The sequence below is a fragment of the Salmo trutta genome, chromosome 22, assembly GCF_901001165.1.
Source record: "Salmo trutta chromosome 22, fSalTru1.1, whole genome shotgun sequence".
NCBI classification, from domain to species: Eukaryota; Metazoa; Chordata; class Actinopteri; order Salmoniformes; family Salmonidae; genus Salmo; species Salmo trutta.
The window spans coordinates 6,339,770-6,460,000 of NC_042978.1; the positions used below are offsets into that span (position 1 = coordinate 6,339,770).

At 41.5% G+C, this 120,231-nt stretch overlaps 4 protein-coding genes, 2 long non-coding RNA genes and 1 pseudogene across 15 annotated transcripts; 5 read left to right on the plus strand and 2 right to left on the minus strand.

The window, feature by feature from the left end:
- Positions 1-1,035: 1,035 nt before the first annotated feature.
- On the minus strand, positions 1,036-19,270 carry LOC115157968 (actin-like protein 6A). Its single transcript, XM_029706352.1, has 14 exons — positions 19,097-19,270; positions 18,437-18,513; positions 16,897-17,071; positions 12,795-12,895; positions 12,266-12,363; positions 11,837-11,931; positions 10,278-10,384; positions 9,306-9,395; positions 2,487-2,548; positions 2,256-2,370; positions 2,078-2,158; positions 1,824-1,919; positions 1,637-1,723; positions 1,036-1,244 (listed from the first exon to the last, which is right to left on the minus strand). The coding sequence occupies exons 1-14, from the start codon at positions 19,119-19,121 to the stop codon at positions 1,164-1,166; spliced, it is 1,290 nt and encodes a 429-aa protein (XP_029562212.1). The 5' UTR covers positions 19,122-19,270; the 3' UTR covers positions 1,036-1,163.
- Positions 19,271-20,143: 873 nt separating this feature from the next.
- On the plus strand, positions 20,144-46,168 carry LOC115157969 (guanine nucleotide-binding protein subunit beta-4). Of its 2 annotated transcripts, XM_029706353.1 has the most exons (11): positions 20,144-20,299; positions 25,193-25,276; positions 30,977-31,110; positions 31,350-31,388; positions 33,347-33,453; positions 34,856-34,919; positions 35,407-35,569; positions 36,063-36,129; positions 37,911-38,112; positions 40,894-41,110; positions 41,388-41,621. In XM_029706353.1, the coding sequence occupies exons 3-11, from the start codon at positions 31,054-31,056 to the stop codon at positions 41,492-41,494; spliced, it is 1,023 nt and encodes a 340-aa protein (XP_029562213.1). In that variant the 5' UTR covers positions 20,144-20,299; positions 25,193-25,276; positions 30,977-31,053; the 3' UTR covers positions 41,495-41,621. The 2 variants fall into 2 exon arrangements, with proteins under 2 accessions (XP_029562213.1, XP_029562214.1); XM_029706354.1 differs by lacking the exon at positions 20,144-20,299 and having other exon boundaries at positions 25,082-25,276; positions 41,388-46,168.
- Positions 46,169-47,030: 862 nt separating this feature from the next.
- Positions 47,031-75,071, minus strand: LOC115157966 (mitofusin-1). Of its 7 annotated transcripts, none has more exons than XM_029706350.1 (18): positions 74,911-75,071; positions 73,934-74,064; positions 73,665-73,800; positions 69,825-69,987; positions 68,789-68,913; positions 66,279-66,387; positions 62,724-62,831; positions 60,490-60,643; positions 56,913-56,980; positions 55,178-55,299; positions 54,807-54,933; positions 54,469-54,573; positions 54,108-54,210; positions 53,298-53,533; positions 49,807-49,974; positions 49,267-49,463; positions 47,849-47,983; positions 47,031-47,337 (listed from the first exon to the last, which is right to left on the minus strand). In XM_029706350.1, exons 2-18 carry the CDS (start codon positions 74,052-74,054, stop codon positions 47,268-47,270), a joined length of 2,247 nt encoding a protein of 748 aa, XP_029562210.1. In that variant the 5' UTR covers positions 74,055-74,064; positions 74,911-75,071; the 3' UTR covers positions 47,031-47,267. The 7 variants fall into 7 exon arrangements, with proteins under 7 accessions (XP_029562210.1, XP_029562209.1, XP_029562206.1 ...); XM_029706349.1 differs by having other exon boundaries at positions 73,934-74,069; XM_029706346.1 differs by having other exon boundaries at positions 73,934-74,088.
- A 10,381-nt stretch (positions 75,072-85,452) lies between these two features.
- On the plus strand, positions 85,453-86,930 carry LOC115158976 (uncharacterized). The gene is made up of 3 exons (XR_003868790.1): positions 85,453-85,654; positions 85,792-85,869; positions 85,975-86,930. It is a non-coding gene; the product is annotated as an uncharacterized LOC115158976 (long non-coding RNA).
- An 8,441-nt stretch (positions 86,931-95,371) lies between these two features.
- On the plus strand, positions 95,372-105,516 carry LOC115158977 (phospholipase A and acyltransferase 1-like). 3 transcript variants are annotated; one of them, XM_029708400.1, is made up of 6 exons: positions 95,372-95,584; positions 96,186-96,258; positions 96,666-96,715; positions 103,830-103,968; positions 104,269-104,537; positions 105,004-105,516. In XM_029708400.1, exons 3-6 carry the CDS (start codon positions 96,689-96,691, stop codon positions 105,103-105,105), a joined length of 537 nt encoding a protein of 178 aa, XP_029564260.1. In that variant the 5' UTR covers positions 95,372-95,584; positions 96,186-96,258; positions 96,666-96,688; the 3' UTR covers positions 105,106-105,516. The 3 variants fall into 3 exon arrangements, with proteins under 3 accessions (XP_029564260.1, XP_029564262.1, XP_029564261.1); XM_029708402.1 differs by having other exon boundaries at positions 104,269-104,459; XM_029708401.1 differs by lacking the exon at positions 96,186-96,258.
- A 133-nt stretch (positions 105,517-105,649) lies between these two features.
- On the plus strand, positions 105,650-118,594 carry LOC115158939 (pre-rRNA 2'-O-ribose RNA methyltransferase FTSJ3-like; annotated as a pseudogene).
- Positions 113,936-114,189, plus strand: LOC115158978 (uncharacterized). The gene is made up of 2 exons (XR_003868791.1): positions 113,936-114,006; positions 114,129-114,189. It is a non-coding gene; the product is annotated as an uncharacterized LOC115158978 (long non-coding RNA).
- Positions 118,595-120,231: the final 1,637 nt, after the last annotated feature.

Consider the following 120,231-nt stretch of genomic DNA (forward strand, 5'->3'; position numbering starts at 1 on the left):
ACTGACAGCCCAGTCAATGTGGATGGGGGTGTGCTCACCCCCCGTTCCCTGTAGTTCACGCTCTTACTAATGTTGAGGGATTGTTGTCCTGGCACCACACTGCCAGGTTATGTGCCTTTTCCCACCAACCAGGGTTTCAAGAAAGTTGACAAAGACCTCTCCCTTCAAGAGTCCATAGAGCCTCTGAACACTTCCGTGAATGTGTACTTTACAGATAAGTCCTACTGTTGCTTTGGCTGCTGCTCAGTCAAGACTAAGATATTATCCTTTAATCAGTTCATTCAGAAAGACTTTGTACTCTCCTCTGAACTGCTACATATGACATACTGTACTCACCCATACTAGAATCTCTTTCTTTGCAGAGTCAATGAAATATTCTCAGCTCCTTGGCTCCAGAGAGGGTTTAAATCAAATTATTTTCCTCATTAAATGACATCGCATTTATTTGTTGCCATTCATTTGCATTTTACTTGGGGATTGTGTGGTGACTAATCACAACCTGTGAAATAATTTAAGCAGATGAGAATTTGTAAAATGATGCATCTGTTCTGCTGAAAAATTGAAATAAATAAAGTGAATGTGCACAAGTGTGTCAAATTAGTTGCAAGTGTCAAAACAGAATTCAAGAATATCACTTAACAAATATTCCTTTTATTTTCAAGACAGCAAATAGCCAATGAAATATCAACGAGTGAAATTAAATACAGATTTAATTTGCAGTGAATAATTGTCTTGTCCAGCAACTCAACGACAGCGAATCAATGGCATCATTAGAGAAGCTTATTCACTACCCCAAAATGGAAAGGCTTAAAGACATTCACCTGACACCACATTAGATAATGCATATACACTAACACTGCCCAAGTGTTTCTTACCTGTCAAGAGGATTGATATCAAAATATCAAGTCGTTAAATATACTGAAAATTATGTGGAATCAAAAAGGAACTTAGCCCCCTCCTCTTTCTTCATAGCAATGTGACATGGTTTGTTATAGTCAATGTTTTCTCCATAAAATTATAAAAGACAGACATCAGTTTTTTTTGTTTTTTTTAAATCGTCAAAAACAGCAACCGTCCTTGGGTGTTCCTGAGTCCACAATAAAATATTAAACTAGACACGTTGTTGGGAGTTCTGGAGGCAGCAGAACGTTGTTGGCGGTCAATCAAGGGCACTTTCTGTCCACACACTGCTTCCCGCCCTCCTCGTACTCTTGTTTCGAGATCCACATTTGCTGGAAAGTTCCCTAGGGTAAAAGAAAACATGACACTTATTAGGCCAAAGTAATATCATGTTATAATAATAATAATAATAATAATAATAATAAATATATATATATATACACGCACATTTTAGTCATTTTAGCAGACGCTCTTACAGTAGTGAATGCATACATTTCAATTCATTTCATACATTATTATTATTTTATTTTTCGTACTGGCCCCCCGTGGGAATCGAACCCACAACCCTGGCGTTGCAAACACCATGCTCTACCAACTGAGCCACAGGGAGGAGATATATATATATATCTATATAAATAAAAAATTAAAATAAAAAAATGTGGCAAACACACAAATCATAGTGAGCAAGTGACCAGAAGCGTTGCAATACAGTAAAAGTATATGGAAGTGAACTCACTAGTGATGCCAGGATGGAGCCTCCTATCCAGGCACTGAACCTGCGCTCCACTGTTGTGTTGTTGGCTATCAACTTCAGCCTCATGCTCTGAACAGAGGAGAGAAGACAGGAACCATGGTTACTAACATTAAGAGTACCACAAATGGATGAAGTAAGTCATTGAGAAATAGTTTAGTGTAGCACTCACAGGAGGGGTCTTCTGAGAGAGTTCTCTGGTGAGTCGGTCCGTGAAGCCAGAGATGAGTGTGTTGCCGCCGGTGACCACCACACTACCGTAAAGACCCTAGGACAAAGGTCAAAAGTCAGTTCTATAGAACCTCTTAATTCAAGTGGGGAAAAAGGTCAACTGGCCTCAACCTTGCTTTAACATGTAATTCCGAATAACATAAACATACCAAGTATCACTCACAAAATACATAGGTCTTGAATTTGGGCACCTACCGGCCGAATATCAATGTCACACATTCCCACACTGGTGGTCACCACGTGGCCGACTCCCAACATGGTGTTGCCAGACAGACCCTGTGGAGAACCGGAACATTGAGTTAGAACACTGAACATTCTGAACACCACATTTCAGACAGGTCTGGAAGGCTTTTTGGCAATCTGTGATTCTTACCTTGGCATTGGAGGGGTCGAAAAGGCCCTCTGGAATCTTCAGCCTCTCTGCCCCAAAGTCACAGTTGTATCCATTGGGCAGCTCGTAGTGAACTGTGGGCATCTGGGCTGCAACTCTGTGGGAGAGATGATTACATTTCAAAACAATGAGAATTAACTCTTTAAAGGGACAGAACTATTCTGTGGTGGTTATTGTGAAATGTTTGAATGGAGTAGATTATGGTGGACTCACTGTTCATCGTACGGCGAGTCTGAAACCTGCAGCACAGAGGCCTGGAAATCCTGGATCACAGTCTGGAGGTAGGGCGAAAAACATCAAATATTCAAGCAGCAGGGCTTGACATTAACTTTTTTAGCCACTTGTAGGACAGATTTTTTTACTTGTCCAAAAGCTCAAGTCCCACCCCCCAAAAAAATATCCGTTATAAATTAAGAAAAAGAGGGGCGATCTAAAGATGCATCAAAGAGCATGGGTAATATGACTAGGATTATGCCTTTGACTGCTGCACAATAAAATAAAGTTGATTTGAAAACCAACAGAACATAAGAAAAATTATAGTTTCAATGACAAAGCGTTTTAAATAATTCTCAATATTTTCATGGTCGTATTTTGGTTAAGCTAGGCTACTTTAAAACAAGGTAAGACACGCTTAATAAAATGTTCAGGTTTTAAACAATTACATTTATGGTTAAATAGTTTCCAAATGCTGACCACCTACGCTCAGATTCAAGGTGGGTGATGTGCGGTGTGCAACAGGCACTATTTTATCTGAATGAACCATGCCTCGAGTACGTCGACAGAAACAAGCCTTTAGATGTTAATGTTAATTATCCTTCATTATATTTGTCAAATATGACTGGCATTTAGCCTATATTTATGTAATTAAAAAGTCTGATTAAAGTTTGGCTACATTTTCTGGCGCCTCGCTCGTGTCAGCATCAGTTTAGACATGAGGCTGTAGGCCATACGCACTTACAGTGCCTTCAGAAAGTATTCACACCCCTTGACTTGTTCCACATTTTGTTGTGTTACAGCCTGAACTTAAAAAGGATTACATTGAGATTTTATGTCACTGACCTAAACACAATAACATAATTCCACTTTGACATTATGTTTTAGATAATTGACTTTTTAAAATGAATACAAAATTAAAAGCTGAAATGTCTTGAGTCAATAACTATTCAACCTCTTATGGCAAGCCTAAATAAGTTCAGTCGTAAAAAGTTTGCTTAAGAAGTCAGATAATAAGTGGCAAGGATGTACTCTGTGCAATAGTGTTTAACATGATTTTTGAATGACTACCTCATCTCTGTAACCCACACATACAATTATCTGTAGGGTCCTTCAGTAGAGCAGTGCATTTCAAACACAGATTCAACCACAAAGAGCAGGGAGGTTTTCCAATGCCTCGCAAAGGGCACCTATTGGTAGATGGGTAACCGTTCAAAAGTTTGGGGTCACTTAGAAATATCCTTGTTTTTTAAAGGAAAGCATATTTTTTGTCCATTAAAATTACATACAATTGATCAGAAACACAGTGTAGACATTGTTAATGTTATAAATGACTATTGTAGCTGGGAACGGCAGATTATTTTATGGAATATCTACATAGGCGTACAGAGGCCGATTATCAGCAACCATCAGTCCTGTGTTCCAATGGCACGTTGTGTTAGCTAATCTAAGTTGATTATTTTAAAAAGGCTAATCGATCATTAGAAAACCCTTTTGCAGTTATATTAGCACAGCTGAAAATTGTTGTTCTGATTAAAGAAGCAATAAAACTGGCCTTCTTTAGACTAGTGAACTAGAGGATCTGGAGCATCAGCATTTATGGGTTCGATTACAGGCTCAAAATGGCCAGAAACTAAGAACTTTCTTCTGAAACTCGTCAGTCTATTCTTGTTCTGAGACATGAAGGCTATTCCATGCGAGAAATTGTCAGGAAACTGAAGCTCTCGTACAGACGACTCCGGGATGCTGGCCTTCTCGGCAGAGTTGCAAAGAAAAATACATATCTCAGACTGGCCAATAAACAAAAAGAACAGACACTGGACAGAGGAACTCTGCCTAGAAGGCCAGCATCCCAGAGTCACCTCTTCACTGTAGACGTTGAGACTGGTGTTTTGCAGGTACTATTTAATGAAGCTGCCAGTTGAGGACTTGTGAGGCATCTGTTTCTCAAACTAGACACTATTGTACTTGTCCTCTTGCTCAGTTGTGCACCGGGGGCTCCCACTCCTCTTTCTATTCTGGTTAGAGCCAGTTTGCACTGTTCTGTGAAGGGAGTAGTACACAGCATTGTACGAGCTCTTCAGTTTCCTGACAATTTCTCGCATGGAATAGCCTTCATTTCTCAGAACAAGAATAGACTGACGAGTTTCAGAAGATAGTTCTTTGTTTCTGGCCATTTTGAGCCTGTAATCAAACCAACAAACGCTGATGCTCCAGATACTCAACTAGTCTAAAGGCCAGTTTTTTTGCTTCTTTAATCAGAACAACAGTTTTCAGCTGTGCTAACATAATTGCAAAGGGGTTTACTAATGAACAATTAGCCTTTTAAAATGATAAACTTGGATTAGCTAACACGTTTCATTGGAACATAGGAGTGATGGTTGCTGATAATGGGCCTTTGTAGATAATCCATTAAAAAAAAAATTAAATCGGCCATTTCCAGCTACAACAGTCATTTACAACATTACAATGTATTTCTGATCAATTTGATGTTATTTTAATGGACAATTTTTTTGTTGCTTTTCCTTCAAAAACAAGGACATTTCTAAGTGACAAAACTTTTGGACGGTAGTATATATATATATTTTTATTTATTTTTTAAATTGATTTTATTTTTAAAAACAGACACTGAATATCCCTTTGAGCATGGTGAAGTCATTAATTACACTGGATGGTGTATCAATACAACCAGTCACTACAAAGATACAGGTGTCCTTCCTAACTCAGTTGCCGGAGAGGAAGGAAACCACTCAGGTAATTCACCATGAGGCCAATGGTGACTTTAAAACAGTTAGATTTTAATGGCTGTGATAGGATAAAACTGAGGATGGATGAACAACATTGTAGTTACTCCTAGGGTTACACATTTTGGGGAATATTCAGAGGTGGAAGCTTTCTGTGGGAATTAACGGGAATATATACAAATTAATATGAATACCATTTAAATGTAGATGCTTTTTGCATTGGATATATTTACCATATCATATGGAGACAGAAACAAACCTTTTACCTTATCATAAGTAGACATAATTGCAAATTATTAAATCCTTCCAATAGAAGAAAAAAAAAGTTTTTATTGAACTTCAATTAAATGAGTTGACTCTTCACATGGGATGATGTCACTGAACAACAAAAGAAATGGAATATTGAATGATCCCCAATGATCCATCGCATCTCCCAAAATTATAGTCTAGAAACTAAAGCTTTGGTTGTCTTTCTCTCAGGCTTCCATGTCTTCTCCCTGAACCTCCTCAATGTCCACCTCTTGAACATCAGACTCTGAGGCCTCATCTTCACTGTCACTTTCCAACCTTGTTGAGGATGGCTCGTTGTCAGACTCAAAAAGCCTCAAATTTGCCCAGATGGCCACCAATTTTTCAACCCTTGTACTGGTCAGCCTGTTGCGTGCTTTGGTGTGTGTGTTCCCAAACAAGGACCAGTTGCTCTCTGAGTAGGCTGATGTTTGTGGGATTTGGAGGATGATGGAGGCAACAGGAGAAAGAGCCTCAGATCCAAAAAGTCCCTTCCACCAGGTGGCTGATGAGATATGTTGGCACGACTGCCATATTGCATCTCCATCGCAAAGCCCTTGCTTGGAAGTGTACTTCGCCAGACTGCCATGAAGCGTGCCCTCATCCAGGCCAAGGTGGCGAGACACGGTAGTGATGACACCATAGGCCTTGTTGATCTCTGCACCAGACAGGATGCTCTTGCCAGCATACTTGGGGTCCAACATGTACGCTGCGGCGTGTATGGGCTTCAGGCAGAAGTCTTCACACTTTTTAATGCATTTCAGACCTGCAGTTTCCTCTGCTTGGAGCAACACTGAAGTGGGCAGGGCAGTGCGGATTTCTTCTCTTACATCTGCAAGCATAGTCTGAACATCAGATAGGATGGCATTGACTCATTCAATCCATGCAATGGCTACTGCTATAGGTTTCAGGAGTTTCAGGGTGCTTACCACTCTCTCCCAAAATACATCATCCAGGAGGATCCTCTTGATGGGGCTGTCCATATCAGCAGACTGTGATATGGACATTTCTTGGAGAGATTCCTTCCCCTCCAGGAGACATGATGACAACACCACCCAACAGGTGTTGCTGGGCAGCTTCAATGTGGTGCTCTTATTCTTCTCACTTTGCTTGGTGAGGTAGATTGCTGCTATATGACCCTTCACATTCCTAACCATTTCCTTGGCTCTCTTGTAGAGTGTATCCATTGTTTTCAGTGCCATGATGTCCTTGAGGAGAAGATTCGACGCATGAGCAGCACAGCCAATGGGTGTGATGTGAGGGTAGGACTCCTCCACTTTAGACCAAGCAGCCTTCATGTTCACAGCATTGTCTGTCACCAGTGCAAATACCTTCTGTGGTTCAAGGTCATTGATGACTGCCTTCAGCTCATCTGCAATGTAGAGACCGGTGTGTCTGTTGTCCCTTGTGTCTGTGTTTTTGTAGAATACTGGTTGAGGGGTAGAGATTATGTTGTTAATTATTCCTTGCCCACAAACACTCTACCACCCATCAGAGATGATTGAAATACAGTCTGCTTTCTCTATGATTTGCTTGACCTTCACTTGAACTCTGTTGAACTCTGCATCCGGCAAATGAGTAGATGAAGCATGTCTGGTTGGAGGGGTGTATGCTGGGTGAAGAACATTCAGAAATCTCGTCCAATACACATTGCCTGTGAGCAGAGGTGAACCAGTTGCATACACAGCTCGAGCAAGACATTCATCAGCATTTCTCTGACTACGTTCCTCCAGTGAGTCAAAAAAACTTCTGATTCCAGGAGGACCATGAGCTGTTGCTATCAATAAGGTGTCTGATTCATTATTTTCACCCCAAATAAAAGTAGAGGGACTTTTGTCAGAGGAACTTTATGCACTTGGCCAGATGATTCTGCATCTTTGTTGCATTCTTCACATATGATTTGGCACAGTATTTGCAAATGTACACAGATTTTCCTTCTACATTAGCTGCAGTGAAATGTCTCCACACATCAGATAGTGACCGTGGCATTTTCCTAAAAAGATTAGAAAAAAATTAGTAAAAAAAATAATACAATTCCATGTACAGATAAATAGTTAAGCAGTTAGATTAAACAGCTCCTTTGTAAGATAAATGTTTTAAAATGAAATGTATGGAAACAGGTGAATTAACACCCCTCAGTTAGCAGGCTCGGGTAAGCTAAAACCCACGTGGAAGCAAAAACAAACTAATGGAAATTGTTAACAATTTAGAAATTATTTAAACACACATTGCTGTAGGCTAATATTTACTAGTTAACAAAAAATCATGGATGTCATAACATATATTCACCCCACCCAGTATTGTAATCAAAACTTACCAGAAAGCATGTAGTCCTTGGCTCAGACAGTGTAGAAGTGTGGGCTCAATATCATCTCATTAGTGTGCAAGATCTTGAGAATCAGCTGTACATGTGATGGAAGAGTGCACTGCACATGTAATGGAAGAAAGCACTGTGCATGCAGAGGGTGGCAAATATATTGAAATGGGGATAGTTTAACCAAAATAAGCCACAAGACCTAGAATTGCCTTATGTGCTTCCCACAAAAAAGGTTCACTGTCATAAGCTAACTTTTTTATGAATTTAAGCGAAAGTTTGCAACCCTAGTTACTCCACAATACTAGCCCGTAAAGAACACAACATATTCCAAAACATGCATCCTGTTTGCAATAAGGCACTAAAGTAAAACTGCAAAAAATGTGGCAAAGAAATTAACTTATGTCCTGAATTAAAAGCATTATGTTTGGGGAAAATCCAATACAACACATTACTGAGTACCACTATATTTTTAAGCAGAGTGGTGGCTGCATCATGTTATGGATATGCTTGTAAATTGTTAAGAACTGGGGAGTTATTCACAATTTTAAAAAAAAAGGGCGGAATGGCGCTAAGCACAGGCAAAATCCTAAAGGAAAATCTGGTTCAGTCTGCTTTCCACCAGACACTGGGAGATTAATTAACCTTTCAGCAGGACAATACACTAAATCACAGGGCCAAATATACACTGGCGTTGCTTACCAAGACGACATTGAATGTTCCTGAGTGTCCTAGTTACAGTTTGGACAAAATCAGCTTGAAAATCTATGGCAAGAATTGAAAATGGCTGTCTAGCAATGACCAACAACCAACATCTGATTTTTTTTTTTTTTTTAAGAATAATGTGCAAATATTGTGCAATCCAGGTGTTCAAAGCTCTTTGAGACTTACCCAGAAAGACTCACAGCTGTAATCGCTGCCAAAGATGATTTTAACACACATTGACTCAGGGAGTTGAATACTTATGTAATCAAGATCATCTTTTTCTCATTTGAACTGAATTTTTTTGCATTTTAAATCCATTTGAATCCTACATTGTAACAAAACATTTTGGAAAAAGTCAAGGGATGAGAATATTTTTCCGAAGGCACTGTAATAATAAATCCCCTACACTTTGACATGTAGCTAGGCTTTTTTGTTTATGTACATGAAAATTTGATTTCAATATTATTCCAATGTTGGCCTCTCTGATCCAATTCTGATCAGAGTAATTGTTTGATAGGCCAACTGTGATTAGTGATTTTTTTTCTTCTTGTCCATACGGGCAAAGTAAATCTATATTCTTCTTGCCGAACAAGAGGACAAGTGTTAACTCCGAGCCCTGTAGCAGTAATGAAAATTCACTAAGAAAATGTAAATGATGAAGACAGGTTTATATCACGTCTATGATCCATATGATTTGGTGACATCACTGACTGCCTACATAGGACTGTTTGTGACTTTCTGTTTATGATCGCACACATAACTACTTACATTACACATGTAGTTGTGCCAGGAACGGGTGACTTGAGGTAGTTTCTCCTTCTTCTTCCAGCTTGCTGGGGCTCCTTCACGTACTGCATCCTACAATGAGAAACACTAAGGTTAGCAGTGTGCCATCTCAATGGAAAAGGAGTACACTGGTCCCAGATCTGTTTGTGCTGTCTCGCCAACTCCTATGGTCATTTCCATAGACAGCGCAAACAGATCTGGGACCAGGCTAGAGGAGTAAAGAGAGTGTAATAATATAGAGCCAGTGATAAAAGGCTACCATGTCTTGATGTCAGGAATATGAGGAATTCCTGATAAATTCAGAGAAATCACATCTGAGTGTGACGGGTGAAGACAATCACAGGACAATGAAGAATGTCACATTTTGTGGTATGAGAAATCAAAATATGAAGGATGAATGGGATTCCTGTGAAGTCTGGTTCCTATCATGTTTCTTTCCCCTAGTGCTTATTAAATTATGGATATTGCTTTAGGTTTTGGAAATTATGACTTTTTCAAGCATGCTGTGTGACATGCTCATTTAAATTCATGCTAATGCAAGTACAAGACAATAGAGAATGACAAGGGAATTTCAATTAACTAGACCAATGTAGGGCTTTTGGTATGAATTTTGTCTATACCAATTTTATGGCCCATGTCAATTTGATGCTCATGCATGCAGTGTATGGGAACCAAAGACCTGAGTTAGAACATAATTTGTATTAATTGTTTTTGGTCAATCATTCAATTACAGACAGCCTTAATATTACATGCAGATTCCCAAACAGACCCAAGTGATTAATGAAACATTGAGTGGATGAAGGGAAATCCATGAGACAACATGAATATGTAAAGATATGTTTAAATATCTAAGTACTTACACCCCACCACCACCGTAACTTGAGGAATTGCACCAAAAAGTGAGATGTGGAATCTCTGAAATGAGTAGTTTTGACTTACTTTAGCAGGTCTCACCTTTGAGGCAATCATGTAAGGAGGGACTATTTCAACATTTAACTCTTGAAATAGCTCTCTACATTGCATGCTCATAAAATCCCCAGCAAGGGGAGACTTGACAATGCCTGAAACAAAATATCAAAAAGGTGTCACTGATTGTTTTGGGGAAAGGATATTGAAGACAGCATCATTTTCGTTTGTCGTCATGTTCAAAACACATATGTAGACAAAATAAATGATGTATCATTTTATTTTCCCATCATTGGAACATACACTCAGTGCACAAAACATTATGAACACCTGCTCTATCCATGACAGACTGGCCAGATGAATCCAGGTGAAAACTATGATCCTTTATTGGAGGTCACCTGTTAATCTACACTGATTTAAGTGAATTTAAGGATTTTTTTTAGCCTTGAGACATGGATAGTGTGCCATTCAGAGGGTGAATGGGCAAGACAAAAGATTGAAGTGCCTTTGAACGGGGTACGATAGTAGGTGCCGGCATACCGGTTTGTGTCAAGAACGACAATGCTTTTTGCTGGGTTTTTCCACGCTCAACATTATCCTGTGTGTATCAAGAACGGTCCACCACCCAAAGGGCACCCAGAGAACTTTACAACTGTGGGAAGCATTGGAGTCAACATGGGCCAGCATCCCTGTGGAACGCTTTCAAGACCTTGTAGAGTCCATTCCCCAATGAATTGAGGCTGTTCTGAGGGCAAAAGGGGGGGGGGGGGGGGGGGGGGGGGGGGGCGCAACTCAATATTGTGAAGGCGTTCCTAGTGTTTTGTATACTCAGTGTATACACCTGCTGTGATGGCTTATAACATCTATGACATTTACACAGGCCAAGGATACTGAATGACTTAGCACCATTGTGAACGGAGGCATCGGGTCCTCACGTTTGTCCTTTAATGACCCTGACCTAATACTCCTTTTCCAAATGAACATTCCCTCATATTATATCAACTAAAAAGGCTTCATTGATTTCTGGGTAACACAATCCCCTATTAATATGCCAGCCTGGACTCCTGTGCCATTCTCCTCAGTCTTGTATTTCAATGCAGCTCCGATTCAAATGCCCTCACTGCAGAAAGCCTAGCCTTTGATTCTTTGCCAAGATGGTTGCTATTACCTAATAAAAATTAAAATATGCATATTTACTGTAAGGAGATGATTTGGAGGTGGATACAATGTCAAACCTCTTTCCTGCATTTATTTACTTAATCTTACTGCTACCATACTTTCTATGGGGGGGGTTCAATTTGTTGCAGGGAGGGACAGAAGTGTTACCCAGTTAATAGATTTTGGGGTTTCCACAAGCTTGAAGTATTCAAAACCAAATCTGTATCTATATTAATTCATTTCTACCCACATCATGAGACACAATGGCTTCAATGTGGATGGATGACATTTCTGGTCAAGTGTGTCCAAACAGATTGTTATTGCAACTAACTCATAAGGGTAAGAGTTTATCATTCCTTTATTAGACAAATGTGTGGACATGGCCCATGAAAAATAAAAACCCCAAACCAAAATAGAAGAGAGGGTGGTCGGAGAAGTGTACAATTTACCTTGCTGAAGCACGTAACCGTCATGCACTGGAATGGCTGTTGTGTGTGTGGCTCCGCTGTCTAACACCAACCCTGTGGATCGTCCATTGGCAAAGCTCAGGCACTCAGAGTTAAGGAAAAGGCACATTTATACAGAGATCAAAATGTATTTTAGCCCAAACCCTTGTGTCAAAGTCACATGAGCAATGGCAAAATAAAAATCTCATTTGGAAGAGAGAAGTTCTCAATGAGACATACCTGGATAAATGAAATGTTAAATAAAAGGATTTAAAAAACAAAACTGTTCAGGAGATTTTGGGGTCATTGTCAAACAGCGGATGGATCGAATTTGACTAGTGTTTTATTACAGTAACACCATCAATCCACCACTTCAACAACATCCCCATTTCATATCAATCTACTCTGCAAGCCTGGATGGCTTAAGGATACGAGGACAGCACTGCCGTTTTACACAGGAAGAAGGCGGGAATGTTGTAATGCTCAAACATCAGCTCGGTTAGCTTCTCCCGCTTGGCTCGTGTGTTCCACTGCACAGAGATGAGAGAAAGAAGGGGAAACAGTGCTGTGTTCATTAGGGCACACCATAGCAAAACTTTTTTTTCAACTGAAAACGTGAACTAGCGTTTCTTACTGAACAAGTACAGAGACTGAAACAGAAGGTACCGTTTTCTTAATTTGGTGCCTAAACCAGCTGGACACCATATATACTTAATACCACAGAACAAAATACTATATCACAGTAAAGTAACTCCATAGTGGTTTGTTGTGATTCAAAATCAGAGGTGAGCCACTTCAGACATTGATGGCACGATTGGCAGTCGGTGTTCACTGTCATTTCAACTTACATGGGGCTCATTCCATACTGAATGAGGTTATCACAAAACCAATGCTCTATTATGGGTGTGTGTGAACAAAATGACATGAGGCTCATTCCAAATTGAAGGTGAGGCCTACTCACCGAGGCTTCTGACATGAGTACAGGATGCATGCTGGGCTCGGACTTGAAGTGCATCTTGTAGGTGTGGTCTAGGATGGCCTGGAAGCTGTCCCAGTCCTCAACTTCACAGAGAAGAAAACAAAAAACGCATATGAATGAGTAAGAGGATGTCATTGGTAACCAGTGAAAAATTGGCACAAGAAAATCTATAGACAACGGGGTGGGCCATGGTAGTTTTCCTTGAATAAAAAAATTCATAGACCGGGCTCGACATTAACACAAAAAAATAGTCAGACAATGAGAATATAGATTTGAAAAAATAAATCACACAAATCGCAATATCAAACAATTACTCCAATCAGAATTTGATCATTGTCCTATGGATGCAATGTATTGCTGTTTTCCCAATTTCTGCAAAGCACATGAGTAGGATTGTATTGCATTGACAGGCAGGAGCGGGCTTTCAATCATACCTGGTAGTGCGCTTTTGAGATCAAAGCATGTAGCCACGTGTGCACATTTGTTGATATTCCTTGCTAATTAGTGCGTTACTTGCACAGTTAGAGTTGTCACGATACCAGAATTTTGACTACGATGCCAGGTTTAGTCAGGCGTTGGAACTGGTTCAGGGAACAGAACTGAAAACCAGAAAATAACGAAATTATTCAAGCAACAGAATCAGAACGAAAGTGATCTGTTCTGTTCCGGAACAGAACTGTTATTTTAAAAGTATGGGAACTGGGCATTTTTTTCCAGTCCCACAAAAATCGCAACAAAACGCCTATGCAAAACCCTTACTCGGTCACTCAGAAACGTATTCCAGCGTCTGCCTGCCAGCTGGAAATCTTTGCCGGTGGTTGTAGGGTACCTGCCCCTCTTCCTTCGAAGCCTAGGTTACTGTAGCCTACTGATGACGTAGGCTTTTTAATTATAGAGGAATGGATCAACATTTAATGATCGCTTTAGTTGGGCTATCACGTTTCACATTGGATTAATTAACTACAAAAAGGTAAGACGTGTTATTAACTCTAGTGCTGCTCTGCACACACAAGCCAACTAGCTAACGTTTACTCTGGTCCAACGTTAAGCCAAGTCTCTGAAGTTCAAAGACTTGTCTGTCCATGGTGACTGATTAAACCATGCTTTTATGGAAAAAGACAATTTGCTCTTCACGGCTTTCCTATAAAGATTAAATAGCTTACCTGCTCTATAGCAAGCTGCTCTATCTGCACTGATTGGTGAAGTAATTTTATGTCGAGCTAAATGTACAAAAAAAGATTGAGTTTTAAAAAGGAACAGAGGAGCGATATGGGCCTCCCGAGAGGCGCAGATGTCTAAGGCACTGCATCGTAGTGCTTGAGGCGTTACTACAGACCCGGGTTTGATCCCAGGCTGTGTTACAGCCGGCCGTGACCGGGAGACCTATGAGGCGTTGCACAATTAGTTTAGCGTAGTCTGGGTTAGGGGAGGTTTTGGCCGGCTGGGATTCCCTTGTCCAATCCTGCTCTAGTGACTCCTTGTGGCGGGCCGGGCGCCTACAAGCTGACTTCAGTTGGCAGCTGGACGGCGTTTTCGCCGACACATTGGTGCAGCTGCCTTCCAGGTTAAGCAATCAGTCTGTCAAGAAGCAGTGTGGCTTGACAGGGCGTTTAGGAGGACGCATGGCACTCGACCTTCGCCTCTCGAGTCCATAGGGGAGTTGCAGCGATGGGACAAGACTGTAACTACCAACTGGATATCACAAAATTGGGGAGAAAAAGGGATAAAAGTACAACAAAAATTATAATAATTGTATAAAAAAGGAACGATATAAACGGATACTTTTTTGATACGAACCGGTTCAGAACTTTATTTTTCTGGTCGGAACAACAAACACAATAAACGGTTCTGTTCAGAACGAAACGATGGGGAAATAATTTGTTCCAATCCCTGGGTTTACTATCACAAACACAGAACAAATATATAAAACGCAACAAGCAACAATTTAAGATTTTACTGAGTTACGGAAAGGAAAATCAGTCAACTGAAAGAAATGTATTCAACACTAATCTATGTATTTCACAACTGGGAATACAGATATGCATGTGTTGGTCACAGATAACTTTTTAAAAAAGAGGTAGGGGCGTGGATCAGAAAACAAGTCTGTATCTGGTGTGACAACCATTTTGATGCAGTGCGACACATCTCCTTTGCATATAGTTGATAATGCAAAGTATGCTTGATATTGTCAGGAACTGGAACACGCAGTTGTACACGTCGATCCAGAGCATCGCAAATATGCTCAATGGGTGACATGTCTGGTGAGTATGCAGGCCATGGAAGAACTGGGACATTTTCAGCATCCAGGAATTGTGTACAGATCCTTGCGACATGGGGGAGTGCATTATCATTCTGAAACATGAGGTGATGGCAGCGGATGAATAGCATGGCAATGGTACTCAGGATCTCATCACCGTATCTCTGCGCATTCAAATTACCATTGATAAAATGTGTTTGTTGTCGGTAGCTTATGCCTGCCCATACCATAACCCCACCGTGGGTCACTTTGTTCACCCATCTACACACAATACCCCATAATGACAAAGTAAAAACATGTTTTTAGCAAATATTAGCAAATTTATTGAAAATAAAATATAGAAATATTTCATTTACACTCAATACTTTGTAGAAGCACCTTGGGCAGCGATTATGGCTGTGAGTCTTTCTGGGTAAGACTAAGAGCTTTCCACATCTGGATTGTGCAACATTTGCCCATTATTCTTTTCAAAATTCTTCAAGCTCGGTCAAATTGGTTGTTGATCACTGCTAAACAACCATTTTCAGGTCTTTGCCATAGAATTTCAAGTAGATTTAAATCAAAACGGTAACTCGGCCACTCAGGAACATTCACTTTCTTCTTGGTAAGCAACTCCAGTGTATATTTGGTCTTGTGTTTTAGGTTGTTGTACTACACCGAGTGAGTCCATGCAACTTATTATGACTTGTTAAGTACATTTTTACTCCTGAACTTATGTAGGCTTGCCATAACAATGGGGTTGAATACTTATTGACTCAAGATGTTACTGCTTTTCATTAATAAAAAAACGTGTCAAAACATAATTCCACTTTGACATTATGGGGTATTTTAAATTCAGGCTGTAACACAACAAAATGTGAAATAAGTCAAGGGATGTGAATACTTTCTGAAAGCACTGCATCTCTTTGGGCAAGTCATACAGGTCATTTGCTGCTACAAATAAGGCCCAGTACTGTCGAATAATTAAGGTGTGCATGCATAGTGCATACGTCTCGTCACACAACTGAATTTTATTAGCCTACCTCTTTAATCTCTGTTGCTGGGTCGGATACTGGAGAGAGAAAAAAAAAGACTGATGAACTTTGCTAATTTTAGCGAAGTGTGCGAATAATGATCCAGGTCAGCACTCTAAGGAGGTCTCTGGTGCCATAGTGCTCCTCTGCGTCAATTAAGATTGCTGTCACACTTCTCTAAATAGTCCAACTCCCCTGTACTGAATTCAGATTAACGTCAGTCAGGTCATCATTACCTCCATAACGACAGCTTGAAGGACCATGTAAGCAATGTCCTAAATGGCAATCTCATAAAAAAAAACATTTAAAATGGGGTGGACAAAAACACATCACCTCGTTTTCTTTTACTTCTTATTTTCCATTTGAGATGGCTAGCCTGTTATATTTACTGGCATCAAATCAGCACCATGGAGAGTTCATGAGAAAGAAACCCAACACCTAAACCATAATGGCTCTCAGTCTGACCAATGAACAACTGTCATTTCTCTTTTCTAACAAAGACCATCCTCTTCATAAACCTCTAATCAATGTTGAATGCTGATCATTTCAACATAGTGGCAAAGCATATACACAGGGGAAGCCTCTGGAAATACTGTCCAGATAAGGATCCTCTCCCAAAACATTGTGCAGTGTCATAGATGATGAAGGCATCACTGAGCCTGGCATTCCCTCTACCATACTATCTAGGGGCCACTTCACAGGACCAGCAGCATTTGCTCCACCAACTTTATGAGGATTTTAAATTCATCGAAGCAGAATGCTGTCAATACAACTTCCACATTGCCTACGATCACGTCGGGGAAGAGGGACTCACTCATGCCGTTTTTGAGCGGTGACATGACCTCCATGTTCTCGCGGGCCACCCTCAGCTGGTTGGTGTCGATGAAGTAGTTAGTGCCCTGCTTGCCCTTGTCCCCGCCGTCTGTCTCCATCGGGGTGCTGCCATCCTCTCTGTCCAGGGTCACGCCGATCACTGTGGGGAAGTCAGCCTATGGGCAGAAAGAAATGTATATAAGTGTCCATTCCATAAGTGTCAATTCCACTTCCTTATTCAGGTCACAACATTATAACATGGGCCAACTCAGAGGAATGGAGCAGGAGCACTTGGTTGTCTTAGTAGGCTAATTCTTGGGGCAGGTCTGAGAGAATGGCATTTTAATGCATTGTTTCTATCGCTACTGTCCAGAATGCTGTCGGTGAAACATGATTGTATTTTCTCCAACTAAAAAGGTGGAACACCTTTTTGCTAGTTTGCAGAACAATGTAATTTGTTTTACGGCAAACAGCATCAGCAACAATGAAACAACCATAGCCTCGCCCTAGCCCTTGATCATGACTCTCAGTTCTATTACATTACACATGTGGGGGTCATAAAGCAACACGGAGAACACCATCGTGTTCGTGAGATTCTCATCTGTCCATATAGTGGTCATATATTAGGCTGTAGACTGTTTGGACGCTACAGACATTTTCGTGAGAAGACCCATTTTCGGGATGTTTCATGTTCTGACAAACACTGCTGTAGCCTGGCCGCCTTCCGCCGCAGATGCGGAAGGCTGACACAGGCAGATGGATTGAGACGCAGCCTATGAAAAAAAAAACATATCTCTAGCTTAAACTGATTTTGATGGGGACTTTTTTTTTTATGTTACTTGGATTGGTCAATAGACTTCTTAATATAACATGTAAGGTCCTTGGACTAAGAAGTAATGTTAGGCTCCTATAGTCCAATATAGTGTATTCACTGGGAACCAAACGGAAGCAAACGGCCAAAACAGGGAGGGACTAACCTGAACTTGTCCAATAAGAAACAACTTTTTGTTGATTATCGTTTACTGTTGCCAAATGTTTTGCTACTGTGTGCACTAATGAATAAACCCCTAGATAGTGGCACCTTCATGTCTACTGATGACAGAGGTGTTATTTCTATTAACGGGGATGGGCAAATGGGCAATTCCACAATAACAGTGATTCTGAGACTCAGATTTTTCAAACAAAAAACTATTATTGCAATATTAAAATCATAAACCAATGCACAAGGACTGCTTTTAACAATTTTCACATCAAATGTTACAAAAACATATTTACTTGAAGAACAGTGCAGTTTCAAAAGTTTGGTAACACATCATTCTGTTATCAAACTTTGGATGGACTGTTCTTTAAAAGTCTCTGCACTTTGTTCCCATGGAATTGCCAAAATGCAAGTGCGACAGGAACTGACTAGCTAAACCTAATTCATGCTCACTGTCATGGGTTACAGGCCTTATTTCCTGACATTGATATACCCTCTAAAAGAAAATTAATATGTAGAGGAAGATGCATAGTTAATCAGGTCACTAGACTAGGACACTTACCTTGGGACAATCTTCTCCAGCATAGCCAGCTCTCACTGTGTATGATCCTATGTCAAACACCAGGGCTCCAACCTCATCTGCAGAGAGAGTATGCACAAGTGAATAAATGACAACGGTAAGCAATGTGTTTACTTACGTCAAGACTAGAGGCTAGCTTAATTGACCACACTTGGCAACTAACGTTAGTTACATTTCTACTAAGAAAGCTAAAGAACGTTTTAAAAAGTCACTGCATGCAATCTAAACTTGTTTTTGTAGAACTTGCCAATAGCCTAATACCGTGGCCAACGAAAAACTAGCTAGCTAAAATAGCAAACAAGCTAGCGTGTAATTCATCTGCAAAGGGCTGTTAGCCATGCAGCTAGCGAGTTAGCTAGTAGCATCTTTCACTCATTGTTGGCAGGCACGCTGGCAGTCATATTCGATAAATCACAAAGTAACAAGTGCATGAGAGAAAATAAATGATTATGCCCGTCATTGATAACTAGCTATATGCTAAAGATAACACCAGTCTGCAGATCACCTGCTAACAGGTTAGCTAGCTAGCAAGCTAGTTGTATGTAGTTGTCTCCTACTACTGTTAGCTAGTTACTGGTAGCTAACTACGGCACAACGTGGCGAATTCATTCATTTAATTTTGACCGCAGAAATTACACTCACCGCCTCCATACACTCCGCCACTCATCCTCTTAAATGATAAAAACAGACAAATATAACTTTGTGGATAATACGATTAAAGAAAATTTCCCGGCAGCTAGCTAAACGTTTTATCACAACAAAAGAAATTCATAAACGTGAATCAACCTAACGGGCGCCACATAGCTGTTACCAGGCAATCCAATCAAACGTTTCAACGGCATCACTAAATCCGCCTCTGTACGTGACGTCAAAGTTAAGTTACTATGAGAGGAAGAGCGGCTGTATTAGATGACAGGGATTACAATTTGATAGAGTGAACCTATCTGTGTTTGGCATTGTGTAAAATTTGAGCACAATTCAGTCCCTATACATCAATGGTTAGAGACTTGAAGAAGGTATGGAAAATATGACTTGTCAAATTGTCCATATTAGTTCATTTGTTTTAGAGTAATTGGCCTTATTATTTGACTGTCAATGGGTACGGCAACTAACTGTGTGTGTGTGTGTGTGTGTGCGCGCGCGTGCATGTCAAAGACATGAATTTATAAATCAAAATAATATTGTATTTGTCATAAACTTTGTAAACAACAGGTGTAGACTAACAGTGAGATGCTTACTTGCGGCCCTTCTCAACAATGCAGAAACAAAAAAAGAGAAATAGAAAAATAATAACACATGGAATAAATACACAACGAGTAACAATAACATGGCTACTATTAGCAGCCATTATCCTGTATTTGCATGTTTTGGCCAGGTGATTCATTGAATCAGGTTACTGTCAGCTCTGGCGGTTGCATTGTGCAACTTGCATGGTATTTTAATGATTGCCATTATCAAGCTGCTCTCAGAAATAAAGTTCTATCCCTTTAAAAAAAGAAATACTACCTACTGTCTCTTTTGCTCATGCCCCCCTCCACCACTCACCCCCACCCACCCACCCACCGCCTGCCAACACACACACACACACACACACACACACACACACACACACACACACACACACACACACACACACACACACACACACACACACACACACATCCAGCCCTCAGCCTCATGCATCAGCTCTCTCTACATTACTGCTCTTCCTTGCAACATCCACAGTCACCGAGCATAGAGGAAGAACTGAAACCACACATCGTCTGTCTGCTTACAGTCCATGTACTTAAGGACGTATGTGGAAAACGCCTACTTCCTCTCCCACTTATCTGCACTGAAAAAAAGGTAAAAGCTGAATGCATTTTAGTGTCAATTCTGTTTTTGTACACGTGTCTTATGTGTGTATGGCATGAGAAGTTTATGTAGTAGGCAAGTCAGACTGACATCAGCTGTGAGTGTGGCTCCAAGCAAGGTGTGGTGTGTGTGTGTGTGTGTGTGTGTGTGTGTGTGTGTGTGTGTGTGTGTGTGTGTGTGTGTGTGTGAGTATGTGTGTGTGTGTGTGCATTTGTGTGTGCATCATTGCCACACAAGTCTGAGGTAATGCCTAGGTCTTATCTTATGTCTTGAGCCTGGGGTGCACCAAAATGTCAAATCAAATTAATTGCGGGCTTATGCCTACTAATGAATTAGTAATCGGGTATCACAGGGTTTTGACTGTGAAGGGAGGTGCAGTCTTTTTTTGTGTATCATTTTTTGATGAATAGAGAGGGGCCAAGTGGAATTCATTTTTTAAACATATTGACAGTTAATAGAATCAGAACAGTTACTGTCAATTCAGATCTGGAATGACCTTTTCCTCATTTCTCAGAAAGAGATGGAGAGTTGGAACATTTCAGTGAGAGTTGGAACATTTCAGAGATTCAACAGAGACATGAGTTTGTCTTGAGTCACTTCATAGGAAACATACTGCAGGTCAGCTCAAGCCTTGTATTGTTAATTCCATCTCTGATTTGAGCAAGTCTTATTGGGATTCCCCTGGACTGCCACACTGTCCTTTTCTCACTTCTTCTCACAGTCCATTTCCTCTTGAGCTTCCTCCCTAAAAACAAAACCAAATAATCATGGAGTTTAAGAGGCTACATCGCCTCAATTTGGTTGTTGTCTTTGAATATGGAAACACTGCTGATAGGTTCTTCCACAACGTTAGAACCATTTCAAATAAGGCACCATAGCAACTTTCCAGTGTATGTGCCTGTGTTTATCTCCTGACAGTGTACATCTGGTGTATACTTGGCCAACTCCATCTGCATAGTACTGAGGTGCACTATTACGATCAGTGTCGCGCTTCTCTAGTGTGTGACTCAGACACCGCACGAGAGGCATTATCACAGAAATGATGAGGACACTTCAGCAAGCTGCCACTGTGACAGCCTCTTATGGGCCAACAATAGCTCTGAGATAAGACAATAAACCTTCCAAATGGAACAGAGGTATTGCCTGTAGTTATGCTTTATGTTCGCCAAGAGATTCGGATTGATTGTTTTGGAAAACGACAGCATCAGTGGGTCCCATTGGAATAGGTCATAGGGTTTATCACGTTTAGGATAGGGAGCAAGGTTTACTATTCATCTTATTGTCTTTTCAGACTTCATTTCAGTGTGTATACAATCCTTTTATGCATACACATATAGAAATACAGAGCAGGGCCCATATTTTCTATCATATGCAAAAGAGCACCAGTGTATATATCAGCAACGCCCGCACACAATGCGAGACCAGCCATCGCAAAACAATGGATGCCAAATTATATAAATGTTAAAGGATTTATTTTACAGTCAGCGATACATCAGATGGCGAGATGGTTGATGAACAGTGGTTCCGAATGGCTCATTTCAAATGGGTCCGGACATGCCAGGCAGTGAAAGCATGTGCAACTCTAGATGTGTCAATGCCTATTCTCCTCCACAGATGTAGAGTGGCAGAGAGGGAGGCGCTGAGCCCGAGAGGTGCGCATATTTTAAGTCACTTTAGCACTCTTCAAGAGGGCCTTTTTCAATGATCCATTATGCATACAACTCTGGCTCTCCCTGGTATTTCTCCTACCTTCTTGACGTCAGTTGCCATTTGTGAGGGTTGCCCAGGCAACGGCCAACCTCCCCTGGAGATATGTCTGGTGGCCTGATATAGCCTTTTAAGGGTTTACTGTTTGTACACATTTTAATTGCCTTTGATACACTGGCAGTATTACATGTAGGTCATTGGAGTACATCAGGCGTGAAAAAAAATGGGAACGCATATAAAAATAGCATATCAAAAGCTATTCTGGCATGATATCCCATTAGTGCTTCTCATCTCCTCTCAACTTGGGCACCTACATATTGTGATAATGGCTGTTTCGGAGCAGTCCTCCAAGGGTATTATGTACCCTAAAATGGTAGCAATGAAGTTCAAAGTGAGATTATGTGATCTGGTATGATTGCTTGTTGCAGGCTATTCATTTGTAACACCCTATGTTTGTTATTATAGTGTATGGTATTAAAGTAGGTATTACCTAATTATTTTACCTACACTTGTTTTATTACAGTCCAATTTTTACCATAATGTAAATAATTCCAGCAATCAAGGGGAACTTTGTTAATTAAGGATATCAATGCATCATCTTCATCAGATACAGTATTTAAGCAAGCAAAATTCCCCAATCTCTCAATTTTCTCCTAAGTGTTTTACAAAGTGTTACTGTGTCTCAGTTTTAGACCGTTCCCATTGCAATGGTAGGTTAGGATGTGTGAAAATGGTTATCTGTCATGGCTGGAAGACAATAGAGATATTGTACACACAGGGTACCTGGTTCAGAGCTCTGCGGCTATTTATAGCTTCTGCAGCATCTTTTTTTTTCCAGACATCAAGCTATTGATGTTCTATTTTTACAGTGCAATTCGCTCCCTCCCTCTCCTTTTGGTTGCCAAGCGATTGACCGAGGGACCAGATTGAAGAATGATGTGCAGCTTGCTGGACACCCTGACTCTGATTTTCAGTTGGTTAATGAACTCTTTCAATAAGGGATGGATGACACCTATGAGATGGTCGGAGGGTTGATTACAAAAACGATTACAAAAAAACAATGTGATTTAAGATAATAAATGCCATTGCTATTTTACCCTTCACATCTAATCACCAAGCATGAGAGAAAAAATGCCACTGGGATGCATTTCAGTTAATTTACTTGATAGTTTACTGACTTGATTGTTGTGGCCTTGCTTTTATTGGAAATATAAATCTGTTATGATTTTTAATAGATTCATCTGAATTTGATTATTGGCTACACAGCTACTAACATTATTGTGTAGTTGTCAAGGTGAGCCAGGTTTGGTCTCTACAACATTTATATATGGCAATATTAGGGCTGCCCAGGCCAGAATATAACATTTAGCCACACCTAGGTGAAAGGGTTACAAAACAAAACATGACTAAATGTAATTTGCCCTGTGTTGTGTTACAGGGGACGTGACTAACACCTCTCTTTTTCAGAGAAACTAGAGAGATATCAGCTAATATTGGAATATATGACGTTGATATAAAACTGCGAGAGTACTGCCAAAATTTGACAGGAATAGATTATGTTCTATCTTGTTGTGGTGATGTTCACACCTCAGAATAGTTAAATGTTACATAATTTCAGACATGAATTGGCAAAATCGTTCGGTTGAATTTAAAGTTATGACATCCTGTGATTTTCATCAGTCTTTTTGATTTATGTTAATGGGCTCCACAGCATATCAAACCCTGCAACATAGGCCTACATCCTCGAATCAACAACATGTGACTCTCTACTAGCTATTATTTTAATCCTAATCCCCATAATGCATTTAGGAAAAGGGATCGATTGAGGTAATCTACTGCTGTGTGAATTCAATTAGACTTAATCTGACCCCATGCTATTCCAAAAGGAAACCAAGGGCTGTGCAACTTTCATCTCCCCTTCATTGATTATAGCTCTCGCAGAGATGAGGAAAAGCCTATCCCACTGCTCTCTTTCATTGGCCCCATAAAAAATTCAGCATGTCCTAATGGAGAGAAATCCTATTCTACTATTTACCCCATTTACACTGGAACCAGACCAGACACACCTTTCCCTGGTGCTATCAAAAATGATCAGAAATGAATAAACACATACATGATGAATCATATGATACAGGTTCAGAACACATTTAACTGGCACTTTTAGTGTGTGCACAATATGAGAGATCTCCAGGATTGGATGAATGCGCAGGCCTATAGGTAGTCTGTTTAAGTATGCCCTACGTGTGTATAATGGTTATCCCAATAATCCTTTTATTTCAGTACTACAAGATATCTAGATAATTAATTGGTACTTGCCTACATAAGCCAAAACCTTTAGCCTATTACAGTAAGAACTAAATGTTTTGTATTGTAAGAACATAGTATTATATATGGCAATTCATGTTTTGGTTATGTTTTGCATATCAAGAGAAAAATGGTGAAGGCCTAATCACACAGAACTGACAAAGTCTTCAAAACAACTTGCATTGATAATCACTTATGAACATTTAGAAAACACTGAATTACATTGTAATTGCTTGATAGTAAAGTACTCTTTCGTCCCCTTCCTGCACACTTTAGCCTACTTCCCAATGCTCAATCCACTGTATGGCTCAGAAGCCACAACTGTAACCATACAACATGATGAAGGAAGGAATAATACATGTAGTCGGCGTTACAAGCTCCTTAAACCAAGAATAATATTTTAAAACAATATCGTATCGTTCAGACCTCTGCGATAGCTGTTCACCTACACTTGTAACAATTTGTTTCCTGTACTCAGTTCTTTCTTTTTGTTGAGGGAGCTAACAGTCAATACCATTTTCCTGTGGGTGAAACAAAGCTATTGCGACACGATTGATTTGGTCCTTATTGTACAAGAAAACAGGACACTCCTCAAGCAGAGAAAAAAATCACTGATAGAAATCAAGATATTGTCTTAGGAATACGTTTAAACATGTTTTAGGAATGAGTAAGATGAAAATGTACGACATCTCTGTGAGTGCACCCCTCGGCGTAGGCTGTTGCCATGTTCCCAGTTTCTTCATGGGTGTGGTGATTAGATTGCTTGGTGAACGTTCAGTCTAATCCTGCCAGAGAGTTGCGCGAGTGGCTGGCCCTTTAAATCGGTTAAATTGTCTTAAAACTAATACCGCTATCTTGACATTTCTTTCACAGCTGGGACCATGTATGCCATTTGAAAACGGACTACTGTGACACAGATTGGAACGACGTGGAAATTCCCCCAAAATCCAGTTTCAGGTAAATAACGTGTGCTCTGGAGAGCTGTGTCTCTTGGCATTTTCTTGCCTTTATTTCCTGCTTTGGGTTAACCCCAGGCTATAGTCTACAATACGGCTTGATGTCGGCCTTTGTTTTGTATTGAGGTTGCAAAACATTAGGGGAGCAACTGATACGTTAAAAAGCGATGTGTTGAGTAGTGGTCATCTTAATAGCTAATTATATCTATTTCAAGGCTTGCTGTTTTTCTCGATTAAGCTTTTATTGGTGAAAATTCGGTGTTATCGAAACGCGGCCTTTTACTGTCAAATCACCGTCAGACGGAAATTAACTAGCCTACTGTAGGCTATAGGATAAAAATCTATATTCACGAATATAACTAAGCCTTATTCAGATATGTAGAGCAAGATACCGGGAGTATTTTATATATATATATATATATATATATATATATATATACATTTACATTCATCAATTATAGATGACATTCTGCCTTCATTCGAGCGGCAATTTGTAGCAAGGCTGCCAATGTAACGGCGCGCATATTGCTTAATTTCATAGTCTTGAAAATGCATGCCACCATCATTGATATTGTTTGGAGATTATATAAAATCTAATATATCTCAATATTTAATCTTGTCAAAGCAACACGTGTTCAAGATTCTGTCAGAACACTGAGAACAGATAACCTTCCAGTTCTCTGTGTGTGTGTGTGTGTGTGTGTGTGTGTTGTGGTGCTGTTACAATGTAACAATATTGTAACAACATTGTAACAGTATTGTAACAAAGTTGGAACTTTCATGTATCTATCTGCTAACGTTATCTGTCTAATATTATCCACAATCCGCATTAAAATTACAGCCATTTAAAAAAAAATAGTTATAGTCTAGGCCTATAACTAGCCCAGTGTTTGTTTGACCTGTAAGCCTATCAGTTATTGTTATACTTCTGCAGTATTATAGAGTTTTAAGCAATATCCTGACAAGACGGGTTTAATGAGTCCTCCAACAAGATTAGTGAGGTACAGATGTGGGACCTTAATATGATCACCCTGTTGCAGTAGAACTTGCCTGCAATGCAGGACATTTAAAACTTGTCGTGTATTTGAGGTTTTAAAAGGCTTCTGAAGTTTGTAATTTCAACTTTGACATTTCAGACTTGATTTTCCATTACGAAAATTGATCAACCCTTCCAAAAATGTCCATTAATTATAATTCACATAATAATTCACATTTCCTTATAATTTTTCTGCTGTAGCAAACTGTCTCAAATTAAGATCCTACATCTGTAGTGAAGTGTTGTAAAGGGTAAACAGCATTACAACTGCTGTTATCATAGTATGCAAACTTTGACCAGTAATACTGTAGCTCTTTGTGCACAGGTAGGCTGTAGAAAAAACATACTGGGCAAATATTTTTGTGGTCACAATTACAGTGGATTTGTGGTAGGCCTAAGTGGCAAATGATTTATTAGAGAACATATGAATATCATGATTGATATCCATATGCGTCTGTCATATACTGAATGGATTTAATGTATTTCCATATGGCTGCTCTTGACCAATATAAATACTCAGCTTGTCCAGCAAATCATTTGGGAAGTCAAGTCACCTGATATTTCCGTCATTCTCCAGATGTTTGAATGTTCTGTGAACTGAACAAGTCGTCACCTGGTGGGGCTGCCCTGCCTCCTTTAGCTTTCACCCAATGTTTAGGCCACCTCCACCTCTCTGCAGAGATGTGTCACCTTATTGGAGTTAGAAGAACATATACATGTACATACGATTTCATCCCAAGAACATGTGCACCTACACCCGCTCAAACACAACACACACACACACGTGTACGCACACAATGTTGTTTAATTCTCCCAAGACATTTCATACTCATATCACACTTTCATTGCATGATATGACCAAAATCTACCACTCCAAACATTAACAACAACAATTTCTACAAACATGGCTTTAGTCTATTACAGGGGTTTTAACATGAAATAACACACACATCAGACCAAACCCATGCATTACACGTTAATGAATCCTATTCAGCCAGCAATACCTATTCACCAGAGACAATGTTACTTGGAAAATCAATCCACTTATTCAATATAAAGCTCGATACATTACACAAATATGAAACTATGGTAATCCCTAGGTTACAGACAAGTCTAACACGGTGACCTTCCCAGGAGAGGTGAAGTTAATGGCCTTGTGATCAGACACAATATTCCCAATAGTGTTACAGTTCAAAATTGTAACTAAAAGTGGGTGTGCTAATTTCAGATGCAAGTGTAACGGTACAAATAAAAAATCTATTACTGCTCGGGCGACGTTGTTTAAATGGAGCAGATGTCAGGGAAGATGCAGCCTGGTAGTAGTATGTGCTTTGAGGTCATCTAGGCGTCAGTGTGTGTCTGTGTGTGTGTGTGTGTGTGTGTGTGTCTCGGCGTCTCGGCGTTGGTTACGTTTGTGCTGAACAGGACGGGCGGTGGCTGTCTTCACTGGGTAGAGTGGAGAGCTTCCCACCCATGGCCAGTCTTAGGGCCTGCCTGTTGAGGTGGTGCCAAGCAGCACTGCCACACACTAAACAATAGGGAGCCAGCGCAGAGCTCCCCTTTGTCATCCCTGTCTCTGTGCCATTCTCTGGGCCTCCAAATCAACCACCACCACTGGAGGAAAGCTACTCGGCCAGTCTGTATCCCACACACCACTAAATATGGGCAATTCGATTCTGGAACGGGGCATAAGTGTCATTTGACCACCAACTTAAGTTTTAGAGTAGTTTACAAAATGCGAGAACAATTCAGACTGAACCATTAGGGCCAATTTTTAGTCTTTTCGTTGTAGAAATGTAGTACCTATCTATTGGGGATTGTTGTTTTCCATTTGCATTATTTTGCATGTCATATGCGCAAATAGGTTTAATTAAGCTTTTGTGCATAGTCTTCTGCCTAATAGTTGAAATTAAATTAGTTTTAATGTTGGCCAAGACATGTAGTGTATAGTGTAGGACACCCGTATTATTGTTATATTCAACAGTGTTTAACAAATATATTACCTTATTTTTTATTCTTATTTTCAATGATGGCCTGGGAACAGTGGGTTAATTGCCTTGTTCAGGGGCAGAACGACAGATTTTTACCTTGTCAGCTCAGTGATTCGATCTTGCAACCTTCCGGTTACTAGCCCAATGCTCTAACCAGTAGGCTACCTGCCGCCCCTAACAGTGTTATCTTGTGATCAAGCCATGTTTTGTGATTACTGGTGTCATAAAAATGTTAGCTAACGGGTTACCAATTAGCATGTTTGACATTTAAGTGGAAATACTACTACTATTAGCAAAAACAACAAAAATACTTCCTGTATTATTGGCAGTTATTGGCTACCTTACTATTTTGTTCAATTACAAGATATATCTGTTTAATTTTGTTCAAAAAAGAGACACCAACCTCGTATCCGAAGTGTTTACTTGATAGTTGACTAACGTTAGTTGCCTAGCCTTCCAGTAAAAAAAAAAGACTTGCCTGTCAACTGTTCAGTGCATAGCCTGGTGCGCCCTCCTGTATACTTCTTCAGTGTTTTACATTTGACATTTTAGTCATTTAGCAGACGCTCTTATCCAGAGCGACTTACAGTAGTGAATGCATACATTTCAATTCCTTTCATACATTATATATTTTTTTCCTTACTGGCCCCCCATGGGAATCGAACCCACAACCCTGGCGTTGCAAACACCATTGCAAACACCATGCTCTACCAACTGAGCCACTGGGGTAACCAGTAACCAAATAATGTCTCATTATTTATTTTACAGATTAATCTTATGTTTTGAGAAAGTAGATAACAGTTTAATACTAACATATAAATGAGTATGAATAATTTAGGTAAACAGTTGGATATTAAATTATGTGTAGTCTGTCGCGCAGTCGAATTTTACAATATACAATGTGTCCCACAAAATGTGCATATATATAACTTTTTTGAAAACTCTCAAAACCTAACTTAACTTACATACACTGCAATGAAATTGGTGGTCAGCTAGCTAGAAGGGTGTCTTTAGTCGTAAAACGTACCGCTATTTTCCAGGCCATTTAACTGTTGAGCTCAAAGTGATTTAATCCTCCAGCCGCTAGAGAGTGTCCGAAGTTAGGGGGTGTCCGATGTTGGGGAGAAATAAACTAGTGGATTAAGGCACCAGCAGCAGCAGCAGCACTTCACTGGTAAACTGACGTCAGGGGCTCTGCAGGTGGCTTGCGTCAGCAGGTGTCATGAAGGAAACGTAATTCCCAGGCAAAAGTGTTTCTTTCTCCACTGTCTTACTTTTGTCAGTGCGCTTCCTACCTGACGCCGAAAGGATGCAGACATCATTTTTGTAATTCTGCAGTCGGAAAAAATGGCAAACAGTCTCGACCTAAGCCCTAAATAGTGTCGATTTTGAATGAAGTTGTAAAATAGCATTCAAGTGCATGTGCATTATGTAGGCTATATGGAAGGAGTATGCTGTTATGTAAATTAAGATGATTTAAAACTGGGCAACCTGACCAAATTCACATAGAAATGTGTGTTAGATCTGTCATTCTACGAAGTCTAAGAAGTGCTGCGCAATTTCTGTGCTTCCCGTTCTTAAGTTTAAGTTTTTAAGTTTAGTTCTTCAGTTTAGTTTTTCCGTCTGTTCATTTCGGTTTTGTACACCAGCTTCTAACAGCTGAAAATACAATATTTTTGGTTATGAAAAATATATTTCACAGCGGTTTAGATGATACAATGATTCTCTACACTATACTTGCTTGTTGTGTCACATAAACTGAAATTAGGCGAACTATTAGAATTTTAACTACCAGGAAATAGCGGAGCGATTTCTGCATAGTGCAGAACGTGGTTTAACATGGTTATTAGCGAAAAGGCCATTAACGCTTGGTTATTAATGCTTATTTAACATTTATTTGTTAACCTTATTTCATAAAGCATCATACACCCATGGGCATTCAATAAACAGAAATACCACCTGCTATAAATGCTTTGACGAGAGCTATTAAATGTGTAGCAAATCTTTTTTTTTACTACATCATGAACGTTATTTGTTTTCCAATGTGGAACAAAAAATACATCTTACAGGCCTGCTGCCCTAGCTGCTAATTATAGAAATGGAACTAAAACATTAATCCAGGGCTGCATTCTGGACAGCAGGCTGCAAAATGTCCTGGAAAATGAGGGGGGCCCGGCACTCCAAAAATTTCTGAAGAGTGTGTAAGTGCTCCGTGACCCACATTCAGAATCCCCTAGGTAAAGGATGTGGCGACACACACACAGCCCAGTGTGTGTATGTACAGTATGTGTGCGTGCGAGCGTGGGTGTGTGTATAAACCCAATCCACTCGATAGAGCTACAGTACAGTTACACCCCTCATTTGCACGTCAAATTATATTCAAACAGAATCAATTGCAGGACAGGGAGCTAAAACAGCACAATGCAAAACAGCCCGCCTGATTGAGTGGAAAAGGTCAGAGACTCAGAGCCTTGTGCTTTTAAATGGCCTTTTGAACCAGACTGGAGGTGATTGGTGCCTGTGTTTGGGTACAGGCCGACGCCCCACGATTCAGGCCAAAGCAGCCCTATCCGCAGGATGTCCGTGTTTGTTACAGCCCAGGGAAGTGCTCCTCTGAAAGTGTGTCTGTCCGTCTGACTGACTGTCTATCTATCTGTCTGTCTGCGTTTTTCAGGTGTCAGCTGGTCTGTGTGATTTTTACAAACCCAGTTTTCCAAGTGGAGCGTGGCCTGAACACATCACAGAGGGACAATGAGCGAGCTGGAACAGTTACGGCAGGAAGCGGAGCAACTACGCAATCAAATCCGGGTATGGGGCGTGTGTGTGTTTGAGTGAGTGTGTGTGTGTGTGTGTGTGTGTCTGGATTGAATCCTTGACTCAAGAAATCTGAACAGTAAAGTTTCAGATGATCATTTGATAGCATTGCTTGGCGTTATCAATCAGCCATTTAAATCTTATTATAATATTAACACTGGACCACTTTCTGCAATATACTCTTTCAGTCTCTCGCAAACTCTGAACATTGCCATTTTGCTGTTGTGTTACAGGATGCTAGGAAAGCCTGTAGTGACTCCACTCTTTCGCAGGTAAGGGATTCAACAAATTAAGATTACACATTTACTTACAATACATATAAATGCCATGTTATAACTTGGATCAAGCTATCATTTGTGCTTGATATAAAATACAGCCAAACATTTACCATTGTCTACATAAACAGGACCCCCCTTAGGCTCTTTCCAATCACAACCAGTGAGCAGGTTTTCTTGTTACACTTGAATTTGATCCTCTTTTGACCACCTGAAATCCCAAGGTCTTTGTAGTCTTACCATGTACCATGTATCAGGGTGATTGATTGGATAGGGACCACTACTCTAAGACATAAATAGCTCTGAAACAAACATACACTGCATTCGGAGAGTATTCAGACCCCTTGACTTACTCCACATTTTGTTACTTTACAGCCTTATTGTTACGTTACAGCCTTTTTTCCCTCATCAATGTACACACAATACCCCATAATAACAAAGCAAAAACAGGTTTTTAGAACATTTTCCACATTTATTAAGAATAAAAAACAGAAATATCACATTTCCATAAGTATTCACACCTTTTACTCAGTACTTTGTTGAAGCAACTTTGGCAGTGATTACAGCATCGAGTCTTCTTGGGTATGACGCTACAAGCTTGGCACACCTTTATTTGGGGAGTTTCTCCCATTCTTCTCTGCAGATCCTCTCAAGCTCTGTCAGGTTGGATGGGGAGTGTTGCTGCACAGCTATTTTCAGGTCTCCAGAGATGTTAGATCGGGTTCAAATCTGGGCTCTGGCTGGGCCAGTCAAGGACATTCAGAGACTTGTCCCGAAGCCACTCCTGCGTTGTCTTGGCTGTGTGCTTAGGGTCGTTTTCCTGTTGGAAGGTGAACCGTCTCCACAGTCTGAGGTCTTAAGCTCTCTGGAGCTGGTTTTCATCAAGGATATCTCTGTACTTTGCTCCGTCGATCTTTCCCTTGATCCTGACTAGCCTTCCAGTCCCTGCCGCTTTAAAACATCCCCGCAGCATGATGCTGCCACCACCATGCTTCACCGTAGGGATGGTGCCAGGTTTCCTCCAGATGTGACGCATGGCATTCGGGCCAAAGAGTTCAATCTTGGTTTCATTAGTCCAGAGAATCTTGTCTCTCATGGTCTTGGAGTCATTTAGGTGCCTTTGGCAAACTCCAAGCAGGCTGTCATGTGCCTTTTACTGAGGAGTGCCTTCTGTCTGGCCACTTTATCATGAAGGCCTGATTGGTGGAGTGCTGCAAAGATGGCTGTCCTTCTGGAAGGTTCTCCCATCTCCACAGAGGAACTCTGGAGCTCTGTTAGTGTGACCATCGGTCTCTTGGTCACCTCCCTGACCAAGGCCCTTCTCCCCCGATTGTTCAATTTGGCCAGGCGGCCAGCTCTAGGAAGAGTCTTGGTGGTTCCAAACTTCTTCCATTTAAGAATGATAGAGGCCATTGTGTTCTTGGGGACCTTCAATGCTACAGAAATGTTTTGGTACCCTTCCCCAGATCTGTGCCTCGACACAATCCTGTCTCAGAGCTCTACGGACAATTCCTTCGACCTCGTGGCTTGGTTTTTGCTCTGACATACACTGTCAACTGTGGGACCTTATATAGATAGGTGTGTGCCTTTCCAAATCATGTCCAATCGATTGAATTTACCACAGGTGGTCTCCAATCAAATTGTAGAAACATCTCAAGGATGATAAATGGAAATAATTTAAAAACTTGTTTCCGCTTTGTCATTATGGGGCATTGTGTGTAGATTGATGAGGGAAAAAAACGATGTAATCTATTTTAGAATAAGGCTGTAACGTAACAAAATGTGGACAAAGTTGAGGGGTCTGAATAGTTTCTGAATGCGCTGTAGGTATAAAGCAAATAGCCTAGCAATTAGTCAATGAAACTAACATGTACATATTTGGACTAGCGTGACGTTTATGAATGACCGTGCTGGGTTATGCTGATGTTGTTTCCTTTGGGCCTGCGTATTGGCAGATCACAGCTGGTCTGGACTCAGTGGGCCGGATACAGATGAGAACGCGGCGCACTCTCAGGGGCCACCTCGCCAAGATCTATGCAATGCACTGGGGCACCGACTCCAGGTCTGACAATACTACTGTTACTACTACTACTACTGCAATACTACTACTGCAATATTTCTACTGCTACTATGCTTCTACTGCTAATATACTTCTACTTCTGCTGTTGTTATTTTACCCCCCTTGATTCTAAATGATTTTTTATTGTCTTTTTATTGTTGCATAAGTCCTATGAGGTAACTCTAATGAAAAGTACTATACAAATGAAATGTATTATTATTAGTACTACTAGTTAGTACCACTACTACTAGTACTACTACTGCTACTATCCTACTAATATACTACTACTACTACTACCGCTGCAATACTACACAACTACTACTACTACTATTACTACTACTACTACTACTACTAAACCTCCATATTCTTAAGCGCTGGCTGCTTGTGTCCTGTGGGTTTTGGACAGAAACTTTGTCCCAAACCAAAGCCATTAACATTTCAATTACAAAAAAGTCCATAGACTGTTAGAAGTAGATTTAACCCATAGCTAGCTATGTGCTACTAGTTCAATACTACAGCCACAGAGCAGTGGCACATTTGTACCAGCCAGTGTACTGTTGCCAGTCACACTAGTACAGTTGGACCGGCTGATTTCCAATTGAGGCTCGATTTATATGTGAGCCATGGGACTACATGTATGTATGCTTACCAGCTCATTCTTACTGCTCCCAAATACTTCTGAGTGTGCGTCTGCACTCTGGGTGAACCACCTGGAGGACAAACAGCCTGTGTTTATTTTATATACAGCAGTTGACATTTCAGCGGCACAGCTCTCCCTTTATTGTGTGCTTGGCTCGCTACAGATGGGTGCCAACCCACTTCCTATCACTGGAGAGACGGAAACACAAGCAGTTGGTGGCAGGGGGATGGGGGGTGGGGCAGGCTCTCTGTTTATCTTTCTCCCTCTCTCTTTCTTTCCTTCATTCTCTATCACCTCCCCTCTCCATTCTTCCTCCCTCTTTCTCTCTATTGTTTCCTCCCCCCCTTCTCTCCCCTTTTCTCTTGCTCTCCATCCCCTCCTCTATCCTTCTCTCGTTCTATCTCCCTCTGTCTCTCCCTGCCCCCCTCTCGACTGTAGAGCCTTTCATATGACTGAGGCAATGAATATTACATGAAATGGCTCATCCAAAGTGGTCGCTATCCTGGACGGTTCACACTGCGATCCTGGCATGTGGGGTGTCCCACCAGAGGGAGGGAGGGAGGGAGAGGGCTCTGGAGTTCACACCACATTTAAACTGCTTTGGAAGCAGCAGCTTTTCTGGCTACATTAGTTATGCATGCATTAGGTATGCTCTTAACTAGTTCCATGGCTTTTTTGTTCCTGTGAATATATGCCAGTGTGCTGTGCTGACAGGTCAAACTCTTCAATATATTGAAACCATACTCTTTTTTAAATGGCGTCTAGGTTACTTGTAAGTGCCTCCCAGGATGGCAAATTGATCATTTGGGACAGCTACACAACAAACAAGGTGAGACCTACATTAAACTGCACCTGTGTAACCTCTCTCAAATAACATCAAAGACAAACAATCACCAGTAAAGTATCCTCGATATCTCCCCTCACACTGTAGCAAACAGTGCCACCCTCGTTGTCCTTGATTCTCCTCTGTATACTGCATCACATTCCACTCCCCTGGGTGATTGAGCTAAGCACGGTTGGGGTCAATTCAATTACCATTTAGGTTATATTAGGAAGTGAATTCGCCTGAAAATAATTTCCTCCTATGTTCTACCAGGATATTTCTATTCCCGAATTGAATGTCAATTCACTTCAGGAAGGTTCCTAACATAAGATCTGCACGTGTAACTTGGACTTGGAATTTGGAAGCCAAAATGCAGGTTATGCGTTCAGATCTCAAGTTAGGATTTGGTCCTTCCTTTCAAGTCTTAACGCTTATGAATTTTGATTGCAACCTTGGCGGTAACAGACGTTGATCGTGTGTGTGTATTCCGTAGATGCATGCCATCCCACTGCGCTCCTCCTGGGTGATGACCTGTGCATACGCGCCCTCTGGGAACTATGTGGCGTGCGGAGGCCTGGACAACATCTGCTCCATCTACAGCCTGAAGACCCGCGAGGGCAACGTGCGTGTCACCCGCGAGCTGCCCGGACACACAGGTACACACTGGAGAAGGCTCTTTTTAAGAGGCGGAATACTTCAATTTTAGAAAGGAAATAGCACAATTTCACCTCATCAACTTTCTTTGATTGGTTTAAACCCATATAACCTTCTTTCATTCCAAAAAGCTGCCGTCATTCCTCACCTCTGCCCTTATTCAATATCCCCTGCAGATCTTGGCCCGTTTCATAAAGCATCTCGGAGTAAGAGTGCTGATCTAGGATCAGTTACACCCATAATTAATATAATCTTATTCATTATGATCTAAAAGGAAAAACCAATATTAGATCAGCACTCCTACTCTGAGATACTTTATGAATACGGGTGAGACTAGTTCTTCTCCATATTGTTTACACCTGTCCACTACTGTCAAATATGTGGGGTGAACAAGGGCAATGGATGCACTGAGGACCACAGTGATGGCTTGTTATGGTATTGATGTGAATAGTGTGGATTAAGCCTGCGTGGTTATTTTCAACCTTTATTTTTCAGGCTATTTGTCTTGCTGTCGTTTCCTGGATGACAACCAGATTGTGACTAGTTCCGGCGACACCACCTGGTGAGTTTGTTGATCCAGTGTGGGAAGAACACTTATTCGGGGAACACAACTTGTGTCTAGAGGATATCCTTTGTCCAATAGCTTCACATCCACCGCTCTTATAAGGTTGTTCTGGATCTGGTGCTACAAAAGCGCTATCTAAGCCAGCTCCCGTGAATTCTACTGACACAGACTATTAGGGTTATGATAATACGATAGCATAGTCTATCGACGACGATTGACATCCATCGTCAATGGTGACGACATCGTGATGTGACCGACAATGGTTTAGCCTATTTGAACTTGATAGCTACCTACACAAATAGCTAGCTAGAACAAAAGATTAAAATTCATTAAAAAGATTTAAAAGCAATACAAATAAGTTGTCCAGTAGGCATCTACAGAGGGAGCTAAGAGCTGTGTTGTTAGTCATTTCCCAGCAACTTCAGTAAAAAGGCAGTAAAGAACGGAGTCTCCAGCGCACAGCAGGGCAGCACACAAGTGACATTCTGAGTAATTTGCCTATTCCTATTTGCTATAGCCTATTTCAATAAATATGTGATACAGAACTCAAGAGAGGAATGTAGGGTAGATAGAGCAGAGAATTCCACCAAAACAGTACAAAAGGTCCAATATTCTCTCTCTCTCTCTCTGTCGGATGCATCGGCTTTTAGTCTATAGCCTGAACCTATTCATTTAAAAAAAAAATAAGACACTCCTTATTAACTATCTTGTGTTTAGCTGTTTTAAAAGAACGTAGCCTATATTCCCTTCTCTCTCCATTCGATAGGCTATGAATATGACAGAAGGCTGTGCTTCATCATTTTATGCATGGCTTTCTCCCATCAAACAATGAATGTAACGGCATTCCATCTCAAAAAGTAACTTGAGCCTAAAAACATAAGGTAGCCAGGGGACTAATAATGAGAGAACAAACAATATCAATAGCCTATAGAAAAATGTAATGACAATTTTAATCAAGTTTAAGTTAATTAAGAAATAAATGATCCATACGGGCCGAGAAAATCCCTCCAAACGAGATTAAAAACCAAATGGCCAATAACTTATCCCCATTCCTCTTACTGGCCAATCATAAAAGTTTTAAGGCCAATTCAAGTTATGAACAGCAGCGTATTTCCCAAATATTCAAGCCTACGAAGGTGTTTTCCTAACGTTGTGGCTTTCAAGAATGAAAGTCAATAGCCTAAGCATTTCTGATAGATTTCTGATAGAAAAATAAATCATATTGTTTGTTCGATCTATTATTTTATGAGTCAAAATAAAGCAATTATTATCCAGTTTTGAAGACTGTAGACTTTTTCTATCCAGCCAATGATGCCACTACGTTAAGACCGCCCATTCCTCAGACAATCACGGCTCCATCACAGTGCGCCACACAGACACACACAAACAAACCTGCTCCATGCTGAAGCTCCTCCACCAGAAAGGAATATTAGGAAAAGATTTGCCTGCACTTAGCCTCTGCCCAGGATTTCGTTGTGATCCGTCCAGTTGCATTCGATTTCACGCTATAGCCCAACTTATTTTCAATAAAAAACTAAATCAAATTGGGTTGGCCAATATGGGGCGATAGCATCGTATATCACAATGTTTTATGGGTACATAATCACGATAGGACAAAGGTTGACATCGCTCAACCCTACAGACTACACTGACACACACACACACACACACACAGAGAGGAGAACCCCATTCATCATCGATTAATTTCAAGTCTTAACATTTCCATTGTACACTCATACCTCCTCTCATTCTCATCCCCCCCCCACTCTCGCTCTCAGCGCTTTATGGGACATCGAGACTGGCCAGATGGCCACCAGCTTCACGGGCCACACGGGGGACGTGATGAGCCTGTCCCTCAGCCCTGACTTCAAGACTTTTGTGTCGGGGGCCTGTGACGCGTCTTCCAAGCTGTGGGATGTCCGGGACGGCATGTGCAGACAATCCTTCACTGGCCACGTGTCCGACATTAACGCCGTCTGCGTGAGTAGGAGGCACAGGAAATATACGTATCGTTTTGTTATGAAGAACCTTACATTGTAGGTACTGTAAAGCAGACAAACATCTGTTACCAGACCGGTTACCAAACTAGATATTCACTTTCTTTGCTAATACTGCAAGAATTTGACACAGATTTGTCTGACTATGTAATGTTAATCCTGAAAAGAGAAACTGAACCTCAATTCGTTGGTGGTATGGACTCTACAAGGTGTCAAAAGCATTCAACAGGGATGCTGGCCCATGTTGACTCCAATGCTTCCCACAGTTGTGTCAAGTTGGCTGGATGTTCTTTGGGTAGTGGACCATTCTTGATACACATGGGAAACTGTTCAGGGTGAAAAATCTAGCACAAACCGGTGCGCCTGGCACCTACTACCATACCCCTACAGTGCCTTCGGAAAGTGTTCAGACCCTTTGACTTTATCCACAATTTGTTTTTACGTTACAGCTGTATTTTAAAATTGATTAAATAGTTTTTTCCCCTCATCAATCTACACACAATACCCCAAAATGACAAAGCAAAAACAGGTTTAAAAAAAATATGAAATATGACATTTACATAAGTATTCAGACCCTTTACTCAGTACTTTGTTGAAGCACCTTTGGCAGCCATTGCAGCGTCGAGTCTTCTTGGGTTTGGCACACCTGAATTTGGGGAGTTTCTCCCATTCTTTTCTGCAGATCCTCTCAAACTCTGTCAGGTTGGATGGGGAGCGTTGCTACACAGCTATTTCCAGGTCACTCTAGAGATGTTTGATCAGGTTCAAGTCCGGGCTCTGGCTGGGCTACTGAAGGACATTCAGAGACTTGTCCCGAAGCAACTCCTGTGTCGTCTTGGCTGTGTGCTTACGGTCGTTGTCCTGTTGGAAGGTGAACCTTCGCCCCAGTCTGAGGTCTTGAGCACTCTGGAGCAGGTTTTCATTAAGGATCTCGCTGTACTTGGCTCCATTCATCTTTGCCTCGATCCTGACTAGTCTCCATGTCAATGCCGCTGAAAAACATCCCCACAACATGATGCTGGCACCACCATGCTTCACCGTAGGGATGGTGCCAGGGTTCCTCCAGACGTGACGATTGGTATTCAGGCCAAAGAGTTTAATCTTGGTTTCATCAGACCAGAGAATCTTGTTTCTCATGGTCTGAGAGTCCTTAAGGTGCCTTTTGGCAAACTCCAAGCGGGCTGTCATGTACCTTTTACTGAGGAGTGGCTTTTGTCTGTCCATAAAGGCCTGATTGGTGGAGTGCTGCAGAGATGGTTGTCCTTCTGGAAGTTTCTTCCATCTCCACAGAGGAGCTCTAGAGCTCTGTCAGAGTGACCATCGGGTTCTTGGTCACCTCCCTGACCAAGGCCCTTCTCCCCCGATTGCTCAGTTTGGCCGGGCGGCCAGCTCTTGGAAGAGTCTTGGTGTTTCCAAACGTCTTCCATTTAAGAATAATGGAGGCCACAATGTTCTTGGGGACCTTCAAGGGTGCAAAAATGTTTTGGTACCCTTCCCCAGATCTGTGCCTCGACACAATCCTGTCTCAGAGCTCTAAGGACAATTCCTTCGACCTCATGGCTTGGTTTTTGTTCGGACATGCACTGTCAACTGTGGGACCTTATATAGACAGGTGTGTGCCTTTCCATATCCAGTCAATTTAATTTACCACAGGTAGACTCCAAGTTGTAGAAACATCTCAAGGATGATCAATGGAAACAGGATGCACCTGAGCTCAATTTCGAGTCTGATAGCAAAGGGGCTGAATACTTATGTAATTAAGGTATTTCAGTTTTTTTCTAAACCTGTTTTTGCTTTGTCATTATGGGGTATTGTGTGTAGATTGCTGAGTATTTCCCAATTTTAAAATACATCTGTAACGTAACAAAATGTGGAAAAAGTCAAGGGGTCTGAATACTTTCCAAAGGCACTGTACAATCCATTTCTCAATTGGTTTAAAAATCCTTCTTTAACCCGTCTCCTCCCCTTCATCTACACTGATTGAAGTGGATTTAACAAGTGACATCAATAAGGGATTATAGCTTTCACCTGGTCAGTCTTATGTCATGGAAAGAGCATGTGTTCTTAATGTTTTGTATACTCAGTGTATATTTACTGTTTGGGGTATCTGTACTCGCTCGACCCTGTCGTGTTAAGGCGTCCGCATGCTTCCCAGCCGAAATAGTTCGGTAGAGTTCGTGCATATATTATGATGACATTTTGTGACGTTTTTGTTTCGACTTTTCGGGCACACAGCATTTTTTTCTGGATGCAAGCCGATGTTTGGAGCCGACATCTTCGACGGTGATTGGTCAACAGTAGGGATTCTTCAATAAAGTCTTTGTTGTCATTCAACGAGAGACGACTCATTTTAATGTAGATTATTTCATTGTAAAATACTGCACCAAACATCTTAGTTAGATATAAAATTGCGTGACTAACACCTCTTCGGCAAAAACGTCAAAATTAATGACAGATTTCTTGAGTTATCTTAAATTAATTCGGACTATTTTGAGGAAGTGTATACTGGCTACGGTGTCTCAATATGGACACCGTAGCCAGTATACACTTTCGGCTAGCCGAGTTCGCTTGGCGCTAGCTGAACTGAAGCATGCTGACGCCTTTAAAAAGGAACACCATAGAATATGACTTTGTCCATGATACAGTAACACAAATTATTACAAAACATATTGTCATAGACATTAGATTAAACAATGAGTATGACACAATACACTTTAACAAAAATAACTTAATTCAATATATTCTCTCTGTCTCTGTGGTGCAGTTCTTCCCCAACGGCAACGCCTTTACCACGGGCTCGGACGACGCCACCTGCCGACTGTTCGACCTGCGCGCCGACCAAGAGCTGATGATGTACTCGCACGACAACATCATCTGCGGCATCACCTCAGTGGCCTTCTCCAAGAGTGGCCGCCTGCTGCTGGCTGGCTACGACGACTTCAACTGCAACGTGTGGGACACCCTCAAGGCCGAGCGCGCAGGTACAGTGGGGGGAGCTAGTGCACTGATTCAAATCCTTTCTAATTCCAATCCCTTTTTTTAAATGCAACCTTTTCTTGTTACCTCCCTTGAGATTAGAGGAAGGGACATAATGCGGATTTTTGTGCTAGGCACTCATTTGGCAGTCACACTTATGGACAGCAACTTACAGTCAGTACATACAGTAGTTGGTGAAACACTGTCTGTACAATGACTCACAATGCCTCCTAATCACCCTTATATTGTTTCTCTTTCCCTCTCCCCCCTCTCTCTTTCTAGGTGTCCTGGCCGGTCACGACAACAGGGTGAGCTGTTTAGGCGTGACAGACGACGGCATGGCCGTAGCTACGGGCTCATGGGACAGTTTCCTCCGAATCTGGAACTAAACCCTCCACATCACCTCCACCTCCTCCTCTATCCCCCCCTCCACCAACCCACCCACCAACACCACTGGGCTGGACTTGAGGGTGAACACTGTGTCTTCTCCCCCCTCCCCCCACCAACCCACCACCAACTCCACAACACAGGCAAAGTCCCCCCCCCCCGTCCAAATCCTCCCCTCACCCAACCACCCTCCAACCGCCCAAGCCACAGCCAGCGCCGCTGTGAGAAAGTAACAACTCTTTCTACCTTTCCAAGTGACGTTTTTTTACCCACCTATTACACAGAGGTTTTCAAGTACGTACAGTTAGTGTCCAATAAAAAATAAATGATGAGACGAGATTTTAAAACATTTACAAAAAAATACAAAAAACAAACCCTGGCATCCCCTCTTCTTTTCAGACAGGGGGGGAATAGAGCGCATGTTACCGTGGTTACCGCCAAATTAGAGGACAGTCTGTGTAATATGTAAATGTATATATAAATACAGTATATATGTATAGCATTATGTGTGTATATATGCATCATATATGCACATATAATGTGTATGTATATATTTTTGTAGTTTATTTCCCACCCTTGAGTTTTTTTGTTTTGTTTTGTTTTTTTTGCCTTATGTTTTACTTGTTTAATGTATATAATATTCACAGTACTACACGATAACACAATTCCGATTTTGTCACTTGCCCAATGTACAACATAATGTACATGTCAGTATGCATGTGTGTGTGAGTGTGTGTATGTGCGTGTGACGGTCTACTGGCAAAGGTATACACACGTTCTATAACTATAATACTGTATATTCATATGTTGATGATTGCGGTAACGATAGGATTTGTGATCTGCTGGCATTCCTCTAAACAAACATGGCTTTCTTTTCTAAACAGAGCCGTTGTGGTCGTTTGTAGAGACAGCTTCTAGACTACAAAGGTTAGGTTTTAGTCTTGGCGGCGTTTTAGCCCAATCCCTTTTCTAGAAACTGGTTTAACTAGGATTTGATACACAGCTCCCGTAGTTGTTTGGAGGCGCAGTCTCGCTAAGCCCCTCTAACAAACTCAAACAGTGTGAAACGACGGCCTAGAGAGACACTCGCAGGGGTCTCGGGCTGCGTTCATAACCGCTGTTGTATGGCGAATAGTAGAACATCACTCCCACGCCTTGCAAATCAACAACAGTGTGATATGCAATAAATATGTTGCGATCATTCACTAATAGAGACTTTACTGCATATATCCCAAAGCCTTTACGTCTCTCCACTGCGGATGGAGACGGGGGCCGGTCTGAAACTTAGGGCCAAAAGGTCTGAAACGTAGGGCCCCAAACTGACAGGGGGGTGGGGTGGGGGGGGTTTAACTAGGAATGTGATCCTGGAGCTACTGGGAGCTAGCTCAAGCCTGTACCGTAAGACTAAATAAGTACTGAGAACCAGAAATGCTGGCAGTCTATACAATCTCTACCAGAGGCTGGTCAGTAGAAGCATTGTGAAAAGATGTGAAAAAGAAAGACTGCTCACTATTTGAGCAGTGAGTGACTCTCGTAATTCCTTCCCTATGAGTGGACATGAGGGAAGATGCCTGTAATAGCTTCTTGCTATGTCCTCTTCAATTCTAGGGATTTTTAAAATATTCTCGATGACCATCAATAGGGTGGTTTAGTTGAGTGTGGAATGTAAAGCTCTTGGTTCAGAAATCTCGTCAGCCACTCAAAATCACACTAGTGCCACCACGAGCCTGTAAAAAAAGAAATGCTTTAAAAAAAAAAAAATAAAAAAAATTGTATTTAACACGTAACGTTTCTTCTCACCAAAACAAATGTTATGAACAGTTTTAAGTATTGCTAGCGAAGAAAGTTCACTCGGTAGAAGAAAGTACACTTGGTAGAGAGCTAGATAATGCACACATACACAACAAACTGTAGTCCAATTGTAAGCAAAGAGCACATTCAACATACTCACCAATAGAGGAGAGGGGGTCTCTCTCACAATACTTTGTTAGTTTGTGCATTAGTCATTTTCCGTTTTCCTCGCAAGATAACTTTGGTTGGGTGGCAACACTTCAATAAGGGTGCCTATTTTTGAGTTATACACCCTAACATCCTAAAATAACTAGATAACAGTACATGGATTGGATCCATGTGGAATGGATTAGAATGGTCTGTGGCTTGAGATCAGTTAAATCTCCATTCTGCCTTACTGTACATGCTACGAAGCCAATCCCATTGCCAACATTGACCGGAACTGGTCAGGAACTCAAATGTTGGGCCTTGCTTGTTCAAGACTTCGGCTTTTTCATCTCTACCTGTAGGCAGTTCACTTGACCTCAATCACCCAGTCGCCTAACGAGGCTCCACTATTTCAAGTGGACCCAAGAGAATGTGAAAGTAATTGTCCAGTGAAAATCGTATTTAAAAAAAAGTTCATATTCTGTCGATTCGTACCCAAATCATGTCGTTGACTCATCCTATACTCGTATTTGTGGCCAAAGCTTAACTTGGAGACAAAACACTTAAAAAAATAAAAAACATCAAAAACATTTCCTCATAGGGGATGAGCTGGCCAATCAGCGGTCTAATCTTTTTAATGACCGGTCAATGCCCACACAGTTCTGTTGTTGGGGGGTATGCCCGCATCATTCCAACACAGAAAAGCTGCTTTTTAACATACAATAAAATAAGTGATTATAGGTTATATTTCATAGAAATCTGAAAACACTGGACAGTTACTTTAAAAGATAATTGTCTCCTTTTCAAATATTGGCACTGGGTAAAGAATGAGGCAGGCCATAACCTGCTATAACAAAGTCAAATGATTTGCTGAAATCAAGCAATTGTGAAGCACAGAGACTCGTCAGTACTATAGTAAACACTAAAAGCCAAGCTTACAGATGACCACAACCGAAGACCTGCAAACAGCATGCATCTTCCAATAGCTTCTCGAAAGTGCTGTACATTATTTTATACAATTCTGCTTTCTATCGTACAATTTGTTGTATTTATTGATTACAAAGAAAACCCTTTGATCATTTAGTGATTTATAGTAGCCGTTTATTTGGTTGTACGTTTTTAGCTGTTTTACCTGGCTTTGCATTAATTAATTTGAGAATAAATGTAAAAGAAATGGCTGGCGGTTTATTAAGCCCCCAAAAACACATCCTTGAGCTGACTTGGATGTAAAATGTATTCCATATCAGTGTTGAAATTCTCACTGATCTGTGTGGGTAACATACATGCCGGTTATAAGTGTTACTTTTCGCATTTGTGCCAATGTTACCCACTGACCCTGAGCTGTGAACTGAAAACATGTCATAATTGACAACTCATTGTGTTTCTTCGCTTGCTTACAGAAAGTGCCAGCTTTTTTCCCTGAATCAAAATCTAATTAATCAGTGTCATTTTTTACACTTGGCCTATAACAAGGTCCTCTGTTGACTTCATAAGGTGCCCAATAAAAGAGAAGTGTCCAGAACGTACGGATATTCCTTCAATGTTATTGAATCACTTTCTGTTTTGCGTTCATTTCCCCATATGAAATGAATCTACCCATTGTGAATGATGAGGATCCAATGAGAGAAACGTAGCCCTTTTAAGACAGGAAATACAGATGGCAGATAAAAAGGCAGGATGAAGTTTGGTCATTTTACACCAACATGGCTGCCAGGGAAACCATACCCAAACTCCTGAAAGCAACTTTGAAGTTGGTTGTGTTGATTCCTCAGCTCAGACATCTGTGACAATACAGCACCACAGCCCTTGCTAGCCCCCAAAAAATATATTCTATAACACAGAGAACACCACAGAGGATTGACCACAGTGCTCAATAAGATGCAACAGTATTATTACTAAAATAGTGACCGCATTAAAATGTGCCTGTGCAGTCCCAATGATCAGGTTAGTTAGCTGGGACCAATGGTTTCTCGGCATCAATAGTCAAAGGTGCTCAATCTCCCTGGATTTGACCATGTCATTGTATTTCCTTTGTCTCCTTTAGTTGTTTTCATCATATGAAACAACTATGTCATAAGAGCAGTCGTGACAGAATGTGCTCTACCGGATGGGATGCTGAGACCCCAGTCTGCAATGAACACAGCGTGTGTTGGTTTTCAAGTCTCCTTGACATACATAGTCAAAGTAACTGAAAAGCCTGAGCCTGGATTTACAGGTCTAAGGAAAAGTAAGTAAGCAAATCAGCATACGTTGCGTTTACATGTGAACTGTTTACTCGTGGACTGAGGTGGAATATTATCCATGCATCAAAGCAGTGTTTTAGAGGGTTTCTTTTAACATTGCTGAGTTTGGCGAAAAATCCGAAAACGGAGTAGCGCATATCAAGAGAAACAAACACAAGAGAATCAAACATTGAAGTTGTACCCCAGCTGTCCTTTTGATAATTAGCGTTACATTTAGCGATCACCACAAACACAAATTAATGCACTGCCTTTTGGCTCTGATCTATTCTGACAGTCTTATTTATTTTTTGTGTTTTAAGCCAGTGAAAACCAGGGACATGGTGCCATGATTTCTCTTACAGTGCTATTGTGTGAAATTATAATCACTTGTTATGGAATAATTTTTTATAGTCTTTTTCACACCAATTATTTTTGTGTATTTGTACAGTGGCTTGGTGATACTGATATGTTGCCATGAGTTGATATTGTAACCAATAAAAAAAGCTTTAACCAAGGGTTTCTGTGTTGAAGCCTATTATGTAAAATAAAAAAACTTATAATTTGAGGTTAACAGATTACTTTTCAAACATAGTTGCTTGAATGCTGACCATCTACCATTCAGTAAAAGCTTTTATTTTTGAGGGCAGTTGTTAAATCCTCTTTCCACTTCTAAGAATGCAAGTCTTCAGTTTAGTGTTGTTTCCATTAGAAATTCTACAGCAAACGCTACCCATGCAAAAAAAACGAACAGAATCAATGACATAGCATATTATTTTAATAGATTCGGGTAAATCAGGATGTATTTCAATTCACATTCATCATGAAAGGAAAACACTTTTTTACAAAGTGGAGATTGTTCAAATGTATTCTCATGACGTCAAATTAGCTGAAACGGCAGAGGAAGTTATACAATGCTTCTATTTATCAAAACACCATCAGCCGGACATTAGTAATTTTGATAGTTTTTTCTGAAGTGAAATGGATTTCCTCTGAATTTATGTAGGTCCTTCACAAAAAACACATATACAAACACAATTATTTATTTTTTTTACAATGGAGTAAACCAGAACAAATTCAGATCTGAATGAAAATCACATGCTTACATTTGTCTACCCACACACACACACACACACACACACACACACACACACACACACACACACACACACACACACACACACACACACACACACACACACACACACACACACACTTACTTCAGGAGTTAGTGAAAGGCATATTCACAGTTATAAACGCAGTAGTGTCAATGTACAGGCTACAGCACCCAACCTTCAATCTCATGCCAACAGAGTTTTTATGTCCTGACCTTCGGAACTGTATTCACACGACTGATTCACACAGTTACACAGAGTGTGTATTTGTATTACAGGCAGTTTGGTTTGTTGAACTAATGGGCAGTTTGTTCTCTGCAAAGTCCTTTTATAAAGTGTGCGGAAGACTGGACACACTTAAACAAATCTCTTGGAGAAACATCTGTTCGGAGGTGGGGGAATCCCGGGAGCAATATTGTCGAGGGTGGACCTATTTTCTCTGAGTGGAGGGGGGGGGGGGTCGCTATGGGAGCCAGTAGAGCCAGAGAGAGAAACCCAGTCCATCATTTATGGGGATTCAGATACTGGTCTGTAAAAGTCTCCAATTGCCTCTCAAACTCTGTGGCTTTGTGCCTGAAAATATATAGAAAAATATGTTTACACATAGACCAACATCTATTGGCACACTAATGATGTAGAACCAATTATAATGAGGTGAAAATGCCTATCCAAATGAACCATGTTGAGGTTTACTGACAAATGAATGCTGTTCACCTCTAGTGAAACTAAAAAAAACTACACACATTCAGTTCAAAGGGCATATCTCTGACCTTGAACCTTCAATACAACCAATGGTGAAGTAACCTAACGGAGCAGGCTTATAAAGACGCCCAAGCAGAGTTCCCACTTCTCTTTTTTAAGGGAAACGGAAGTTAGGTTGAAAATATGGCAATGGTGAATAAATGCCAAAATGTGACAATATTTTTTTCTAGGAAAGAAAGACAAAGACTACCAAAGCACCATAAGCATCAAAATGTTAAATCAAATGCATTGGGGATGTAAATGTTTTAAGGGGGGGGCAATAGAGCTATGCAAGGGGGAAAGGTATGGGGTAACACTGGACATTGGAGGTAGCTAGACTGACCGGAGGGTCTTGGAGTGGCTCTGGACGGTCTCCAGAGTCTGGACCTTGGCGGTCAGTCGGCTGATCTCTCCCTCCAGCTCTCTCTGTGTCAGGTCCACCTGCTGACACAACCTCGCAAAGGTCGTGGCCATCTCCCTGGGCAACAAAGGTCAAAGCGCTCTATCACTTATTTATTCACCACTTCACAGAAAAGAGAGGGGAACGGGAGGGAAGTAAGGTAGCAGAGGTGCATAAATTTGGCTTTCAGCAGATTTTGCACTTAATACATCAGTAGTGAATCGGTTCATAAAGCAAGAGTGTTTAGAAACATCTACATACGAGGCTCAAACATTAGTTACTGTACTGGGATTGAGGCCTGTAGACGTGTCCTAATGCAGGGAGCAGGGACCCACGCCCAGGCAAACCGGCGACCCATCAAATGTTAGCAAAAACATAATGTCTTATCATTAGGTGAATGATAAATGGCAAGTAAAATTAGGCTAATCAACATTTTAAAATGAATCGATTTGGTAGACAGTGTCATTATTTTGACCTCCCCAGAGTTCATTGGAAGAGGAAGAGTAAACTTGGCACCGTAGATAAAATGTTGCTGTTGTAAACACATTTTTCAGCAATTCTACAAATTGTTTCATTCAACAGAGAGAATATTTTGCAGCTTTGAAGCAAATTTCCAGCAATTCTACACAGTTTAGCTGTAATTAGCTCCAATGACTAATTTCTTCCATATTAAAACGGAGTTCGAGATTTTGGCAATGAAGCAATTTATCTACTTCCCCAGAGTCGGATGAACAGTCATTGTGCTAACGCTAGTTGGCATTGGCTCGTGAAACTACTTCTAACTAACTTCCTTCATACTGGACGCAGAGACATAAAAATAGTATTCACGATGGTATTCTGTTGCAGTTACGCAAGTCATGAAAAATTCACATAAAATGTCCAAATATTTCCAAGAGAGAATGCGCAAAAATATCATCAAGGCAAAGGGTGGCTACTTTGAAGAATCTCAAATATATTTTGATTTATTTAACACTTTTTTTGGTGACTACATGATTCCGTATGTGTTATTTCATGGTTTTGATGTCTTCACTATTATTCTACAATGTAGAAAATAGTAAAAATAAAGAAAAACCCTGGAATGAGTAGGCGTGTCCAAACTTTGGACTGGTACTGTATATTCTTTTTGTTTATAATAAAAATTGGCGGACCACCTGCAGTAACTGATCCCAGTCAGTTTAAAAACTCCTGTCCTAATTCACACAAAAGGATCTGATAACATGGAAATACTGATTGTCAGCCACTTTTCATAACTCAAAACTGGTTTAAAATAGAAACAAACCTAGATTTTATAGTGAACTTCCCCCTTTAAGCTTATCCGTATTCCCAGAAATGCATTTATACAGAATACAGCCTGTACTTACTGCTGGACCTGGTGGCTGCAGTTGGCACTGGTGAAGCTGACGATGAGTTGTAGTTTCTCTGTGGCGTAGTCCACAAACTGGCGCTTGAGCGCATGCTCCTTGGCCTTGGTGGTCCATGTGAGCTTCTCCCACAGGTAGAGCAGGCCGTACATGGAGGCCGACAGGGCTATGAGACGCCAGCCCACCGTCCGGCACACCTAGCACACACACGGGTAAGAGAGGTGGGTTGAATTTTTTTGTAGTGCAACTCTGTATGGAAAGCAGCACCCATATTAATCAGCTACATCTGTTGTGTTGGTTACACATCTGTATAGATCCGTACATTTACAATATACCAGGAATCTCGTAGAAAAATATTTTATTTTAGTGTGTGCTATATCTATACTATAAATCAAATAGTCTAGATAAGTGACTTATTTTTGCCACTTAATTTAAGATGGATTGAGATGTATGGATGCATGTATAGAGCCTGGTCCATACTGTATAGCCCATTATAATGACAGACGAGTTGCCAGATTAGGTGGGAGTACTATTACGCACCACTCCTCCAACGATGACCACAGTCATGGAGGTGCGGGAGGTGAGGGAGGCCAGGTTGGTGGCCATGGACATCATCAGCTCCTCGTGGGAGAGCGCGGCGTCCTGGGGATGTGCTACTGCCACGCTGGAGGGGCCGCTGGATGGCGTGGTGGACAGGGAGCGTGTCATCTTTAACAGGACAGGAAGGATGACAAATGACAAAAGCAGACATTTTTGAAATTTTAGAAAATGTATTAATAATAAAAAAAATGGAAATATCATATTTACATAAGTATACAGATCCTTTACTCAGTACTTTGGTGAAGCACATTTGGCAGCGATTACAGCCGAGTCTTCTTGGGTAAGATGCTACAAGTTTGGCACACTTGTATTTGGGGACTTTCTCCCATTCTTCTCTGCAGATCCTCTCAAACTCTGCCAGGTTGGATGTGGAGCGTCGCTGCACAGCTATTTCAAGTCTCTCCAGAGATGTTCAATCAGGTTCAAATCCAGGCTTTAGCTGGGCTACTCAAGGACATTCAGAGACTTGTCCTGAAGCCACTCCTGCATTGTCTTGGCTGTGTGCTTAGGGTCGTTGTTCTGTTAGACGGTGAACCTTCGCCCCAGTCTGAGGTCCTGAGCAGGTTTTCATTAAGGATCTCTGTACTTTGCTCCATTCATTTATCCCTCGATCCTGATTAGTCTCCCAGTCCATGCCGCTGAAAAACATCCCCACAGCATGAGGCTGCCACCACCATGCTTCACCGTAGGGATGGTGCCAGGTTTCCTCTAGACATTCTTCTGGCCAAAGAGTTCAATCTTGGTTTCATCAGACCAGAGAATCTTGTTTCTCATAGTCTGAGTCCTTAAGGTGCCTTTGGCAAACTCCAAGTGAGCTGTCATCTGCCTTTCACTGAGGAGTGGCTTCCGTCTGGCCACTCTACCATAAAGCCCTGATTTGTGGACTGCCTGCAGAGATGTTTGTCCTTCTGGAAGGTTCTCCCATCTCCACAGAGGAACTCTGGAGCTCTGTCAGAGTGACCATCGGGTTCTTGGTCACCTCCCTGACCAAGGCCCTTCTCCCCCGATTGCTCAGTTTGGCCGAGCGGCCAGCTCTACAAAGAGACTTGGTGGTTCCAAACTTCTTCCATTTAAGAATGATGGGGGCCACTATGTTCTTGGGGACCATCAACGCTGCAGAAATGTTTTGGTACCCTTCCCAGATCTGTGCCTCGACACAATCCTGTCTCGGGGCTCTACGGACAATTCCTTCAGCCTCATAGCTTGGTTTTTGCTCGGACATGCACTGTCAACTGTGGGACCTTATAAAGACAGGTGTGTGCCTTTCCAAATCATGTCCAATCAATTGAATTTACCACATGTTTCTACAACTTGATTGGAGTGCACATCTCAAAGATGATCAATGGAAACAGGATGCACCTGAGCTCAATTTTCGAATCGCAGAGCAAAGGGTCTGAATACTTTTGTAAATAAGGTATTTCTGTCTTACATTTTTTATATATTTGCAACAAAAAAATCTAAACTGTTTTTCCTTTGTCATTATGGGGTATTGTCTGTAGATTGTTCAGGGAAAAATATAATTTAATCAATTTTAGAATAAGGCTGTAATGTAACAAAATGTGGAAAAAGTGAAGGGGTCTGAATATTTTCTGAATGCACTGTATCCTATACCAGGGATGTTATTGGGACAATGTACTGTAGGAAAGGAGCTACCTGCTCATTTGAATTTCTCCATTGTTTAACTGGTGAACTATCAGTGTGTATGCTTGAATTCAAAATATACAAATATCAGCATATCAGTTAGTTTAATAAGGCCAGAATAGGAAGGAAGAATAAGTTCACAGCCTAATATTGGAGAATGACAGGTTTGGTTGAAACTGTATTTTAAAAGTGGTATCGACATAATTTCTATTCTACATCATCCATTACACACTAAAACATATCTATTAGTGTGTATTATATCTAACCCATGTGTTTCAACTGTGATTACCTGAAAGTTCTTGTCGACCAGCATCAAGACTATTGACGATCTATTAGTCATATAACATGCCTATATGACATACCCATTTCATATCTTTAACATATTACACTACAGCTATGACATACACATGACCAAAAGTATGTGGACATCTGCTAATCGAACATCTCATTCCAAAATCATGGCCATTAATATGGAGTTGGTCCCCCGTTTGCTGCTAACATCCACCACTCTTCTGGGAAGGCTTTCCACTAGATGTTGGAACATTGCTGCGGGAACTTGCTTCCATTCAGCCACAAGAGCACTAGTGAGGTCGAGCACTCATGTTGGGCAATTAGGCCTTGCTCGCAGTCTGGTGTTCCAATTCATCCCAAAGGTTTTCGATGGGGTTGAGGTCAGGGCTCTGTGCAGGCCTGTCAAGTTCTTCCACACCGATCAACAAACCATTTCTGTATGCACCTTGCTTTGTGCATGGGAGTATTGTCATGCTTAAACAGGAAAGAGCCTTCCCCAAACTGTTGCCACAAAGTTGGAGGCACAGAATCATCTAGAATGCCATTGGATGCTGTATCATTAAGATTTCCCTTCACTGGAACTAAGGGGCATAGCCCGAACCATGAAAAACAGCCCAAGACCATTATTCCACCTCCACCAAACTTTACAGTTGGCACTATGCATTAGGGCAAGTAAAGTTCTCCTGACATCCGCCAAACCCAGATTCGTCCGTCGGACTGCCAGATGGCGAAGCGTGATTCATCACTCCAGTTTCCACTGCTCCAGAGTCCAATGGCCGCAAGCTTTACACCACACCAGCCGACGCTTGGCATCGCGCATGGTTACCTTAGGGTTATGCTCGGCCATGGAAACCCCTTCAACGAAGCTCCCGACAAACAGTTCTTGTGCTGACGTTGCATCCAGAGGCAGTTTGGAACTCGGTAGTAAGTGTTGCAACCGAGGACAGACTATTTTTATTTGCTACCCACTTCAGCACTTGACTGTCCCGTTCTGTGAACTTGTATGGCCTACCACTTCGTGGCTGAGCCATTGTTGCTCCTAGACGTTTCTACTTCACAATAACAGCACTTACAATTGACCGGGGCAGCTCTAGCAGGATAGATATTTGACAAACTAACTTGTTGGAAAGGTGGCATCCTATGACGGTGATACGTTGAAAGTCACTGAGCTCTTCAGTAAGGCCATTCTACTGCAAATATTTGTCTGTGGAGATTGTATGGTGTGTGCTCGATTTTATACACCGGTCAGAAACAGGTGTGGCTGAAATAGCCAAATCCACAAATTTCAAGGGGTGCCCACATACACACCTTTTACCAAAGTATCTATCCCCATAATTTCTCACCTTCGTATCTTACTGGAATAACGAGAAGTTGCCCCTAGACCCTGATCCTGGGACATTTTTACATTTCCCCCACTAATGGTTAAGGTTAGGACCGTGGGAGGGAAAGCTGATCCTAGATCTGTAAGTTGGGGAAACTTCACCCTGTAGCTGTCTTACCTGCGTTACTTGGAAGTTCCTGTCGACCAGCATGAGGGCCCGTTTTGCATTGGTGGGCCCCAGGAAGCGGTTGACCAGTGCCGTCCAGCCCATTGAGAACTGGAACTCAATGTTCTCCTGGAAGTCTGAGCAGAGCGTGGCGCAGTTCAGGTTGTAGCTCAGGTCAAAATTGCGGCTTGGCACAAGCGTTTGTATCTGGCTCTGAACAGCAGGGGGCAGCAGAGGCTGCAGACTCTCTGGTGGTGGGGAGAAACAAGGAAGGAAATGCAGACAAGTCAGGTGACTTCACTGAAATAGTCTAGATGACTTTTGATCCAAATGCTTCCTGCTTCCCTTGTTCCTTGCAGTCCTCAGAGATCTGCCAGAACTGGATCAGTGGAAGCTATGTAGTAGAACCCTCTGAATAGGCTCCCTACCCAATTGTGTTAGATTACATAAAAGAAGGTAGGATTTAAAACAGGGCCTTCCTTTCCATGACAGTCTCTAAACACACAATGATCTGAGGGGAATACATGGGTGAGAAGTGAGCAATATGGAAAAATCTTGTTGGTTTACTCCCTCAAAGTAATTTCATAGAGGTCCATTAGATCTTCGTCAATCTGCTTTATGACTGGTTGCCAGGTCACACACACGGGATCGTGAGCCTATGAGCCTGTGTCATGACCAAACCTGAACCCAGATCTGTTTGTGTTGTCATGCCAACTCTTGTCCATAAGAGTTGGCAAGACAGCATTAACAGATGTGGGACCAGGTTAGCCTAAACACAGCCTGTTTTATGGGGTGGTGTTACGTGCTGCACCAACTACCTACCGATCATGTCTCTCTGGGAGGACTGCACGGAGGCGTTGACGGCATTGGAGCAGCGGAAGGCCAGGTTTTTACCCATGCCCTTTTCAATATGGCTCAGTAGGTCCTGTACACAGGGTGAGGGTGGGCAACCGCAGGACATGGTCAGAGATGGAACAGTCAAGGAATGGTCATGGAACGGCCACAGAAATAGAGTGCATAGAAGAGAGGTCACTACTAAGATGTATTAGAGTCATGACGCTCCTAACCTAAATGCTCAGTGTGTTACATTAGCGACAAAGCTTCAATTTCAAGGAGAAGCTGCCATAGAAAGCAGACCTGTGTCCGTCGTGGCAGTCTTTGGTGTAACGAAAATCAAACTCACTGATTTGTAGAGCTTGAGGACGTGGGGCGAGGGTTGGAAGTCCGAGTGGAACTCCTCGATTAGCACGTTGAGACGACAGATCTCTTCGCCCATGGCACTGGACACCTAGAGAAAACGGTTGTATTAGTGCCTGGCGAAAAAAATAAAAATGCGCACCACCTTGTGGTAACCCTTGGAATGGATTGAGAGTTAAGGCTGTAATAAATCCAGAAATTGTAGTTGGCAGTATGACCCTGGAGGGACAGAGTTGTGCTTCCCTGCACTGTTAAGAGGCTGAGGATGGGCATACTTCACAAACATATTGTAAAAATTCATGTTATCAGAATAGCATGATTTACCTTGCTCTCCACCTCTTCTGTAATGGCCTTGATCTTCATCTTGATGTCCTCTATGAGCAGTCTGAGCTGGTTCTTCACAAACTCCAGACGATCCATCTGATATTCACGGTCCTCCAATGAGGCCACTCTATACGGCAGACAGGAAGTGGTAAGGTGCTTCGACTATACTGCTATTACAACAGATACCAAAGTACCGTAATATTCATTGGATAACAAAATTGAATTCTTAATAAAAATTTTACCGTTTACGTACAAATAGCACATAGAAGTGTCAAGTAAAAGTGTCACCAGAACATTTGGCAACGATTAAACAGAAGACCATCCCGGTAGAACAGAGTGATGTGAGCGGATGGAACGGGGGACACACCCACCTCTTCTCTGCCGCCTCGATGTTGATGGCATCCATGATGGCTTTGACCGTTTCAGTGATCTGCTTGGCCCTTACAGTGTGCTGCTCAAACTTTGTTTTCACTGCTGACTGCGAGATACACTCCTGCGAGGCCATATAATAGCACACACACGTTACTGTGAATGGGGGCTGCGAAACACACACACAGTGGTGGTGGGACGAAAGGGGACAAGATAGACAACTGCTGAAGCAGTTTAACAATGTGAAAAAAATGGTGTGTGCCGTCAGCAGCTCTGTATCTAGAGTCCCACAGCCCCTTGGTTCTTAGGTTCACAGTAACGTGTTAGTGAAGCAATAGCAAAATCATAGGAACAAAAGTCAACACAAGAAACAACAATTCTAAGAAAAGAAGATCACTATTTAAAACATAAAACAACTCAGAAGAGACTAAATGCAGGCAACAGAACAGAATCAAACATGAGACAGGGTGAACAGAATGAAAATTTCACTGAAAGAAACAGATGATCCTCGCCTAAGCAAATCTAGACTTCAGCAATGAAGACGCAGATTGACGGCAATGAGCACATTGATTGGCCTAAGCAAGGGTTCTGAGGGGCGGGCTTGGCGACTCGTGATTGGTGGAGAGAGACTAGCAGTTCGGAGATGAGCTGGAGGTCGAGACTAGAGGCGTTTCTCACAGCAAAGGATCATAGAGATAGAGTGATTAGAATGGTTCACCACTCACATCTGTAGTGGGCATGGGACAGAATCTAGTTAACATCCTATTCAACAGTTTGTCCTTTAGGTGTCCGACCCAATAAAGAGGTAAACGGTATGAGGCAGCATAACTACGGAACATTCTCTCTAGCAAATCTTTTCTATACCATTTCTCTACGCACACGCACGGGCACACCCTCATGCACACATCCACAAACAACAGCAGCTACCATTGTGCTTGAGCAGGTGCCCCTTGGAAAATCTCTGTCACTTTAGGAGGAAGATAACAGGGCTGGGAATTTCCAGGGACCTTACGATACGTAGGTGACGATATGATATGTATTGCGATTGTATATGCATTTCCATTCGATATGGTGATTTTATTGCAATTGATGGTCCAAACATTGCTCACTATACGTCTGCTGCAGAGAGACGGGAGAGCATGAGAAAATTTGTTTTGATCAGTCAGGGAAATAAAAGTGCTGAAAACATGTTGGCTCACTATTTAAATAGAAGATGGAGAACAAGCTATAGGATGAAAAATAAAATAGTTTTGGCACTACCAATAGTAGCAAAAAAAATTATTGGCGTCAAATATCGATTTAATAATATTGTGACATGTAACTATCAATTATTTCCCCTCATCACTAGAAGATAAATGTGATAAGTGCCAGTTCTAGCCATCCTCCCAGATCGCTCCAAAACTAAGTCCAGTGTCGCACTGGCAAAAGCCAGGCCGGAGAATTTAGAGTGAGAGAGTTTGACTGAGGAGGAGCGATGGTGTTTGGCTTGACTGGACTACACACTGATTTCACTTCCACCTTGATTCCTTGGAAAGTGCTTCATTTCGAGAGAAAAAAATCCTATGTAGTTCTGCTATTTAATTTTAAATTAAATTACTTCATACTGTGGGGTTTTCATATACATTTCAGATGAGTTGGAGTATTTAATCATTAAACAATCTCCATGTTTGAGGCTGAGAACGAGTGGTGTTAGACATTGTCATACACACAAATAGACACGCACACACTAGAACTTGCCTCAAATATCCTCTCGAAACTCTGGAACTCCTTGAGCCTCTCGTGGAAGCCTTCTGCTAAAGCTCCACCTGAGAAAGCGGCACATTGTCAAACAAAAGACCACCACATCACAGCAGCATTATCTCTCCATAACGGAGTGTAGCACACTGCCATTTTGCCTACAAACTCCTACAAAAAGAAATAATTTAAAAAGGACAGTTCACTTTTGTTGTATCAGTTAGCGTAGGGTGACCACATTTAAAATACCTTATATCTTTCAGTCTATTTACTTAGTTTCATACCTCTTCGTTAAAGCACACTTTTTGTAAGTAGGTAACTGTCCTCTCCAAGTTTAGCTGGAATTTAGCCCGAAAGGATTTGAAAAATGGGATTGGTTGACAATGACATTGGTCTACATTTCGTCTTGCGCTGCGCAGAATATCAGATCTCAACACCGATTGGAGAAGTGTTAAACATCACCAGTACCGCCACATCGTTATATCTTGTCATAAACACAACTTTACTGCAAAAGGGAGATTGGAATGTCATTTCTTATCAAATGAATGGGAAGACTGACTGAAATATGGGACTATTTGACCCTTTTCTGTAAATTAGTGGTGTTTTAATTTGTTGATAAAATGCAGGAAACAATTGTTCGATTGCATGACAAAGGGCCAAAACGCTGGATTGTCGCACAATCCGGGACATGTGATCACCCTAATTCAAAGGCATGAGGAAAGAGCACTGACGAGTGGCACTCTCCCCATGCTTTTGAACACATCACTAACTGATGCAATCCATTTCCACTAGCATTGCTACACTCTCAAAAAATGATACGCCATTAGCAGGGTTGGATGGATTACTTGACAAATGTAATCTGCTACTAGTAACAGTTACATGAAAAATAAAGTAAATCAGTAACATAATCCTTTGGATTTCTGAAAAATGAGTAACATACTTTTAAATGACTTTAACTTCTAACACCCAGGCATACAAATGTGAAACAACTAATTATTTAATTTAGTAACATGACTATTTCCAATTTGGGGACTAGTGTGGAAGCATACTATAATTTACATAAGAGCACACACAGCCGCCATACTAACTTTTTCCTACATTTTCAGTTGGTGGCACAAGCCTATGATTTGCTTGCACCAAAACCTTGTTGTGGGGTCAGGCATTTTATTTTTGTAGTTTAATGATCTTATATAAACCGATTCAATGTGTTTCATTCAAAGTGTACTAAAATGGTGTGACTCAAGAAATACTGTATGTCCAAGCAGGAATGCATGATTCAATGATTCAAGATACTTAATTTTCCCCCATCAGATTACGTAATCCTTGTTATATGTAATCAATTACTACCCAACCCTGACCATGAGAATCTACTAACTAAACCAACTAACACAATTTGGATGAAACGGCAACAGGTATGTAAAGTGAAAATAAGATAAAACTTGCAAAAAGTGAAACATCCCTTAACCTAGAAAGGATGTGGATAAAGTATAACCAAATGGAGAGAAGATGCCAGGCTAAAAGCAGAGCTCACAAGACCACATTCACCATAACACTCAAACGAAAGGTCATTTTGGAGCATGTGAGCCAATGGATTGCATAAGTGGCTTGATCCCATGTAGGTGGTGTTAGCCAGAGTTGATAGGGAAGTTTTAGTTTGATTGTTTTCTAGCTTGGCTGGGGATGTTTTGTTTAGATAGTACACTGTGGATCTAATTTGGGGAGGCCTATAAGACATTCTGCACACACAGTGTGGACAGGACACAACCTTTGACCTGAGTGAGCCTGCCACACACCCATCTGTCACTAATACAGCCACTAAGACACTCAGCAATTAATACTTAACAAATAGGACAATTCTGCTTAATTCTGTGTTTTCATGGGCTCCACTCTAGTTCCCTGCAGCTAATCTGGGCGTATGATCACTGGAGATGGCTTGAGCTGACAGACGAGTTAAAGACTGCATTACATAGACAAGATGTGGTGGGTTTAACCGAGAAAGAGATAGCCAGGAGGAGTTAGAACAATTCCTCATTGTCTCAAAATAATCCTTGCATCTGGGAAACTAAGCAAGGGTGGGGTTAAGACAACAACCCACGTGCAGATAACGACAGAATGAACCCAGAGTGGCTTATGATGCTCCTTGGTCTGCATGAGGGGGGTTGAAGCAACCATGACTGAGCATTGTTAGTGTCAGCTATATATAGTACTCTGCATTTGTGTAAAGGTTAGGTTACTCGGTTAAACACTCAAGGGTGGGGGACGACGACGACGACCAGACTCATTATTGCAATAATTAATCGATATGAAATAAAGATGATTGTTTGAAGAAATGACCAAATCTTTCTCAGTACTGAATTTCCACGACACTACCTACTGAACTACTTACTAGAGGTGTGAACGCTTAAACGTTTAAATGAAATTGGGATCCTTAACATGAACAAAAACCCTTAAGAGTTTTTTCCCCCACAAAATTTGAATCACAGTGCAGTTATCACAAAACGTATTTTCTGTGTTACAACCTAACTAACTGTAAAAGGCCTGGGGAAAGTTTAGTAATTTAAAGGTAGATTCAGTGATATGAAGTAGACGCAGAAAGTAAATGGCATAGTGGGTCAATTTCCGCAACAACTAAGACCTGGCAACCACGCTGTGAACAGCGTGAATCAAACCCGTACACATGAGCAGATACTGTGTGTGACCGTGAAGTGTTGCATCTTGCTCATCTCAATATCCTAGCCTATTTGTTGACGATAGGCCCTGTTTTACTGAAGTTGTGAGACATTGCAAGCCCACAAATTGTGAGATACAGCATTACATTGCGAGATACAGCATTTGATTGCCGATAGATAGGCCTAGTGCACAGTTCTGCCTGGTGGCCGACCTGCCTATACTGTGCCCCTCCCCTCTCTCTCCATCCCTCACTAGCGCACTGAAAGATGCAAGTGTTTGTGTTTTCGGAAGTATGGCAACTAATCAGTCTCCTCCGTTATAAAAAAAACATAATCTTAGGAGTCGATTCCTACCGGAATCAAATCTTGACACTCAGAAATGGGAGTCGACATGTAAGGAATCAATTATTTTGGAGTCGACTCTCCACCACTACGTCATCGGTGTTAACAGTTGGAAAAAATGGCAGAGAAAGGCGAGCGACAGCAGCGAAGTCCTGTATGGTAACACTTTGAGAAGTTAAATGAGAAGGAAATGCAAACTCTACGCGATGGAGTTGAGGTACTGTAATGGAAGTACAGGTGCAATGCAATAACCATCGAAAAGGGATGCAGCGTGAGACCAAAACCGTTGCTGGCAGCAGCACAGCTGCATTGTGAATTCACATGGAATTTTATCATTCTTTCGTATTGTTTTAATAGAAAACTCCCATAAAATGGCCGTTTAAACATTAAGAAAAAAACAATGTGACATCCTTACTACCTACCAACAACAATACACACCTGGTTTGACCACTGCGGACACCAAAACACACGCCTACCCACCCATCAACACACACACGCATCCACACCCGCTTGCCTACCCACCCATCAACACGCCCACAGCCTCCTGGTTTGACCACCGCGGGGCTTACCGGACTCTGGCATACCCTGAGCTCGCTGCATGCGGGAGTTGAGCACCTCTTTGGCCGACACAAAAAAGATGCGGTTGGGCGCCTGCTCGCGGTCCATTACCTTCAACTCCTCCACCAGGAAGTTGACACAGCGGTCCGTGTGCTGCTTCCGTACCTGTAGGGGGAAACGTTACTGCATCATTACTACAACATTACCACAAAGCTCATAGCACTAACAAAACCTCTCATGGAGCCATAAATGTAATTTGCACTTCAGCTCTAGGCTTGAGTGGTATACTGTATATGCCATATATGGCAGTGGAGGCTCCTCAGAGAAGGAAGGGGAGGACCTCCTCAGTGAATTTCATAAAAATAATGAAACATTAAAAAAGTTATCCTTTATAGATAAAACAATACTAAATATACAGTTGAAGTCAGAAGTTAACATACATCTTAGCTAAATACATTTAGCTAAATACATTTAAACTCAGCTTCTCACAATTCCTTACATTTAATCCTAGTAAAGATTCCCTGTCTTAGGTCAGTTAGGATCACCACTTTATTTTATGAATGTGAAATGTCAGAATAATAGTAGAGAGATTGATTTATTTCAGCTTTTATTTCTTTCATCACATTCCCAGTGAGTCAGAAGTTACACTCAATTAGTATTTGGTAGCATTGCCTTTAAATTGTTTAACTTGGGTCAAACGTTTTGGGTAGCCTTCCACAAGCTTCCCACAATAAGTTGGGTGAATTTTGGCCCATTCCTCCTGACAGAGCTGGTGTAACTGAGTCAGTTTGTAGGCCTCCTTGCTCGCACACACTTTTTCAGTTCTGCCCACAAATTTTCTATAGGATTGAGGTCAGGGCATTGTGATGACCACTCCTATACCTTGACTTTCTTGTCCTTAAACCATTTTGCCACAACTTTGGAAGTATGCTTGGGGTCATTGTCCATTTGGAAGACCCATTTGCGACCATGCTTTAACTTCCTGACTGATGTCTTGAGATGTTGCTTCAATATATCCATATAAATTTTCCATCCTCATGATGCCATCATATTGTGAAGTGCACCAGTACCTCCTGCAGCAAAGCACCCCAACAACATGATGCTGCCACCCCCATGCTTCACGGTTGGGATGGTGTTCTTCGGCTTGCAAGCCTCCCCCTTTTTCCTCCAAACATAACGATGGTCATTAGGGCCAAACGGTTTTATTTCTGTTTCATCAGACCAGAGGACATTTCTCCAAAAAGTACAATCTTTGTCCCCATGTGCAGTTGCAAACCATAGTCTGGCTTTTTTATGGCGGTTTTGGAGCAGTGGCTTCTTCCTTGCTGAGCGGCCTTTCAGGTTATGTTGATATAGGACTCGTTTTACTGTGGATATAGATACTTTTGTACCCGTTTCCTCCAGCATCTTCACACGGTCCTTTGCTGTTGTTCTGGGATTGATTTGCACTTTTCGCACCAAAGTACATTCCTCTCTAGGAGACAGAACGCGTCTCCTTCCTGAGCGGTATGACGGCTGCGTGGTCCCATGATGTTTATACTTGCGTACTATTGTTTGTGCAGATGAACGTGGTACCTTCAAGAATTTGGAAATTGCGCCCAAGTATGAATCAGACTTGTGGAGGTCTACAATTGTTTTTCTGAGGTCTTGGCTGATTTCTTTAGATTTTCCCATGATGTCAAGCAAAGAGGCACTGAGATTGAAGGTAGGCCTTGAAATACATCCACATGTACACCTCCAATTGACTCAAATGATGTCAATAAGCCCATCAGAAGCTTCTAAAGCCATGACATCATTTTCTGGAATTTTCCAAGCTGTTTAAAGGCTCAGTCAACTTAGTGTATGTAAACTTCTGACCCACTGGAATTGTGATACAGTGAATTATAAGTGAAATAATGTGTCTGTAAACAATTGTTGGAAAAAGGACTTGTATCATGCACAAAGTAGATGTCCTAACCGACTTGCCAAAACTATAGTTTGTTAACAAGCAATTTGTGGAGTGGTTGAAAAACGAGTTTTAAATGTATGTAAACTTCTGACTTCAACTGTATGTATCTTTTTTTAATAGCATCCCCTTGTCTGTACTGCCGGTAATACCATACGCCCAGGTACGGTACAGGAACAGAATAAAAAGGTATGAAAATCTTGATACTGCTCAACCCTATTTCAGCGCCAGTGGCTAATTCTTCTATAATGAAATTTCAAAAAAATGTATTAATGCCGTTATTGTTGGTAAGACACTCACATCCTCCATGTACTCTGGCTCATTGGCCGAGGCATCCCAGCGGTTGTTGAGGATGAAGATGTTAGGTTTGGAGAGTTTCTCGTTCACCTTGTGGAAGAAATGCTTCTCCTGGAGGACACACAAAAATGCATGGTCAGAAATAGTTAGTGCACCAACAAAGAAACAGCCTTATTAATATCATAGTGCTGTGTTAACCTTTATTTAAAATATATATATATATATATTGGAGTATTTAGCCCGAAAGGATTTGAAAAATGGGATTGGTTGACAATGACATTGGTCTACATTTCGTCTTGCGCTGCGCAGAATATCAGATCTCAACACCGATTGGAGAAGTGTTAAACATCACCAGTACCGCCACATCGTTATATCTTGTCATAAACACAACTTTACTATATATATATATATATATTATAAGGAGAATTTTATTGATTTAATTTGACAGGACAGTTGGAAGAGAAATCGGTGGATAGATATTGGAGGAGGAGGCACAGACAGGAAGGGCACAGACAGCTGGCCGATGTGAGGCTCGAAACCCGGTTGCCAAGGACGTATGAGTGGTCCGGAGTCTAAAACTTTACCGACTACACCAGACTGCGGCACGTGTTGAACCTTTAGCCACAATTCAGAGATAAGGTGTCCCAATGTACTTGTGTACATACAGTCTGTGTGTGTGGGTGACCCACATACACAAACACTCCAATACAATACAATAGGGAACGTGCAGTATACACACACACACACACGCACACACACACACACACAGTCTATACGGGAAGGAGATGTGTCAAGGGCTTTTGTCAAGTGTCACAAAGATAGGTCATTGGCTAATTCGATAGAGAAGGGCTCCATTCATTGAAAGACTTGTTGTCTGTTGATTATCAAACAGTTGAGTTTCATTCAAAAACTAAACTTTGCTAGAAGAAGTGCTCATTCACTTGAATAAGACATTGTGTTTGTCCAAGAGCAAAGTATTATCAGTCAAATAATGCTTATCTAATCTACTATATAGAGTACTTCAAATATATAGGGTTCTATGATTTAATTAAAACAGAGGCGGGGTATCCTAGGGTGCTTAGTCAAATAGTGATTTGGCACAGATAACGAGCGAGCTCAGTGATTGACTATGTGCCCTGACATTCTCTGAATGCCTCGGCAGACAAACAGAGCTGGTCCTGAGTGCTGGACCAAAATGGAGCTGGCCCTATCCTAGACTATAACAAGCGTTGGAAAGAAAACAACCTCTCCTTCCTCACAAGAAAACACTTCCTTTAGTGTGTCAGTTCACATTCCAATTCTCACACTTAGTTAAAATGAAATGCCCTTAGATTAAAGAGGCATCAATCCAATATGACAATTGGGTACAAGCTGCTTAATATGCACAGATTTTCTTGAAAACATTGTTGAAATATGTTGACAATTCCTTGTAGTTGTTTCGAAGAACAATTTTGCTAATTTGTTGCTTCATAGAACACAGAGTGCATTCGGAAAATATTAAGACCCCTCGATTTTTTCCACATTTTGTTACGTTACAGCCTTATTCTAAAATGTATTCAATGACATTTATTACTCATCAATCTACACACAATACCCCATAATGGCAAAGCGAAAACAAGTTCTTAGAAATTCTTGCAAATGTATTAAAAATAAAAAACAAAAATACCTTATTTACATACGTAAGTATTCAGACCTTTTGCTATGAGACTCGGAATTAAGCTCAGGTGCATCCTGTTTCCATTGATCATCTTTGAGATGTTTTTACAACTTGGAGTGCATTTGTGGTAAATTCAATTGATTGGACATGATTTGGAAAGGTCTATATAAGGTCCCACAGTTGACAGTGCATGTCAGAACAAAAACCAAGTCATGAGGTCGAAGGAATTGTCTGAAGAGCTTCGAGACAGGATTATGTCGAGGTACAGATCTGGGGAAGATCATCAAAACATTTCTGCAGCATTGAAGGTCCCCAAGAACACAGTGGCCTCCATCATTCTTAAATGGAAGAAGTTTGGAACCACCAAGACTCTTCCTAGAGCTGACCGCCCAGCCAAACTGAGCAATCGGGGGAGAAGGGCCTTGGTCAGGGAGGTGACCAAGAACCGATAATCACTCTGACAGAGCTCCAGAGTTCCTCTGTGGAGATGGGAGAACCTTCCAGAAGGACAACCATCTCTGCAGCACTTCACCAATCAGGCCTTTATGGTAGAGTGGCCAAACAGAAGTCACTCCTCAGTAAAAAGGCACATGACAGCCCACTTGGAGTTTGGCAAAAGGCACATTAAGGACTCGAACCATGAGAAACAAGATTCTCTGGTCTGATGAAACCAAGACTGAACACTTTGGCCTGAATGACAAGCGTCATGTCTGGAGGAAACCTGGCACCATCTCTACGGTGAACAAATGTGTAAAGTACTTAAGTAAAAATACTTTAAAGTACCACTTAAGTTGTTTGTTGGGGTATCTGTACTTTACTATTTATATTTTTGACAACTTTTACTCCGCTACATTCCATACACATCCCTTACACCCAAAAGTCCTCATTACATTTTGAATGCTTAGCAGGACAGGAAAATTTTCAAATTCACACATTTATCAAGAGAACATCCCTGATCATACCTACTGCCTCTGATCTGGTGGACTCACTAAACACAAAAACTTTGTTTGTAAATTATGTCTGAGTGTTGGAGCATGCCCAGTGATATCAGTAAATTACAAAAACAAAAAAATTGTGCCGTCTGGTTTGCTTAATATAAGAAATGTGAAATTATTTATATACCTTTACTTTGATACTTAAGTATATGTTAGCAATTACATTTACTTTTGATACTAAAGTATATTTAAAACCAAATACTTTTAGACTTTCTCAAGTAGTATTTTACTGGGTGACTCACTTTTACTTGAGTCATTTTCTACTAAGGTATCTTTACTTTTACTCAAATATGACAATTGGGTACTTTTTCCACCACTGATTGTGAAGCATGGTGGTGGCAGCAGCATGCTGTGGGGATGTTTTTCAGCGGCAGGGACTGGGAGACTAGTCAGGATCGAGAGAAAGATGAATGGAGCAAAGTAGAGAGAGAGATCCTTGATGAAAACCTGCTACAGAGTGCTCAAGACCTCAGACTGGGGCGAAGGTTCACCTTCCAACAGGACAAAGACCCTAAGCACACAGCCAAGCATAATCACTTTACCTCTACCTACATGTACATATTACCTCAATTACCTCGACTAACCTGTGCCCCCGCACATCGACATTGTACCGGTACCCCCTGTATATAGTCTCGCTATTGTTATTTTATTGTTGCTCTATCATTATTTGTTATTTTATTTATTTATTGTTTACTTCAGTTTATTTTGTAAATACTTTAACACTCTTAAAACTGCATTGTTGGTTAAGGGCTTGTAAGTAAGCATTTCACTGTAAGTTGTACACCTGTTGTATTCGACGCATGTGACAAATACAATTTGTGATTGGTCAGCTCTGTCAAGATCCCATCGGGATTGGTCAGATCTGTCTAGATCCCACCTGGAGGGTCAGCTTGTGAGCACTCTTACAGTGTTCATGAGGGTTGATTCTGAGTTCGCCACCAGCACGAAGACATCGGCGTCCAGGCAAAAATTGTCGATCCAGCTGTCCAGCTGCGTAGTGACATCTGTCCCAGGGCTAAAGAAGACGGAGGATAGGGTTAGAAGGTCAAGGTCATAACGTCTCCTAGTAATACAGTATAGTCAACCTCTGCTTATTGATGGTCAATCCTTCCCATTGGACTTGGGACACTGGTGGTTGACGGCTAGTGTAGTTAGGCTATTTAGCAATAGTTCAGATCATACCGTATGGCATAGCTACAATTGCAATCCTCATATACAGGGACACAGGAAAGCAAAACAGATTCACGCGAGTTCACTTCTGTCTTCTATCGCTGTTCAGTTGATAGGTGATCCACATACACAGCTCATCAGTGTTTAGTTGAATAACAAATATATACAATAGTGTATATGTAGCTATAAAGCCATATCTAGCTTCCCTGTGGCTCAGTTGGTAGAGCATGGTGTTTGCAACGCCAGGGTTGTGGGTTCGATTCCCACAGGGGGCCAGTACACAAAAAAAAAAATGCATGAAATGAAATGTATGAATTCACTACTGTAAGTCGCTCTGGATAAGAGCGTCTGCTAAATGACTAAAATGTCAAATGTAAATGTAAATCTAGCTATATAGCCTCTCAACGTCAGCAAGACCAAGGATCAGTCACTTTAACTATACATTCATGTACATACTACCTCAATTGGGCCGACCAACCAGTGCTCCCGCACATTGGCTAACTGGGCTATCTGCATTGTGTCCCGCCACCCGCCAACCCCTCTACGCTACTGCTACTCTGTTCATCATATATGCACAGTCACTTTAACTATATCTACATGTACATACTACCTCAATCAGCCTGACTAACTGGTGTCTGTATGTAGCCTCGCTACTTTTATAGCCTCGCTACTGTATATAGCCTGTCTTTTTACTGTTGTTTTATTTCTTTACTTACCTATTGTTCACCTAATACCCTTTTTGCACTATTGGTTAGAGCCTGTAAGTAAGCATTTCATTGTAAAGTCTACACCTGTTGTATTCGACGCATGTGACAAATAAACTTTGATTTGATCGTGGACTACAGGAAATGGGGGGTAAGCACACCCCCATCCACATCGACGGGGCTACAGTGGAGTGGGTCTTGAGATTTAAGTTCTTTGGTGTCCAAATTACTATTACTTAAAATGGTCCACACATACGCAAACAGTCGTGAAGAAGCCGCGACAGCGGCCATTCCCCCTCAGGTTTAAAAGATTTGGAATGGGCCCTCAAATCCTCAACAAAACTCTACAGTTGCACCATTGAAAGCATTTTGACTGGCTGCATCACTGCTTGGTATGGCAACAGCCCTCGATCATATGGCACTACAGAGGGTGCAGACAGCCCAGTACATCACTGGGGCCGAGCTCCCTGCCATCCAGGACGGTGTGAAAGGAAGGACCTATACATATCTACCCCTACCACTCTAGTATCCCTGCACATTATAAATATGATATTGGCACTGACCCTGTATACACTAAATAAACCAAAAATTAGGAACAACTTAATATTGAGTTGCACAGCCCCATTTTTGCCCTCAATACAGCCTCAATTCATCGGGGTATGGACACTACAAGGTGTCGAAAGCGTTCCACAGGGATACTGGCCCATGTTGACTCCAATGCTTCCCACAGTTGTGTCAAGTAGGCTGGATGTCATTTTGGTGGTGGACCATTCTTGAAACACACAGGAAACTGTTGAGCGTGAAGAACCCAGCAGCGTTGCAGTTGACACAAACCCACTACCATACCCTGTTCAAAGACACTTAAATATTTTGTCTTGCCCATTCACCCTCTAAAAGGCACACTTAGACAATCCGTCTCAATTGTCTCAAGGCTTAAAAATGCTCATTTAACCGGTCTCCTCCCCGTAATCTACAGTGATTGAAGTGGATTTAACAAGTGGCACCAATACAAATTACATTTAGCTGTGTTTTTGTAGCACATGTGATGGTGGAGTATGCAAAACAAATAACTACTGGATCGATGCAAATAATCATGATATCATTTTGCCAGGTAAGCACAGCCTACTTTGTAGTTAACATTTCATTGAGAAGGTTTTTGGGAAAGCCTTGCACTCTATCTGAAGATTTTTCATTAGCATAATCGCTAATGGCTACACAAAGTGGTAGATGCGTGCACCGCACATACACAGACAGGAGGAATTCTCGTTACCTCTTCATAAAGTTGCAGGAAATACCAATCACTTATGCATTCTGTTCATGTCTTAACATAAACTTGGGAAAATGTATGCATTTTTAATACATTTAGTTTATTCCCTACTAAGTTCAATACATTTTAGAATATTGTTGAATTCCATTTTAATGTCTGGTTTCTGTGATTCCGTCCATGTTCTCCACATCGCGGATTTTATAGGGCCCTACTCTTAGGACCAGCGGTGTAAATGGAGGTCAAGTGGGGTCATTGGCAGCATTCCGTTACCGTACCTGTCTACGAGAACCAGATCGTCTCTGAGCAGGGCACACTTCGTCTTGGGCCAAAATACTCGGACCAGGCAGCCTGCGTCCAGACTCTCGTCCATGTGCAGAGCGTGACCCAGCTGGTTCACAGTCTAGAACGAGAGAAGTCGTCACAGTATCATTTACTGGATTTCAATCAATCTCAAACTTAGCTTGCCTGACAATTGGTATGTAATGTTCAATGGCAGAATCAAATATAGATTTTTTTTTTCCTTCCTCAAACAACCAGAGTAGAGGTGCTATTAATTTATTTTTTTTTAAAACATACTGCACGTGAAGGTGAGGCATCTCTTTCCATTAAAAAAAAATACTGTTTGATAACGCTAATGCTCTGGTCCCCCGGATGCAGATGTGAAAACAATTAATGTGTTTGAGTGTTACAATCACATGGAGGAAAAGTATCTGCTGATTTTCTTTTACAATGATTCTAATGGTCTCTACAGCATTTTTCAATAGACAGTGGGTTATATCATGGATAATAGGTTGAGGCTGAAGGTAGCTCTAGCTTAGATCTCTGTATTATGGATATCTTCCATACAGGGTTCAAGCATGATGTCCATTCTTTAATGCCTTCCTTGTACCTATATTTGTCCTGTGTAAATGCAGGCTTTAGTTAGGGTGTTGAAATCCATCGTTTTTTATATTTTCTACAATGGAGTAGAAAGTTACGACTTCAAGTGTGCACTACCACTCAATACTTTTATAAATATCCATTACTTAACGTTTATTTAATGTTGACCTGTGCTTGTCCTGATTGCAATAACCTTATCTAGACTAAAGTTGCTTAATGATTAATTGCTTAGTCAGAAATCAAAACGTGACTCTGAGGGTACACTTTATGAGTGGTAAGACGAGTTAATCATCTTCAAGTAACTCAATCAGGTAGCCCAATTCCAACCTCACTGAGGATGTATTGCCTAGTATGAGTGGTAATAAGAGCTAGCCTAATCTTCCATGCATCTAGGCCTAAGCCAGTGTATATCCACATCTCCAGTGAACTTACCTTGATGCTCTTCTCCTCCTCTGAGCCCTCGGTCTTGAGGTAGGCGTGGTCCGCGTCCGTGCCCTCCACACTCAGGAAGCAGTTGGTGGTGTGACCCATGCCACTGGGCAGCACCCGGTCCCTCAGCATGGCATTGACCACTGTACTCTTCCCATTACTCGTCCTAGGCACAGAAGATCATGTAAGAGGAAGTCTAACTACCATTCTTTTACCTCATATATACAATCTCAAAGAATTTCTAATCAAATGACTGGTTACTTATATTATTTTAAAAAATTGGGGGTATTTTTCTTAAAACTCTGTTGGTTAAGGGCATGTAAGTAAGCATTTCACTGTAAGGTGAAGATTACCACACCTGTTGTATTCGGCGCACGTGACAAATAAGATTTGATTTGAATTCATTATTACAGAAATGTTGGCCAGATATGATTACTGTACTGGATTATGAATAGGCAATTATGTCATGGTGAATCTTGTCAAATAGCCAGTTTGTATGTATACAGAGTGGTAGATGACCACAATGGTTGAGACTTTTCAAAAATAGGTTTGGTTTTGTAAGATAAAAGCCTGAGGGAGCGGAGCAGTTTCAATGCAGGTCTGCTAGACTTGGGCGATATACCGTTTACACCGTGTATCGGGGTATTTCGACATACAGACGGTATGATTTTCAATACTGTAAAAAATAAAGTACTTTTTGGGGAGTTGTGGGCACCCCCGCCATGCGTGGGCTGTGGAGGTGCGTACTATGCCACGGCTTATAACAATAAGTTCAGTATATCTATAAGAACTCTACGACTTGTCAAAGAGCTAAGTGGCTAGTTGTCAAGAGAAAGCTTCTTGGTTACAGCAGAGACATTCAATGCCCTTCTGGATCAAGAGCCCTGAATAAAACATTTTGTGCATCCCCGCAAAAAAATAGCACACCTTGTGTGCCATTCCGGAAATACCGTATACCCTGGTATGAAAATCTGGATACCGCCCATCCCTAAAGTCAGTGCCGGTCCTTGCCATTCTGCCTCCATAGGCAAGACCAAAAAATGAAACTTCTCGCAAAAATAGAATAGTCCCAGTAAGCAAAATGACGTTGAAAAGACATCTAAAAGACTTATTTGCCAGACGTTGAAGAGGTTCAATTTAGGTTCTGAATGAAAGGTGAAAAGGTATTTTCCGTATATTTAAAATACATATTTTCTAGAATGTTGAAAGGGCATATTTTCCAGAAGTTGAAATCAGGTTCACTTTCGGTACTGAATGAAAAGTTGAAAATAAGTCATTTATAGACGTCTATGTTTGGGCCAAATTAAGGCTGGTCCAGACTGGAGAAAAAAAATCAGAACCAAACACAGACATCTATGATGGACCGGACCAAAAATCTATGTCCGTGGACGTTGAAATCAAGGCTGGTCTACACTGCACCAAATCTGAACTAAACATAGACATCTATGAGTGGTTCAGATTTGGTCCAGACCAGACCAAAAACCAATGTCCGTGGATGTGGAATCAAGGCCGGTGCGGAACTACACCAAAAAAAAAGACGTCCAAAAGGCATCTGTCCGTGCTTACTGAGGTGTAGCCTACCATGTCGACATGCAATGGAATTTTGTGGTAGACCCACCGTTTGTAAAACAGGCCATTGCATTGGCTTTATTAGTCCTGATTCTTGTGACTAATCAATTTGGCTATTTAAGCACTGAATATCAGCTACCCAACTTTATCAGGAGTTATCGCAAGCCTATTTGCACAGCGGAAAATGCAAAAGTATTTTTACAAATTTGAAACCACTGATCATGACAATGAGGTGAAACTGCTGGACAACAGTTGTGCTTGTCCATTCCATATTGTCCATTTTACTTTGACCTGTCCTGTTTTTAGGATATGTTGCTTTGTTAACATGACAGCTAATTTTTTTGGGGGGATTGAGCGCCATTTCGGTTAGGCTATTTGATCGGAGAAACCTGCATGATGTAAAAAGTGTCCATGTCATTACATTGTCATTCATTTTATCTACAGGCTGTATGCTACAGAAAAGGCCACATACTCTTTCTACCATCGCCTATATCTATCTACATGATTTATGTTAAATAAGTTTTTGACTGAACGTTGGTGGAGTGCTGCAGAGATGCGTCTCTCCAACAGCACCCTGGAGATGCACAAAATATATTTTGTGCCCCTAGCTTTGACAAAGTGGGTACTGCTTATCAAAGCGCTCACCTAAAAAGCCCTTATGCCACTAGTTGAGAGAAATTGTCATGGTTTTTGTGCAGAATTGTGAGGTTTTGTGTGTTGTTGGAGTCAGTTTAGCTCAGAAAATGCCGCCCTCGTTAATCTGCATCCAAATCCTGCCTAATGAGCGGGCCAGCCGTGCCCAAAGCGTGCTTCAATAAACCAGAAATAAAAAGGAAACTGAGTCGCACGTCACATTTTCTTCATTATCCTCAATTAGCAATGCTGAAAGCGTGGGAAATAAGCATCTACTACAGAACAATACAGTGCTTTGTATCCATGGGGTAATGAGAATAATCTTAACTGATTAATAAAAGCAAAACTCGATGTCATGATGCATTGATCTCTGCTTAACTGCGGCTGTCTGTTATCTACCCATATTTATTTTCTAGTCTCTAAGCTGTGTACTACGGATTTGACAAATGGATCATTTTGCTTCAAATTTAAAATGGACAGAAAAAAAATCTGTGTCAATTTACAATGCGGAAATAATGGTCCAATTATGTATGACTGCTAAGGCAGGGCAATTAAATGATATCTACCACAACCCTTTACAGACATAGAACGCAGCTACAGTAACATGCTGATTGCGACAATTGATAACTTTTCAGACAATTTTTAATAAGTGCTGCATCAGGTCTGTACATTTTCAGACAGTAGAATTCTGCTCCAGCGTAAAGTTATTTGTTTCATGACAACAATAAACGTTGCTGACTGATGTTCTGCTGTGTTGTTTTTTTATGGTATGGTAGCTAGATGTGTTTTATTTCTACTAAATGTTTTGGTAAATCAAAGTATTTAACAAACTTTAAAAGTACTTTTTTGGGAGGTAGTGGTCTGCGCGCAGCAGCTTACAATTATTTGATTGACAGTTCTGGTTGCCTATTGATGGACTTTAGTCCTGTTTCAGAAGCGGCATTCCTTTACAGACAAGTAAAATGTTTGTTAATATCACCAGAGGTTTCGTGTCTGCATTTAAAAAAAAACTGTAGTGTAGCCTACCTTAACAGACAGACAAACACACCGTTGCCGAGGCGCTTTCAAGCGCCCACATTCCATTATGTCTGAAAAGCGTAATCGATACAGGCCTACTGTAATTTTATGAGGCAAAAACAAAGTAGGCTACCCTGTGATCACAAGAGTGACCCGAAGACATCAGTGCCATGAATAGGCTAGGATATTCTACACACAACAGACCAAAGACTGAACACACACTTGAATCATTAGTAGGCAGGCCGGCAAGAGGGGGAGGCGCAGAAGAAGGCAGAAGCGTACTCATATGTTTTGGTAATCTGCATCTCACTATGTCTTGTCTTGCACGCCTTGCAAATTCACCAAGTAGCCTTAAGTTCGCCTCTTCCTCTCTGGTTTTATTTGAATTACACAACTTCCCCAGGGCTTTATATCCTATCGGCTATAACACGGAAAATAATATGTTTTGTGATAACTGAACTGTGATTTGAATTAAGCGGGGAATAAAACAAACAAACAAAAATTCAGTTACGTTTCTTTACTTAAAGTTAAGGATCCGAACTTCGTTTAAATGTTCACACACCTACTGTGTACACTAAACTCAAACTAAGCACATGCAAAATGCATCCGACTACACTTATTTACCTGCCAAAGAAGGCCACCTTCATGTGTCTGCGTGCCAGCACATCTTTGATAGTTTGCAGTTTGCCAGCATACGCCTGAATCTGCTCCTGTTGGTCACGACTTGCAATGTTCTCCAAGGCTTCATTCTGACACGTTTCTGACAGTCACACAGGGAAAAGTGAGAAGATAAGTGTTCTCAAGACATAAGAAAAAGCGCGGTCACATTTATTAATTAGCCTACTTTGGAATTCAAATGTTGCCAACATACCCGATTTACTATACACACTCACCTTCTACAAACGCTGAGCCTTCCTTCACATACTCCAGCAGTTGCTCAAACACATCACTGATCTTCTTTTTGGCCACTACAAAGCGTTTGAGCGGAGAGAAGTTCCCCTGAGCTGAATCCATGCTTCAGCTTCTGATCTTGGAGAAAGCAAGCAAACTACAAAAGGTGGAATGTTTGTCATACTTTGTGCACTATCAAATGGCACCTCATATAGAGCTATACAATACGGACATATCTGTTACTTGACATATTCAATAGTCCTAGTGCCCGAGTATGTGCCTTAACCAGGACAAACGCTAGAAAGAGCATATCATCATTACATTTCCCAGGAACACACAGCCTGCTAAGTGAAATGTAGACCACAACACAACTTCAAAATAGCTATAATAATTTAAATGTCAACCTTCATGAGACGTATACATGTGACTATTCATTACATGTACGTGGAGAAAACTTGCTTGCTTCCCAAAATAACGTGCATCTGGTGTTGTGTTATGAAAGCTATAGACTGAAGTATGAAACAGTTGGATAGCTACTGTACTTGTCTGGCTAGCAAATTTAAAAAAACACTGGCTACAAAACATCTCATCAGTAGACAACATTACCAGCTAGTTAAAGCACGAGTAAGTTAATCGTACAATGGCAAGACAGATATTGTATGACACATGTCAACAAACATCTTTAGCTGAAACTGGCTAGCTAACGTTAGTTAGCTACTGTATACTAGATAGTTGCACCGTTAGCTAACTAGCGAGCAAGTAATTAGCGGAAGCAAACTACCCAAGATTGACATTTCTTTACATAAACTGTTATTTGTTATATCACATTACTAGCTAACTAGCAACTTCGTGTATTATTGAAATGCATGTTTTGTAACGCGTGTCGTGGCATGGTCTCGTGTCAGCTATTTTCATGTATAATGAGGTCAGTCCATTGAATTTCCCTTACCACAACTTCAGGCGAGATGACCAAAGTTACCTTTTCATAACACAGACCGGGGTAAATCCTCTTGCCGACAATGAATAGTCAATATTTGGTAAAGTTACTAAGGTCGCTAGCTAACCTTTCATCTGTTATTCTGTCTCAGACAGCAGAAGATCCTAGCAGCCATGTCAAAGGGGCGGGGCTTTAGATCAACGTGTTGACGTGTGACCATGAGTAATCCAATCAATGGCACACATTTTTTTTTGACAACCCCTTGGTGTACCCTCTTCCAGGGTTGCCAGGTCAGAATAACATTTCTAGCCCGATGACCAAAAAAACCTGCCCAAGAGGACTGACAAAGAGCCCCCCCCTCAAAAAAAAAAAAAAATCACAGAAAGTGGGGAGTTCCCATATTTACACAATAAAACATTTTTATTGAGCCGATTAAGAAGGAATATCGTTGTAACTTGTAACGACGTTAAAAGCAAAATTCGGTTTTCCTCAAAGTAATAATTATTGCAAGCTATGACATGCCATAAGAAAGGAATTTGAATATGTAGAAAGAAAAAAGATAATTCGCCCTTATTAAACTCTCCGAATCATTTTCCATCCATGGATGTCTGGCTCTCCGACATTTGCAACATTGTTTCAATATTCAAATTCCTTCCCTACAACTGTCCCATAGTAATGAACGTGTAGGTGTCCGGACGAGAAAGAGAGACAGGCAGCGTTTCTCAGCCAGTCGAAATCATGAATAAACTTGCATAATTTTTATGGATATATACAAAGAAATGTAAATTGAAAAAAGGTCAAACGAAACGAAGTGCAGCTATTTTGCAGTCTTTCCAGCTTCAGTTTGAAGTTATTGTGTTGTTGGCTAGCTCCTCTGAACAACAGTGTTCTAACGAGAGAGCACATTTTCTATGCCAGGCGAAATCGTGCCTCGTTAAGCTCATTGTTATGGATGTATCCAAATCAATGTCACTAGAAAACAGCTTAAACAAATGCAGCTACTGTTGTTATTCTGTCTGCACTGTTTTTGACGTGACTGTAAATTAGCCGTAGTTGGCTAGCTAGCAAGGGATAAGAACGTTGCCAGCTAGTATTCCAATGGAACATGTAGAACGAACGACTGGGTCGAGTCCATAGATACAGAACAATAAGACTGAACGACTGGGTCGCATCTCTGGCTACCGAACCAATAGAACGAACGACCAGCCGGCTTGGGTAGCAACCGTAGATATGTTTCAGGACTATATATTGTGGAAGGATGAAATAGTATGAATAAATTAGTCAATATAATGTTTTTCATGAAAATATGGCAATCATTATTTGAATATGTTGGTAACCCTGCCTAACAACTTCCTGCCGGTGTTTGGAGGATATATTGTCACGGTTTGCAGGTCTGAGACAATAACAACTCCCGTGCCAATATATCCTCCAAACACCAGCTTCCTGTGCATTATCACATAAATAAACTGGTTACCAACATAATTAGAACAGTAAAACATTTTTTGGTCATACCCTTGTTAGTGTCTACATAACAGAGTAAGAACTTGACAGACACTATAAAAGCTCCAACCAAATTTATTCACACAAAGGATCAAACGGCTGAACAGACAAAGACATATTTCCACCAGTGGTAGTATATATATACCCCAATTTCAGTGGAATCTCCTCCTTCTCGCTAAACATGATATTGTTATTGCTAGGCAGGAAGTGAAGTGATACAGGCAATAAACTGTTCCATCTTCCTTAATGCGACCTGACCTCAACCCCCTTCCTCACTAAACCACTTCTCTCCACCCTTATCAGTGCCTGCCACATGTGATTGCCCTTCCTTTACTCAATACATTCCAAGCTTAATTGCCTCATATACCATATACATTCCTCCTACAGATAACCATTAACTTCTGGTGTAGACCCTAGACTATAGCACTCAATATTTCAATAGGATACCTAATAATTATCAACATTTAAAGTTTAGGAGTCAGAACCCATCACGTGGTATATGGTCTGATATATATATAAAATGCTCATCTAGAGGCGGCGCTCCTAGTGGCCTCATTTCTACCAGTATGTTACATGTGCAACCAGAGGAAAAAAACAAAGCTCTCCCTTGCGCTCCATTTGGAAAATCTGACAATAACTCTATCCTCATGATTCCTGCTTACAAATAAAAACTAAAGCAGGAAGTACCAGTGACTCGCTCAATACGGAAGTGGTCAGATGACGCAGATGCTAAACTACAGGACTGTTTTGCTAGCACAGCCTGGAATATGTTCCGGGATTCTTCCGATGGCATTGAGAAGTACACCACATCAGTCACTGGCTTCATCAATAAGTGCATTGATGACATCGTCCCCACAGTGACCATACGTACATACCCCAACCAGAAGCCATAGATTACATCCACACTAAAGGGTATAGCTGCCACTTTAAGGAGCAGGACTCTAACCCGGACGCTTATAAGAAATCCCGCTATGCCCGCCGACGAACCATCAAACAGGCAAAGTGTCAATACAGGACTAAGATTGAATCATACTACACCAGCTCTGACGCTCGTCGGATGTGGCAGGGCTTGCAAACTATTACGGACTACAAAGGGAAACACAGCCGCGAGCTGCCAGTGGCAAAAACCTACCAGACAAGCTAAATGACTTCTATGCTCGCTTTGAGGCAAGCAACACTGAAGTATCCATGAGAGTACCAGCTGTTCCGGATGACTGTGTGATCACGCTCTCCATAGCCAATGTGAGTAAGACCTTTAAACAGGTCAACATTCACAAGGCCGCAGGGCCAGATGGATTACTAGGACGTGTACTCCGAGCATGCGCTGACCAACTGGCAAGTGTGTCTTCACTGACATTTTCAACCTCTCCCTGACCGAGTCTGTAATACCAATATGTTTCAAGTAGAGTTCGACCGATTATGATTTTTCAACGCCGATACCAATACCGATTATTGGAGGACCAAAAAAGCCGATACCGATGAATCGGCCGATTTTTTTATATATATATATATAAAAATCGGCCGATTAATAATCGGTATTGGTATCGGCGTATATACACATTTATAATAATAACAATTACAACAATACTGAATGAACAATGAACACTTTTATTTTAACTTAATATAATACATAAATAACATCAATTTAGTCTCAAATAAATAATGAAACATGTCCAATTTGGTTTAAATAACGCAAAAACACAGTGTTGGAGAAGAAAGTAAAAGTGCAATATGTGCCATGTAAAAAAGCTAACGTTTAAGTTCCTTGCTCAGAACATGAGAACATATGAAAGCTGATGGTTCATTTTAACATGAGTCTTCAATATTCCCAGTTAAGAAGTTTTAGGTTGTAGTTATTATAGCAATTATAGGACTATTTCTCTTTATACCATTTGTATTTCATATACCTTTGACTATTGGATGTTCTTATAGGCACTATAGTATTTCCAGCCTAATCTCGGGAGTTGATAGGCTTGAAATCATAAACAGCGCTGTGCTTCAAGCATTGCTAAGAGCTGCTGGCAAACGCAGGAAAGTACTGTTTGAATGAATGCTTACGAGCCTGCTGCTGCCTACTACCACTCAGTCAGCCTGCCCTATCAAATATCAAATCATAGACTTAATTATAATATAATAAACACACAGAAATATGAGCCTTAGGTCATTAATATGGTCAAATCTGGAAACTATCATTTCGAAAACAAAACATTTATTCTTCCAGTGAAACACGGAACCGTTCCGAATTTTATCGAACGGGTGGCAACCCTAAGTCTAAATATTGCTGTTACATTGCACAACCTTCAATGTTACGTCATAATTATGTACAATTCTGGCAAATTAATTACGGTCTTTGTTAGGAAGAAATGGTCTTCTGTCACAATCTTCTTCGTCAGATGATAAAGAGAAATCATTGTCGGACAAAAACGCAGCGGGATCATGTGTACTCATCATCTTTATTTAGGAAAAGAAGGGAAACCAAAATAAACACGTACACAAACCACAATGACGCATAACAGGCTGGTAAGGCAACAAAGCTATACCTAGCACAATCTCCCACAAACTCCAAACACATACCTAATTATAGGACTCTCAATCAGAGGCAACTAGAAAACACCTGCCTCCAACTGAGAGTCCAACACCCAATACCTAAACATAGAAATACTAAACTAGAAAGAACATAGAAATACAAAAACATAGAACATAACCCAAAACCCGGAAATAATAAATCAAACACCCTTCTAAACAAACCACCACCCCGAACCACATAAAACAAATACCCTCTGCCACGTCCTGACCAAACTACAATAACAAATAACCCCTATCACTGGTCAGGACGTGACATCTTCACACAGTTTGCAACGAGCCAGGCGGCCCAAACTGCTGCATATACCCTGACTCTGCTTGCACTGAACACAAGAGAAGTGACACAATTTCCCTAGGTAATATTGCCTGCTAACATGCATTTCTTTTAACTAAATATGCAAGTTAAAAAATATATACTTGTGTATTGATTTTAAGAAAGGCATTGATGTTTATGGTTAGGTACATTGGTGCAACGATTGTGCTTTTTTCGTGAATGCGCTTTTGTTAAATCATCACCCGTTTGGCGAAGTTGAAGTAGGCTGTGATTCGGTGATAAATTAACAGCGACCACATTGATTATATGCAACGCAGTACAAGCTAGATAAACTAGTAATATCATCAACCATGTGCCGTTAACTAGTGATTATGTTAAGATTTATTGTTTTTTTATAAGATTAGGTTATTATGACACAAGGCGAGACCCAGATGCAGACACAGGAGGCAGATGGTTGTAGTCTTTAAAATGTTTATTAATCCATAAGGAGTAAGCAAGAGAATGGTCGTGGACAGGCAAAAGGTCAAAACCAGATCCGAGTCCAGGAGGTACAGAGTGGCAGACAGGCTCATGGTCAAGGCAGGCAGAAAAGTCAGGCAGGCGGGTACAGAGTCCAGAAACAGGCAAGGGTCAAAACCGGGAGGACTAGAAAAAGGAGAATAGCAAAAAGCAGGAGAACGGGAAAAATGCTGGTTGACTTGGAAAAACATACAAGACGACTGCATGGCCAAGCACCACTCCAACACCATCATTAAGTTTGCCGACGACACAACAGTGGTAGGACTGATCACCAACAACGATGAGACAGCCTATAGGGAGGAGGTTAGAGACCTGGCATCGTGGTGCCAGGATAACCTCTCCCTCATCGTTATCGTGACAAAGGAGATGATCGTGAACTACAGGAAAAGGAGGGCCGAGCACCCCACCATTCTCATCGAGCAGGTTGAAAGCTTCAAGTTATTTGGTGTCCATATCACCAATGAACTGTCATGGTCTAAACACACCAAGACAGTCGTGAAGAGGGCACGACAACACCTGTTTCCCCTCAGAAGACTGAAAAGATATGGCATGGGTCCTCAGATCCTCAAAAAGTCCTACAGCTGCACCATCGAGAGCATCCTGACTGGTTGCAACACGCCTGGTATTGACAACTGCTCTGCCTCCAACCGCAAGGCACTACAGAGGGTAGTGTGTATGGCCCAGCTTCCCGCCATCCAGGACCTCTATTACAGGTGCTGTCAGAGGAAGGCCCTAAAAATTGCCAAAGACTCCAGCCATCCCTAGTCATAGACTGTTCTCTCTGCTACTGTACCAGCTTCTACCCCCAAGCCATAAGACTCCTGAACAGCTAATCAAATGGCTACCTGGACTATTTGCATTGACCCCCCACACACACTTTACCTCAACCTACATGTACACATTACCTCAATTACCTCGACTAACCTGTGCCCCTGCACATTGACTCTGTACCAGTACCCCCTGTATATAGACAAGCTACTGCTATTTTATTGTTGCTCTTTAATTATTTTCTATTTTTCTATTTTTCTTCTTCTTAAATGTACCCATTTTTTGCTTCAGTTTATTTTAGTAAATAGTTTCTTAACACTTCTTTTTCTCAAGACTGCATTGTTGGTTAAGGTCTTGTAAGTAAGCATTTCACCTGTTATATTTGGCGCATGTGACAAATAATATTTTATTTTATTTGATATACTATGGATTTCAGCCAATCCCCTTTACACATGTGCATAACTATAGATAAATCCGTCAGGAGAGTATGAGTGATGAGTTGGACAGAGGATCCAGAAATCTCTGAGCAAGAAACAATTATGCTGTTATTATGTGCCAGATGCTAAGACTACAAAATCTGGGTTCATGATTGTAATTCAACTTTGCCATGGTTTGTTTAGATATAGGCAGGTAGCTTATAGCCCCTGATAGGCCTAGATATAAACTGAACGATTTAGCAGCTTGCTTAGTTCAAATTAACAGAATAATTTAATCAACATGAATAGCGAGAAGATTTCGAGGTAAGAAGCGCTTGTGTTTCATAATAGCCTGCTGGAATAGGCTACTGAGGATGGGGGTCATAATTTAAATCACTTAATTAAATATTAATAATATGGATATGCTCGTCAACAACAGCCAGTGTTATTTTATTTAAAACATTTTTACCTGTAGCCAAATCTGACTACTGTTACTGTCAATTGAATGTGTTCGAACAACTTCCAATTCATTTAACGAAACATGTCCATTTATAATTGCATAATATCATAAGGCTACAACAATACATTGAAGTTATAGGCTATTTATTAAATTGGTTTGCCAGCTCCAAGTAGGTTACAGTGAAATCGTGTATTGTATAAAATGGTCAGTGGTGTAAAGTACGTAAGTAAAAATACTTTAAAGTACTACTTAAGTTGTTTTTTGGGGTATCTGTACTTTACTATTTATATTTTTTGCCAACTTTTACTTTTACTTCACTACATCCCTAAAGAAAATAATGTACTTTTTACTCCATACATTTTCCCTGACACCCAAATGTACTCATTACATTTTGACAGGAAAATTATCCAATTCACACACTTATCAAGATAACATCCCTGGTCATCCCTACTGCCTCTGATCTAGCGGACTTCACTAAACACAAATGCTTCTTTTTTAAATTATGTCTGTGTTGGAGTGTGCCCCTGCCTATCCATCAATAAAAAATACAATTGTGCTGTCTGGTTTGCTTAATATACAGAATGTGAAATGGTGTATACTTTTACTTATAAGTACACATTAGCTGTTCCATTTACTTTTGATACTTAAGTACATTTAAAACCAAATACTTGTAGACTTTTACTCAAGTAGTATTTTACTGGGTGACTTTCACTTTTACTTGAGTCATTTTCTATTAAGGTATCTTTACTTTTACTCAAGTATGACAGGTGAGTACTTTTTCCACCACTGAAAATGGTAGCCTACAATGGCATATCAATGAATAGGCTACTTGGTGGCTAACAGAGGCAAATGTATCATTCTCCACAGGTAATGTCAATTTCATTGAGGACGCGAGGGACTTCCATAACTTCCATTTCAAATGTTCACTGGGGCAGCCCCCGAGACCCAAAGAACGGATAATGCATAAACACTTCGCTTACTACCCTTTTGTTTAACTACTATCTCCAAGCGAATTTATCTAATGCGCTCTAGTGCGCCCAAAGTCGTTTTCCAGTGCTTTGTTTCCATTATTTATTGATGTGCATCAGTTCTAGCATATTAATATGTTCTACGAAAAAGGGTTGGAAATAGGTGACTCCATAATGAAAATCTAAACAGCCAACATATAACTTGAAAAAAAAAAGAATTGTCACGACGTGTGCGCGTGCTGCTCCCGTTCCTCTCGCTCACGTGATTCAGCCAAGAGCTGCAGCGCTCTCTCAACACACACACACACACACACACACACACACCCCTCCGGCTCTCCCCACCACTCACTCACTCAGCAACAACCAGCCTCACTGCCTGACAGTCAGCAGCAGGTCACAGTGAAATATACAGTATCAAATCAAATGTATTTATATAGCCCTTCTTACATCAGCTGATATCTCAAAGTGCTGTACAGAAACAGCCTAAAACCCCAAACAGCAAGCAATGCAGGTGTAGAAGCACGGTGGCTAGGAAAAACTCCCTAGAAAGGCCAAAACATAGGAAGAAACCTAGAGAGGAACCAGGCTATGAGGGGTGGCCAGTCCTCTTCTGGCTGTGCCAGGTGGAGATTATAACAGCACATGGCCAAGATGTTCAAATGTTCATAAATGACCAGCATGGTCAAATAATAATAATCATAGTAGTTTTCGAGGGTGCAACAAGTCAGTAACACAAGAGTAAGTGCCAGTTGGCTTTTTCATAGCCGATCTTTGAGAGTATCTCTACCGCTCCTGCTGTCTCTAGAGAGTTGAAAACAGCAGGTCTGGGACAGGTAGCACGTCCGGTGAACAGGTCAGGGTTCCAGCAGGTCTGGGACAGCAGGTCTGGGACAGGTAGCACGTCCGGTGAACAGGTCAGGGTTCCAGCAGGTCTGGGACAGCAGGTCTGGGACAGGTAGCACGTCCGGTGAACAGGTCAGGGTTCCAGCAGGAGTTGAAAACAGCAGGTCTGGGACAGGTAGCACGTTCGGTGAACAGGTCAGAGTTTCCAGCAGGTCTGGGACAGGTAGCACGTCCGGTGAACAGGTCAGGGTTCCATAGCCGCAGGCAGAACAGTTGGAACTGGAGCAGCAGCACGGCCAGGTAAACTGGGGACAGCAAGGAGTCATCAAGCCAGGTAGTTCTGAGGCATGGTCCTAGGGCTCAGGTCCTCCAAGAGAGAGAAAGAAAGAAAGAGAAAAAGAGAGAATTAGAGAGAGCATATTTAAATTCACACAGGACACCGGAAAAGACAAGAGAAATATTCCAGATGTGACAGACTGACCCTAGCCCCCCCGACACATAAACTACTGCAGCATAAATACTGGAGGCTGAGACAGGAGGGGTCAGGAGACACTGTGGCCCCATCCGATGAAACAGTACCAGTCAAAAGTTTGGACACACCTACTCATTCAAGGGGTTTTCTTTATTTTTACTATGTTCTACATTGTAGAATAATAGTGAAGACATCATCACTATGAAATCACACATACGGAATCATCTAGTAACCAAAAAAGTGGTAAAGAAATCATGATTTTAGATTCTTCAAAGTAGACACCCTTTGCCTTGATGACAGCTTTGCACACTCTTGGCATTCTCTCAACCAGCTTCATGAGGTAGTCACCTGGAATGCATTTCAGTTAACAGGTGTGCCTTGTTAAAAGTTGATTTGTGGAATTGCTCTCCTTCTTAATGCGTTTGAGCCAATCAGTTATGTTGTGAGAAGGTATACAGAAGATAGCCCTATTTGGTAAAATACCAAGTCCATATGTGACCGACCGGCTGGAATCGGTCTTATGTAGCAAAATTTGAAATTGTGTTATTTACATTGGATAAAAGTAGAGACTCAGAGCTACAAAATGGTATATAGCATACTACAGTTGAGGAACAATGGGAAGGTAATTTTGCTTTGAAAGTTGATAACTCACTTTTGAGGAAATAGCCTTTGAATGTTTGGTAATACTATAGTCCTTTTGCACAATGTAGCAACGCCCACTTCCACTCAACTTCCTACCCGATACCTAGCTTCCTCTCCCGATCACGTTCTGTCAACCTGATTGTAGCCATACTAGTCTCGAAGTCATTTGTTTTATCATTAATATACTGAGGTAATCAGTTTATTAATATGATCAAATTTCTATCATTTTTTTATCATTCTTGTTGAAAATTTTGTTTATCCGTTCAGTTAGGGATTTTTGTAATTCGATTATTGTGTTCTGTGTCTTTTTTTGTCTCTTAGCTAGCTAAGTATTAACAAGCTAACTAGTAAGGTGGCTAGCAATTAGCCAACACCCCCCTCCCTTACCAACCATGGCACTGTTTTACAAAAGGTGCTTGCAAGAGCTGCTAAAGATAACAGTAACATGTACATCGTCAGGCCAAGACAAGTAGCAAAGAACCGACCTCCAAGTTGGAAAAATAATTCAAACTTTTTGTTTCCAGTTACCTTTTCAACTATGAAGGTAAGTGTAGCCAATTTGCCTATCAGATCAGACAAGGACGTTTGCTCAAAGCTGTAACGTAGTTTAAGATATGCCTTTTACAGTAGCTAGCTAACATTATGATTGCTCATTAATTTTATTCAAAACAGTTTCAAACAATGACAAAGTGACAGGAGAGGTCAGCATAAGGGCTTGCTGCTACAGGTCCATGAGGAAAAATGAGAAACCACACAGTTTGAGTGTAGGGTGAAAAGTCAGCTGTTTGTGACACACTACATGTCAGTTGCCTAGTCCTAGACTAAGAAGTTCCTGTCAATGGAGATCTGCATTAAGAGGCATTGCTTAGTCTAGGACTAGGCTTAACCCATGTCTATGAAACCATTCTTAGTGTAGTAATTGTTCAGTCGTCTTCCTTGCTGTTTCTGTAAGCTCTGCTATGTTGGGCGCATTAGATTAAATGTCAATAATTTAAATTGTTCTACCCTTAATAGAACATTTTAACCCTGTATTGCTGTAATGAATTTAGTGGCTGTTGCATGTTGCGCCAGTCACTTCTGTTTGCTGGTCGTGACACATGTAGAGTGATTTTATAGTCTAATCATTTTCTTTTTATAACCCCACGTAGGTTGTACTGAAGCTCTCAGCCAGTAACAATGACACAACATCACTGTTGATGTGTTGTTGGCACTGCATTATGCAACCACACAGTTGCATTACTATTCCAGTCTGCACACTCTTCCCAGATTGGAACACCAGTCGTCCCACCTGTGCACAGCTGCACAGAGGCCGAGCAGCAGTGGCATAAACCAAGGACTATGGTATGTTTTAATAGCTATAACACGTATCAACATGATATGGTTATAATCACATCATAATGCTAAGAAATTATTTAATGAAAACTTAAATCGTTTCATGATTAGATTTAGAATAGTGCCCTTGTACTGTCTTTTTACAGGGTCTGAAACCTGGGCCCATAGGCAAAATGACCATCACCAAACCTAAACAAAAAGAGCAAGGCAGAAGGAGGGATTAGGTGAGTATTCCCTAATAGCCAGTATAGTACGTATTACACTTTGACAATATCAAATTATTTAATTTCAGGTGGTTTCAAGTACATGTTTAAATTGGCTAACCACAGAAGCACACTCTACAGCACCCTTTTTGGACCGCTCCCTGACCTCTCAGTTTTCCAGATAGCAGAGGCATACAAGAACTTTGACCCTCTATCCAAGCCATTGATCTGCAGCATGGGGATGTCTGCTGAAAAGCTTTTATTCGACTCCCACTTTGGAAAGGTACAGGTGGGGAGCCTCCTGTCTTACCAGCAGCCTCCAATCACAACGCGACACATAGTTCACCATATGGAGACACCACCATTCCCTTCACTGCCCCTAGATGGCTACAGACTGGAGAGCAACTTTCAAGGCTGCACATTTGTGCTCAGTGAAGGAGACCAGCTTCACATAGTCTCTTCAGGTGCGCTTCGCAACAGCCCATAAAATAGAGGAAACTGCTAGAGAACAGTTGTCTCTGAGAACAGCTGTCTCTGACTGACAGGTGCTCCGGAAACCAAGACTGACCGAGTCACGATTCCGAGAGGCTTGCCATGTGAGAGGGCTGACATCTGCAGGCAATTTATCTGAAAGGATCCTCAAAGGCACAGCACCAACAGCTGACATGAAGAGGGGACTGGAGTTGGAGATGGAAGCAGCCAGTGACTACTGCAAGATGCAGAACTTCTCACCCTGTGGCCTCATCATAAATCCTGACGTCCCTTGGCATACCTCTTCTCCTGATGGTCTGGTCTACGACCCTCTCAAGCATACACCTTTTGGCCTAGTTGAAATTAAGAACCCGAAAGTAAAGGGTTTTGTGGATTGCAAGTATGTTCACATGCATAACGGTGAACCTTCCCTGAAGAGGCAGCATGCCTACTACTGGCAAGTTCAAGGTCAGCTCTACATCACTGGGTTGGAGTGGTGTGACTTTGTTGTTTGTGCGCATGTGGACATTCTGGTTGAGAGAATACATAGAGACCCAGTGGTGTTCTCACTAATTAGAGAGAAGGGTGACTGGTACTACTTACAGTTGAAGTTGGAAGTTTACATACACTTAGGTTGGAGTCATTACAACTCGTTTTTCAACCAGTCCACAAATTTCTTGTTAACAAACTATAGTTTTGGCAAGTCGGTTAGGATATTTAATTTGTGCATGACACAAGTAATTTTTCCAACACTTATTATTATTTAATTTATAATTCACTGTATCACAATTCCAGTGGGTCAGAAGTTTACATACACTAAGTTGACTGTGCCTTTAAACAGCTTGGAAAATTCCAGAAAAAAATGGCATGGCTTTATAAGCTTCTAATAGGCTAATTGACATCATTTGAGTCAATTGGAGGTGTACCTGTGGATGTATTTCAAGGCCCACCTTCAAACTCAGTGCCTATTTGTTTGACATCATTGGAAAATCTAAAGAAATCAGCCAAGACCTCAGAGGAACAATTTATAGACCACAAGTCTAGTTCATCCTTGGGGGCAATTTCCAAACATCTGAAGGTACCACGTTCATCTGTACAAACAATAGTACGCAAGTATAATCACCATAGGACCACGCAGCCGCTATACCACTTAGGAAGAAGACGCATTCTGTCTCTTAGAGATGAACGTACTTTGGTGCGAAAAGTGCAAATCAATCCCAGAACAACAAAGGACCTTGTGAAGATGCTGGAGGAAACAGGTACAAAAGTATCTATATCCTCAGTAAAACGAGTCCTATATTGTCATAACCTGAAAGGCCGCTCAGCAAGGAAGAAGCCACTGCTCCAAAACCGCCATAAAAAAGCCAGACTACGGTTTGCAACTGCACATGGGGACAAAGATCGTACTTTTTGGAGAAATGTCCTCTGGTCTGATGAAACAAAAATAGAACTGTTTGGCCGTAATGACCATCATTATGTTTGGAGGAAAAAGGGGGAGGCTTGCAAGCCGAAGAACACCATCCGAACCGTGAAGCATGAGGGTGGCAGCATCATGTTGTGGGGGTGCTTTGCTGCAGGAGGGACTGGTGCACTTCGCAAAATAGATGTCATCATGAGGGGTGAAATTATGTGGATATATTGAAGCAACATCTCAAGATATCAGTCAGGAAGTTAAAGATTGGTCGCAAATGGATCTTTCAAATGGACACTGACCCAAAGCATACTTCCAAAATTGTGGCAAAATTGCTTAAGGACAACAAAGTCAAGGTATTGGAGTGGCCATCACAAAGCCCTGACCTCAATCCTATAGACAATTTGTGGGCAGAACTGAAAAAGCGTGTGCGCGCAAGGAGGCCTACAAACTTGACTCAGTTACACCAGCTCTGTCAGGAGGAATGGGCCAAAATTCACCCAACTTGTTGTAGGATGCTTGTGGAAGACTACCAGAAACATTTGACCCAAGTTAAGCAATTTAAAGGCAATGCTACCAAATACTAATTGAGTGTATGTAAACTTCTGACCGACTGAGAATGTGATGAAAGAAATAAAAGCTGAAATAAATAATTCTCTCTACAATTATTCTAACATTTCACATTCGTAAAATAAAGTGATGATCCTAACTGACCTAAAACAGGAATTTTTTTACTAGGATTAAATATCAGGAATTGTGAAAAACTGAGTTTAAATGTATTTGGCTAAGGTGTATGTAAAACTTCCGACTTCAACTGTACATGGAAGTGTCACCTCCTCATTCCTCAGCTTGGCTCTCCTTGCTCGTGTGACACGGACAATATTGGCAGTTGACGGTTCGATGAGAGACCAAAAGGCCAATAGATGGTCATATGAGGCAAATCTACATGGGAAAAAACATTGATAGGAGTTATTTAGTGTAGCATTAAATGTAGTATCATAAATCTAATACAGAAATGCTGGTAGCTAGAGAAAATGGTTCCAGATCCCACAAATCGCTGCAGCCCAAAACGACTTCTCGCAGTCAACTCCTCTACTTTGTTCCATAGGTCCTCAATCTCTTTCTGCATTTTTTCCCTCTCAATCGAAATCAGGTCAACTACAGTGGGCCCAGGCACTGCACAGTAGTTGTGGTCATGGTAGTTATCCATCTTTTCATTCTCTCCATCTTCAACATGGTTGTCCTCTACACATCCAGTCCTTGGTCTCTCCCTTCTTTCCCAAAACACTTGCTCTTGCTTGGAAATGGTAGTTATTCCACTGGAATAGCAAAGATACTGCTCCCTTCTTCAGACGTCGAAGCCCACTAGAAGGTACAATGAAATCATGTGGTAAAAAGTGTCTATCGTGTGGTAGACCTTGGAGTGACTTGTGCCGGTGAAGCTTTCCCTGTGAATGTTGATTATCCATTTTGCTCTTAGCTCATTATCACTGGGAAATGAGTGAAAACTCAACGAGTAGTATTTCACTGAGGAGGTACACAACGGAACGGAGCAATATTCCATGGAGCTGACCTCTCTCCTCATAAACATGAGGTTGCTATTCTTAATTTCCTAACGTTCAATAAAGATTCCGCACCAACTAATAATGTTAACGTTAGCACTAACGTTAGTTAGGTACTGGTAGCTAACGTTTGCTAGTGAATGGATAAACAATTTTCAACAGGAATGATACAAATAACGCTATAGAAATATGATTATATTAATATACTGAGGTAATGATAAAATGAGCGACTTTGAGGCTAGTATGGCTACAATCAGGTTGACAGGATGCGATCGGCAGAGGAAGCTATGTATCGGGTAGGATGTTGAGCAGAAGTGGGAAGTGGGAGTTACTACGTTGTGCAAAAGGCCCCACCCAACTCTTTAAGTGTTGGACTATTGGAGATCCCTTCTTTGTCTACACTCATTCAACATCGTTCACACCCTCTTAAGCTTTAGCCCCACCCATCTCTTTAAGGGTTGATCCGAATGTATTAACAACAGCAGTCAAGCACCAAAGCTAACTTGCTAGCTACTTCCAGACATCTAAGTGAGAGAGAAAAGAAGAGACTTGCTTGGGCCAAAAACATGAGCAATGGACTTTAGACCAGTGGAAATCTGTCCTTTGGTCTGATGAGTACAAATGTGAGATTTTTGGTTCCAACCGCCATGTCTTTGTGAGACACAGTGTAGGTGAACGGATGATCTTCGCATGTATGGTTCCCACCGTGGAGCATCGAGGAGGAGTTGTGATGGTGTGGGGGTGCTTTGCTGATGACACTGTCAGTGATTTATTTAGAATTCAAGGCACACTTAACCAGCATGGCTATGAGAGCATTCTGCAGCGATATGCCACCCTATCTGGTTTGCGCTTAATAGACAACCATTTGTTTTTCAACAGGACCAAGACCAAACACACCTCCTGGCTGTGTAAGGGTTATTTGACCAAGATGGAGAGTGATGAAGTGCTGCATCAGATGGTACTGTCACACCCTGATCTGCTTCACCTGTCTTTGTGATTGTCTCCACCCCCCTCCAGGTGTCGCCCGTCTTCCCCATTATCCCCTGTGTATTTATACCTGTGTTCTCTGTTTGTCTGTTGCCAGTTCGTCTTGTTTGTCAAGTCAACCAGCGTTTTTGTGTCTCAGCTCCTGCTTTTCCCAGTCTCTTTTTCTTGCCCTCCTGGTTTTGACCCTTGCCTGTCTTGACTCTGAGCCTGCCTGTCTGACCACTCTGTCTGCCCCTGAGCCTGCCTGCCGACCTGTACCTTTGCCCCACCTCTGGATTATCGACCTCTGCCTACCCTGAGCCTGCCTGCCGTCCGGTACTGTTGCCCCACCTCTGGTTTACTGACCCCTGCCTGCCTTGACCTGTGTATTGCTTGCCCCAGTTGGATTATTAAACCATTGTTAATTTGACGTTGTCTGCATCTGGGTCTTACCTTCATACCTGATAGATACTGTATATTTTTTTCTCTTTGCTCTTTTCAGTATGTCTACCCAGGAAAGGGCGAAAAATAGCTATATTAATATATGTAGCATTAGAAATAAGGTTCATGAAATCAATAACTTGCTAACATCAGATAACATTCATATAGGTTCTACAGCTGCACCATCAAGAGCATCCTGACGGGTTTCATCACTGCCTGGTATAGCAACTGCTTGGCCTCCGACCGCAAGGCACTACAGAGGGTAATGCGTACGGCCCAGTACATCACTGGGGCCAAGCTTCCTGCCATCCAGGAACTCTATACCAGGCGGTGTCAGAGGAAGGCCCTAAAAATTGTCAGACTCCATCCACCCTAGTCATAGCCTGTTCCCTCTGCTACCACATAGCAAGCGGTACCTGAGCACCAAGTCTAGGTCCAAGAGGCTTCTAAACAGCTTCTACCCCCAAGCCGTAAGACATCTAAACATCTAATCAAATGGCTACCCAGACTATTTGCATTGCCCCCCCCCCTTACACTTCTGCTACTCTGTTGTTATCTATGCATAGCCACTTTAATAACTCTACCTACATGTACATATTACCTCGACTAACCGGTGCCCCCGCACATTGACTCTGTACCGGTACCCCCCTGTATAAAGCCTCACTATTGTTATTTTACTACTACTCTTTAATTATTTGTTACTTTTATTTCCTACTTATTTTAGGTATTTTTCTTAACCGCATTGTTGGTTAAGGGCTTGTAAGTAAGCATTTCACTATAAGGATGTGACAAATACAATTTGATATATTAGCCATTTCTGAGACTCACTTAGAATATTAATTTGATACAGAAGTAGCCATACAAGGATATAACATCTATAGAAGAGACAGAAATGCTTATGGGGAGGTGTTGCTGTATATATTCAGAGCCATATCTGTCTCGTGTGCTCCCTCTCCGTGCTGCTCGTTAGGGCTCACACCTGTCCCCAGCTTTACACGCATAATGACACTCACCTGGACTCCATCACCTTTATATGTCACTACCTTTGGTTTCTTCCCCAGTCGTCATTGTTGCTGTTTCATGTCGGTGCGTTGTTTGTGTTTCTTGTTTTGTTGATTTAAATAAAAAATAAAAAATGTATTCACTCCCTGAACTTGCTTCCCGACTCTCAGCGTACATCGTTACAATATCTCTGTATCAATATCTCTATCTCAATCTCTTGGGGGCGGCAGGTAGCCTAGTGGTTAGAGTGTTGGACTAGTAACTGAAAGGTTGCAAGATTGAATCTCTGAGCTGACAAGGTAAAAAATCAGTTGTTCTTCCCCTGAATAAGGCAGTTAACCCAATGTTCCTAGGCTGTCATTGAAAATAAGAATTTGTTCTTAACTGACTTGCCTAGTGAAATAAAACAATATCTCTGTAGTTCTTAGAGAATATCTTATGTGAAGTGTTGTGGTTGCAGGTTCATTTGGAACATCTAAAGCCTTTTCTTTTGGGGTGTTGCTATAGGCCACCAAGTGCTTACAGTCAGTATCTAAATAATATGCGTTTGGAGTACTTCAAATGAAATCATGGGCAGAAAGACAAATTCAACTCAAATTTTCATCGAATCAGATGGCTTATTCATCACAAAAGTGGGCAAACTTAGGTAGAAAAGTGGGCAAACTTAGGTAGAAAATGCCAACAACGAACAGTGAGCCATCGTATGCATGCATAAAAAAACAAATAATGAAAGAAAAGCATTGCAAGTTTGAATTCTGTAAAGTTAGTGTGGGTGGAAAATGATTGTAATCGATCAATAATGACAAACCTCCTGGCATTGACAACTTAGATGGAAAGCGACTGAGGATGGTAGCTGACTCTATAGCCACTGCTATCTGACATATCTTTAATCTGAGCCTAGAGGAAAGTCTTTGTCCAGTAACCAATTGCACAGGTTTGGGTTGAGACCCAGCCAGCTGGTCAGTGCATGCTCTGAGGATGCGGCTAGGGATGCCGTCTAGGCCGGCAGCCTTGCTTGGGTTAACACGTTTAAATGTCTTACTCAAGTCGGCCACGGAAAAGGAGAGGGGGGGCCCGCAGTCCTTAGTAGCGGGCCGCGTCGGGGTCACTGTATTATCCTCAAAGCGGGCAAAGAGGGTGTTTAGTTTGTCTGGAAGCAAGACGTGACTGGTTTTCTTTTTGTAGTCCGTGATTGCATGTAGACCCTGGCGCATACGTCTCGTGTCTGAGCTGTTGAACTGCGACTCCACTTTGTTCCTATACCGACATTTTGCTTGTTTGATTGCATTGCGGAGGGAATAAGTACATTATATTCGGCCATATTCCCAGTCCATCTTTCCATGGTTAAATGCGGTGGTTCGCACTTTCAGATTTGAGCGAATGTCGCCATCTATACACAGTTTCTGGTTAGGGTAGGTTTTAATAGTCACAGTGGGTGCAACATCTCCAATGCGCTTCTTTATGAACTCACTCACTGAATCAGCGTATAAATCGATGTTATTCTCTGAGGCTGCCCGGAACATTTCCCAGTCTGCGTGATCAAAACAATCTTGAAGCGTGGATTCCGATTGGTCAGAACAGCGTTGAATAGTTATTGTCATGGGAACATCCTGTTAGAGTTTCTGCCTATAGGACGGTAGTAGCAAAATGGAGTCGTGGTCGGATTTGCTGAAGGGAGGACGGGGGAGGGCCTTGTATGCATTGCGGAAGTTAGAGTAGCAGTGATCCAGTGTATTACCCGTATGAGTGCTACAATCAATATGATGGTAGAATTTAGGTAGCCTTCTTCTCAAATTTGCTTTGTTAAAATCCCCAGCTACAATAAATGAAGCCTCAGGATATATGGTTTCCAGATTGCATATAGTCCAGTGAAGTTCCTTTAGGGCCGTCGTGGTATCAGTTTGAGGGGGGATATACACGGCTGTGACAATCACCGACGAGAATTATTTTTGGAGATAATATGGTCAGCATTTGATTGTAAGGAATTCTAGGTCAGGTAAACAAAAGGACTTCAGTTCCTGTATGTTGTTACGATTACTCCATGAGTCGTTAATCATGAAGCATACACTGCCGCCCTTCTTCTTCCCAGAGAGATGTTTATTTCTGTCGGCGCGACGCATGAAGAATCCCGGTGGCTGTACAGACTCTGACAACATATCCTGAGAGAGCCATGTTTCTGTGAAACAGAGAATGTTATAATCTTTGATTTCTCTCTGGAAAGAAACCCTTGCCCTAATTTCGTCTACCATGTCTAGAGACTGGACATTGGTGAGTAATATACTCGGAAGTGGTGGGTGGTGTGCACGCCTTTGAAGTCTGACCAGGAGGTCGCTACGTCTACCTCTTCTGCAGCGACATTGTTTTGGGTCGGCCTCTGGGATTAGATCCAATGTCCTGGGTGGTGGTGCGAACAAAGTATCCACTTCGGGAAAGTCGTATTTCTGGTTGTAATGTTGGTAAGTTGACGTCGCTCTGATATCCAATAGTTCTTCCCGGCTGTATGAAATAACACTTAAGATGTTCTGGGCTAACAATGTAAGAAATAATACATAAAAAAATAAAATAATGCATAGTTTCCTAAGGACTAGAAGCGAGGCAACCATTTGTCGGCGCCATCTTGCTTGTGGTTGAAATACTGTCTGCTTGCATACAGTGTCAAAGATAACGCATTACACAGGCTTTGCATTTTCTCAAGAGATGCTAAAAGAAATCAATTATATTTCTCCACTGCTGTTCCAGAGACAAAATTAACATTTGTTGTATCATTTTACTGCAAGAAATGCATAATTCTGCAGAAGTTAATATTACGCTACATGTGAGAGGTTATAGGCCTACAGTCAGTGTCCAGATTTCAGTTACTATTCAATTTAGGAATATTCTGTTTATTCATGGTTACAGATATACTCGTGAGCAGGATATCAAAGTTGCATGTTAACAGATTATCTCGAATAAGACCTTACGCGGGATATGAGTTACTATCTGGAATACTGTAAATGCTAGCTAGCATTCAGGGCAGCAGGTAGCCTAGTGGTTAGAGCATTGGGTCAGTTACCGAAAGGTTGTTAGATCGAATCCCCGAGCTGACAAGGTTAAAATAGGTTGTTCTGCCCCTGAACAAGGCACTTAACCCACTGTTCCTAGGCCGTCATTGTAAATAAGAATTTGTTCTTAACTGACTTGCCTAGTTAAATAAAGGATAAAATGAAAATGCCCATGGGTAACATTGCATCTGTCATTTAGTAGCCTACCATAACAAGTTTTGCCCAATACCACTGACTACATGAAATAGCCTAAATAAAATAAATACAGACAGGTAGGCTACATACTGCCCCCCTGGGAAAAAAAATGAATGTATAACTTAAGAAAATGGTCTATTGAAATTATATTACATCCTATTCAAAACAGACCTCATTATAATTCATAACATAAAAAAAATATTCAAGGCTCAGCCACAAACTGACTTATGTGCATAATTTCCATGCCAGTGATGATAATTTGTTGCAGGAATGGTCAGTCATCTTACTACATAATATCAAAGCATTCTTTATTGATACACCATGAATAAACGCTGTCAGTGCTGCTATGGAAGGGACAGCCTTCTAGCATCAGTGAACTGTGGCAGTAACCCGGCGACTGTCATCATCTGTCAAAGTCGATACCATACCACGACGTATGCACATGAAACACTACCTACTTGCAGGACCTCAAGCACCGCTTCAATTTTCACCAAGCAATCAGAGGGACTCTAATCCGAATAAGTTAGATTTTCTCTCAGATAACAAGGACTTGGATTTAATTATTTTGCTCATCTGACTTTCAAAAGGTGCGGCTATAAATCATGGAGCACTAAAATGGAGAGGAAGAAAAAGGTGTTAGTTTTCAAGTAAGTATTACTTCTTTGTTTTTGTATACAGTTGAATAGTATTCTGAAGTTATAATAAAGTAATACACATTTAGGCTATAGGACCTACATTGAATTATGTGAAGTATAATTTAATTTGAAGTACAGAAATATTTATGTGATCACTTTGTAAATAACATCACTAAACATGGTTTAATGTTCCACCACATAGCTTCAGACTTATGAATTAATGATAACATGGATACACACACATAGCTCTCCCAGGATGATATAGATTTCATCACATGGCAGAGATATTCTCTGTGTGGCAGAATACAAATGAATGGACATTTTATCTTCCCTTTACATTTATTGGACTATATTATCTCTAGTTTTACAATGCCCTCACATATATGTTCTTGAACTATGACTTTGACACTCATTATAAATGCTTCCTAAACATTTATATATGTTTTTTTCCAATGTCAAAGTCTGATTATTTTCAGTGGTGACAAACAATTTTTCTGTCAGTTTCTCTATTATGTAGGTGCTATTGTGACTGTGCGTGGCACAAGAGCTTGTGTGTATTGTCTCTGTGTGTATGTGTGTGACCTTACCCACTACATTGTACCCTGTTCTCCAGCACTTTCTCTCTGTGAAGTTAGATCACCTACCATGATCGAAGAATATTACCACAAAAAAACATCAAAATTCAAGTACATTTTATCGTCTCTCTCCTTTCCTTTTTTATTGATTGAACATGTTTTTCAGAGAATTGTTGTTACGAAAATACCATTTGGGTATGGCACAGATATGCATAGTAGGAATGCAGTCAATAGCAGAAGGATAACTATAGCAGTGTTTCCCAACCTTGGTCCTCGAGTACCTCCAACAATACACATTTTTGTTGTAGCCCTGGACAAACACACCTCATTCAGCTCATTGAGGGCTTGATGATTATTTGACAAGTTGAATCAGGTGTGCTTGTCCATTGTTACAATAAAAATGGTGTACTGTTGGTGGTACTTGAGGACCAGGGTTGGGAAACACTGAACTATAGGGTCTACTCTCAAACAGATGGTGATGGAGGGTGACATGGTTTCACCCATGTTTCTTCTTTCAGAATTTGTGGAAGCATGATGTGGGATGGATAGAAAAAGTGCAACCTCTACTGTGAGTAACGTTTTCTGTGCGAAAGTTTCTTATTTTCGCCTCAATTGTCTTTGTCATGATTAATATGTATAGGCCTATATCTACTGTATGTCTATGACCCTGTTGACCTTCATCTTAGCTACTGTATATGGGGCAGGTTGGGAGATAGAACCTTCAATGGATGGGAACATTTTGCTATTAGGATTTAATTTTCTTTAATTACAATTATTATTATTATTATTTGTATTATTAAATGTCTAACTAATTCCCTTGAGGACTGACTTAGTTGAAATGAAGAGTGTGCAACTGCCATTCTCTACACAAAGTCTAGAAATAAGAAAACTATTTGTGATTCATTGAAATAAATAAATACATGTGCACTCACCAAATACAGTTTTTATTTTTTATTTAAACCAGTAGCAGTAGTCACAGACACTGATGTGTTTTAGGGTATAACTTTTGTCAGTGTACATGTTCCTCTGGTGATATAGAGGTTAACCCAGGCCCTGTGTGTCCCCAGGCGCTCTCATTTGCTGACTTCTGCAAATGTAAAAGCATTGGGTTCATGCATGTTAACCTCAGAAGTAGAGGTCGGTCCGATTATGATTTTTCAGCCCCGATACCGATTATTGGAGGACCCCAAAAAAAAAGCTGCTGCCGATTAATCGTCAAATTTTTGAAAATGTATTTGTAATAATGACAATTACAACAATACTGAATGAACACTTATTTTAACTTAATATAATACATCAATAAAATCAATTTAGCCTCAAATAAATAATGAAACATGTTCAATTTGGTTTAAATAATGCAAAAACAAATGTTGGAGAAGAAAGTAGAAATGCAATATGTGCCATGTAAGAAAGCTAACGTTTAAGTGCCTTGCTCAGAACATGGGAACATATGAAAGCTGGTGGTTCCTTTTAACATGAGTCTTCAATATTCCCAGGTAAGAAGTTTTAGGTTGTAGTTATTATAGGAATTATAGGACTATTTCTCTCTATACAATTTGTATTTCATATACCTTTGACTATTGGATGTTCTTATAGGCACTTTAGTATTGCCAGTGTAACAGTATAGTTTCCGTCCCTCTCCTCGCTCCTACCTGGGCTCAAACCAGGAACACATCGACAACAGCCACCCTCGAAACAGTGTTACCCATGTAGAGCAAGGGGAACAACCACTCCCAAGTCTCAGAGCGAGTGACGTTTGAAACGCTATTAGCGCGCACCCCGCTAACTAGCTAGCCATTTCACATAGGTTACACCAGCTTAATCTCGGGAGTTGATAGGCTTGAAGTCATGAACAGCGCAATGCATTGCGAAGAGCTGCTGGCAAAATGCACGAAAGTGCTGTTTGAATGAATGCTTACGAGCCTGCTGGTGCCTACCACCGCTCAGTTAGACTGCTCTATCAAATCATAGACATAATTATAATATAATAAACACACAGAAATACGAGCCTTAGGTCATTAATATGGTCGAATCCGGAAACTATAATCTCGAAAACAAAACGTTTTTTTATTTCAGTGATATACGGAACCGTTCCGTATTTTATCTAACGGGTGGTATCCCTAAGTCTAAATATTCCTGTTACATTGCACAACCTTCAATGTTATGTCATAATTACGTAAAATTCTGGCAAATTAGTTCGCAACGAGCCAGGCGGCCCAAACTGCATATACCCTGACTCTGCGTGCAATGAATGCAAGAGAAGTGACGCAATTTCATGTTAGCAGGCAATATTAACTAAATATGCAGGTTTAAAAATATATACTTGTGTATTGATTTTAAAGAAAGGCATTGATGTTTATGGTTAGGTACATTGGTGCAACGACAGTGATATTTTCGCAAATGCGCTTGTTAACCTCTCTGGCGCATGTGGGACGAACTCGTCCCACCTATGTAACAGCCACTGAAATCCAGTGGCGCGATTTTTGAATCGTTAGAAATACTATTACTTCAATTTCTCAAACATATGACTATTTTACAGCTATTTAAAGACAAGAATCTCGTTAATCTAACCCCACTGTCCGATTTCAAAAAGGCTTTACAACGAAAGCAAAACATTAGATTATGTCAGCAGAGTGCCCAGCCAGAAATAATCAGACACCCATTTTTCAAGCTAGCATATCATGTCACATAAACCCAAACCACAGCTAAATACAGCACTAACCTTTTATGATCTTCATCAGATGACACACCTAGGACATTGTGTTATACAATACATGCATGTCTGTTCAATCAAGTTCATATTTATATCAAAAAACAGCTTTTTACATTAGCATGTGACGTTCAGAAAAAGCATACCCCCCACAAACTTCCAGGGAATTTACTAACAGTTTGCTAAATTACTCACGATAAACGTTCACAAAAAGCATAACAATTATTTTAAGAATTATAGATACATTACTCCTCTATGCACTCGATATGTCCGATTTTAAAATAGCTTTTCGGATGAAGCACATTTTGCAATAATCTAAGTACATAGCCCGGCATCACAGGGCTAGCTATTTAGATACCCACCCAGGTCAGCCTCCACCAAAATCCCATTTCCTATAAGAAAAATGTTCTTACCTTGCTTGTTCTTCGTCAGAATACACTGCCAGGACTTCTACTTCAATAACAAATGTTGGTTTGGTCCCAAATAATCCATCGTTATATCCAAACAGCGACGTTTTGTTCGTGAATTCTAGACACTATCAGAATGCTTCATCACGGTCTCGAGCATGGCGCATTGGCGTGACAAAAATGTCTAAATATTCCATTACCGTACTTCGAAGCATGTCAACCGCTGTTTAAAACCAATTTTTATGCCATTTATCTCGTAGATAAGTGATAATATTCCGACCGGGAATATGCATTGAGCCTAAACAGCCAAATTAAATTTCTCCTCAGGAGCGAATCGTGCATGCGCCTCATTCAAAGGTCCTCTGAGCCGCCACTTGCCAAAGCCGATAATGTGTTTCAGCCTGAGGCTCCCTCGTCAACCTTCAGTTATTTCCCGGGTTCTGAGAGCCTATCGGAGCCCTGGGAATTGTCACGTTACAGCTAAGATCCTTACTTTTCAATAAACAGATGCAAGACGCACGACTCCTTGTCAGACAGGGTACTTCCTGCTTGAAACCTTGTCAGGTTTTTGCCTGCCATAGGAGTTCTGTTATACTCACAGACACCATTCAAACAGTTTTAGAAAATTCAGAGTGTTTTCTATCCAAACCTGAACAATAATATGCATATTCTAGCTTCTGAGTTGGTGTAGGAGGCAGTTAAAAATTGGCACATATTTTTTCCAAAATTCTCAATACTGCCCCCTATCCCAAACAGGATATATCATCACCCGTTTGTCGAAGTAGGCTTGCAGTTCAAGCAGTGCTGACTACTTTTTGATCAGAGAAACAATGATTTATATCTTTTCATTTAGGTCTTAACTAGTAATATCATCAACCATGTGTAGTTAACTAGTGATTATGTTAAGATTGATAGTTTTTTATAAGTTTAATACTATCTAGCAACTTACCTTGGCTTCTTGCTGCCCTCGCGTAACAGGTAGTCAGCCTGCTATGCAGGCTCCTCATGGAGTGCAATGTAAGGCAGGTGGTTAGAGCGTTGGACTAGTAACCGGAAGGTTGCAAAAACGAATCCCCGAATCCCCCCTGAACAAGGCAGTTAATCCCAGGCCGTCATTGAAAATAAGAATGTGTTCTTAATCTGACTTGCCTAGTTAAATAAAGGTGTAAAAAATAAAATAATAATAATAATAAATCGGCAGCCAAAAATACCGATTACCGATTGTTATGAAAACTTGAAATCGACCCTAATTAATCGGCCATTCCGATTAATCGGTCGACCTCTACTCAGAAGCCTCCTCCCTAAGTTTGCTTTATTCACTGCTTTAGCACACTCCGCCAACCCTGATGTCCTAACCGTGTCTGAATCCTGGCTTAGGAAGGCCACCAAAAAATCAGACATTTCCATCCCCAAATACAACATTTTCCGTCAAGACAAAACTGCTAAAGGGGGCAGAATTGCAATCTACTGTAGAGATAGCCTGCATAGTTCTGTCATACTATCCAGGTCTATGCCCAAACAGTTCGAGCTACTACTTTTAAAGATCCATCTCTCCAGAAATAAGTCCCTCACTGTTGCCGCTTGTTATAGATCCCCATCAGCTCCCAGCTGTGCCCTGGACACCATATGTGAATTGATTGCCCCCCATCTATCTTCAGAGTTCGTACTGCTAGGTGACCTAAATTGGGATATGCTTAACACCCCGGCCATCCTACAATCTAAGCTAGATGCCCTCAATCTCACACAAATTATCAAAGAACCTACCAGGTACAACCCCAAATCTGTAAACATGGGCACCCTCATAGATATCATCCTGACCAACTTGCCCTCTAAATACACCTCTGCTGTCTTCAACTTGGATCTCAGCGATCACTACCTCATTGCCTGCATCAGTTATGGGTCCACGGTCAAACGACCACCCCTCATCACTGTCAAACGCTCCCTAAAACACTTCAGCGAGCAGGCCTTTCTAATCAACCTGGCCCGGGTAGAAGATGCCTGGTTGTTCTTTAAAAGTGCTTTCCTCACCATCTTAAATAAGCATGCCCCTTTCAAAAAATGTAGAACTAAGGACAGATATAGCCCTTGGTTCACTCCAGACTTGACTGCCCTTGACCAGCACAAAAACACCCTGTGGCATACTGCACTAGTATCAAATAGTCCCCGCAATATGCAACTTTTCAGGGAAGTCAGGAACCAATACACAGTCAGTTAGGAAAGCAAAGGCTAGCTTTTTCAAACAGAAATTTACATCCTGCAGCACTAATTCCAAAAAGTTTTGGGACACTGTAAAGTCCATGGAGAATAAGAGTACCTCCTCCCAGCTGCCAACTGCACTGAGACAAGGAAACACTGTCACCACTGATAAATCCACAATAATCGAGAATTTCATTAAGCATTTCTCTACGGCTGGCCATGCTTTCCACCTGGCTACCCCAACCCCGGACAACAGCTCTGCACCCCCCGCAGCAACTGGCCTAAGCCCCCCCCCCGCTTTACCTTCACCCAAATCCAGACTGCTGATGTTCTGAAAGAGCTGCAAAATCTTGATCCCTACAAATCAGCTGGGATAGACAATCTGGACCATCTCTTCCTAAAATTATCCACCACCATTGTTGCAACCCCTATTACTAGTCTGATCAACTTATCTTTCGTATCGTCTGAGATTCCTAAAGATTGGAAAGTGGCCGCGGTCATCCCCCTCTTCAATGGGGGAGACACTCTAGACTCAAACTGTTACAGACCTATATCCATCCTGCCCTGCCTTTCTAAAGTCTTCGAAAGTAAAGTGAACAAACAGATCACCAACCATTTTGAATCCTACTGTAACTTCTCCGCTATGCAATCTGGTTTCCAAGCTGGTCACAGGTGCACTACAGCCACGCTCAAGGTCCTAAACGATATCATAACCACCATCGATAAAAGACAGAACTGTGCAGCCGTCTTCAACAACCTGGCCAAGGCTTTCGACACTGTCAATCACCGTATTCTTATCGGCAGACTCAACAGCCTTGGTTTCTCTAATGACTGCCTCGCCTGGTTCACTAACTACTTCTCAGATAGAGTTCAGTGTGTCAAATTGGAGGGCCTGTTGTCCGGACCTCTGGCAGTCTCTATGGGGGTGCCACAGGGTTCAATTCTCGGGCCGACTCTTTTCTCTGTATATATCAGTGATGTCGCTCTTGCTGCGGGTGATTCTTTGATCCACCTCTACGCAGACGACACCATTCTGTATACCTCTGGCCCTTCTTTGGACACTGTGTTAACTAACCTCCAGATGAGCTTCAATGCCAATGCATGCTCTTCAACTGATCGCTGCCCGCACCCGCCTACCTGACTAGCATCACTACTCTGGACGGTTCTAGTTAAATCAAGAATCGGCTTCCTATTTCTCAACAAAGCGTCCTTCACTCATGCTGACAAACATACCCTCGTAAAACTGACTATCCTACCAATTCTTGACTTTGGCAATGTCCTTTACAAAATAGCCTCCAATACTCTACTCAGCAAATTGGATGCAGTCTATCACAGTGCCATCCGTTTTGTCACCAAAGACCCATACCCATCACTGCAACCTGCATGCTCTCGTTGGCTGGTCCTCGCTACATATTCGTCGGCAAACCCACTGGCTCCAGGTCATCTATAAGTCATTGCTAGGTATAACTCCGCCTTATCTCAGCTCACTGGTTACTATAGCAGCACCCACCCGTAGCACGTGCACCAGCTGGTATATTTCACTGGTGATCCCCAAAGCCAACACCTCCTTTGGCCGCCTTTCCTTCCAGTTCTCTGCTGCCAATGACTGGAACGAATTGCAAAAATCACTGAAGTTGGAGACATATCTCCCTCACTAACTTTAAGCGTCAGCTGTCAGAGCAGCTTACCGATCGCTGCAGCTGTACACAGCCCATCTGTAAACAGCCCATCCAACCAACTACCTACCTCATCCCCATATTTGTTTTTCTGCTCTTTTGCATACCAGTATTTCTACTTGCACATCCTCATCTGCACATATATCACTCCAGTGTAAATTGTTAAAATTGTAATTACTTCGCCACTATTGGCCAATTTATTGCCTTACCTCCTTACTTCATTTGCACACACTGCATACAGATTTTTCTATTGTGTTGTTGACTGTATGTTTGTTAATCCCATGTGTAACTCTGTGTCGTTGTTTTTGTCACACTGCTTTGCTTTATCTTGGCCAGGTCGCAGTTGTAAATGAGAACTTGCTTTCAACTGGCCTATCTGGTTAAATAAAGGTGAAATAAAATAAAAATAAATATCCGTCTTTGTGACCTCAGAGTACATGAATATTGTATTCAGGGAGAAAGGGGTTACTCTCCTCATTGAACTTCATTGAACCCATAGTGATAGGAGAGTTTGATGGTTAAATTAGCAGCGGTGACTTTAGCCCCTTACACATGTGGAGAGAGGTTGTGGTTTGTAAACCATTTGAATGGTTTTCGATACTAAATAATATTATGTTGATTGTAAATGGAGGCAATATCCTACATTGTTGATCATGTGTGTAAATCTTCTGACATCACTTCCTTTCCCTATAGATGGCCTCTAATGACCCCAACCCTCTTGACCCCCCTGGGACCCCCCAGCCTGGTGACCTCATTGAGATCTTCAGACCGGCCTATCAGCACTGGGCTCTGTACCTGGGAGATGGTTATATCATCAACTTGACACCTGTTGGTCAGTGAAAGCAGTGTGGACATGAGGGCAAAACCTAGCTTGAGTTAGGATATGTTGTATGTGTGTCGTATTGGTGTTTTATGTATCGTATTTGATCTTATAGAACGTGAACGCTTCAAATGCACTAACTTGCTCAAAACGTTTGGGTTAAAAAAACACACTTATAACATGTCAACACCCCTTTGTGAATGTATTCAGCATTGTAAAAGGGTGGGATTCACTCAAATCCACATTTATCCATGCAAGTTTGAATGAATTCCAACCACTCAATAACCATTTATTATTGTCTCTCTCCTGTAGATGAGAGTCAGGCTGCGGCCATCTCCAGTGTGAAGTCAGTGTTCAGTCGAAAGGCAGTGGTCCGAATGCAGCTTCTAAAGGAAGTGGTTGGAGACGACTCGTACCAGGTCAACAACAAATACGACGACGACCGCACTCCATTGCCCGTCGATGATATAATTCAGCGATCTCAAGACCTCATTGGCCAGGAGGTGTCTTATGATCTGTTGGGCAGTAACTGCGAGCACTTTGTCACCTTGCTGCGCTACGGGGAGGGGGTATCTGAGCAGGTCTCTCGATCCTTCTTCCTCTCTTTGTCGCACTATTCCTGTCTCTATCTTCCTGTGTATGCTCTGTATTCACTCTCTCAATGTCTTTGCTGAGGCCCAATCCCAAATCGATACCCAGCCACTCCCCATAGGTTTCAGTGTATAATCATGATTTGATAATAGTTTACCGGAATTATACCTTCTTAGAGGGCAGGTAGAGTTTCCACTATATTTCATATACTTATATAATCCTCTCAGATTTACATGCATAAGTGCCAAGGTGACAATTTGGATATTTGGCATTACTCTCTCCTTTGTTCTAATGTATAAAATGCCCTTCTAGCCCTCATCACAACTTGAAATCTATATATTGTGGTATAAGCCACTATTTTGTCTCCCTTTCCACCACCATACACTTATAATTTCATAATACTATATTAGATGTTTTTGTACTCAAGTTACAATTGTGTTTTTCCCTTGTCCACAGGCCACACGGGCCATTGGAGCTATCAGTTTGGTGACGGCTGCAGCAAGTGCCTTCTCTGTTCTTGGAATGATCAACACACGCTCCAGAAACAGACCCTTCTGAAGCCCCTCAACAATAGCAGCACTGTCTTGTGCTACTACTGTTCTGGGAAACAATCTTCTTTTGGTTAAGAGGATAGATGGATACTCATTTCTACGCACTGTCATAAAACATGGATGCAATGACCTTTTGTATCATAATTTGTATTGAAGGCCAAGCAGACAATGTACTGTATACAGTAGAGATGTTGCCAACATTACAATTAATGCAGTATCTTGCTGGAGATACACATTTGGAGATGTTCAAAGGATTGGTTGTGTGAAAATGAAGTTAAAATGAAATATAAAATGTAACAAAAGAAGAATCAATAAAGAACTGAACTAGTATCGCATCCCTTACGAAAAAAGACTGTTGTTAGAGTGCAGTATGTTGCAAATACTACATCCAAAGCAACAGTTTTTTTTACTGCAGTAATTGTGCATTGTAACTGCAGTTAAAGTGCAGTATAACTGCAGTTCAACTGCAGTTATTCTGCAATTGCTGTATCCAAAATACCACAGTGAACTGCAGTTATTGCACTTTTACTGCAGTTTCAAAACATTTTTTGTAAGGGATGTAACAGTTAATCTGTATTCTTTATTATGTTGGGTTTGATTCTTCATATAATACAATCTCTTCAAGCACAAACAGTTTAAAATATAATCTAAAATTCTAACGACAAAACGAATTGAATAATAATAAAAAACAATGTAACGTGAATGTACTTGACATATACAAATTAAAGGCCTACTGTTTTTAGTTACAAAAACTCAATAACGTTTCCAGGCCTCAAACTGATATGTGAGTTTGATTTCATGCGCAGTGAAGCCACACGTGTTACGTTTTAATGAAGGTGGTTGACGATATGCCTCTGTCACATGTAAATCATAATATTCCAAAGGAAACGCACAATTTTCATCGTAAGTGATCAACAACACCGGCAAACATGGGGAACAAACTCAAAGTTGGAAAGACCAGAAAATATCAATTCTACCACTTAGCAAAGGAAACAGGTAGGATCTGTCATCTTTCCCCAGACACATCGTGCTATTAGTATTAACGTTAGCCCCATTTAAATGGACTAACTAGCTAGCTAAAGATACAGAAAGCTACTCTGGTTGTACTGTGTGCTTCTGAGTTTGAGAAGATACACTGTACCTAATGTTACCAACCAGTGATTCGGGTGCACTTGACTCATATAGCCATCAATACTCAATAACTTAGCTAGCTAGTAGTTTCTAACTGGCTTTTCAGGGTTCTGATACCGTAGTTGAAGCCAGCTGGTTTGTTTTGAAACAGCTAACTTAGCTATGTAGACATTGGCTTGTTATATGTGTTTAATACTTGCTTTCCACTCCTTCAGGATATCGTCCACGTTCTTCCTTTAAACTTATTCAGTTGAACCATAAATTCCAGTTCCTACAGAAGTCCAGGGCTCTGGTGGACTTGTGTGCAGCTCCAGGTGGTTGGTGAGTAGCTAGCAGCATCACCTGTAAAGTATTTCAATATACACTCAAACTCTACTGAGTGATAGTCAAGTTGTACTTTAGCAATAGGATTGGGGCGGCAGGTAGAACAGCGGTTAAGACTGTTAGGCCAGTAACCGAAAGTTCATTGGTTCGAATCCCTGAGCCGACTAGTTGAGAAATCTGTCGATGTGCCCTTGAGCAATGCACTTAACCCTAATTGCTCCTGTAAGTCGCTCTGGATAGGAGCATCTGCTAAATAACAAAAAAATGTAATCATAGACCTGTCATGTGTAGTCCAATGAAGTATTGTTGTTGTTGTTGCTTGTTTTGAATAGTTGCTACGGTATTGTTTATATTTTGTTTACATTCTTTGTCTCGATCATACCTTAGATTACAGGTGGCGTCCAAGTTTATGCCCATCTTATTTTTGGTGAGCCAAACCTCCTCTCTTCCACCACCAATATACAATGCATTCGGAAAGTATTCAGACCCCTTGACTTTTCCCATATTTGTAACGTTACGTTTGTAAAATTGATTAAATAAAATGTTTTCATCAATCTACACACAATATCCCATAATGACAAAGTGAAAATAATTTTTTGCATATATATATATATATATATATATATATATTTACATAAGTATTCAGACATATATATTTACATAAGTATTCAGACATATATATTTACATAAGTATTCAGACATATATATATATTTACATAAGTATTCAGACATATATATTTACATAAGTATTCAGACATATATATATATATATATACATAAGTATTCAGACCCTTTGCTATGAGACTCCAAATTGAGCTCAGGTGCATCCTGTTTCCATTGATTATCCTTGAGATGTTTCTACAACTTGATTGGAGTCCACCTGTGGTAAATTCAATTGATTGGACATGATTTTCAAAGGCACACACCTGTCTATATAAGGTCCCAAAGTTGACAGTGCATGTCAGAGAAAAAAACAAGCCATGAGGTCAAAGGAATTGTCCATAGAGCTCTAAGACAGGATTGTGTCGAGGCACAGATCTGGGGAAGGGTACGAAAACATTTCTGCAGCATTGAAGGTCCCCAAGAACACAGTCGCCTTCATCATTCTTAAATGGAAGAAGATTGGAACCACCAAGACTCTTCCAAGAGCTGGCTGTCTGGCCAAACTGAGCAATTGGGGGAGAAGGGCCTTGGCCAGGGAGGTGACCAAGAACCCGATGGTCACTCTGACAGAGCTCCAGAGTTCCTTTGTGGAGATGGAGAACCTTCCAGAAGGACAACCATCTCTGCAGCACTGCACCAATCAGGCCTTTATGGTAGAGTGGCCAGACGGAAGCCACTCCTCAGTAAAAGGCATGACAGCCCGCTTGGAGTTTGCCAAAAGGCACCTAAAGACGCTACGATCATAAGAAACAATATTCTCTGATCTGATGAAATCAAGATTGAACTCTTTGACCTGAATGCCAAGCGTCACATCTGGTGGCAGCATCATGCTGTTGGGATGTTTTTCTGCAGCTGAAAAACGAGGGAAAGATGAACGGAGCAAGGTATAGAGAGATCCTTGATGAAAACCTGCTCCAGAGCACTCAGGTCCTCAGACTGGGGCGAAGATTCACCTTCCAACAAGACAACAACCGTAAGCACACAGCCAAGACAATGCAGGAGTGGCTTCGGGACAAGTCCCTGAATGTCCTTGAGTGGCCCAGCCAGAGCCCAGACTTGAACCGGATCAAACATTTCTGCAGAGACCTGAAAATAGCTGTGTAGCAACGCTCCCCATCCAACCTAACAGAGCTTGAGTGGATCTGCAGAGAAGAATGGGAGAAACTCCCCAAATACAGGTGTGCCAAGCTTGTAGCGTCATACCCAAGAAGACTCGAGGCTGTAATCGCTGCCAAAGGTGCTTCAACAAAGTACTGAGTAAAGGGTCTGAATACTTATGTAAATGTGATATTTCAGTTTTATTTGTTTTTAAAGCATTTGCTAACATAAAAAAAAAAACATTTTTGCTTTGTGATTATGGGGTATTGTGTGAAGATTGAGGGGGAAAAAACAATTGTATCTATTTTAGAATAAGGCTGTAATGCAAAATGTGGGAAAAGTCAAGGTCTGAATACTTTCCGAATGCACTGTATTCCAACTAATTCATTTTGTATTACTACTATTTCAGTTAAACATGCTGTGATAGTTTTTTTATGGAGTTATGACATTCCTCTTTTTTCTCAGGTGTCGACTTGGTCCAAATCAAGGCTATTCCCAATGTGGTCGCTCTGACAGAGGACATCACCACAGAGAAATGCCGACAGGTAGGTGCTTAGGCTAAGGTCAAAGGTCAAATGAGTGACAGTGTGTTACTTGACCATACAGGATGGCGTTTTAAATGGATGTTACAAGATTCTGGCAATAATGAACTTGTGTGTTTGACGTCACTGCTGTTTTCGCCAGGCTCTGGAAGGAGCTCTTGACATGGAAGATGCACATAGTCCAAAACGACAGAGCACCAAATGTTGGAGTCAGCTGGGTGCATGATGCCTTCTCCCAGGGTAGGTAACAGCACTGATAACACCTACAGTTGAAGTCGGAAGTTTACATACACCTTAGCCAAATACATTTAAACTCAGTTTTTCACAATTCCTGACATTTAATCCTAGTAAAAATTCCCTGTCTTAGGTCAATTAGGATCACCACTTTATTTTATGAATGTGAAATGTCAGAATAATAGTAGAGAGAATGATTTATTTCAGCTTTTATTTCTTTAATCACATTCCCAGTGGGTCAGAAGTTTACATACACTCAATTAGTATTTAGTAGCATTGCCTTTAAATTGCTTAACTTGGGTCAAATGTTTCGGGTAGCCTTCCACAAGCTTCCCACAATAAGTTGGGTGAATTCTGGCACATTCCTCATGACAGAGCAGGTGTAACTGAGTCAGGTTTGTAGGCCTCCTTGCTGGGATTGATTTGCACTTTTTGCACCAAAGTACATTCATCTCTAGGAGACAGAACGCGTCTCCTTCCTGAGCGGTATGACGGCTGCATGGTCCCATGGTGTTCATACTTGCGTACTATTGTTTGTACAGATGAACGTGGTACCTTCAGGCATTTGGAAATTGCTCCCAAGGATGAACCAGACTTGTGGAGGTCTACAATTGTTTTTCTGAGGTCTTGGCTGATTTCTTTTGATTTTCCCATGATGTCAAGCAAAGAGGCACTGAGTTTGAAGGTAGGCCTTGAAATACATCCACAGGTCACCTCCAATTGACTCAAATGAGGTCAATAAGCCTATCAGAAGCTTCTAGAGCCATGACATCATTTTCTGGAATTTTCCAAGCTGTTTAAAGGCACAGTCAACTTAGTGTATGTAAACTTCTGACCCACTGGAATTGTGATACAGTGAATTGTAAGTGAAATAATCTTTCGGTAAACAATTGTTACTTGTGTCACGCACAAAGTAGATTTCCTAACCGACTTGCCAAGACTATAGTTTGTTAACAAGAAATTTGTGGAGTGGTTGAAACACTTAGGTTGGAGTCATTAAAACTCGTTTATGTAAACTTCTGACTTCAACTGTATATAAGCAAACTGATAATTTTCTATCTTTATACAATAATCTTAATAAATACCAAAATATGTCTGTCAATCAGCTGTATCTTGATGTTCTCGCATAACAAAATATGTACAGTAGAGCTGTTTATTAGATTAACAGGACATTAATGACATTCACAGTTAATAAATCCGTGTAAAGTGCCAAACAAAATCAACATTTAATAAAATAAGCGGCAGATTGTCCATTTAAGTCATACCTCCACCCTACCCCCCCTACCAGCTCACCTGACCCTGATGGCTCTGAAGCTGGCGTGTGACATCCAGGCCAAAGGGGGCACGTTTGTCACCAAGGTGTTCCGCTCCAAAGACTGCCAGACGCTGCTCTGGATCTTCCAGCATTTCTTCAAGAAGGTGCGGGCCACCAAGCACCAGGCCTCCAGAAACGAGTCGGCTTGGTTCGCCTCGACTCTATTCAGCAGAGTTGAAAAATTATTTTTTATTTATTCTAATTTCAACTACAGTTCACTTCCTGAATTAACTGAATTTACACCAAACTTGCTCCTAGCACCAGTTATCTAGTGTAAATTGAGAAAAATATACTTTGGGTTTATTATGGTAAAGGCTGGTCTTGTTGAGTAACTGAGGACAGGACTTCTTTCCATTTCAGGTTACCCAGCCTCAGACAAAATAGACAACAAGTTCTTTGACCCCAAACCTGCCTTCATGGAGGTGGAGGTCCAAGCCAAGGCTATCAAAGACCTGGTGCCTGTGATGAAACCCAAGGTGTGTGTGTTTGCGTGTGTGTGCATTTGTCTGTAAAAGGTTTGCAACTGAATTAACTGTATATTTCAGTGGCTTCATTCATGTTGCTGTGTTTCAGGCGGAGGGATACACAGATTGTGATCTGACCCTGTACCACACATTCTCTACGACTGCCTTCCTCAAGGCAGACAACCCTGTGGACTTCCTGAGCAAAGCCAACGAGGTGAGACACAACATACTGTACAAATAAACGAAAGTAAAAAATAATTAAAAGTAACACAATACCAAGGCTATATACAGGGGGTACCGGTACCGAGTCAATGTGTGAGGGTACATGTTAGTCAAGGTAATTTGTACATGTAGGTAGGGGTAAAGTGAGATAATAAACAGCGAGTAGCAGCAATGTAAGAACTAATGGGGGGGGGCATTGTCCGGGTGGCCATTTGTTTAATTGTTCAGCAGTCTTATGGCTTGGGGGTAGAAGCGGTAAAGAAGCCTTTTGGTCCTAGACTTGGCGCTCCGGTACCGCTTGCCGTGCGGTAGCAGAGAGAACAGCCTATGACTTGGGTCACTAGAGTCTTTGACAATTTTTGGGGCTTTCCTCTGGCACCGCCTAGTATAGGTCTTGATGGCAGGAAGCTTGGCCCCAGTGATGTACTGGGCCGTACACACTACCCTCAGTAGCGCCTTATGGTCAGATGCCGAGCAGTTGCCATACCAGGCGGTGATGCAACTGGTCAGGATGCTCTCGATGGTGCAGCTTTAGAACTTTTTGAGGATCTGGGGACCCATGCCAAATCTTTTTAGTCTCCTGTGGGAAAAGGTGTTGTCCTCTACACGACTGTCTTGGTGTGTTTGGACCATGATAGTTCATTGGTGTGGACACCAAGGAACTTGAAACACTCAACCCACTCGATGTTAATGGGGGCCTGTTTGGCCCACCTTTTCCAGTAGTCCACGATCAGCTCCTTTGTCTTGCTCACATTGAGGGAGAAGTTGTTGTCCTGGCACAACACTGCCAGGTCTCTGACCTCCTCCCTATAGGCTGTCTCATCGTTGTCGGTAATCAGGCCTACCACTGTTGTGTCGTCAGCAAACTTAATGATGGTGTTGGAGTTGTTTGGCCACGCAGTCGTGGGTGAACAGGGAGTACAGGAGGGGACTGAGCACGCACACCTGAGGGGGCCCAGTGTTGAGGATCAGCATGGCAGACGTGTTGTTGCCTACCCTTACCACCTGGGGCGGCCCTTCAGGAAGTCCAGGATCCAGTTGCAGAGGGAGGTGTTGAGTCCCAGGGTCCTTAGCTTAGTGATGAGCTTTGAGGGCACTATGGTGCTGACACTGAGCTGTAGTCAATGAACAGTATTCTCACATAAGTGTTCCTTTTGTCCAGGTGGGAAAGGGCAGTGTGGAGTGCGATGGAGATTGCGTGATCTGTTGGGGCGGTATGCGAATTGGAGTGGGTCTAGGGTATCCGGGATGATGCTGTTGATATGAACCATGATCAGCCTTTCAAAGCACTTCATAGCTACCGACGTGAGTGCTACAGGGTGATAATCATTTAGGCAGGTTATGTTCGCTTCCTTGTGCACAGGGACTATGGTGGTCTGCTTGAAACATGTAGGTATTACAGACTCGGTCAGGAAGACACTTGCCAGTTGGTCTGCGCATCCTTGCAGTAAACATCCAGGTAATCCGCCTGGCCCCGCGTCTTTGTTAATGTTGACCTGTTTAAAGTTCTTGCTCACATTAGCTACCCAGAGCGTGATCACACAGTCATCCGGAACAGCTGGTGCTCTCATGCATGCTTCAGTATTGCCTGCCTCGAAGCGAGCATAAAAGGCATTTAGCTTGTCTGGTAGGCTCGCGTCACTGGGCAGCTCACGACTGGGTTTTCCTTTGTAGTCCGTAATAGTTTTCAAGCCCTGCCACATCCGACTAGCATCAGAGCCTGTGTTGTAGGATTCAATCTTAATCCTGTATTGACGCTTTGCCTGTTTGATGGTTCGTCTGAGGGCATAGCGGGATTTCTTATAAGCCTCTGGATTAGTGTCCCGCTCCTTGAAAGCGGCAGCTCTAGCCTTTAGCTCGATGCGGATGTTGCCTGTAATCCATGGCTTCTGGTTTGGATATGTACGTACGGTCACTGTGGGGACGACGTCGTCGATGCACTTATTGATGAAGCCGATGACTGATGTGGTATACTCCTCAATGACATTGGATGAATCACGGAACATATTCCAGTCTGTGCTAGCAAAACAGTCCTGTAGCGTAGCATCTGCGACATCTGACCACTTCCGTATTGAGCGAGTCACTGGTAGTTCCTGCTTTAGTTTTTGCTTGTACGCTGGAATCAGTAGGATAGAATTATGGTCAGATTTGCCAAATGGAGGGTGAGGGAAAGCTTTGTATGCATCTCTGTGTGTGGAGTAAAGGTGGTCTATTTTTTTCCCCCTCTGGTTGTACATGTGACATGCTGGTAGAAATGAGGTAAAACGGATTTAAGTTTGCCTGCATTAAAGTCCCTGGCCACTAGGAGCACCGCTTCTGGGTAAGCATTTTCTTGTTCGCTTATGGCCTTATACAGCTGGTTGAGTGCAGTCTTAGTGCCATCATCAGTTTGTGGTGGTAAATAGACGGCTATGAATAATATAGACAAGAACTCTCTTGGTAGATAGTGTGGTCTACAGCTTATCATAAGGTACTCTACCTCAGGCGAGCAATACCTCAAGACTTCTTTAGTTTTAGACATCGCACACCAGCCATTATTGACAAATAGGCACCTCGTCTTGCCAGACGTAGATTCTCTGTCCTGCCAATGCATGGAAAACCCCGCCAGCTCTATATTTTCCGTATCGTCGTTCAGCCACGACTCTGTGAAACAAGATATTACAGTTTTTTAAATGTCCTGTTGGTAGCAAGTTCTATTGAGATAGAGTCCCAGATCAAATTCAACCCCTAAGGCCACCGGTAGATCAGATACAGGTAGGTAGGTACAGTATGGAAATGTATGTATGGCACCACCTAGTCCTCTGTTTCCTCCATATTGTTTACACCCATCCAGTATTCAAATATGAGTTTATCATGAATTGCCTATCTATGGGTTGGGGCTGATTTTGGTGGAGAAGATAATCTCTTTTACAAGGGTATGAAGTATTTGTCAGGTTATAAATTAATATCCTTTGAAGCTGCACAGCCCTTTATAAAGAATAGTAGTCTTCAACAACATTGGCCTTTATTGTTGTGCTTGTCTGCAAACTGAGTTCAGGTGAGGAGGCGAGCGACGCAGAGGAGATGAAGGAGAAAAATAAAATTACGGTGGCTGAAAAGAAGGAAAAAGAGGCAGAGTTGGAGGAGGTAGAGATGGAGCATAAACTGGCCGAGCTGATGCGGAGAAGGTGGCAGAGCTGAGAGGGTAAGTCTTTATACTCTCACTGCTCACCTACTTGGTCTCCAATGAATATATCAACAATGGTATTTTGTGGCTCAATATAAAATAACTTAATTTTTCCTAAGGGGAACTTGGGGACTAGACAGTACAATACATACATAATAGCATTTATGTGCAAACATTTATAATAACCAGAATATATAAGTAAACTTGGAGTCATGCGGTGATACGGTGTAGTCTTTCCACTACGACTCAGGAGACCATACAGTTTATTAGGCTACAGATGAAATAAATAATGAACTTCACAGGGTGGTGAACGTGCACGGTGATGAGCTTGATGCGCCTTTCCAATAAATAGAGGGTTTTATTCTGGTGACATGATGATCAATGCTTGACTGCCGTTTGACAAATAAAAATGATCCATAATAATCTTATCATGCAGACTAGCCTACCCGCACTGTATCTGCGAGCTGTTGGCTGGAGGCAAGACCAAGGTAGGCACATTTGCTATTTAACGCAACAGTTTTTGTAGAGTTGAAAATGCAATGGAAACACACTGAACTTTAGATTTTTATTCGGTACATGAAAACTTATGCGAAAAGTACATTTTGTGTGCACTACATCATCACGCACTGATTTTTATTCGCAACTAGTCAGTTTAGTGGAAACACACCATTGAGGTGAAAATGTGCTAATGTTATTTATGCAGATTTTAGAATATTCACTTGAAAATCTGTTGCCAATTGGATGGAAACCTAGCTACTCATCTGTTTATCACAAGTAAGAAACTGCTAACAGCTGAGAACTGCTAACTTGCTAGCACAACAGGTTGGTCAACAACTTCTGGAGGGCAAGCTTGCAAAATGGAGATCAATGGAAATTGACTGACTGTCCTCTAGTGGTGAAAGTACAAACTGCAATACCAATCAAAGAGGAGAATAATTATTCTGATAACTTTTCATTTTTTTAATAAAATTGAGACATACTAGCACAAAATAAATGTGACAGTGTGTAAATGATAACAAATGAGGGCAGGAAATGAAGAAATAACTATGCAAATGGAAACAATTGGTGGAGTACCAGAGTTTGAAGCTACATAAAATAGGATTTTGATGCAATGTTCTACATATAGGACTTTCACTATCAGTTTTGTCTTATTTTTGGTTGAACAGTATAAAGCAATCAGAATGGAGAAAGCCTGTTATAACAACTTAGAAGTAATTTCCATTGCCATCCTAGGCCATCTAAGGGTCATGCATTACCCATAAAGCATATTTAGAACTTTTATTATTCATAAACATCATACCGTCAAAAATGTGAAAAATACTGTGATGTTATATTTTGGCCATATCGCCCAGCCTTAACTTAAGAGTACACACGCGAACATGCTTACACACAGATGTCCTCATCCATATATAGTGCTTTAAATTGACTGTTGTAATTATAAACCCATTGGTTCTCTTACTCCGTGACCTCTGACCTCTGATCTGATATGACTTCCTGTCCCTGTTTGATCTCCACAGGACATATTTTCTGAATTGGATCAGGAAGAAGATGCAGAGAGCGAGCTACGGCAGACACAGGTACTACAGAACTAGGACCCCACAGGTACAGAGTGCATGGCTGCATTTCAATATACTCAAGTGGCTTCCTCCCCTCGTCTCCTTTCCATCATTGCGTGAAAGTATTTGATGGGTGTAAGTACACTCCCAGTAGGTGTCCGCCATATTTCTTTCACTGATCTTGTGTTTTCAGACCAGTGCGTTTTGGAGGAGAGGACTCAACTTTAGACGATTGCGATTCATCCATGGAGAGAAAGTGAAGGAAAGTGAGAGATGAGTGTTGGATGAACCTTTTGTAACACCTTTGTTTTGTCTCCAGCCAAGGGGAAGAAGAGAAAGGCCCAAGAGGAGCTCCGGACGGCCCAGCCGGAGGAGGAAGAGGTGGGGCCATCAAAGGAAGCTGGGGCAGAGGGGGACAGCGACTCGGATGATGATGACGACAGCAGCGACTCAGATGACGAGAGGTCAGGGCTCATGTTACATGACTTATTAATGAATAGACTTAGTTTATTGTCCCATTTGTCAGATTTACTAAATACCTATCAACGACTTTGCAGGATTCTGATAGCAAACAGCTAGTTACTGGATTTGGCTATTTCAGCCAAACCCGTTGCAAAAACAAAAATCAAGCATACAGCCATGCAATCTCCATAGACAAACATTGATAGTAGAATGGCCTGACTGAAGAGCTCAGTGACTTTCAACGTGGCACCATCATAGGATGCCACCTTTCCAACAAGTCAGTTCGTAAAATATCTGCCCTGCTAGAGCTGCCCTGGTCAACTGTAAGTGCTGTTATTGTGAAGTGGAAATGTTTAGCAACAACAACGGCTCAGCCGCGAAGTGGTAGGACACACAAGCTCACAGAACGGGACCGCTGAGTGCTGTAGTGCGTAAACATCATCTGTCCTTGGTTGCAACACTCACTACTGAGTTCCAAACTGCCTTTGGAAGCAACGTCAGCACAATAACTGTTGGTCGGGAACTTCATGAAGTGGGTTTCCATGGCCGAGCAGCCGCACACAAGCCTAAGATCACATTGAGCAGTGCCAAGCGTCGGCTGGAGTGGTGTAAAGCTCACCGCCATTGTACACTGGAGCAGTGGAAACGCTTTCATCTGGAGTGATGAATCACGCTTCACCATCTCGCAGTCCGACATATGAATCTTGGTTTGGCGGATGCCAGGAGAACGCTACCTGCCCGAATGCATAGTGCCAACTGTGAAGTTTGGTGGAGGAGGAATAATGGTCTGGGGCTGTTTTTCATGGTTTGGGCTAAGCCCCTTAGTTCCAATGAAGGGAAATCTTAAACGCTACAGCATACAATGACATTCTAGACAATTCTGTACTTCCAACTTTGTGGCAACAGTTTGGGGAACGCCCTTTCCTGTTTCAGCATGACAATGCACCGGTGCACAAAGCGAGGTCCATACAGAAATGTTTTGTTGAGATCTGTGTGAAAGAACTTGACTGGCCTGCACAGAGCCCTGACCTCAACCCCATCTAACACCTTTGGGATGAATTGGAACGTGGACAGCAAGCAAGGTCTAATCGCCCAACATCAGTGCCTGACCTCACTAATGCTCTAGTGGCTGAATGGAAGCAAGTCCCCGCAGCAATGTTCCAACATCTAGTAGAAAGCCTTCCCAGAAGAGTGGAAGCTGTTATAGCAGCAAAGGGGGGACCAACTCCATATTAACGCCCATGATTTTGGAATGAGATGTTCGACGAGCAGGTGTCCACATAATTTTGTTCATGTAGTGTATCTTCGATTTGATTTTAGATGGATATTAGATGGCACCGCCTATTATTTGACAGATTCCAATGGGGGTAATGCTGGTAGACATTGTCACTTGGCTTATGACCAAATTATGCACTTTGCGAAGATCAGCTAAAAGTGTAAACAACGTGTGGTCTACAGGAGCATCGCTCAGTTGTAGAAGGCTAAAGGGTCCGGCGGTATTCAAGGCGATGCCAACAGTGATGACTTCCAGGTGGTGCCAGTGGAGAGCTCCAGTGAGTAAAGAAAACATGGCTAGGGGGAGGGCCTTACAGAGTGACTGATAGCTGTTTAGACCAATGACAAGACTTAATCTGTTCTGAAGCTTTAACTGGTGTGTGTGTGTGTGTGTGTGTTACCCCAGGCAAGCGTGTTCGCGTCATGAATTCAGAGGGTATGGCCCTGGGCTGTCAGATCGCCACGTCCAAGAAGCGAAAGAGGGACCTGGTAGATGGCTCCTTTCACAGGCAAGATTAGATGATTACTGTCTGTGTGTATTCACTAATGACGCTTGCAGGCACACTATATGAATGAACAATACTAATTTTATTTAGCAATGCCTTGTATTATTTCTGCTTTCAAGTGTGACGGTGTCTGTCTTCAGGTTTGTGAGTTCGGAGGACCAGTGCGAGGTGCCTGAGTGGTTCGTGGTTGACGAGAAAAAAACACAGGAATAAGCCCATCCCCGTCACCAAGGAGATGGTGGAGGAGAACAAGGCAAAATGGAAGGAGATCAACGCCAGGCCCATTAAACGAGTGGCTGAGGCTAAGGCCAGGAAGAAGAGGGTAAGAGAGGGAGCGATGTGATGGAGTTTTAGTTTCTTATAGTCTTCTGCAAGATATACGTTTGAAATACGCAGTCTGCGCATGCCCGGACAGAAAGGGGACCAGCATCCCTGCCCACTGCTCCGGGGCCCATAGTTCTCTTACTGCTGATGTAACAGATGTATATCGTACTTTCCTTGCGTTGTGTTTTCTCCTAATAAATCACATCAGCCAGTGGTCCCAGTTGAGCATCATTTATTCCTGTTGTTAAATGAGAAACAGCACGGTAGTTGTGCAGGGCTTAATGATACTGATGGCTGTCGATGGCAAAATCCCTTGCATCACATTTTCATACTGGGGCACAAAATACAAAAATACAATACAAAATATAACATGTGTAAATACCTGTTGTTAAATGAGAAACAGCACGGTAGTTGTGCAGGGCTTAATGATACTGATGGCTGTCGATGGTAAAATCTGTAGCATGAAGACAACTGTGTTAGCAGTGGGCTTATGTGACCATTACAACGGTGTATGCTAGCTAACACACTTATCTACAGCAATCATATGCCAAAGCACATTCCAGAAAGCCCCTCAAGAAGATATGAGTGGAAGTTTTGTGTATGGATCTTCAAAGTAGAGAGCCAATCAAGGTTCTCTCTGGGGGTGGCACATAAAGTGCGTGCAGATGTAATACCTGAGGAAGTAGGTGGAGTGGTTGGTGCATGTCAACTGACCCCTATGGTAGATGGAGTGATGAAGAAATTCACTTCATCCATACTTTTTTGTTCTTTGATGAAGAGTCTCTCCTTTCTCATGTAAAGTTGGGCTATATGAGATACCCTGTAAGAGCATTCAAACCCCTTCAGTGCCATAAATGCAAAAAATGTCAAATCAAATTTTATTGGTCACGTACACATATTTAGCAGATGTTATTGTGGGTGTAGCAAAATGCTTGTGTTCCTAGCTCCAACAGTGCAGTAGTATGTAACAATTCACAACAATACACACAACCTAAAAGTAAAAGTATGGAATTAAGATATGTACAAATATTAAGACGATCAATGTTGGAGTGGCATTGACTGAATACAGTAGAATAGAATGCAGTATATACATATGAGATGAGTAAAGCAGTATGTAAACATTATTAAAGTGACTAGTGTTCCATTATTATACTGGCCAGTGATTTCATGTCTATGTATATAGGGAAGCAGCCTCTAATGTGCTAGTGATGGCTATTTAACAGTCTGATGGCCTTGAGATAGAAGCTGTTTTTCAGTCTCTCAGTCCCAGCTTTGATGCAACTGTACTGACCTCGCCTTCTGGACGATAGCGGGGTGAACAGGCCATGGCTCGGGTGGTTGATATCCTTGATGATCTTTTTGGCCTTCCTGTGACATCGGGTGCTGTAGGTGTCCTGGAAGGCAGGCATTGGGCATCAAAGTTGGGAGTGAGAGACTAAAAAACAGCTTCTATCTCAAGGTGATGCGTTGGGAAGACCGTACCAGCGGTTGCGGACAGTTGCCGTACCAGGCGGTGATACAGCCCGACAGGATGTTCTCAATTGTGCATCTGTAAAAGTTTGAGGGTCTTGAGGGGCCAAGTTTGAGGGGCCAAGCAAAATTTCTTCAGCCTCCTGAGGTTGAAGAGGCGCCGTTACGCCTTCTTCACCACACTGTCTGTGTGAGTGGACCATTTCAAATTGTCAGTGATGTGTACGCCTAGGAACTTGAAGCTTTCCACCTTCTCCACTGCGGTCCCATCGAAGTGGATGGGGGGGGGTCCTCCCTCTACGGTTTCCTGAAGTCCACGATCAGCGTCTTTGTTTTGTTGATGTTGAAAGAGAGGTTATTTTCCTGGCACCACCCTGCCAG

Coding starts and splice junctions, on each gene's coding strand:
- LOC115157968 (XM_029706352.1), bottom strand. CDS start 19,121: ATGAGTGGCGGAGTGTATGGAGGCG. Junction 9,396..10,277: donor CTTACATGATTGCCTCAAAG/GTGAGACCTGCT, acceptor TTCTCATTGTAG/GATGCAGTACGTGAAGGAGC. Junction 2,159..2,255: donor TCGACCCCTCCAATGCCAAG/GTAAGAATCACA, acceptor GGTTCTCCACAG/GGTCTGTCTGGCAACACCAT.
- LOC115157969 (XM_029706353.1), top strand. CDS start 31,054: ATGAGCGAGCTGGAACAGTTACGGCAGGAAGCGGAGCAACTACGCAAT. Junction 31,389..33,346: donor GTGACTCCACTCTTTCGCAG/GTAAGGGATTCA, acceptor GCGTATTGGCAG/ATCACAGCTGGTCTGGACTC. Junction 38,113..40,893: donor CCGACATTAACGCCGTCTGC/GTGAGTAGGAGG, acceptor TCTGTGGTGCAG/TTCTTCCCCAACGGCAACGC.
- LOC115157966 (XM_029706350.1), bottom strand. CDS start 74,054: ATGGATTCAGCTCAGGGGAACTTCTCTCCGCTCAAACGCTTTGTAGTG. Junction 55,300..56,912: donor GTTTCGAGAGGATATTTGAG/GCAAGTTCTAGT, acceptor ATGGCCTCGCAG/GAGTGTATCTCGCAGTCAGC. Junction 47,338..47,848: donor AGCCACTCCAAGACCCTCCG/GTCAGTCTAGCT, acceptor ATATATTTTCAG/GCACAAAGCCACAGAGTTTG.
- LOC115158977 (XM_029708400.1), top strand. CDS start 96,689: ATGGATAGAAAAAGTGCAACCTCTACT. Junction 103,969..104,268: donor CATCAACTTGACACCTGTTG/GTCAGTGAAAGC, acceptor TCTCTCCTGTAG/ATGAGAGTCAGGCTGCGGCC. Junction 104,538..105,003: donor GGGAGGGGGTATCTGAGCAG/GTCTCTCGATCC, acceptor CCTTGTCCACAG/GCCACACGGGCCATTGGAGC.